Source organism: Hypanus sabinus, chromosome 3 (assembly GCF_030144855.1).
Source record: "Hypanus sabinus isolate sHypSab1 chromosome 3, sHypSab1.hap1, whole genome shotgun sequence".
NCBI classification, from domain to species: Eukaryota; Metazoa; Chordata; class Chondrichthyes; order Myliobatiformes; family Dasyatidae; genus Hypanus; species Hypanus sabinus.
Genome location: NC_082708.1, coordinates 87,678,786 through 87,822,964, shown reverse-complemented (window position 1 = coordinate 87,822,964; position 144,179 = coordinate 87,678,786).

Sequence of the window (144,179 nt, the reverse complement as noted above, 5' to 3'; positions counted from 1 at the left end):
GTCCTGGAGTGAGCCTCTCCCTCCCCGACATCCTGTTGTGAGGGTGAAGGAGCTTTGTTGGTTTGCGGTAACGGGCCGGGATGCATAGCCCCATCGTGATTAGTGCTATTACATTTCTGGCACTTCACAGAGATCGTACGCTCTCTAGCAAGGTGAGAGGTAGAGGAACAGCATTTAAAACATATTTTTTTTCTCCTTGAGAAGGGCCATCCTCTCTTCGAGGGGTTTTTCCCTAAATGTTCTGCATTTTTTGAGGGGGTGGGGTTTGTTATGCAATGGACAATTCTTGCTAGGGTTATTGTTAGTTGTAAAGGCTTCAGTCTTAAGCACTGAGACAAGTTTATTAATGTTGAACTTATTCAAAGTGGATTTAACTGGCTTGGTGTAAATTGTACTGCTATCTGGACTCATGAAGCTTCTTCACCTCCTTGCACACACAAACCTAATGAAATACCCAAAGGGAGGAAATTGACCATTGTTCTCTTCCTTGTACTCTGAGCCAACAGACACCCACCTTTCCTGCAGTCCAAATGGAAGTTTATCCACGATTTATCTAATCCCATATGAAGTATCTAGGTATGATAGACCAGTTAAATAGCCATCTTCTTTGGCGCCTTGAATCTCCATGAGTAAATCTCCGAGCTCTCTTAACTTAGTGTGGTCCTTGGATGACACCTTAGGAGAATTTTCCAGACGTCGGAATAGTGCCAATTCAATAACTTCAGGGGCTGCAAAGCACTCCCGAAGTCTCCCCCATGCTTTGAGCAAAGGCTAACTTGGGGTTGTTAATGCACACTGAACGTATGCGTCTCACCTGTTCACATGATTCTTTTCCCAGCCATTTCGTCATAAGATCCAACTCTTGGGTTGCTCTGAGCTGGACTCCATGGATAGCTATGAGGAGTACTATGCACGATAATTTTCAGGTTTATCGTCGAACTATATATAGTCCTGAAGTGATGAGATCTTGTCGTGCTAAATACTGTGCCATGGGTTCAACTGCAAGTACCATGCTGGCTGGGGGAATGTGTCGGCGGGTATATGACTGAGGGTGTACATCTGTTATGGGATTTGCTGTTCTGAATTCAGCCTTTGCCTCTCTTCTCACCAAATCTAGTAAGTTTGGTGTCGAGAAGTATTTGTCATCAGCCCTTTCATTCTTGAATTCATCGCGGAGTTGCAAGGGTAAATTGTCGTCCTCGGATTGATGTGATGCAATTGGGCCTCTCTGAGACTCCTCATGAAATGGGACGTTCATATATAAGTATGGAGAGGAAGAACAAATCTTCAAGTCCATTTGAGATCGGACATAGTCGCTTGTGCGTTCCAATTTGATCTTTTCTGAAGTAGATTTTACGTCAACAAGAACATGCATTTCTTCAGCATTTTCTATTATCTCTGCTTCCACCCTGGCAGCTTCTGCTTCTTGGTGTAGCATCAGCACTTCTAACTCTGACTCTATCCTTACCTTTTCCAACTGGTTTTTGGCTTCTCTGGCAGCTACTTCCTTTTTCAATTTTGCTTCTTGTTTGGCGTACAATGCTCGCACCTTGGCGGCTCCTGCCTTAGCTCTTGCATGGGCAGCCTTACTTGTTGATGCCCTACTGCCCCTGTCGCTGGATGGCAACGACTTGATGCTGGATCGAGTTGTCATTGCAGTATTTGAAACACCTGATAATGCAGCCTTTTCACTGTAGTGTTCTCGCACAGGTGTAAAAGAACTCTGAACTAAACACCAAGTTTAAACCAATCAATGAGGCGGTCCCAGTAAGATTAACCATTTACTGTTCACTCTTCCACATTAAGGTATGGTGAAAACTGTTGATAAAATAATAGAAAATATATACAGTATTTGTTTCCTTCTTGACATCACATTTACATCATAAATACTTGCAAAAGTAAAACTACAACAACTATATTACATTAACGTGCAACATACAGTCAGAATCTACCTACGCCATCGACTGGCTTTAAAAACACAAACTACCCACAACTCTTTGAATAATGAAAACATAAACCTTAACAACCGTCATTACTTTTAACAGAATCAGCATTAACATTTTTAATTCAACATATCGATTATCTCATGAACTTATGGCGTTGCTTCTCTGATGTTACTAGTGCGTAGAAAGAAAACTTGTCTCATGCTGATCCTGCACATGTGAGCCCCCTCCTTCCCGTTTCTCCAAACCGGTATTTTCCCAGAAGACGCGGCGAAACCGGGTGTGACGTCATCGCATGCCGCGATATATCACAGACAACAAATTTATTTTCAACAATCTTAACTTTAACTAGAAAACGATAACAAACGAATTACTAAAGCGAAAATATAATAAAATAAACAAATGCCATAAAGGCAACACGATCTTGTTCTAACATCACTATATTTGCTGATGAGTGTTACCCTGTAACTAACTCAGCCCGATGCACACAATCTTATGAAAATTTATTCTCAGTGGGTGTAAGTAGTGGTGTTTTGTAACAACGTAGAATGTATTCTACTGTTGCCCATCATGAAGGAATTCTTAAACTTTGAGGAGACTGTTGAGCTAACTCCTCCAAGGTGAGTTTCCTGGTCTTGCAGTACATTGGTCTTCTGCCTGATAGAATGTGGAAGCTGTTTCCTTCATCCCTCTTAACACATTTTCTTCCACACCAACCATAGTGTGTTCTTACTGTGTGACTACCATAAAGAGTCTTCCAGGGCTCTGAATCTTGCATACCAAAATGTCAGCAGTGTTGTTAAATTGAGCAAGGCTGCAATTCCCACTGATAATTGCATCAGATCACACTGATATTATTTCACACTAGATATGGTTAATTTTTGTGATTTCATTGGTGGGGAGATGTTCTGATATCAGTGTAAAATGCAGCACTTCTTTGAGCCCCAATTATAGATACAGCCCAATTTCTAGGCAATCATGTTTGAAAAATTTTAATATATAAATTGAATTTTGAAATAGAATATACATAATTTCTAGTCTTTGTACAGTACCTGACAAATTTCTCATTATTCAAGATCATTTATCTAACAAAGCACATGGGGTAGTTCCACAGATTCTTCATGCTGTTCTCTCTTATTGTGCTCAACATGAAATATCCAATTGACATTCTAGCAGAGCCTAATTCAACAATGGCCTTCAGCAAAACAAGGAGAAATGTTGAATAACAGTAGATCCGCTGACACAACAAGCTGTCCATTCATTTGTGATGGGTCACAAGTATTCTGTACTGATAAAAATGGAAAACTAAAAACTAGACATACAAATCTAACAACATGGAAGTGAACTGGTGGATAATGCTAGTCCAGGAAATGATGGGACTAACAGTTACACTGCTGGAGTGATATTGCTACATTTTATGTGATGTTGGTTCTTCCCTTGTTTTATCCAAGGATCTATATATTTGCATAATCCATACGCGCTCAGTGTTCAGGTACATGTTGGGTGATACTTGCAGCTCCCCAGGCCTTCCTGAAAATATTTTAGGAAGCTTCCTGCCCCATTCTGGCTTTAGTTATGCTTGATTGTAAAATGAGATAATCTTAGCTTTGCTATTACTCAAGCTCCAATAATATGTTTTAATATTTGAACTACCACATGCATTGTACAGCCTGCATGGATATTTGAAACAACCTGTAGCTGTGTGGTGTTGTGCATTCAAGATTCTTCCCAAAGACCAGGGTTGATTATTAGTCAGACATGGTGTTATAACCACAATCGTTGCCACAGAGTCTGGGTGCCCTCACAGGCAGGCAGCTGAAAGAAGACAACAATCATGCATGTGAGAATGCACATTCCAGTTAATTATGGTTTCTTTGTTATTGTATTTAACTCTCTTCCTTTCATTTCATTCCAGTTAAAGCTCGACTGAAGCACAGTGATGACAATGCTCCATGCTCACCTTTGCTCACGTTCCAGGAAAGAAGACAAGTTCTTTAGATAGATGGAGCAATATTAACTTATTTCGTGATTACTGACTATGAGCCACAGTGTCAATGTGAGTTTTTGTTAGTGGCCCTGTTGGCCTAGCACTTACTATTTCTCTTTGTTCTATACAGTTTTAATTAAAACTGAGTGAACAGTGCATTTGAGCCCATGTCTCTCCTTCTATACTTTTCCCATCACTGACCTGATAAACCTGACCATCAAACTATACCCAGCAGAGAGAGAACAGCTGAAATTGGCCCTGAATTTCACTGGTCAGGTTGCAAAAACTTTGTAGACTCTCTCGACAGAAGTGGCTTTGGCAGTACTACAGCTGCTCTCAAAGAGCAAGCCCAGTGCAAACCAAATTTCGTTGGTCATGTGGAGAAGTTAAATTCAGTGGAGGCTGGTTTAGCAGAAATGGCTCTCTGAGTGTAACAACCACTCTCAGAGTGGCAAGCCCAGTCCAAGCAGGAAGAGCAGGTGTCAGCGTTCACAATGAGGGTTCAGCAGCTCACTACAGACAGCCAGAATCAAGTGGCAGCCATCACTGCTCTCGCTACTTCTACTCAGCAGCCATCTGCCAGGACAGTTTCATTTCCAGCACCAGCATCTCCCACATTCTTCTCCACAACAGTCTCATCAGTTTCAGCCACTAATGCCCCAATTCCCTTGGCTGCTACTGGACCCGAACTGAGCATGCCTGTACCGGGCAGCCCCAATGGCTGCAAGAACTTTATTACCCAATGTGAGCTGACCTCCGAAGCCTAGCCAAGTTGGTTCAATGATAATGCACATAAGCTGACTTACATGTTGAATCTCTTGGATGGACCCCCATTCGGCCTGTTTAACGCCCTATAAGAACAAAGTTTCTCTGCAGCCCAATCTTTCCAGCTAAGTATGACTGAGTTCAAGAGAGTGTTTAACCTTCCAATACAGTTTCAGGAGGCTGGGTCGCTGAGTCCACGTCAAGGGAAAGGGAGAGTGAAAGACTACACAATAAAGTTCTGCACTTTTGCAGTTGAGACAGGGTGTAATAAAAGAGCCCTCATCACTGCTTTCCAACATGGGCTGAGAATAGGGGCCTGGCATGAGATGGCAGTGCATGATGAATAGGACAGCCTGGATGACCAGATAAATCTGGCCATCAAATACCCCATCTGAGTGATAGACAGAAAGAATGCTCTGAGCTTCTACCCATCAGATCATTGCCCCTCCTTCCTTATATCCTAATACCTAGCCCACAAAGAAGCCCACGCAAAGAAGCACAAGAACACTTTTGGGCATCATGTCCCAAGCACCTATAAAACAGGATACCCATCAGCAAGAAGGGGAATTCTGTTGGGTCCATTCTTCTTGCAGGCAACTTTCCCTATCAAGTACTGCTCCCAGCTTCCCTGTATTGGGGGTCCCAGACTCAAGAGCTTCAGGCATTTATTGACTCTGAGGCATCTGAGAAACTCTCAAGCTCAAAGATAAAGAGTTTCCACTCAACAATTGAGAGAGAATATTGAAGTCAAGGCTCTGGATGGTCAGCCTCTGGTCATCTGCAAGACCCACCTTTCCACAGAACCCCTCCAACTTGTGCTAGAGGGCAGCCGTGGAGAAGAGCTCTGCTTCTATCATGTTGACTCACCTGATCTGCTGCAGGTGCATGGCTTCCCTGGCTCTCTAGTCACAACCTATGGATTGATTGGTCTCAAAATGCACTCCAAGAATAAACACCTGTCTATCTGTCTGAATTCAGCTCCAGCCCTTGTCAGCAAATCCCTTCCTGTGCCAACTGTTAGTCTGGAACTCTCTGGTGTTCCAGCTTAATATACTGACTTCCTTGAGAAGAAGGCAACCTCCCTGCCACCACACCAACCTATTACCATACCTCTGTCCTCTTACCTGGTTCTAGTCTTCCCCAGGGCCATCTCTTTTCTCTCTCTCATTCTGAAATGAGAAAATACATAAAAGAGGCATTTGCCTTAGAATTTATCCATCTGTTAACCTCACCAGTGGGGTCGGGTTTTTTTTGTGAAGGATGTAAGTTCATTGATTATCATGGTGAAGAACTATTACCACCTTCCCCTTCCTGCCTCTGCATCTTGAACATCTGCAGGGAGTAGATATATCTTCCAAGATGCTGTGGATCTTAGCAATGCATACAATTTAGTTCAACAACTCCACTGACCACTATCAATACCTTATGATGCCAATTGGTCTGGTCATACCCAGTGCTGTATTTCCAGCTCCAGAGCATGTTGAATCAATTTGTGATTGTGTTTCTGGAGAACATTCTTATCTATTCCTGCTCTCATCAGAAACATGTTCAGCATGTCCAGTAGGGTCTTAGATGGTACCTCAGGAACAACCTTAATGCCAAACCAAAGACACGTGATTACAAAGAGCAGGTGCCATTCTTGGGCTACATTCTCACCCATTCCAATGTTCAAATGAACCCATGTAAAGTTGAAGCAGTGGCCCAAACAGGTGAAGCACTTCTTGGGGTTTGCAAATTTTAATGCCGCTTCATTAGAAACTTCAGTTCTACTGTGACTCCCATAAATGCACTCACCAAGAAGACCTCTGCAGGAGACCTATGAACAAATGAAGTAGACCAAGCACTCTCAAAGCTAAATCAATGCTTCACCACTGCCCCAGTGCTGGAGCATCCAGACCCATCCTGACCATTCATCATCGATGTTGACACATCCAGTGTAGGTGTTGGAGAAGTACTCTCCCAGTGCTTTTCATTATCAGCTGCTCACCTGTGTTTCTCTTTCCTGTCATTTGACTTCTGTGGAGTGCAAACATGACGTCAGAAACCAAGATCATCTGGCTGTCAAGGAGGTCCTGGAGGCATGGCTACACTTGCTGTAGGGAGCAGAACACCCTTTTCTGGTATGCACAGATCACAGAAACCTCTCCTACATTCGTGACACCAAGAGACTGGATGTTCATCCAGCCCATTGAGCTCTTTCCTTCACTGAGTTTAATTTCACCCTCATTTGAAATCTTGGCAGCCAGAATACCTGGGCCAATCCTGTCTCCTGCAGCTTTGGCATCTTTGAGGACAACACCAATCCAGAGACCATCCTTTCCTGTGCATGCATGGCTGCTCTAGTAATATTTGAAATAGAAGCTGAAGTGAAGGCTGCCCCAGGCCCAGGTGGGGAACCTCTAAGCTGGCTGTTTGTTCCCGGCACTCAGAGCCACAGAGAGCTGGAGTGAGGTCACTCTTCCTATATGATGGGTCACACAGGGATTCAACACATGATTTTGATGGCTGGCTGTGTCCCAAGATGCCCGCAACTTCATCTCCACTGCCCAGAACAAGATGTTGTGTCAGCACCCTGCTCTGTGTGCTGTTCGTAGCTCACCACTCCAGGTCCTACCACTCGGTGGATTACTCACTGGCCTGCCTCTATCAGATGGGAACACTAACATTCTGGTAGTTATGGACCGGTGCTCTAAAGCAGCCTCCTTCATTGCTCTCCCCAGGCTCCTATCAGCTTATGAGACTGCCACCCTCACGGTTCAATACATGTTCAGGCTGCATGGCTTTGCACAAGACATAGTGGCTGATCGTGGACCACAGTTCACATTCGGTTTTTGGAGGATTTTCTGTTCTCTTTTGGGAGCCACTACCAGCCTCTCGTGTGATTCAAAGATTCAAAGTATATTTATTATCAATGTATGTATGCAGTATACAACCCTAAGTTTCACCTTCTCACAGACAGCCATGAAACAAGGAAAACCATGAAATCTATTCAAAGAAAAACAGCAAATCCCCAAAGAGCAAAGAACAGATCAATTAATTTGTGATGATAGTACAAGCAATGTTTTAGGCAGCAGCTAAATTGCATCAATATCCTAACTATGTAGATGCCACAGCCAAGAAAGCTCACCAATGTCTCTATTTCCTCTAGATGTTGAAATATTTGGTGTGCCATGCTCAATCCGTACCAATTTTAATAAATGTACCATAGAAGCCATCCTAATGAGATGTACCATGGCTAGATTTGGCTATTGCACTGCTTGCAACCACAAGAAACTAAAGAGAGTTGGGGATACAGCTGGTAAATCAAAGAAGCCAGTCCCTTTTCCATGGACTTTATTTATGTCTTAATAAAGCAATCAAAATAATCAAAGATCCAACTCACCTCAGATATTCATTCCTCTTCCTTCTCCCATCGGGCAAATGATACGAAAGAATGAAGGCTCAAGGGCAGCTTCTGCCTAACTGTTATAAGACTGTTGAATGCTCACCTGGTACAGTAAGATGGACCTCAGAAATAACTTCATTATGATCTTCACATACAAACACGCTGGAGGAACTCAGCAGGTCGGGCAGTATCCATGGAAATGAGCAGTCAATGTTTTGGGCTGAGACCCTTCATCAGGACTGACATAGGGTCTCGGCCCTAAACATTGACTACTCATTTTCATGGACGCTGCCTGACCTGCTGAGTTCCTCCAGCGTGTTTGTACGTGTTGATTTGACCACAGCATCTGCAGTGTACTTTGTGTTCATTATGATCTTGCTCTTTATTGTCTACCTGCGCTGCACTTTCTCTGTAGTATTACACTTTGTTGTGCACTACTGTATTGCTTTTGATCATACTACCTCAATGCACTGTATAATAAATTGATCTATATGAACATTATACAAGAAATTTCATCCATCCATTTAAAGCAATCTGCCACTTTAGGTTGTAAAACCAGATACTTGGAACATGCTTTTATAGACAAAAAAATGTATTTGACGTAAAAAAAAACTGCAGTCCATTGTTTGCTCAGATGTAAGAAGATATTCCTACAGAATACATTTAGAAAGGTACTTTCAGTAACATTTTGAATGATATCCATATTGTGTTTGGTGATTATGTGGCGACCCATTTCCTGGCACATCCGAACCAGCTCACAATTAGATAGCCTACGGGGGTTTGCGAGCACAGAGCTTTGGAGCCTCTGCGCCACGGGGGGCAGGTTGAGGGAGGCTTAAATGTGAGGCTGAGGATTTTGAATAAAGTTTTTTCCTTCGACTGCAGTTACTGACTCCGTGTCGTAATTTTAGCGCTGCATGTAGCACACCGCTACAATTGGTGACCCCGACGGTCCAAACGATTTTTGGACCAGAAATGACCGACGCCACCTCTGTTCATGCGGTTTCGTTGAAACTGCCGGGTTTCTGGACACAGCGACCGAACCTATGGTTCCAGCAAGCCGAAGCCCAATTCCACGTTCGCCAGATCACCTCAGAAGACACCTGCTACTACTACGGGGTGAGCTCCTTCGACCAGGACACAGCGGCCCAGGTTGCGGAGTTCGTACAGTCGCCCCCGGCAGACGGCAAGTACACGGAATTCAAAGCCCTGCTCCTCAGGACTTTCAGACTCTCACGGCGCGAGCGGGCTGCCCGTTTACTGCACCTGGATGGCTTGGGCGACAGACCTCCTTCGGCTTTAATGAATGAGATGTTGTCTCTGGCCGATGGACACACACCCTGCCTCATGTTTGAGCAGGCATTCCTGGAGCAGCTGCCTGAGGACATACGCCTGCTGCTGTCCGACGCGGATTTCAGCGACCCCCGGAAGGTGGCAGCCTGGGCAGACTTGCTGTGGAACGCCAAAAAGGTGAGTGGGGCATCCATCACCCAGATCTCCCAGCCACGCTCCCAGCAGCAAACCAGTCCAGGCCCGGCCGCAGAGCCCGCCAACCCCCGGCCCAATGAACACTGGTGCTTCTACCACCAGCGGTGGGGCACAGAAGCCCGCCGTTGTCGCCCGCCCTGCAAGTTCCCGGGAAACGCCAGGGCCAGCCGCCGCTGATGGCTAAGGCGGCTGGCCATCGGGATAGCCTCCTGTATGTGTGGGATAGAAGGTCGGGACGCCGGTTTTTGGTCGACACCGGTGCCGAGATCAGCGTTTTACCTCCGACGAGTTACGACACCCGCAGCAGGGCACCGGGGCCCCCCCGAGGGCCGTGAACGGCAGCACTGTAAGGACCTATGGTGCAGCTACAGTTCGGCTCCAGCCAGTTCACGTGGGACTTTACACTGGCCGCTGTAGCCCAACCGCTTCTGGGTGCGGATTTTTTGCGGGCTCACAGCCTACTGGTCGACCTGCCCAGGAAGAGACTGGTACACGCCGAGACCTTTCAGACGTTCTCCCTGGGTGCAGCCCAGTTGCCAGCCCCTCACCTCGGCTCCATCATGCTGTCCGACAACAACTTCACCAGGGTCCTGGCAGATTTCCCATCGGTTCTGGCACCGCAGTTCACAGCGGCCATGCCCCGACACGGCATACAGCACCACATCCCGACCCAGGGACCACCCCTCCATGCCCGCGCTCGGCGGCTTCCCCCGGACAAGCTCCGACTGGTGAAGGCAGAGTTCCAGAGGATGGAGGAATTGGGGATCATCCGGCGGTCCGACAGCCCATGGGCCTCCCCCCTGCACATGGTGCCCAAAGTGACGGGACGCTAGAGACCGTGCGGCGACTACCGCAGGCTGAACGAGGGTACCACACCGGACCGCTATCCTATGCCGCACATTCAGGACTTTGCAGCAAACCTGCTCGGCGCACAGATCTTCTCCAAGGTAGACCTCGTCCGAGGGTACCATCAAATCCCGATGCATCCTGACGACGTCCCCAAAACGGCTCTCATCACCCCGTTTGGCCTTTTTGAGTTCCTCCGCATGCCGTTCGGTCTGAAGAATGCCACACAGACGTTCCAGCGGTTAATGGACGCGGTGGGACGGGACCTGGACTTTGCGTTCATCTATTTGGACGACATCCTCATAGCCAGCAGCAGTCGTCAGGAGCATCTGTCCCACCTCCGTCAACTCTGCGCCCGACTGAGTGAGTACGGTCTTACAATCAACCCCGCCAAATGCCAGTTCGGACTCGATACCATTGACTTCCTGGGTCACAGGATTACTAAAGACGGGGCAACCCCTCTGCCCGCTAAGGTAGATGCGGTCCGCCACTTCCCCCGACCCACCACGATCAAAGGCCTTCAGGAATTCGTAGGTATGGTCAATTTCTACCACCGTTTCCTCCCTTCAGCTGCCCGGATCATGCGCCCCCTGTTCGCCCTGATATCGGGTCCGAGCAAGGACATTACCTGGGACGAGGAGTCCGCCGCCGCTTTCGTTCAAACGAAGGAAGCTTTGGTGAATGCCGCAATGTTAGTACATCCCAGAATGGACACCCCTACCGCCCTCACAGTGGACGCATCTAACACAGCAGTCGGTGGGGTGCTGGAGCAACTCATCGCAGGTCGCTGGCAACCCCTGGTGTTTTTTCAGCAAACACCTGCGGCCACCCGAGCTCAAGTACAGTGCTTTCGACCGGGAACTGTTGGCGCTCTACCTGGCAATCAGGCATTTCAGGTACTTCCTAGAAGGTCGGCCCTTCACCGCGTTCACGGACCACAAACCGCTTACCTTTGCGTTTACGAAAGCGTCCGATCCCTGGTCGTCCCGCCAGCAATGCCACCTGTCCTACATCTCTGAATACACGACGGATGTCCGGCACGTCTTGGCTAAGGACAATGTCGCGGCGGATGCACTCTCTCGCCCTACCGTTCATGCCCTTTCCCAAGGGGTAGACTTTGAGGCACTGGCAGAGGCGCAGCAGGCGGATGAGGAGATTCCGAGTTACAGAACCGCAGTCTCCGGTTTGCAGCTCCAGGACCTCCCCGTAGGCCCGAGTGAGAGGACCCTACTCTGTGACATCGCCACCGGCCAGCCCCGTCCCGTCGTCCCGACAGCCTGGCAGCGCCGTGTTTTCAACTCCATTCATAACTTGGCGCATCCCTCCATCCGGACAACTGTCCGGATGGTTTCCAGCAGGTTCGTTTGGCACGGACTTCGCAAACAGGTCAGTGAATGGGCCAAAACGTGCATGCACTGCCAGACGGCCAAGGTGCAACGGCACACCAAAGCCCCACCGCAGCAATTCCATCCCGCCCATTCATGTGGATATCGTGGGCCCCCTGCCAGTGTCACGAGGAGCGTGGCACCTCCTGACTATCGTGGACCGGTTCACAAGATGGCCAGAGGCGGTCCCGCTCACCGACACCACCTCCGAATCTTGCGCCCGAGCCCTGATCACCACCTGGATATCTCGCTTTGGTGTACCGGCCCACTTTACCTCCGACAGAGGCGCCCAGTTCACCTCCAGCCTGTGGTCCGCTATGGCCAGCCTTTTGGGGACTCAGCTGCACCACACAACTGCCTACCACCCACAGTCGAACAGGCTAGTGGAGCGTTTCCACCGTCACCTGAAGTCGGCCCTCATGGCCCGCCTGCGAGGAGCCAACTGGGCGGACAAGCTTCCCTGGGTCCTGCTCGGCATCCGCACAGCGCCCAAGGATGACCTGCATGCCTCGTCGGCCGAGTTGGTATACGGCGCGCCCCTGGTCATCCCCGGGGAGTTCCTACCAGGCCCACAGGGGCAAGAGGAAGATCCAGCAGCAGTCCTGGGCAGACTATGCGAGAAGCTCGGTAACCTGGCCCCCATACCCACTTCACAGCACGGGCGGAACCTGACCTGCGTACCCAAAGACCTGCAGAACTGTAAGTTTGTGTTTGTACGAAGGGGCGGGCATCGGCCACCGCTGCAGTGGCCATACGAGGGGCCGTTTATGGTGCTCCGGAACAACGGGTCCATGTTCGTGCTGGACGTTGGGGGGAAAGAGGAGGTTTTCACGGTGGACCACCTCAAACCGGCCCATGTGGACCTGGCGCAACCAGCCGAGTTTCCGGCACCTCGGCGCAGAGGCCAACCTCCCAAGCAGGTTCCGGCCCAGACTGTGGACATTGGGGGGTGTATCACCGTTTCTGGGGGGTGGGGTTATGTGGCGACCCATTTCCTAGCGTATCCGAACCGACTCACGATTAGATAGCCTACGGGGGTTTGCGAGCACAGAGCTTTGGAGCCTCTGTGCCACGGGGGGCAGGTTGAGGGAGGCTTAAAAGTGAGGCTGAGGATTTCGAATAAAGTTTTTTCCTTCGACTGCAGTTACCGACTCCGTGTCGTAATTTTAGCGCTGCATGTAGCACACCGCTACAATATGATAAAAAATGCAACAAGATCATGGTAGGCCACACAATAAAATGGTGAGATAACCGTATGTATCATTTTAAAGAAATCTCTCTGCTGGAAAGTGATGTTTATTGTGACCATAATTTGGAAAGTTATAACAAATATCAGGATGAATAAAGTGCACCATGGCCCAAGGTAATAAATGAACCGAGCTATCAATAATTATTGAAATCTATGTTCTACAAAACAACAATATCAGACATGATTGCTTTGTACGAACTCTGGACTAACCTTTTCTGCTTCAGTTCAATAAGGGGAGCAAAATGGGATGGGTAGGTCTTCTCATCAAAAATCACTTAGTCTTCAAGGTGATACATTGGAAAGGAAAGAAGAGTCAGACATCCAAGCAATATATAGTAGAACCATCAAGGATGGAAATGCTGGGGGCATTAAAATTGAAATTATAGTCGGGATAAGGTAAGAAAAACAACAGAAAGCTATTGCGGTTTGTATCAGAAAAATTGCTCAGTTGGTCCGAATAATTGACTCCACGAGTAAAAATGGATTGCTGAGGCTTTCCAATTCTGTGAAGAACCTGGAACATAATTCTGAAAAGGCTCTGAGCACCTCGTGGAATAAAGAATTGGCAGTTTTAGATGCTCAGTCACAGGTACAAAGGAACACTTGGAAAGAAAGCTTGAATTCAGTGACAGAAAAATGCTTGAGCAGTCAGCATAAACATGGCAAGAGATCTATGCTCAGGAAAATGGCTATAAGTATGAACAGACAAAAGCAGCCAATGTATCTGGTTCAGGAGAGTCACTTCGAGGTGTGCAAGGAGGGATTTTGCGATTTTAGGAAAGTGAGACTTTTCTTCTGAAATATAAAGGTGTTTAATTAAAAAGTCCTATTGGACATGGTCTAATGGAAGAGAGAGAAATGAAGGTGTCAATCTGCCTGTGGCATGGGGTACAGTAGATTCAGCCAAGTAGGAACCAGTGCAGCCAAGATCTGTCAGTAACATGGAAAGCAAAATCAACAACACTGACTGGTATCACACAGATCAGTAGGTCCACCACAAACACCAGAATCTGAGCACACTTACTCATCACCAAAACATTTGCCCTTGCTAATTATGAAGTTCATTACTTATTTATTAATTGAGATACTGAGCAGTACAAGCTCTACAGCCCTTCAAGCCTCACTGCCCAGCAATCCCCTGATTGAACCTGAACTTATTCACGTGACAATTTACAATGGAAGATAAACCTATCAGCCAGTAATTCTGCAGACAGTGGGAGGAAACTGGAGCACCTGGAAGAAACCCATGCAGTCACGGAAAGATTGTACAAGCTCCTCACAGACAATAGTGGGAATTGAACCTTGGTTGCTAGTACTGTAAACTGTTGTGATAACCACTACGCTACCATGCTGCCCATGAGTGGGGGCCACTATTGCAGATACAGCTGTACAAATTAAGAGAAGTATGCATATCGTAATAGGAATACCAGGAAATATAAGTGAAGCAGCGAGCCATTTGCTGGAGATAATAGCTGTGTCAGTGCTGGAAATGCCTGCTCAATGTGCCTTCATCCAAGAATGGTAGGACTGACAATAAGTTAACAATGATGAAATAACATAGAGGAAAGAGGCAGGACAGCTTGTGGACTGGTGTAAACACAACAACTGGATTCTCAATGTTCACAAGACTAAATAAATGATTGTGGAGTTGAGGAAGATTTAGGCTGACCACTCCCTTTGCCCATCCACTCTTCAGAACTTGAAGCTCTCAATCCTCTCAAACTCAGCAACACTGATATAGACAGAAACCTGTACTCTGCACCCCTTCCTGCAGTTCATGGGCCAGTTCTTTTGTTTTGCTGACACACAGGGAAAGTTTGTTGTCAAGAGACCATGTTATGAAGCTCATCTTCTTCCTGTCCTCCAACTCACAATAATTTGAGGTACAGCCCATTACGATGGCCTCAACTGCAGACTTGTAGATAGAGTTCAAACAGAAACTGGCCATGCAGTCATGAATGTACAGGGTATAGATTAGAAAATCAAAACAGAATTACAGATGCTGGAAATCAGAAATGAAAACAAAAAAATGCCAGAAACACACAGTAGCTCCACCAGCTCTTGTGGACAAACAGAGTTAATTTTGCAGCTCTGAGACACTTAGAAAGGAGAGAGAAAAACTGAGCCAAATGGACAGAAGTACAGCAGTGGTAACTGGTCCTGAAATATTCAGAAAAATTAATACAGACTCCTGCCTTTTGCATTCATGTGCCCTTAGTTTCCTGACTCTAAGATTTTGGCTTCTCACCAATACTGTCCTGATAGAGAAGGCATGGTTGCCCCAGTGGCTTTAGTGCCAGTTTCACTGTAACTATTGTGTTTGTTATTGAGGGGTAGAGCAGAGCACACCAAGATGCCAGCGTAGAGGGTACTCAGCTGAACTTCCTTGATCCCTGCTTGTACAGTATGTGAACTCTTCTCATGTGGGAGTGGCCAGTTGAGTGGAATAGGAATAATACTATTAACAACCACAATATTTCCCCTTCTTGAAAAAAATACGTATGTCCTTCTTGTCCATAGAGTGGCATTGAAATTATAGTAACTGAAATTGAGTGATTCATTTCACTTCACCCATAGAACGTACCTTATGCTCCTTACTTAAACATAAAAGAGAATTGCCAACATTATTACTGCCTCTCTTTGTTCTTAACACATTCTCTTTCTCTCCGTTTTCTTCCTTTTTCTCACCAATTCCTTTTTTAATGAACAGTCTCATTTTGTGAAATGTTTTCAACATTAGAACCCTTTAAAAAAAACACTAAATCTAACGGAGGTCAGGCCAGATGACGTGAACACTCTGGCAAAGTGAGAGGATACTCTGCCTCTTTAGTCACTTGCCCTAAGCTATTAGGCTATGGAGTATATCTCTGTGGTGGGACAGAGAAATGACCTGAACTGGTATAGGTTCCTGGAAGTGTTGGAATGGATGGAGATCCTTGAACAGGTGAGTCCACCTCAAGTAAGTGGTCCTCATCATAAGGATCAGGCCACTCAATTTCTTTCTCTACCTTTCACAGACTTTGAAGGCGCACAACAACATGCCTGTTCCACCTGATTTCACCCAGTGATGTTCTGATCACAAATGATTGAAGTGTTTGCTGCTGGACTATTGTTCCTTTGATGAATTGGTCTGAAACCCAAACAGCATCACCACCCCTGAGCAGCGACAAAGATTTTGCTCTGTGTCTGAGATCATGCATGCTCTTTGCTTTCTCATGCTGTGTTGTCTCAAAATTTCTCACTTTGTCTAATCCAGTAAGTGAGGTTGGAGAAGGGAAGGAAGAACAGGCAGACTTGTTCTCAGTCTCCAGCCATTGACAGCTCTGATAGCCATTTAGAAGAGGTGTGGAGTGATAAGCTAGCAGTGCTTTGTAGGGATCTCTCACCTTCAGTGGGTGACCCTTAACAGTTTGTACTGCTCTTTCCACCTCCATTTGCCTGTGGCTACCGTGGACCGCTTGTCGGGTGTTTGAACTCATAGTCCCTAGCAAATGCTTTCAATTCTGAGCAGCTAAATTGTGGACCGTTGTCTGACACAAGTGTCTCTGGTATACCATGGTGAGTGAATAAAGCTTTCAGGTGCTGAGGATGTAGAGGACAGATTGGACACCTCATCATTCCATGACTGTTAATCCACATTGAGATAATGTCTCTTTTCAGCTCAAAAATCTCTGTGCCTGCAATTTACCATTGAAGGTCTTGGATCGGGAGTCTCAGATGGTATGTTGCTTCCCTGGTGCCGGGGTCCGAGACATCTCAGATTGGGTGCAGGTTATTCTTGAGAGGGAGGGCAAGAATCCAGATGTTATGGTCCATGTAGGGACCAATGACGTGGGTAGGATGAGTAAAGGGGTCCTGCGTAGGGAGTTCAGGGATTTAGGTGCGAAGCTGAAGAGCAGGACCTCCAGGGTAGCAATCTCAGGATTGCTACCTGTGCCATGTGTGAGTGAGGCAAGGAACAGAAAGATTATGAAGATTAATACATGGCTGAGAGGATGGTGCAGGAGGGAAGGCTTCAGGTTTGTAGATAATTGGGCTTTGTTCCAGGAAAGGTGGGATCTGTTCCGAAGGGACGGTTTACACCTAAACTGGAGCGGTACTAACATTCTTGCAAAAAAATATGCTAGTGCTTCTTGGGGGGGGGTTTAAACTGAATTTGCAGGGGGCGGGGATCCAGAATGTGAGAGAGGATAGTGAGAGGAAGAATAAAGGACAGGTGGGGACTACACAGTTGTGGAATATTAAGTGTGTAGTAGAGAAAGGTGAGGTGGAACAAGTGATAAGGAGGACACATGTACAGAGGGATAGTCTGACGGAACATGGAGTTAAATGTGTTGAAAGAATAAGTAAATTTAGGAAGGACAACAAAATTCTAGCGGCGTATAGCCCGATGGGAGTTCGGGGAGCTGGGTTAAGCACAACAGGCAGTGATTCAAACAGAGAGAGGAGAAATGGGCTAAAAATTCTATATCTGAATGCTCGAAGCATCAGAAATAAGGCGGATGAGCTTGAAGCTCAGGTGTGAATGGGTAACTATGATGTTGTTGGGATAACGGAGACATGGCTGCAGGGAGATCAGACCTGGGAAATGAATGTACAAGGGTATTCGTGCTATCATAGGGACAGAAATGTGGGCAAACGGGGTGGGGTGGCCTTGTTGGTGAGGAATGAGATTCAGTCCTTTGCAAGGGGGGACATAGGATCAGGAGAAATAGAGTCTGTGTGGATAGGACTGAGGAACAGTAAGGGCAAAAAGACACAAATGTGTGTTGTCTACAGGCCACCAAACAGTAGCATGGATATTGGGTGCAAGTTGAATAGGGAGTTAACATTGGCATGTGGCAAAGGTAATGTCGCAGTAGTTATGGGGGATTTCAACACGCAGGTGAACTGGGAGAATCAGGTTGGTGCTGGACCCCAGGATAGGGAGTTTGTAGAGTGCCTACGGGATGCATTCTTGAAACAGCTTGTACAAGAGCAGAGCAGGGACAAGACTATTCTGGATTTAGTGTTATGTAATGAACAGGATTTGATAAGCGATCTTGAAGTAAAGGAGCCATTAGGAGGTAGTGATCATAATATAATGTTTTTATCTGCAATTTGAGAAGGATAGGGCAGATTGGAAGTGTCAGTGTTGCAGTTGAACAAGGGAAACTATGGTACCATGAGGGAGGAGCTGGCCAAAGTTGACTGGATGGATAGCCTAGCAGAAAAGACAGTGGAACAGCAATGGTAGGTATTCTTGGGAATAATGCACAAGGTGCAAAATCAGTTCATCCCCCAGAGAAGGAAGGATTCAAAGGGGGGATAGGGGCCACAGTGGTTGACAAAGGAAGTCAGAGATTGCATAGCATTAAAAAAAGGAAGTATGACAGAGCTAAGGTGAGTGGGAGGACAGATGATTGGGAAGTTTTTAAGGAACAACAGAACTTAACTAAAAAGGCAATACGGGGAGAAAAAAATGAGGTATGAACGCAAGCTAGCCAGAAATATAAAGCTTATTTAGGTATGTGAAAAGAAAGAAGATAGTTAAGAACAATGCTGGGCCCTTGAAGAATGAATTGGGTGAAATTGTATTGGGAAACAGAGAAATGGCAGAAGAATTTAATGAGTACTTTAGATCTGTTTTCACTGAGGAAGACACAAGCAATCTCCCAGATGTATGGATGGGCCAAGGACATAGGGTAACAGAGGAAATGAAACAGTTTGACATTAGGAAGGAAATGGTGATGTGTAGACTGATGGGACTGAAGGGTGACAAATCCCCAGGTCCAGATGGTCTGCATCCTAGGGTACTAAAGGAGGTGGCCCTGGAAATTGCAGATGCACTTATAATCATTTTCCAGTGTTCCTTAGATTCAGGATCTGTTCCTGAGGATTGGAGAATGGCTAATGTTATCCCACTTTTTAAGAAAGGAGGGAGAGAGAAAACAGAGAACTATTGACCTGTCAGCCTGACATCGGTGGTGGGGTAGATGCTGGAGTCCATTATTAAGGATGAAATAGTGGCATATCTAGATAGCAGTGATAGGATTGGGCCGAGCCAGCATGGACTTACCAAGGGTAAGTCATGCTTGATTAATCTGTTGGAGTTTTTCAAGGATGTAACCAGGAAGTTAGATGGGGGAGATCCAGTGGATGTAGTGTACCTCGATTTTCAAAAGGCATTTGATAAGGTCCCACATGGGAGATTGGTGGGTAAAATCAAAGCTAAGGGCATTGGGGGGAAGACATTGACATGGATAGAAAACTGGTTGGCAGATAGAAAGCAAAGGGTAACGGTGAATGGGTGTTTCTCAGAATGGCAGGTGGTGACTAGTGGGGTGCCACAGGGCTCGGTATTGGGGACCACAGCTGTTTACAATTTACGTCAATGATTTAGATGAAGGCATTGAGAATAACATCAGTAAGTTTGCTGATGATACTACGCTGGGTGGCAGTGTGACATATGAAGAGGATGTTAGGAGAATTCAGGGTGACTTGGATAGGCTGGGTGAGTGGGCAGATACTTGGCAGATGGCGTTTCATGTGAATAAGTGTGAAGTTATCCACTTTGGGAGTAATAACAGGAAGGCAGATTATTATCTGAACAGTGTAGAGTTAGGTAAGGGAGAAATACAAAGAGATCTAGGAGTCCTTGTTCATCAGTCACTGTAGGTGAATGAGCAAGTGCAGCAGGCAGTGAAGAAGGCTAATGGAATGTTGGCCTTTATTACAAAGGGAATTGAGTACAAGAGCAAGGAAATCCTTTTGCATTTGTACAGAGCCCTGGTGAGACCACACCTGGAGTATTGTGTACAGTTTTGTTCTCCAGGGTTAAGGAAGGACATCCTGGCTGTAGAGGAAGTGCAACATAGATTCACAAGGTTAATTCCTGGGATGTCTGGACTGTCTTACGCAGAGAGGTTAGAGAGACTGGGCTTGTACACGCTGGAATTAAGGAGATTGAGAGGGGATCTGATTGAAACATACAAGATTATTAAGGGATTGGACAAGATAGAGGCAGGAAATATGTTCCAGATGCTGGGAGAGTCCAGTACCAGAGGGCATGGTTTGAGAATTAGGGGTAGGCCATTTAGGACAGAGTTAAGGAAAAACTTCTTCTCCCAGAGAGTTGTGGGGGTTTGGAATGCACTGCCTCGGAAGGTAGTGGAGGCCAATTCTCTGGATGCTTTCAAGAAGGAGCTAGATAGGTACTTTATGGATAGGGGAATCAAGGGATATGGGGACAAGGCAGGAACCGGGTATTGATAGTAGATGATCAGCCATGATCTCAGAATGGTGGTGCAGGCTCGAAGGGCCAAATGGTCTACTTCTGCACCTATTGTCTATTGTCTAAAGTCTGAGAATTCCATGGGAGAGAGCGGCTCAGCATGATTTTTGTACAGTTTTCTGTATGCTTCACATTGCTTTACATAATCTTTCAGCTTTGTGCTCAGATCAGGCCATCACATGAATTGCCTTGCTCTCAGGCAATATTTTTCAATGCCTTGATGTCCCTGGTGGATTTGACTGAGGATATTGGTGTGCATAGAAGCAGGAATGACAAGTCTGAGCCCTTTAGCAGCTATTCATCAAGAATGGTGAGTATGTCTCTTTCAAGCCAGTAAGGTTTGAGATCGGGAGCTCGTTTTAGAATACCTGGACATCTCTGCTCATAGTATTGCATGACATTGCTGCAGATTTGGTCTCTTTTTCAATTCAGCGCAAATTTCAGCCCATTTTTCTGTGATGCAGGAAAGCTTTCACATACCTGAGCTAAGTAGATGTTGGTACCTTCCATGAGGGTTGAGTCAACTCTTGTCCTCTCACTTTTTCAAGGTACCCTCGACAAATGTCTGGTGTTGTGAAAGGTTTGCCAGGACCATACTCAATAAACCTCATTCTGAATCCTTGCAGATGTGGAGGTAAATCATTTAAGTGTTTCAAGCTGAGGAGGCTGACATGTGTCATGTGGTCTGTTTTGAGTAGGAATTTAGTACCTATCAAGTAATAGCTGAAGCATTCACAAACCCACAGGAGATCCAGCATCTCCTTGTCGATTTGAGCGTAATGCTGTTCAGTGCTTCAGTGCTCTTGATACATATGCCACTGGTTTCCATACAGCACCGCAGAATTGTATGAGTGCTCCTCCTAGGCCAAAAGAAGAGGCATCTGCTTAGACCTTGGTTGCTTTGTTTGAATCCCAGTGTTGATAGAAAGATGTGTGCCGCTTTAAGTGATGAGAATGACTTTTACTGTGGTGCGTTCCAGGTCCAAATATTTCTCTAAGAAAGGAGGTTATGTAGTGGTTTTGTTTCCTCTGCTAGATCAGGAATGGCCATGCTAAGGAAACTGCGGATCTCTGATTCATTCATAAGTTGTTCCATGTTCCAAACTCCTGCCAGTCTGAATCTAGTTGCTCTCCCTCTGGTGGTCTAAGAACTTCACCTCTAACTTTGCAGATTTGCTCTTTTTGTTCAGGGTGATTCCAGCCTGTTTCAATTTCTTCCACACTTTTGTCATGTTTCTCCCTTGATCCTCTGAAGATAAGTATATCATCCATGTGGCAAACTATTCCATTTATTCCCTCCAAAATTTGGTTCATCCTCATCTAAAAAAAGAGATCAAGGGCTGATGAGATGCCAAAGAGACACTATGTCTCTTGAAGGCTGATGCACCATCAATAACTCACACTGAGACGTAAGGCGAGATATCGGCTTTTATTGACTGGAAGAAGGAACCAGGAGTGAGTGTCTATCATATATCCTGCAGACTGAGGCCGAGCGTCAGGCCTCAGACCTCCTTTATACAGGGGCCTGTGGGAGGAGCCACAGGAGCAGTCAGCAGGGGCGTGTCCCGACAGGCACATAGTTCACCACATTCACCCCCCCCTTCGTTTGAAAGAGTCCTCATGTGGCGAAGTTCTTACAAGTCAAGTCTATCAGGTGGTCGAATCTGTCGCTGCGATCTACGTAGCACCGGCTGTGACCGCATAGATGCCGGCAACATTGGTGATTGCACAGGGGACGGAGGTTGCGCTTGTTCTTGCCCACTAGGTGCCGGTGATCCCTCATGCATGTGCGAGGCGCCTGGTATAAATGCGTACGAAACGCCCGGTATACAAGTGTCGTGAGGAGTCTGTGTAGGGCCTGGTGAGCACGGTGTCACCTCTGGTGCAGGGTTCATAGTTACCGGAGAGCCTTCAGGGTAGTGGTCTGCTGCACCTGCGGGTGCCAGGTTGCGGATGGAGACCGTGTCCTCCCGCCCATCAGGTTAGACCACGTAAGCATACTGGGGGTTCGCATGTAGAAGGTGAACCCTCTCTACCAGCGGGGAGTATTTATTGCTCCTCACATGTTTCTGGAGCAGCACTGGCCCCGGGGATGTCAGCCAAACTGGTAGGGTGGTCCCAGTGACAGACTTCCTGGGAAAAGAGAATAGGCGTTCGTGAGGGGTGGCATTGGTGGACGTACATAACAGGGAGCGGATAGAGTGCAGTGCCTCAGGGAGGACCTCCTGCCATCGAGAGACCGGCAACCCTTTTGACTTAAGGGCTAAAAGTGTGGCCTTCCACACTGTGGCATTCTCCCGCTCCACCTGGCCATTACCCCGGGGATTATAACTCGTGGTCCGACTAGTAGCAATGCCCCTAGCTAGCAAGTACTGGCGCACCTCCTCACTCATAAAGGAGGACCCTCTATCACTGTGGATATAGCAGGGATACCCGAACAGAGTGAAGAGCTGGCGCAGGGCGTTTATGACGGACGTGGCAGTGGTGTCGGGGCAGGGGATGGCAAAGGGGAACCGTGTGTACTCGTCAATAACACTGAGAAAATAGACATTGCGGTCAGTGGAGGGAAGGGGGCCTTTAAAGTCAACACTCAGTCGTTCAAAAGGGCGGGTGGCCTTGACAAGTTGTGCCGTGTCAGGACGGTAGAAGTGCGGTTTGCACTCAGCGCAAATTTGGCAGTCCCTGGTCATCGTCCTGATGTCCTCCAGGGAGTATGGCAGGTTCCGAGCTTTCACAAAATGTTAAAATTGGGTGACCCCCGGATGGCAAAGTTGTGCATGAAGGGTGTACAGCTGGTCGAGCTGTGTGCTAGCACATGTTCCCCGGGATAGGGCATCAGGGGGCTCATTGAGTCTGCCAGGCCGGTACAGGATATCATAGGTGTAGGTGGAGAGTTCTATCCTCCACCGCAGAATCTTATCATTTTTGATTTTGCCCCGCTGTTGGTTGCTGAACAGGAACGCAACCGAGCGCTGGTCGGTCAGCACGGTGAACCTTTTGCCAGCAAGATAGTGCCTCCAGCGCCTAACAGCCTCCACTATGGCCTGGGCTTCTTTCTCCGAATTTCGGAGCCTTGGAGGGTGCGAGAAAAGAATGCTACTGGTCTGCCTTCCTGATTGAGGGTAGCAGCCAGAGCGAAATCGGAGGCATCACACTCCACTTGGAAGGGAGCGGTCTCGTCCACTGCATGCATCGTAGCTTTGGCAATGTCCGCTTTAATGCAGTCGAAGGCCGCGCAGGCCTCAGCAGAGAGGGGAAACGAGGTAGACTTGACCAGGGGGCGAGCCTTGTCTGCGTAATGGGGGACCCATTGGGCGTAATAGGAAAAAAAACCCAGGCACCGTCTGAGGGCCTTGAGAGTGGTGGGAAGAGGGAGTTCTAACAGGGGGCGCATACGTTCGGGATCAGGGCCAATAACCCCGTTTTCCACGACATACCCAAGTATAGCAAGGCGGGTGGTACCAAACACACACTTGTCCCTGTTATAAGTAAGGTTCAGAGCTGCGGCCACTTGGAGAAATCGTTGGAGGTTGGCATCGTGATCTGGCCTGTCGTGACCACAGATGGTGATGTTATCCAGATAGGGAAATGTGGCCTGCAGTTGGTACTGGTCCACCATCCGGTCCATTTCCCTCTGGAAGACAGAGACACCATTCGTGACACCGAAAGGGACGCGCAGGAAGTGATAGAGCCTGCCGCCCGCCTCGAAGGCGGTGTAGGGGCGGTCCTCTGGGCAGATGGGGAGCTGGTGATAAGCGGATTTCAGATCTATTGTCGAGTACACCTTATACTGAGCAATCTGGTTGACCATATCCGCGATGCGGGGTAGGGGGTATGCGTCAAGCTGCGTAAACCGATTGATGGTTTGACTATAGTCCACCACCATCCTATTTTTCTGCCCAGTCCGAACAACAACCACCTGGGCCCTCCAAGGACTGGGGCTTGGCTCAATGATCCCCTCCCTGAGCAGCCACTGCACCTCCGACTGAATGAAGGCCCTGTCCCCCGTGCTGTACCTCCTGCTTTTGGTTGCCACAGGTTTACAGTCGGGGGTCAGGTTGGCGAACAGCGGTGGGGGAGGGACCTTGAGAGTGGAGAGGCTGCAAGTGGTGTCGGTAGCGCAGCTGTTGGCCTGGTTCTGGATGGGATGTGTGTGTCCGTGTGTGTGTGTGGTCAGTAGCGGGGTATGTGAAGAAGTCGCACAAAACTGAGGATTCCGGACAATGAGTGGTGGGAGGGACCCGTCGTATACCATAGTCACACTTTCGAGATGGCTCTGGAAGTCCAGCCCCAATAGCACAGGTGCGCACAGATTAGGCATGATCAGCAGCTCAAAGTCCCGATATTCTGTGCCTTGCACCACCAATGTCGCTACACAACCCGCCCGGATGTCTGTGGACTGCGACCCAGAAGCCAAATGGAACCTCCGACTGACCGGCCGCGTTGCGAGTCCGCAGCGTTGCACTGTGTCCGGGTGAATAAAACTCCCAGTGCTGCCCGTGTCAAACAGGCATCTAGTCCTGTGCCCCTCCACCCGGATGTCCATCATGCAAGCTGGTGTGGGGCGCTTTGGTCGAGGGTTACAGTGGCCAGAGACCCGGTCAGCATCGGAGGGCCGGGGGCGGGGCATGCTGACGTCGACAAAGATGGCCGCTCACATCCGGGGTACCCGGTAAGCATCGGAGGGTCGGGGGCGGGGCGTGCTGACGTTGACAAAGATGGCCGCCCACATCCGGGCATGCAAGATGGCGGCCCCCACGTTTCACCCGCAGTGCTGCACTCCGCTCGAGGTTGAGACTTACAGACCTTGGCGAAGTGGCCCCGCTTTCCGCAGCTGGAGCAGGTCGCTTCTCGCGCTGGACAGCGTTGTCGAGGATGTTTTTTATGGCCACAGAAATAACAAAGCACGAGTTTCTGATGGGCCACAGCCGTGGTCTGGGTCGGGGAGCTCGTGGAATGGCGACTGGCGGTGGCGTTGGCGAATTCGCTCCCGGGAGCCGGCGGTGGCGGGGTCTGAGGAGTCCACGGAACCGGCGGGGAATCGCGCGACTGGACAGCGTCGGCGTTATGCAGCGCAGCTTCCAGAGCATTGGCCGTCTCTATCGCCGAGCTTAAGGTAAGGTCTGAGTTTTCCAGCAGCCGCTGGCGCATGTACACTGACCTCAGTCCCGTCACAAAGGCGTCTCGCACCAGCAGCTCCGCATGCTGTTCTGCCATGAGCGTCTTGCAGTCACAAGCTCGAACGAGTATCTGTAGTGCTCGGAGAAACTCAGCGCACGATTCGCCAGCCCGCTGTTGCCGGGTAGCTAAACGATGTCTTGCGTAGACGGTGTTCACCGGCCGCAGGTACTGTCTTTTGAGGGCGTCCAGTGCCCCATCGTAGGTCGGCAGGTCCCGGATAATGGAGTAAACTTTGGGGGTGACCCTCGAGAGTAGGATTCTGTGCATAACGGTGGGTTCAGTCGCACGAAGCTCCGCCAAGTACGATTGGAAGCATGCAAGCCAGAGTTCAAAAGCGAGAGCTGCGTCAGGGTCTTGAGGGTCCAAATCCAACCGGTCCGGATGCAAAACGGGTTCCATGTTGTAAAACTTCCAGTCAATAAAATTGATGCACCATCAATAACTCACACTGAGACGTAAGGCGAGATATCGGCTTTTATTGACTGGAAGAAGGAACCAGGAGTGAGTGTCTATCATACAATGTCCTGGAGACTGAGGCTGAGCGTCAGGCCTCAGATCACCTTTATACAGGGGCCTGTGGGAGGAGCCACAGGAGCAGTCAGCAGGGGCGTGTCCCGACAGGCACATAGTTCACCACAAAGGCATAGCGTCCATATGGTGTGATGAAGGTTGTGAGCTTCTGTGACTCTGGAGCTAAACGGATCTGCCAGAACCCTGAGTTTGCATCCAGTTTGTTGAAGAACTTCGTTCCACCCTGCATACCCAATTTGTGATTAACAGAGGGCAGAATAAACTTCTCTCACCTCACTGCATTATTCAATTTTGTTAGATCAATGCAGATACTCATTGTGCCGTTTGGCTTGGCAACAGGAACAATGCCCATGCATCAGTGTTAGGTCTTTTCATTCTAGTTATGATGTCAAATGCCTCCATTCTCTCAAGTTCAGCTTTAACTTTGTTCATCAGTGGAACTGGTATATGCCTTACTGTGGTCAAAGAGTAGGGTCTCATTCCTGGCCTCAGTTGGATAAGATACTCTTCTTTCAGTACTCCCAGGCTTGTGAAAAATTCCAAGAACTTCTCCTGCCACAGAAAGGTGTTTAGTAAATCCAATCTTGCAATGAGGTTCAGCTTCCTGACGGCATGTCTCCTCAGTAATGGTGAAAAGAGATTCTAAACAACATAAATATCCTCTATTAACCAGACCTCATTTTTATGGATGGAAGTAGTAAACATTCCTTTCACACTGACCTTATGTTTCTTTGGCCCAATGAACACTTCCTTTCTTTCTTTTTCAATCTTTTTATTAAATTTCATATATAAAAAAACATAACAAAATATTGTATTAAATAAGTTATGAGTACATTAGACTTAGTTAAATTAGTAACAAGATAACAATATCTTATTAAGCTATCAGCAAAAAAAAGATCGTACAATAATCAATCTAACCTATATTGATTATAAATGAAAAAGATTAAGAATAGTCATCAAAAGAAAAAAATATATAAAAATGCAGGAAAAAATTTATATTAAAAAAATAAACCTAAACTAACATGGGCAATAATAACAGTTTATATGTATATGATAGTGTCAAAAACTCCGGAACTCCATACCAGAACAAGAATAGAAAAAGAAAAGGTCTGGAAGAAGCCAAAATAATTCATATGAAAATGTCGAATGAACGGTCCCCAAGTTTCTTCAAATTTAATTGATGAATCGAAAATAGTACTTCTAATTTTTTCTAAACTCAGACAAGAAATAGTTTGAGAGGACCACTGAAATGTGGTAGGAGGATTTACTTCTTTCCAATTTTGTAATATAGACCTTCTGGCCATTAATGTAGCAAAGACAATCATTCGTCTAATTGAAGGGGAAAGTCGACTATCATCCTCATTTGGTATACCAAAAATTGCAGTGATAAAATGAGGTTGTAAATCAATATTCCAAATTGAGGAAATGGTAGTGAATATGTCCTTCCAATAGTTATGTAAGGTAGGACATAACCAAAACATGTGGGTCAATGAAGCCACATCTGAATGACATCTGTCACATTGAGGATTAACATGAGAATAAAACCGAGCAAGCTTATCTTTAGACATATGAGCTCTATGTACGACCTTAAATTGTATTAAAGCATGTTTAGCACATATAGAAGAAGAATTAACCATTTGTAAAATTTTTTCCCATTTTTCCGTTGATATATTGTATTGAAGTTCTTTTTCCCATTCCTGTTTAATTCTACCTGATACCTCTGGTTGTATCTTCATAATCATATTATAAATAAGAGCCACTAATCCCTTCTGACAGGGATTTAAAGTAAAAATCATATCTGAAAAATCTATCAAAGTTGAATTAGGAAAGGATGGTAAAACTTTATATAAAAAATTTCTAATTTGTAAATATCTAAAAAAAATTAGATTTAGGTAACTTAAATTTGTTGGAAAGTTGGTCAAAAGACATCAAACTACCTTCAGAGAAAAGATCACGAAAACATATTAGACCCTTTCTTTTCCATATGCTAAAAGCTTGATCTGTTAAAGAAGGTTTAAAAAAAAATTAAGTAAGATAAGGCTATCAAGAACAAAGTTTTTCAGAGTAAAAAACTTACAAAATTGAAACCAAATTCGTAATGTATGTTTGACAATAGGGTTAGATATCTGTTTATTGAGTTTAACTAAATCAGCAGGGAGAGAAGAACCAAGAACAGAGAATAAAGAATATCCTTGTGCATCATTACATTCTAAATTTACCCACTGTGGGCACAATGGTTAATCTAAATCTAGTTTCCAATATATTAAATTTCGAATATTATTCGCCCAATAGTAAAATCTAAAATTAGGTAAAGAACACTTCCTTTGTCGTGTTTAGCGTAATGTCTGTTTTCTTCAGCAATTTTGTGAAGAGACATCCAGGGATGGCTGTGACATCTGCGCCTCTGACCATTTTGAATATCACTGCCTCATTTTTCAACTGAACCATAGTTCACCAGCCTTGTCTATTTGAATCTGGAGCCCCAGTGAAAGCTTTCTCTTCATCTGAATCATGGATCTCCTGAAGAATTGCTTTTGAGTCACATTGCTTTTATAATGGCAAAATCCATTGCACTGGTGGTATTTCATTTCTTTTGCTGGACAGAGTTCTTTGACGTGGAATACCACATCTCCTGCAGTTGGACATTTTACCTGCTCTTTGTTTCGCTTGTCTTTTTTGTTTGAGCTGAGCTCTACTGTCACCTCTTTCTGAGTGCGCTTTGTTTGTGCCCTTCTCTTAGTACAGCTTCAAGCTTTACCTCAGCATCATTTTCATGCCTGAGTTCTACCTGTTGCTGATGAACATTCTCACTCTGCCTGACCATAGTAATAGGTTCCTCTAGTGTAAGATTTGCATGCAACTGAAGTGTCTCTGACAATTTGATGTCTAGTACTCCGACAACAATTCTGTCTCTAATGAACTCATCACTTAGATTTCCATATGCACAGTTGTCTGACAGTGCATACAAATACTGTGATGAAGTCATTTACACTTTCATCTGGCTTCTGTTTTCTGGAGTTGAATTTTGCCCTGTCATATGTCACATTTCATTTTCCTGCAAAATATTCCTTGAGTTTGTTCTGCACTGATTGTATTCCTTTTTCTGAACGTCTGTCAGTTGAAATCCAACCATGATGTCATTTGCTTTGTCAAACATGCAGAGTATCAGTCTGCTTACTTGAGGCTTTTCTGAAACCTGAGTGAGTTTGCTTTCAACCTTAAATCTCTCAAAGCATCTGAGCTATCTCTCAAAGTCCCCTGGTTTAGAGAACTCAAAATTCTCATGGAGGAGCTTTATTAGATAGTAGATGTAGCGACTGTAGGTATTTTCTTCATTTTCCTATTTGTGTGTTTATTTATCCTTCCATTTATTTGGACTACAAAAGGCTTTTTCTCCTTGAGAGTTTGACTGGCTTCTCCGACTTCTCTGTTGTACCTGTGTCTCTGTGCTTTTCCCTAGGTTAGTGGGTCACAGATTATTACAATGTATCCATTTTGGGTGTGGCTTGAATGTGCTAACTGGCAACCCTGGCCCTTTCTCAGCTCAGCCTCATGCAGTGCATTAAATTAGCAAGCTAGCATAGGCAATTTAGGTCTCTGGACATTTTTCATAAATATATCCAGACAGGAAGAACCTTACTGTAAATTACTTCTTGTTGGGGATCTCACTTGGTATGTGGCCCAAATCCCTGTTTGTACAGTATGTGAACTTCTCCCATGTGGGAGTGGCTATCTGAGTGGCATAGGAATAACACTATTAACTACCACTAGAGCAACTACAAAACTTATTTGTGTCTTATGACAAAGAATGGCATATTATTTCCTGATCTCCTAAAGCACACTTCTGTATTCTATAACACCCTGTCTAGAATTATATAAGAAATTACTTTTTCCTACTAAATCTTTCATACAAAAAAATTGCTCTCTAATTCCCATCTCCGACATTTGCTTACGTGTACAATGTTTGCGACTCAAAAGTATTTTAGTTTATTCTGGGTTCAAATTAAACACTATAGCAATTTAATCAATGGAAATGCGCATGTAGTGGAAACCAATTAAACTTTATGCTGTCAAAGAAGTTTGTATTGTGAATGTGTCACCTTTCATCTTTAATAACAAAATGTTTCTTTTTTTTTAGTTCACAAATCACTGCATTATGTTCTCCACCATCAATGGTTGCCTATGACCTTGACAATGTCATTTGAAGAACATGTTAATTGCTTTAAATTCCAGCAAACAGTATGTGTTTCTTGCTTCATTGAATTTCCCTTCCAAAAATATCTTCTTTCTGTCATCTCATCATGAGCTCCCTTTTTGTGTGTGATAGATGTACGAGGGGTGATTGATAAGTTTGTGGCCTAAGGTAGAAGGAGTCAATTTTAGAAAACCTAGCATGTTTATTTTTCAACATAGTCCCCTCCTACATGTACACACTTATTGCAGCGATCATGGAACATACGGATCCATTCTTTGTAGAAGTCGTCCACAGCAGGGGTGATTGATAAGTTAGTGGGCTATGGTAGAAGGAGATGAGTTATACAGCTCTCATTACGTGCAAGTGCAGTTCAACTCTGAGTGAAAATGCAGAAAGCTTGAAGTTAATAACTCATCTCCTTTTACCTTAGGCCACAAACTTACCAATCACCCCATGCTGTGGACCACTTCTGGAGGTCCAAGATGCTAGCTTTACAAAGAAGGGATCTGTATGCTGCACGGCCACTGAACTGTCAGGAGGGGCCGTTTGCGATAGGACTCAAGTGCAGACCAATGAATGTTCTTTTACCAGGATTTTATTAGCTGCCACAGGGGCAACAGTCTTTCAACACCAGGAGGCAGGCACGAAGCCGGAATGGCAGGCGGAGGTCTTACCTGGGAAAGGCTGTCCGACGAGGGCAGACGATTACGGGTGCTTCAGACAGGAATCAGGTTCCAAACAGGCAGAATCCAGAAACAGAATTCAACAATTTCCGTTGGCAGTCGTCACTATAGCAGGCTGGAACGACTCAGTTCAGGACTGGGACGAACAGGCAGAGAGTGTGAGTCGAGGCAGGGTTTAAATGGACTGGGTAATGAGCGAGAACAGAAGCAGGTGGGTGCTATTGAGGGGATAAGTGGGTAATTGGCGAGAGTCCAATTAGGAAAGGGGCTGGTTCAAAGACCACATGGCCAGGTGAAAGAAGGTAGAATTTAAGGGCTGTCATGGTCCAGAGCTATCAGCAGAGCCCCTTTGACCCAGTGTTCAGACCGGATCCTTAACATGGACTAAGTGTGTAAATGTGCTAGGTTTTCTGAAATTGACTCCTTCTACCTTAGGTCAGGAACTTATCAATCACCCTCGTATTTTAGTCTTCAGAAGATCCTTCTGCTTTTTTATGTTGGCAAATCTGGAACTCACTCAGTCTTCTCTGCAATCAGAGGTTTTGGTTATCCTGTTCTTGTCACCAGTGTAGAGCATTATGTTTTCTTCTGAATAGGATGAGTGTTAACTGTAACTTTAGCTCACTTTGACATAAAGTATCAAGGAAACACAAACTTTATAGTAATAGTTCATCAATGAAACTGCAAACTGTACAACAATCCAAAAATAGGTAACTGTGTAACACAGTCTCCTAAGGTTGTGGCAACTCACTGACCTTAAGATAATAGCTCTCCTTGGTAGATAACTATTTTAAATTGCAAATAGAGATTTGATTCACTATTTAATAGTTATTTTAAAGGAGGCCTCTAATTTTTTCAATTTTCTTACACTTCATGTTCAAGTGATTTCCTTCTTGAAGGAGTGATGAATTCCACCAGATTCAAGACCAGCAGCACCAACTTTTTTAAAATCCATTTAAGATATGACAGTTTTGAAAATTATAATTTAATCTGAAACCATGTTGTTATAAGTATTAATATTTTAGTCCTAAATGAACTAAATACTTCAACCAATTTTCTACAACATATTTTCTCTGATGCAGTGTTTCAGTCAGACTATTTGAACAGACTTACTGAACCATTTAAAATCTAAACAAGTCATTCAGAATCTCAAAAAACTTTAATCTAATTGGATTAACACTATGGCCCAAAGAATGTAATATATTGTCCTACCATTCCAACTATGTAACCTGTCTGTACCGTTAATTATTACACACAGTGTATTATGTAAAATATTGAACCAATTGGCCCAACTATGATCCATATAATTAATCTTTTCTGACTTGTATTCAATGTAAACATTGTTGAATAGAGTGCACAATAACTCTTCTAACATTTTTGTCATCTGTATGTTCAGATCTGGGCCACGGGTACTGCTAACATTTGGTATATTTTTGCTATTCAGGCATTTGAGCACAGACAATGAAATCACAGACTTTTTTTCTGCTTGTGTTGAATTTCCTTTGAAGTGGGATTTCCATCTGACACCTTTCGACACCTTTTCCGCCCACTTGGGAATGGGTGATGGCTTGATGGAAGGCATTGCCAATAGAAAATAAACTTTTTACCTGAATATACTGTATCTCTCTGTAGCTTTTCTTCGCTATAGATATACGAGTAGGAATGGACCATTCACCCTGCTCTGTCATTCAACAAGGAAAATATTCTCCATTCTCCATTCATCAACCCTGTTGAGCTGCATAAGAATTTGACATGTTTCAGTAAGTATCTTATTCTTTGAAATTCCAGGGAATAAGTTTAACTTATTTATTGGGTGTTCATACCACAGACCCATCATCCCAGGAACAATACTGATGAATCTATGCTGCAGTCCCCCTATAGAAGATGTCAAGATATGTCAAGATGAAGCCACACTCAGGTTGGAGGAACAACACCTAATTTTCCATTTGGGTAGCTTCCAACCTGATGGCATGAACATTGATTTCTCTAACTTCCGTTAATGCCCCTCCTTCACTTCTTACCCCATCCCATATTTACTTATGTATGCATGTATGTAGTTATTTGTGTATTTATTTATTTACTTATTTATTATTCCCCCTTTTTTCCTCTCTGTTTTTTCCCTCTCTGCCCCTCTCACAATCACTACTTGCCTGTTCCCCATCTCCCTCTGGTGCTCCCCTCCCCCTTTCTTTCTCCCTAGGCCTCCCGTCCCATGATCCTTTCCCTTCTCCAGCTCTGTATCCCATTTGCCAATCACCTTTCCAGCTCTTAGCTTTATCCCTCCCCCTCCTGTCTCCTCTTATCATTTTAGGTTTCCCCCTGCCCCTACCACTTTCATATCTCTTATTATCTTTTCTTTCAGTTAGTCCTGATGAAGGATCTTAGCCCGAAACATCGACAGTACTTCTTCCTATAGATGCTGCCTGGCCTGCTGCGTTCCACCAGCATTTTGTGTGTGCTGCTTGAATTTCCAGCATCTGCAGATTTCCTCGTGTTTGCGTATAGAAGGTGTATTTGTTTTAAGTAAGGAAAGTAATATTTTATAAAATACTCCACATGTGTCCTCAATATGTAATTTTATGTAATTTTAAAGACATCTTTGCTTCATTACAGAGACCTTCTTATCTTAAAATTGTCTGCCGCTTATGCATTTCATGTTTCATCAACTTGTGTTCTCTGTGAGAATTATTCACTCAATGATTCATTTAATTAAGAAGTAATTAATGTTTCCACTTTTTTAATGAAGTATGTATACACATGTAATTAGTCATTGTAATCCATTTTAACAACACTATATTCTGCATTCCCTTATTGCTTTTCCATAAGACGATAAGAAATAGGAGCAGAATTAAGCCATTTGATCTACCAAGTCTGCTCCGCTATTGCATCATAGCCATCCAATTTCCTCTCAGCCCCAATCTCCTGTCTTCCCTCTGTATCTATCAAGAATCTGTCAACCTCCACCTTAAATATACATGAAGACTTGACCTCCACAGCCACTACGGAAAAGAATTCCACAGATTCACCACTCTCCAGCTAAAGAAATTCCTTCTCCTCTCGTTTCTAAAAGAACACCCATCCTTATGTCTTTGGAATGTGTGGACTGAGAAGATATTCGCTGAGATAAACCTCATGATAATGATCACTGAGATCCCATAATGAAGAATAGAAGTGGATAACACATTTCTGAGGCTGTCTGGAGACTAGGATGGAAGGACAAGTGCATCAGGTTATGAATTAATAGTGTTTGGCTTGCCAGGGAGATAATCAAGGAAACTGGAGGAGAATTGTGTAGAGCACACGGAACCTGATGAAGTTTGAGGGAGAAATCCAGGTATCCAACAAATGTAGAGGGGACAATATTCAGAATCAGAAACAGTTTTGTTATCACTTTCCCGCTGTATGTTGTGAAATCTGATGATTTTCAGCAGCAGTGTTGAACAATACCTTAAAAAATTGTTATAAGTTGACACCATTTCTGTTTTTAATACCATCATTCTTCAGAAGCTGGTGGGAAATCTGTTCCTGTTGGGTAACTGGATCTTGGACTTCCTGACAGCGATACCATAGACAGTCCAAGGGCAGACAAAGGCAGCATAAAAGTGAAAGAAAGGGCATATAAATAGCAAAACTTAGTGGGTAGTTAGAGGATTGTGAAACTTTTAAAAACCAACGAAAAGCAACTAAAAACCTAGGAAGAGAGAAAAGATGAAATATGAAGGTAAGCTATGATATAAAAGAAGTTAACACATTATTTTCAGATATATAAAGGGTAAAATACTAGGTAAGAGTGGAGATTGGACTGCAGGAAAATGATCCTGGGGAGGAAGTAATGGGGGACAAAGAAATGGTGGATGAACTTAACTATTTAGTGACATTATGGCAGAAATTCAAGAGTGTCCGGGGCAGAAGTGAGTGTAGTTGATATTACTAAGGAGAAGATGCTTGTGAAACTGAAAGGTTTGAAGGTAGATAAGTCACCAGAACCAGATAGAATACACACCAGGGTTCTGAATGAGGTAGCTGAAGAGATTGTGGAGGCATTAATAATGATCTTTCAAGAATTTCTAGATTCAATAATGGTTCAGGTGTACTGGAAAATTGCAAATACCACTCCACTCTTTAAGAATATAGGGAAGCAGAAGAAAGGAAATTATAGGGCAGATGGAGTCCATTATTAAGGATGAAGTTTCAGGGTACTTGAAGGAACATGATAAAATAAACCAAAGTCAGCATGGTTTCCGTAAGGAGAAATCTTGTTTGACAATCTGTTGGAATTCTTGGAGGAAATAACAGGCAGGATTGACAAAGGAAAGTCAGTGATTATAACTTACTTGGATTTTCAGAAGGCCTTTGACAAGGTGCTGCACTTGAGGCTGCTTAACAAGATAAGATCCCATGATGTTGCAGGAAAGATACTAGCATGGTAGAAGATTAGCTAGCAGGCAGGAGGCAAAGTGTCAGAATAAAGGGTTCTCTCCTGATTGGCTGCAATGACTTGTAGTATTTCAGAAGGGTTGATATTGGGATATTGTTATCATGATATATGCCAATAATTGGATGATGCAATTGATGGCTTTGTGGCCAAGTTTTCAGATGATAAAAAGATAGGTGGAGGGGCAGGTAATGTTGACAAAGCAAGAAGTCTGCAAAAGGAATTAGACAGATTGGCAGAATGGGCGACAAAATGGCACATGGAATATAGTCAAGGAAACTTATGTTCATGCACTTTCATAGAAGGAATAAGTGCATTGACTATTTTCTAAACAGGGAGAAAATTCAGAAATCAGAGGTACAAGAGTATTTGCAAGACTTTGTGCAGGATTCCCTACCAATTAATTTGTAGGTTTAGTTGCTGATAAGGAAGGCAAATGCAGTGTTAGTGATTATTCAAGAGAACTAGAATATAAAAGCAAGGATGTAATGCTGAACTTTATAAGGCACATAAAGTATTGTCAGCAGTTTTGGGCTCCTTAACAAGGACAAGATATGCTAGCCTTGTAGACGTTGCAGAGAAAGTTCACGAGAATGATTTTGAGAAGAAAGGGTTAAGATACGAAGAGTGTCTGGTGGCTTTAGGCCTGTAACCATATAACCATATAACAATCACAGCATGGAAACAGGCCATCTCGGCCCTCCTAGTCCGTGCCGAACTCTTAATCTCACCTAGTCCCACCTACCCGCACTCAGCCCATAACCCTCCACTCCTTTCCTGTCCATATACCTATCCAATTTTACCTTAAATGACACAACTGAACTGGCCTCTACTACTTCTACAGGAAGCTCATTCCACACAGCTATCACTCTCTGAGTAAAGAAATACCTCCTCGTGTTTCCCTTAAACTTCTGCCCCCTAACTCTCAAATCATGTCCTCTCATTTGAATCTCCCCTACTCTCAATGGAAACAGCCTATTCACGTCAACTCTATCTATCCCTCTCAAAATCCCCCCTCAACCTTCTACGCTTCAATGAATAGAGACCTAACTTGTTCAACCTTTCCCTGGAACTTAAGTGCTGAAACCCAGGTAACATCCTAGTAAATCGTCACTGCACTCTCTCTAACTTATTGATATCTTTCCTATAATTCGGTGACCAGAACTGCACACAATATTCTCAATTTGGCCTTACCAATGCCTTGTACAATTTTAACATTACATCCCAACTTCTGTACTCAATGCTTTGATTTATAAAGGCCAGCGTTCCAAAAGCCTTCGTCACCACCCTATCTACATGAGACTCCACCTTCAGGGAACTATGCACTGTTATTCCTAGATCTCTCTGTTCCTCTGCATTCCTCAATGCCCTACCATTTACCCTGTATGTCCTATTTGGATTATTCCTGCCAAAATGTAGAACCTCACACTTCTCAGCATTAAACTCCATCTGCCATCAGCCCATTCTTCTAACTGGCATAAATCTCTCTGCAAGCTTTGAAAACCCACCTCATTATCCTCAACACCTCCTACCTTAGTATCATCTGCATACTTACTAATCCAATTTACCACCCCATCATCCAGATCATTTATGTATATTACAAACAACATTGGGCCCAAAACAGATCCCTGAGGCACCCCGCTAGTCACCGGCCTCCATCCCGATAAACAATTATCCACCACTACTCTCTGGCATCTCCCATTTAGCCACTGTTGAATCCATTTTATTACTCCAGCATTAATACCTAACGACTGAACCTTCTTAACTAACCTTCCATGCGGAACTTTGTCAAAGACTTTGCTGAAGTCCATATAGATTACATCCACTGCCTTACCCTCGTCAATCTTGTTGGAGTTTAGAAGAATGGATGTTTCCTTTAGAGGGGAGTCTGGAACCAGAGTGTACAGCCTCTGAATAGAGGGAATTTCTGTTTAGAACAGAGATGAGGAGGAATTGCTTTGGCCAGAGATGGTGAATTTGTAGAATTCACTGCCAAATGGAGGTCAAGTCATTGAGTATATTTATACTGAAGGTTGAGAGGATCTTTATTATTCAGGCACCTTGCACATCTTGGCCATCTGTATGATTAATGCTCTTTTGAAGCAGGTAGGAAGCTCCGATTGCTGCAGTGAGGGACTGAAGATGTCCTTCAACACTCCAGCCACATGGTTGTCACAGGTTTTCAGTGCCCTTCCAAGTACACCATCAAATCCTGAAGCCTTATGAGGGTTCACTCTCTTGAAAGATATCACAGTATTCCAAGATGCTGCAGGGATCTGCACAAGTTTAGTTTTGTTCTCCCTTTCAAAGCATACATGAAAGGTATTCAACTGATTACAGAAAGAAGCATCACAGCCATTTATGATATTTGGTTTCACCGTGTATGAAGTAATGAGCTACAAACACCACCATAGCTGATGTGCATTGGATTCCATCTCTAACCTCACTTGTAGTTGCTTTTTCACTCTTCGGATAGCCTTCTTTAGGTCAAACATGACCTTTGTGCAGAGTTCTTGAACACCACAGATCCAGCCCTTAGTATACTGTGAATCTTCAGGATCATTCATGGCTTCTGGTTTGGGTATGTCCAGTATGCTCTTGAAGTTACATTCATACACTCACTCATACAGGTCTAATGAACCTTGATCACAACCATAAAACCATCAGACCATGAGAGCTAGGAGCAGAATTGGATCATTTAGCCCATCGAGTCTACTCCATTATTCCATCATGGCTGGTTGTGGCATATTTATTCAGATCTAAAGATGAATCCCTAAATATGGTTCATTCCACATATTCAAAGTGGGTCTGTAAACACTCCTCTGCCTCCCATGACCATACCTTTGTGGCCCTCACCACTGGTGTTGCAGACCTCAGTCTCTGTCCTTATGCTAGAAGTAGAAGTACAGCCAAGTGCTGGACTTGCCAATCTGCAGGTTTGAACTGGCACTGTAAGCATTGTTGATGATGTTGTAACAGCGGTCAAGTGTGCTGACTCCTCTGGTTCCACAGGTGACCTGTTGGTGGTAGCTGGTCAGAGATCTATTCAATTTGGTCTAATTAAGTCTCTCACAATGATTAGGAAAGCATAGAAACTGATTGCTATGTTAGTAATTGTAGATGAACACACCTGGAACTGATCTTAATAAAGATTTATGAGAGGATCAGTCATTCAATAAGCATATTTAGGAAGAGTCTTTTAACTAATGCTGAATGGTCTTCAACCTTTGCTAAAATCTGCACCATTGTTTCTGCCCTGTGTTGTTCACAGGCATGCTCAACGAGTAGAGAAGTAGCATATTGGTTCGCATTGCAAGAAGTCTGCATTTAGGAAATATTATTACAGTTTAGGTATGCTATTTAACATGTGTATACTGATATTAGAGCTGATCCAAAAGAAAGTCACTTAGCTATCACAAGTGGCAAAAAGAATCAATTTTGTATTCTTTAGCATTTTGAAGCGTGAGTAGTGACTCCTTTGGAGTGTACAAGATCCTTGGGATGTCAACATACTTCCATTAGTGAGGGACTCTCAAAAGTGAGATGTGGTTACAAGACTGGGAAGTAATAATTAAAGATATATATGAACTTCTCACAGAGACTGGTGAAACACTTGTATTCTCCAACTTAAAGTGTGTGGAAGTAAGTCAATTTAAAAAGGAAGCAGTGATCAGGAAACTGAGGGCTGTGCAGAAGGGGCAAAGATGAGATGAGGTGAGTAGTCATGATCACAATGTGCAACAGGGCAGATCTGAAGCTCCAGCTGACCAAATACTGCTCCTAATTATGTTCTTGTCAGAGAGTTGAGGAGAAGGAAATCCAAAGCTTGGAATGCATTTTAATACTTCAAATAGACAACTGCAAGAGTAATGTATAAGCCTCCCTCTGAAGGCTTCATTTCCTTTACAATATGGTGCTAAGAGAAAGGGTAATACATCATTGCATGCAACATCTCAAGTTTAGGAACAGCTGATTTGACAAAAAAGTGCAATGAATGTTTACAAAGAAGTCAGTGTTTAGCATCTATCTCCTCAGGGCAAACTGTTATATTTTGTAAAAAGGTGTCTGTGGCAGCAGGCCACACCATTTGAACTGTGCTTAAAATCTTGAAAAGCACAAAGACATGTCTGAAGATCTTTATCTCCTTATTTCTGGCATGCAACTGAGATCAAGGTGTGGTGTTGATGAACATTTAATGAAAGCAGCAATTGAAATTATTTGAAGTACTAAAAAAATCAATATTCTAAGCATCAGGCAACCAGAAACTAAAGTGAAAGTATTTTCTGATAAAGACACAAAATTATTATTTATCTCATTTGCATTTATTTCTGCAGATTCAGTTTCAGCCATTTGAGAATCATGTATGAAGGTCATATTTAAAGGAACTCCATCCCTATACACGTCTGCTTCTGACCTTTTTGCTGCCCAGAAAATTACAGGCTCTACGGAGGAGTGGGGCTTTGATTTATGATTCCTGTTCCAAACAGCTGCTGCCATAGCTGAACAGGGAGATGTGACCTGCCGTGTCTCCAGGAGGAAGTACCCAGTAACAACACACATAAGGATTATATGAGATGAGCAAAACCTTCCGCTGAGAGTTATCTGGGGAAAACAAACTCATAATCTATTCAGACATAAGAAAGACATCTTTAAATAGTCAGTGCTTGCCTTCTGGGATATCTTGATCAGTTTTCTTTCTTTTAATGGTGCACCCTAACTGGGTAAGATGTATGAAAGAGAAACATAGATCTGTTGGTCACATTATTTATTAAACTGTTCAGAAATCTTTGCCACCTGCCTATTCCCTAAAGGCAAAAAAGACATTTTCTAACAATGTGTTTCTAAATTTAATCAATCTGTGGCAGTGTGTAGAGTTATGCTTTCCAATATATGCCTCAGTGTATCTGTAGATCAGAAAAATAACAGAAAAATCAACTAGAGGAATAAGACAGCACCTTTATTAAAAAGATGGCAACTAATATGTGCCAATGGAGTCTGTTTTATATAGTATACAGTATTGTACATACTGTATAGTGTCATCAATCTGAATCTTAAAGAGAACCAGTTAACTTACTAGAGTGCTAGGAAGTTCAACGAAGATTGAATTACAGGTATTTCATTTGCTTACTTTGGCATCTTCTGGTCCTATTATTATCACCTAGTTAGATGTAAATTAGCACAATATTCAACAATTTCATAAATGGCAGAGTACCTGCCCAATGCAACAATGCAAATCAGGCACAATGAACCCCCTATGATTGCCTGATCTGTGTTATTATCAAGCAAGGTCCCACTGTGGAAAGAGTCACCAGAAAAAATCCTAACATAGTTTGGTGTGTCACTATTGCTTATCAATGTGTAAAGCCATAATATGTTTGGAAGTTACCTTGAGTTGGAAGATTTTGCTGGGTAATCTTTGTGAAGGTGGACATACTGTAGAAGTGGAGAAGTAATTTACTTCCTTTGTAGACTCAGAGATTGGCTCTATCATTTTAATACCATGGTAACCATGCAATCATGGGCATTCCCAGAACATTAGAGCCCACATTCCCCTGCAATACTCTAAATGACATGTTTCATGCCAAACTGTAGCATCCGGTTAAGATCAGAAAGGTAATTTACAGCATGAAGTTCCAAGTCTAATTTTCCAAATGATGTGAGATGAGTTGAATAATGAACATTTTGAAGTTTACCTGGGCATTCTTGTGCTTTATCCAAATGCATGGAAAACTCAAATCTAGAGAAGCGTTCCCAACCCAAAAGTAGCCCTAAAGTCCTTTCTTTTAAGTGCAATTGTGAACAATAGTCAGATCAGAAATGCTGATCAAGTCAACTAGTTCCCAAAGAGAACTCTGATAGACCAATCAGATAGAAACATAGAAACATAGAAAATAGGTGCAGGAGTAGGCCATTCGGCCCTTCGAGCCTGCACCGCCGTTCAGTATGATCATGGCTGATCATCCAACTCAGAACCCTGTACCTGCTTTCTCTCCATATCCCCTGATCCCTTTAGCCACAAGGGCCATATCTAATTTCCTCTTAAGTATAGCCAATGAGCCGGCCTCAACTGATTCCTGTGACAGAGAATTCCACAGATTCACCACTTTCTGTGTGAAGAAGTTTTTCCTCATCTCTGTCCAAAAAGGCTTCTCCTTAATCCTTAAACTGTGACCCCTCATTCTGGACTTCCCCAATATTGGAAACAACCTTCCTGCATCAAGCCTGTTCAATCCCTTTAGAATTTTATACATTTCAATAAGATCCCCCCTCAATCTTCTAAATTCCAGTGAGTATAAGCTTAGTCGATCCAGTCTTTCTTCATATGAAAGTCCTGCCATCCCAGGAATCAATCAGGTGAACCTTCTCTGTATTCCCTCTATGGCAAGAATGTCTTTCCTCAGATTAGGGGACCAAAACTGCACACAATATTCTAGGTGCGGTCTCACCAAGGCCTTGTACAACTGCAGTAGAACCTCCCTGCTCCTGTACTCAAATCCTTTTGCTATGAATGCCAACATACCATTTGCCTTTTTCACCGCCCTCTGTACCTGCATGCCCACCTTCAATGACTGGTGTACAATGACACCCAGGTCTCATTGCATCTCCCCTTTTCCTAATCGGCCGTCATTCAGATAATAATCTGTTTTCCTGTTCTTGCAACCAAAGTGGATAACCTCACATTTATCCACATTAAATTGTATCTGCCATGAATTTGCCTATCCTATACAAGTCACCCTGCATCCTCTTAGCATCCTCCTCACAGCTAACACCACCACCCAGCTTCATGTCATCCGCAAACTTGGAGATGCTGCAATTAATTCCTTCATCTAAATCATTAATATATATTGTAAATAACTGGGGTCCTAGCACTGAGCCTTGTGGTACCCCACTAGTCACTGCCTGCCATTCTGAAAAGATCCCATTTACTCCCACTCTTTGCTTCCTGTCTGCCAACCAATTCTCTATCCACATCAATACCATACCCCCAATACCGTGTGCTTTAAGTTTGCACACTAATCTCCTGTGTGGGACCTTGTCAAAAGCCTTTTGAAAATCTAAATATACCATATCCACTGGCTCTCCCCATCCACTCTACTAGTTACATCTTCAAAAAATTCTATAATATTCGTCAGACATGATTTTCCTTTCACAAATCCATGCTGACTTTGTTTGATGATTTCACCGCTTTCCAAATGTGCTGTTATCACATCTTTGATACCGACTCTAGCATTTTCCCCACCATCAATGTCAGACTAACTATAATTCCCTGGTTTCTCTCTCCCTCCTTTTTTAAAAAGTGGGGTTACATTAGCCACCGTCCAATCCTCAGGAACTAATCCAGAATCTAAGGAGTTTTGAAAAATTATCACTAATGCATCCACTATTTCTTGGGTTCACTGCTGCTCAGCGATAGAACTCAAAAAAATCATAAGTACAATTACGAAACATTAAAAAAAATAGTAGAAATGCTGGAGTCATGATGATCATGATGAAGTCTGCTGAAGAGAGATATTTATACACATGCTGTTTCTCCATGATTCAGAGAGATTGAAGGATAAGGTCACAGGGTGACAAAACGTGACAGGAGCGCTTGGAACTAAAAGCTAATCCCTACCGGGAGAAACCAGCACCTGATCCTTCTGCACTGTTCTCCAGCAGTTTAATGATAAGTCCAGCCAGAACATAACTCACAAGTGCTCTTGAAAGTCAAGTATTAACCCTACCTGCCAACAACCAAGCATTGCCATCCTGGTCTCCTTCATGATAGCTTATGAAGAAGCACATGACTTCCCTCCCAGAGACGGTAGGTGTTCGTGCACTCGACTCTTGAAGGCTTGGACCCCCATCGTCGCAGATGTTTCCAACCACAGCATCTGGAAGGCTGTTCCAAATTCTGATAGCACAGTGAGGGAAGCTTCTATCCAGAGTCTATTCAGAGTGTAGGCTCTCGCATCAGGGACAGAAACAGCATGAACAGGCATAGATAAACTTGACCGTGTGGTGCACCGTCTCTCATAAGATGAAGGCAGCATGGCGCCAAGGTCTGCAGGGCTGTGGCTGGTGTGCATTTTGTATCGCACAGTAGCTGCAGCAACCTGTCATCTGTGGTGTACGCTACTGATGGCTAATTTCTCATGAACTGTGGCTTCATCTACACCTGTAATCCTGAGAGCCTTTCTTTGAATGGAATTGAGCTGTCTGAGGACACTCTGTGAAGCATTCATCCATGATAAGCAGGCAAACTCCATGATACTTCGTACCTGGGCTTTGTGAACCGTGGCTCTGCCCTCTCTGTCTAGTTTGGATGTTACTTTCCGCAGAGCTCCAAGCGTTTGTCCAGCCTTGTTTGAAATAGTGGAAAGGTGTTTATCCCACACCAACTTGCTGTCAATATTAACACCAAGGATTACCAGCTTCTTCTTTAAATCCCTTGTAACTCCTCTCCCATTCAGACATTCAACCAAAGTGATAGATTAAGTTCTAAAGGTCCTTTAAATAGGACTCACCTGTTGTCTGCTTACATCCCTCATTGAGATAACAACTTACTGCCATGACATGGCTCAAAGGATTACTAGTGAACATTCTCATTTTAAATAGAAACACAGGAGAATGCAGATGCTGGAATAAGAAATGAAAAACTAACTGCTGAAAGAACTCAATTGGTCGGTGTGTTGAACAACATATACCTGTCTGGACACGCCCCTCTGCTGACTGCTCCTGTGACTCCTCCCACAGACCCCTGTATAAAGGCGGTTGGAGGCACTGCTCCCCCCCTCAGTCTCCAGGATGTTGTGTGGTGGTCTCTTGCTACTAACTGTAGTCTCTTGCAGCTAATAAAAGCCTATTGTTCGCCTCCCGTCTCTGAGTGTTATTGATGGTGCATCAATCAGGCAACATTTTGTGTGGGGAAAAGAGTTGCTGATTTCATAGGTTAAGACTCCACATATATTGGGTTTTAGCCTGAAACATCAACAATTCTTTTTCCCTGACCCACTGAGTTCTTTCAGCAGTTTGTTTTTCTCATTCCTCATTTTAAATTCTACTTCAGTTTTTATCAGTTAGGACAAGTTACAATCAGAGCCGAGATTTCCACTTGCCTCAGCACTAGACACAGTGTTCCAAACATAGTCGGAAATTGATAATAGACGCCATGACATTTGACAAATGGTTACAATCCAGAAGCGTGGACCTTGTTTATTTCCAGTGCCAGTCTCAACAAGGCATGGGAGTCCTAAAAACACCTTCAGATATGGAAATATAATCATTTTGTAGTTAAATTGATATTTATTGATATAAATAATCAAAAATTCAATGAGATTTTCCTGAGATGTAAAAGATAAGCTTCCTGAGATGTAAAAAATGATCTTTGCATTATCAATAGGGATGTGAGAAGTACCAGAGGACTGGAAGGTTGCAAACAGTGTTTCCTTGTTCAAGAAAGGGAGTAGAAATAACCCTGGAAACTATAGGCCAGTGAGTTTTAATTCAGTGGTGGACAAGTTGTTGGAGAATATCCTGAGAGGCAAAATTTCTGAGCATTTGGAGAGATGTAATCTGATTAGAGATAGTCATCATGGCTTTGTCAAGGGCAGATCATGCCTTTTGAACCTGAGTGAATTCTTTGAGGGTGTAACACAACACATTGATGATGGTAGAGCAGTGGCTGTAGTGTATATGGATTTCATTAAGACATTTGATAAGGTTACCCATGCGAGGCTCATTCAGAAAGTAATGAGGCAGGGTATCCAAGGAGATCTTGCTTTGTTGATCCAGAATTGGCTAGACCACAGAAGGCAAAGTGTGGTTATAGATGGTTCATATTCTGCATGGAGGTCGGAGGCCAGTGGTGTTCCACAGGGATCTGTTCTGGGACCCCTGCTCTTTGTGGTTTTTATAAATGACTTGGATGAAAAAGTAGAAGGGTAAGTTAGTAAGTTTGCTGATAATGCAGAAGTTGAAGGTGTTGTGGATAGTCTGGAGAGTTGTCAGAGGTCATATTGTGATATCAATAGGATGCAGAACTGGGCTGAGAAGTGGCAGATGGAGTTCAACACGGATAAGTTTGAAGTAGTTAATTTCAGTAGGTCAAATTTGAAGACAGATTAATGGTAAGACTCTTGGCAGTCAGGAGGATCAGTGAGATCTTGGGGTCCATATCCATAGGATACTCAAAGCTGCTGCACAGGTTGACAGTGTTGTTAAGAAGGCGTATGGTGTGTTGGCCTTCATCAACTGTAGCATTGAGTTTAAGAGCTGTGAGATAATGTTGCAGCTATATAAGACCTTAGTTAGACCCCACTTAGAGTACTGTATTCAGTTTTGGTTACCTCATTACAGGAAGGATGTGGATACTATAGTGAGAGTACAGAGGAGTACATGGATGTTGCCTGGATTGGAGTGCGTACTTATGAGAATAGGTTAAGTGAACTTGGCCTTTTCTTCTTGGAGTGACGGAGGATGAAAGATGACCTGATAGAGGTGTATAAGATGATGAGGAGCATTGATCATGTGGTTAGCCAGAGGCATTTTCCCAGGGCCGAAATGGCTAACAGGAAGGCGCATAGTTTTAAGGTGTTTGGAGGTAGTAGAAGGGGGATGTCAGATGAAAGCTTTTCACACAGAGTGTGGTGGGTGTGTGGAATTCACTGCCAGTGAAGGTCACAGAGTTGGATACAGTAGGGTCTTTTATGAGATATTTAGATAGGTGCATAGAGCTTAGAAAAATAGAGGGCTGTGCAGTAGGGAAATTCTAGGCAGCTTCTATATGGTTGGCACAACGTTGTAGATTTTCTATGTTTCTATAAATTAAATGCTTTGCTGTAAATATTTTAGCCATGTCCTGAGTGCAGACCTTCAGCCTCTAAATGTCTCAGTGCTAGTTTTGCTCCACTGAATGTATGTGGTGGAATAGTGTGTATTTTCCTTAAAGAATTACAGGGGAAGTGAACTTTGATCAGTGTTTCTCAAGATTTAGAGAACAGAATTCAAAACAAGAGAGAACTTAGCAGTGCTGTTCACACACATCATAAACAAATTGAAGGATGAGCTGTAGTAGCATAAGTTAAAAACATGCCTTTTCTTGCCTCAATGAACTATGCAACTTAACACTTAAGCAGTGGAGACTAATAAGTATACCTTCCATCATTTTTAGAATATGAAGAATCAAAGTGAGTATTGAACCAGTCTTTCTTCTCTAGAGAATCATATCATTTTAAATATTTCAGACTGTTTTGAACAAAGGAGCACAAAATATGTTTTGTGGGCAGCTGTGCCTCTGTGAAGTGTAGACTTCAACAGCAGGCAAGCACAATCTCCTTGGCAATTCACTGGCTAGGGAGAAGAACATGGGCAAGCCAGCAGGAGCTGGGATAGAGGTAGGGAGGGGAAGTTGAGAATGGGTTGTTGATGATTATTGATTGGTTGGCAGCAGACAATATTTGCAAAGCAGCTCTGAAACAGACCACTTGTTTTTGGGAGTTCACTATCAATAAATAGGATGCTGCATTTTGATATAGAACACTAACATTTCCAAAGCACATTCGCCTCAAAACACTTCAGGAAATCTTTAAGTTATCAAACAATATCAATGGAAGTTTTCTTTTTTTTACCTTCATCTATGCTTGAGGGTGAATTTTGAAACTCATTAGAAAGAAATAACAGCTAAATTATGAATAAAACATCATCAGGTCATTCAAATATAGAAATAATCCACTTAGCCCATTATGTCTGTTTGAAGAACCACATCAATTTCATTTCACTTCTCTTTCTTCATAATTCTGCAAATTATTTTCTGTCAAGTGCTTATCCAGTTCCATTGTGATTACTCCTGTTTCATTCCCTTTATACTCTTAGACTAATATGGGCATCTTTCCTCTGCTCATTTCAGCTAAACCAGTCAAGATTCAAATGTCTCCATCAAATCTCTTTCAAGCATTCACCATTCTGTGGAGAATACAACCTTCTTCCAACTAAATTCTCATTGCTGGAACAATTCCAGTAAATCTTTTTACACTTTCTCTTGTAACTTCTCATACTTCAAAAAGTGTGATGACAAGAGCTAGATGGAATACTTCAGTTGCGCCTAGCCTCTTTAAAAAAGGTTCATATTTATCTCCTTCAGTACCTCTACTTATGACTCATTGAAACCCAAATACCCAATGCAAACATTCTTGTGCACACCTTGCCATTTTCAATTATTTCTACATGTGCACAAAAGTTCCCTCTATTATACCTCTTTAGAATACCTGCAATTCCCATGTTTTTATACCACTTTAAACTTAACTGTATTGAGTTTCATCTACAACTTGACTGCCCATTCTGCTACCCTAGCTCTGACATTAACAACTTTCTTCCTTGTTTACCACACCTCCCAGCCTTGTCATCCACAAAGTTGAAAGGTTACTGCCCCACACACCAATAACTAAACAATTATCAAATAAAATGCAGTGACCACAGCATTGATGCAATGGAAAGCCACTTGTCTGCCAGGCTACATCTTCCATCTCTGCATTAATTTGATGTTCTGTTCACTGTGTCCTAGCTCTTTAATTTCATGTGTGTTCTTAAGCAGCCAATTGTATAAGAATTTATCAAGCACACTCTGAAAAGTCCATAGAAATAGCCTTCACCTCTATCTTCATTGGCTTTCACTGGTATCTATTTGAATTGTTAGTTCCATTCAGTTTGATGAGGTGCTCACATTGTCGAGATGAATAAGCAACAAGTCAGTCTATTGTTATTGTGTTATCATTTGTTATGTTCTACAAGGTAAGCAAATTTTCTGATTTCTCTGCCTTAAAATAAGAGCAAGACTTCAAAATATTTCCTGGACTGTGAAAAGCTTTGGGACATGCTCAAGTTATATCTGCACATTCTTTAAGAAATTTAGATTTATATTTTTAATCAGATTGAATAGTGGCTTAGAAATGATTGAGTTAAGCTTCCCATAACTGTGTTTCTCCAGAATGTCAAGGTATCAATGTTATTAATCCTGTATATGATGAGGAAATCATATTTTGAATCAGTGTTATTATATTGGTGGAGGATTTGTATTCACCCTGATCAGTTAAGGCTGCAGTAAGGACCATGTCTGAGAAAATAGTGCAAAAAATGAGATGACAAAAATTCCCATTACTCCATCCAATAACATCCTGTGAATACTTATTTGTGCATCAGTATTCTTTAATGTGTCTACTTAAATCGACAGTTATTCATAGCTCAGCTTCTTCTAATTAATTAGTAGTGTATTGTTAGGTGGAACAGACATCTTCCTGCAATATGCAGTCTAACATGGGCTTATCTTGATATAGATCATCCGCACTTTTATGTTCCTTGAAGGATCATTTGAAGGTAATTACGTAACCTTTATAGATCAGTCGAGCTGAATCCAGAAGGATCAGTGTAAAGTGACACTGGTCACCAACACACATTATATATAAATTGAGCACAGCAAAATGATAGATTTCCTGTCTTCTGCATTGAAATGCTTCACAGTGGAAGAGAGCATCCTTAATCCATCACTCTTCCACTATAATCATCCAAAGAACCATTTCACCTACGTAATAAATGCTGCCTACAAAATGGAGTTGTGTATTAAATAATTCAAGACACAGTCCATTTTCTAAGATATGTTCTGAAACATGTTAAATTGTTTTTAGCTTGTCCATTTTTAAATATCTTCTCTCTAAAAGTCATCTCTCAAGTTAATACAGTTTTTTTGTGTGTCTGTGAATTGCTGCTAAACGTTTCATTGAATTCTACATTGAATTCCAGAATCTGAATTCTACTCTTACTTGGGATGAGAGTTACTGTCAGATCTTCTCAAATCTTAATGGAAATAATAGTGCACGTCAAATAACACAATCAGCAATTATTTTTAGTTAACTTGAGAAAGAAGAACACAAGAAAATATTAAAGCAACATGTACTCCATCAACCGAATAAGAAATTGAATGGGGTATAAAATTCACTGTCTCCTGCTTTAAGCTATTCTTGAAATTCAATGTCACTGATTTTGTATATTCTATCTGAATCGAAAAAGTATCACATAAACATTTTATGAATAGCACCTCAGAAGGACTGCTGGTAACATTAATCAGTAAAGACTGTAGACATCACCTCTTATTGATGACAAATGGCAATCTTGTAAAAGACAAAGAAACTGGAGTCAGTGTTTCACAAGACTTTCAAATTACACTGGGCTGGATAGGTGGCTTTAAACACAAAGATTTGGTCAATACATTATCATTAAAATTATGTTCTGGACGAACTCAGCAATTAATAGCGCTAAAATATCAATTCAGTCTCAGAAGTTAACCAAACAACATCGAGGCAGTTTTAAGAAGCAGAGAACTACCACTGGGCAGGAGGTGCAGGAATCTTGGGTGCACACAACCAGGTCTGAGAGCAGTTGTTGTCTGGCAGCCATTGAGCTCCTGACCTAGCTTTACTCATCTCAGCACGGAACTGATTCTGCCGATGTGGCTTGCAGCCATCAGGCTCCTGAACTGGGTGGATTCGCCTCAGCACTAACTGGTTATGTAGATAAGGACTCACTTTTGGGACCCTGAATTTCATGTTCTGTCTGTTTACGTTTTTATCGTTTGCATGATTGGTTCTTTTCTTTGCATGTTGGTTGCTTGATAGTCTTTGTTGTGTGTGTTATTTTTGTGAGGATTCTATTGTGATTCTTTGTCTTGTGGCTGTCTGCAAAAAGATTAATCTCAAGTTGTAATGGCATACATACTTTGATAATAAAAGTATGTCATTTTAAACCATTGGCAGCTTACCCGAAAATTATTCTAAGTAGCGTTAAAAAGAACCCCTGATACCTTCAGCCTGATTCATCCAAAAGGTAGCCACCTCTAATAATTTAAGGGATTGCGTTTCTGAGAGCGTAGTTTCATATAAGATCTACGATCACAATATTTTTGCAACCTATTTGAATAGTACGATTTTGAAGATATTGCATATAAATAATAATCAAATAAATGTTACCAGAATAATGAATCCAAAATAGAGAAAAACAGTGGTCCAGGATGCCCCTTAAAAGCATGGAAGTTGCACTGAAGATAAAACACAACAAAACATTAACAGTTCCAGGTATCAACACATTTGGAGGGTAGGGTAGGTTGATAGCCTAAGATGTATTTATTAAATTGATGCATAAGTGTTACAAAGGAAGAAGGAAACTGCTGACTGTTTTGGCACATAATGCATATTGATACTGGTGCTACAGCAGCGGCTCCAGAAATGGGATGACAATTCAATAAAACAGTTAAAATCACATACCAAATGCTTTCCTTTTGGCAAAACAAAGAATATGAGAACATGGAGATTGTGCTCTAACCATATACAATACTGTCATGTCACAAAACTACTCTACACAAAATATGCAATTGGACTGAAAATGGTGCAGAGATTTGTAAGAAAGTTTTCAAGACTGGAAAATTGTTGCTGTATGGAATAAATGGTGAGGAGGCACAGTAATGAGATGGTGAGCATTATGCTTCACAGCGCAAGCGGCTCGAGTTTAATTCCCGCCATTCTTACATTGTCAAAGTGGCAGTATAACTTTTCTTCTGGTGCTCTGGTTTCCTCCCACATCCAAAGACCTATGGGTTAGTAGGTTAATTGGTCATGTGGGGGTTATTGGGCACCATAGACTTGTTCAGCTGGAAAGGCCTGTTACTGTGCTGTATGTCTATAAATTTTTTTCTGTTTTATTCCCTAGCTGGTACATGCTTTATTTTAACATTTCCAAAGACATTTAATAAACAGCAATTTAACTTGGAAGTATAAAAAATTCTACTTGAAGATGTTAAGTGTCAGCCTCTATCTTGTTATTAGCTGTAATTTTCTGAAAGTTCTCACTCTACAGATATGATTTTTGCACAAAGCTCTGAGCTATGCCATGGAGTTTTAAGATCAAGTTGCTCATCTAAGCACGATGGTTCATTACTGAGACTTCAAGCTGATTTTATTCCCTAATGTTTCAGGCAAAGTGAGTGTAGTTTCTAAAGTCATTTCTAATTTGAACTGCAGAAGTCATGCTACCTACTGCCTGGACACTAGTTATGCAGTTAAGAAAGAAGCATAAAAAGCATAAAAGCATAAAAGCACTTTTTCAACCAGTGCTAAGTCAGTACCATTTTGGATTCAAGGTTGAACTGATCTCAGAGTAACTGTGTTTGAAGTAAGGGTTACATCTCTGTTAAGTAACAAATTACATTTTCAGATGATGTTAAAGTTTTTTTTGAGTTATTAATTTTGTACCTAAAGTGTGAATTTTGTAACTCTTCCATCAATCCTTCTGAATTCCACATGCCCCTTCATTAAGAGGGCAAACAAGCAAGCATTATCTGAAAGGCATTGATATCAGAATCAGTTTTATTGTAACTGACATATAGTTTAAAATGTGTTGTGTTGCAGCAACAGCTCAGTGCAAAGACATAAAATTACACAATAAATAAATGGTGCAAAGAAAGGAACAATGAGGTTCAGAGACCATGCAGAAATCTGATGGTGCAGCATCATCTAAAACATTGAGTGTGTAAGGAGTACACATTTGTAAGGAGTATGGAGTCTCTGGATGAAGTATGGAGTCTCTGTCAGAAATATGGAGCCTCTGTAAGGAGAACAAACCCTTTGCAAGGAGTCTGCAGCCTCTGGTTGGAGAATGGAGCCTCTGGAATGAGTATGAAGCTTCTGTAAGAGGCATGAACCCTTTGGATGGAGTCGGAACCCCCTGGAGGGAGAAGGAACCCCCAAGAAGGATGCAGCCTCTGTATGAAGGATGGATACTCTGGAAGAGTATGGAGCTTCTGTGCCCTCAATAATGCTGCAGTAACTAGTAAATCTCTTTTCTTTTCATACAGCAGAATAATTTTGGGTTTGGATGTTGAATGCAGTCATTCTATTGACTGCATATGACAAAGCAGCCAAAAAACTGGTGCACATTCAGTCTGGGAGGGTCATAAATCTCTCCATGATTGTTTTTGGGAATGTCTATTTTAATTTGTGCAGTGCTAAGGTCAATTGAATTTCTCGGCCTAAATCTGTTCCTTTAGACGATGTTTGACCTGCATCTGTTTTTATTTCAGATTTCCATCCTCTGCAGTTGTTTATTGGCTTTTTTGAATTTCTAAGTCCATAATTATAACTTTAATGTTAACTCTCGGGGCCTGTGAAAGAATGATGGTTTCCCTGCAATTACACCAGACAATGAGAACAATACTAATCGGAATACCAAGCTCCTGCTTTTCTTTTTGGTAATTCAGATATTATTTAAGAAATTTCACCAAGATAGGAGTGACATCACACTGCTTGTAGCTTCAGAAAATTGTTCTCTTTAATCCACCTTCACTTTAAACAACTGCAGATCTGCTTTAAATAAAATCCCCATCCGGATTGTTCTGATCTCCCACCATTAGCTACGGGAGCTCACAAACTTCATTTAAGTTAGGCCCAGCCACAGTGATATGGAAATACAAAGGTCCAATTAAGTCAATGGATAGCTCCAGTTCTATTAAGCAAAACTAAAAGACCTGCAGAATGTACTGTATTAAAATGAAGTTTAAATATTCCTGTACACCAATACACACATTAGATCACTGAATAAAATTGGGTACTGTCTTTTTGTCAGTGCTTAGGCTTTTCGGGGAAATAAAAATGAAAGCTTGATCAAATTATAAACTTTCCCTCATGCTAGATACCTCACCAAGCAGCCCATATGAGAACTGACAAAACAAATCATCCATTTGGCTGTTGATTGCAAGCACAGGGATGCAGCTGGGCTCCAGCTTTGTGGATCCATTTTGTGTAATAGAATCACAATAGATTGGATGCTGTACATGTCTGTAATATCAAACTTGAATGTGACTCCGTGGAATTTTGATGTTTATGCGAGAAAGGCTCTATGCTTAACTTTAAGATTGTATTCATCTCAGCCCTGACTATATAGTATTAGAAACTGGATAAATAATGCAGCCTGATGGAAGCAAAGTCTATATTTGGAATCCTAGAAAATGGTTTAAGATTGACTCTGTCTAGCAGTAAATATTTGCAAAGTATTTAATCTATTTTATCATATAATTAGTACATTCATATTGTATGAGTACATCACCAGTGCGTTCTCAGTTAAATGATTACACAAATAAATATAGCCTAAAGCTACCCCAGGGCAAATTTCTCCTTTTTTCCTGTGCAAAATAATTTCCTATTTGATTATCTATGCTACTCATTATAATGGATTTCTTTTACTTCAGTATGCCTCTTTACAGTGTATAATTTTAAAAATATGGTTTTCTGTGCTGTTAATTGTGCATCTGCTAATGTTTTCTTACTGAATAAAAGATGTTTTTGTCTGCTGTTATTTTTTTATTATTTACCTTTCTATCAAGCACAATGGGAAATCCATTCAGCATACCTTTTACTGGTCTTTTATACTCTTGTGTATTTATCCACCTGAAATTATCAAAGGATGTACACACTTTAAATCTTCAGTGTCAATTTTATAAATATTCAACTCAATGAAGCAAACAATGATTATTTCAGTGAATGGATTAATGAAAGACAGTGCCAAACCAGCGTATGTTCCTTATTCCCTTTTATTTTTATATGTAGAATTCTGGTTATGGCACATTCACTTTTCTTTTATATTTATATAGGTAGAGATATACATAGATATAGATATTTATGGATGTTTGATAGTAGTGGTGGTAATGCTGCTTTGGGGAGGATATTTGAGTAGAGAGTGGAAAATTGTCTGGCTAAACTCTTCAGTCTCATTTATAAATATTTTTCAGACCAAACTGCCACAAATATATTTCACCCAAAACACAAATCTGCCCTTGCTATTCATTATTGCAATGCTAAATAAAATTATATCAGTACTCAGAATTCCTGTCATTTCCACTAAATCACTCCTCGTCAGAAATCTTGTCAGTGGTGCAGATGGGCAGCACAGTGGCATAGTTTGGGTGACAGAGTGGCACAGCAAATACCACTGCTGCCTCAGGGCTCCAACATCCCAGGTTCTCTCCTGTCTGCGAGGAACTTTTATAGTCTCCTTGTGATCGCACCCTAAATATATGTGAGTTGGTAGGGCCAGGTCCACTGTAAATTTCTCCTAGCATGTAGAGGAGTTGTAAAATCTGGGTGGGCTGGAATGTAGGGAGAGTAAGACAGGTGAGACTTGCTTAATGAGGTTTGGGTCAATGCAACTTTGATGGTCTGAAAAGCAAGTTTCCATTCTGCATTTCTCTATTTATGACCTCAGTTAGATCACCTTTCAGCCTTCTCCATTCCAGAGAAGCAATTCTCTCCTTGAAAATGAAATGGTTCATTCCCAGTTAAAAAAAAATGCACCCTCTGCCATGCTATCACATTCGTAGAATATGCTGTCAATAACTCCCATAAAACTAATATTTTATATAACCTCCCTGCACTGATACTCTATATCACAACTGATGAAGGCAAGTCATATACTCCTTTTTAGTCAAATTATGCACCTGTACTGTTACTTTCAAGAACCTTTTGACATGTACACATGGTACACTGCTCTTCATTACTTCTTAACTGTGTATATCCTATCCCTATTAAGCCTCCTAATAGGCCAACTGTCTATCAGCATGAATCTCAGTCACTGGAATTGTGAGGCCGTACTGTTGTGTTATCCTTACCACTTGGAAGTGAAATCACGGTGCCAGGTATTTATAGACTGCCCCATAAAGAAGATTACACATGGATATTCATTGCATCCTCCCTATGTGAATCACTCCTTAATTGTTTATGAAAATAAATCAGCTAAAATTCAAATCGTCCTTGAATATCACTTCATTTGGAATTGTTAACTCTCTTCAGGCAGCTTCAATTTCCTTAAAACAAACAGCACAGTCTATCAATTTTACTTTTAGATTTCAATCTGCACAAAGTCTTAAAGAGCCTAGGAGTCTTTATAAATGTGTGATCAGGCTCAATTCAGAAAGGTTGACAACTGACAGAAAGTGATTTGCGTTTTTCGCAGCTTTGCTATGGATCTTGATTTTTTTTGGGAGAGAATGGGATGGTAAAGGATATTTGCTTTGCATAAGCCACAGCCTTTCTTCCAATTCAATGCCTGAGTCAATGGTGAGTTGAAGCATTCCTTCTGACTTTACACATATTGACATGTCTCCTGTGTAATGCAACCTGACGAATGTACATGGAATTACCTTGGTTCTGGAGATGGCAAATAATTTTGATAATTCAGTCTGTGTGAGTTAGCTACATTCTAGAGAAAAGTTAGATGAGTCTGTACAGAAAGATAGAGAAAAATGATGCAATTCAGGCATAACCAGGATTGCATAGGATTGAGTCTCTAGTGGACATGTCGGTTAGAATTGTAACTTGCAAGTTATTTTGTACCAGCCGAGAAACAGACACATTATTGATTTCAGTTGAGTTTGTGAAGGATTCTCCAGCACTTCTTATTTAAATAAACAGACAATTTTTGTTATGTTTTATTAAAAAAAAACATTTGTTTGATGCTTCTTCCTGCATTTTTCTTGAAATTCTCCCATTGTGCAGATTAGGAGCCTTAGCCATTGGAGGAACCTCTTCAGGAGAATTATTATGATGAAATTCTCTAGGACAGACAGCATGAAGATGCTTCTGTAATTACTACAATTAGATTTGTTCCTCTCTTTTGATGATGCTTACAGCATCACTGAAGTCCTTATCTTAACCAGGAGATGAATTTGTAATTTTATACTAACAGTTCCTCTTTGGCAAGCTCTAGAACTTCAGGAGGTTTGTTGTTTACCATACTACTAAGACTTTTCAACATCCTGTGGATTGTGGTGAGACTGGATTGGATTCTATGTTTTGGCTGATTTAGACCATACATGGTCTCTACAGTACTGAATAATCCAGAATAATCTTGGTTACCAGAAATTTGTTGAACTTTCTATTGTCTTTCCAGACACATTCATAGAGATATAGATTCATAGAACACTACAGCACAGAAAAAGGGCATTTGTCCCAACTAGTCTGTGGCAAACCATTAATCTACCTCGTCGCTTCAACCTACACCCAGAACATAGTCCTCCACATCCCTCTCACCCAAGTACCTGTACAAATTTCTCTTAAATGTTGAAATCGATCCCTCATCTACCACTTGCTCTGGCAAGTTGTTCCACACTCTCACAACAATCTGAGTGAAGAAGTTCCCCCTTTAACCTTAAATCTATAACCTGTAGTCTGTAGTCTAGTGCAGTTTTTATGTTGGTTTATGTAGTCTAGTGTAGCCTTGTGCTGTCTCACATAGTCTAATGTAGTTCTGTGTTGTTTCATGTAGCACCAGGGTAATGGAGGAACGTTGTTTCATTTTTACTGTGTACTGAACCAGTAGTTTATGGTTGAAATGACAATAAACTTGACTTGACTTAACTTGTAGTCTCACCCAACCTCAGTGCAAAAAGCCTGCTTGCATTTGCCTTACCTATACCAATGCAGGTCAGGAACCCCAGTAGAATTCCAGCCACCTTGAAAAGGGAAAAAAGGCATATTAAGAGAGGAATTTAAGCTGCTTCCTCAGATTAGCTTGAAGAAGCAGCCACTTGGCACAATGTTAAATCTGTCCAAAAAAAAAATCCACCCTAATTTGTATAGGGTGCATGACCTTGTTTTGCATTGTCTCACATTTGTATACTCTGTGCCTGTCTCCCAAGTAAATACGGATGCAAAAAATCTATTTCAGATATCCCCCAACAGTCTGTGATCTCTACAAATTTGCTCCTCTAAATCCCATGGACTGTTGCCTCATCTACAAGTTTGTTCCTCCAAATCCCATTCATGTGATCATATCTTTCTTATTCCTCAGTTCTATGCATGAATTATAGACCGGTTAGTCTGACATTGGTGGTGGGGAAAATGCTAGAGTCAGTTATCAAAGATGTGATAACAGCACATTTGGAAAGAGGTGAAATCATCGGACAAAGTCAGCATGGATTTGTGAAAGGAAAATCATGTCTGACGAATCTTTTAGAATTTTTTGAAGATGTAACTAGTAGAGTGGATAGGGGAGAGCCAGTGGATATGGTACATTTAGATTTTCAAAAGGCTTTTGACAAGGTCCCACACAGGAGATTAGTGTGCAAACTTAAAGCACACGGTATTGGGGGTATGGTATTGATGTGGATAGAGAATTGGTTGGCAGACAGGAAGCAAAGAGTGGGAGTAAACGGGACCTTTTCAGAATGGCAGGCAGTGACTAGTGGGGTACCGCAAGGCTCAGTGCTGGGACCCCAGTTATTTACAATATATATTAACGATTTATATGAGGGAATTAAGTGCAGCATCTCCAAGTTTGCGGATGACATGAAACTGGGCGGCGGTGTTAGCTGTGAGGAGGATGCTAAGAGGATGCAGGGTGACTTGGATAGGTTAGGTGAGTGGGCAAATTCATGGCAGATGCAATTTAATGTGGATAAATGTGAGGTTATCCACTTTGGTTGCAAGAACAGGAAAACGGATTATTATCTGAATGGTGGCTGATTAGGAAAAGGGGAGGTGCAACGAGACCTGGGTGTCATTGTACTCCAGTCATTGAAGGTGGGCATGCAGGTACAGCAGGCGGTGAAAAAAAGCAAATGGTATGTTGGCATTCATAGCAAAAGGATTTGAGTACAGGAGCAGGGAGGTTCTACTGCAGTGTACAAGGCCTTGGTGAGACCATACCTAGAGTATTGTGTGTAGTTTTGTTCCCCTAATCTGAGGAAAGACATTCTTGCCATAGAGGGAGTACAAAGAAGGTTCACCAGATTGATTCCTGGGATGGCAGGACTTTCATATGAAGAGAGACCGAATCGACTAGGCTTCTACTCACTGGAATTTAGAAGATTGAGGGGGATCTTATTGAAACGTATAAAATTCTAAAGGGATTGGACAGGCTAGATGCAGGAAGATTGTTTCTGATGTTGGGGAAGTCCAGAACAAGGGGTCACAGTTTAAGGATAAAGGGGAAGCCTTTTAGGACCGAGATGAGGAAAAACTTCTTCACACAGAGAGTGGTGAATCTGTGGAAATCTCTGCCACAGGAAACAGTTGAGGCCAGTTCATTGACTATATTTAAGAGGCAGTTAGATATGGCCCTTGTGGCTAAAGGGATCAGGGGATATGGAGAGAAAGCAGGTACAGGGTTTTGAGTTAGATGATCAGCCATGATCATACTGAATGGCAGTGCAGGCTTGAAGGGCCGAATGGCCTACTCCTGCACCTATTTTCTATGTTAATACCTAAGTAGACAAACTCTCCAGTCTGCCCTTACTGAACACTGCCATGACATTTCCCCTGACTGGTAATACCACCCTTCCTCTGTAATCGCTCCTGCTCTAAAACAACTGAACCCCAGAATACTGAGTTGCCAGTCCTGCCCCTTCTGCAACCAAGTCTCACTAATGGCTAGTCAAAACTCCATGTGCTGATTCCTAAGCTCATCTGCCTTTCCGACAGTACACTTTGCATTGAAATATACGCAGCTCAGAGCATTAGTTCCACCATGCTCACCCTTTCAATTGCCAACCTTGTATGCAGGTTTAACAATATTTTTCTCCACAACCACTCCACAATCTGTTCTGATGCTCTGGTTCCCATCCTCCTGTAATTCTAGTTTTTTTCCCCCCACTAATACCCCACCAGGATCCCTGTTCTCCTCAAGTTTAGATGCAAACTGTCCCTTCTGTACAGGTCCCAAGAGAGCCCAATAATTCAAATACCTGAAACTTTTCCACCTGCACCAGATCCCTAACTACATGTTAAACTGTACGATCTTCCCATTTCTGGGCTTGATCCTGTTCCTTAACTTGGCACTGGCACCTGAACTCACTTGGCAGGACCTCATCACCCACCCAACCCATATTATTGCTACCAACATGGAAAACAACCTCTGCTGCTCACACTCACACTTAAAAAGCTAATGACTCTACCTGAGATATCCCTGACCCTGGCACTCGGAAAGCAACAAACCATTTGGGGATTGTGTTCTCATTCGCAGAAAATCCTTTCTGTTCCCCTAACTAATGAATCTCCCATCACTATAGACTGTCCCGTCTATCCACTTCCCTTCTGAGCCACCCAGTATCTGAGAACTGCTCAATGCGACTTTCACTGGAAGGTTCTCCCACCCCCCAACAGTATCCAAAGTGATTCTTTATGGCACAGTTACTTTGTTGAACCATAAACATTTTGTGAATGATGATGATGTTATTTCTCCCCCTTGATTTCTGATGGAATTTCCGATACAATGCTGCTTTACTTTTGTGTGTTCCACCTTGGAGGCTATCTCTCAGCAAAGAGAGACATTAAAGGTAATATTCACTACTGCCTGCAGAGTGCCAATACCAAATTTAACTTTGAGCAAAAAGAGCAGGGAAATATCAAGTTCTAAAATTGCCATTAAATTGCCCTTGCTGTGTATATTGTAATCATGGACAAACTACAGTAGAATGCCAACACCAATGTTATCTCCATAAAATTGATAGGATTAGTAAGCCAACATTAGTTTCTTTTCCAAGCCAATATTTCCAACTCTGATACTGTGGTTATGTTAGACCAGATCAAGTAGTTATCACTTACCTTTCTGATTCAAGCCTCTGATGCATGTACTCCATCTGAGCTCCCGCACAGCAAAAGGTTTCCAGGAGGGGCAGAGAAAATTGTTCAAGGATTTTTCAAAACCCCCTTAAAATAGGTAGGATCCTCATCAACTCTTAGGAATATCTAGGTCATGATCATTCACGATGAAGGATCATTCATGAGCCTCTTTGACTGAAAACCGTAAAGATCAAGCAAAAGTGGCAAGCGATGTGCAGAACCTGAAAAACTGGTTTGAACCATCTTTAGAACTAGCTCATATATTTTCATAAACGTAGCTCCACAATGAGAAAATGGCATTACAAATGTAGCTCCATAATGCCTTTAGGGAGGATGTTCCAGCACATAGTCCTAGACACTGGTAAGGTAAACTGAGCAAAGATCTGGCATCATAAATGCAGCTCCATTATGCTTTTAGATAGGAAGTTCCAGGACTTAGTCCTAAACACAGGTAAGGCAAACTGAGCAGATGCAATACAATGAAGAAACTGCAAAATTATCTACTTTATCAGGAAAAAATACATGGTGAAAGATTGCAGAGCTCTGGGATAACACTGAAACAGAGATAAAGGTGACAGTTAAAAGACTTCTAGGGAAACAGATGGATATGAAAAGAAAGGAGAGATATAGATCACGTGCAGACAAAAGATACTTCATTTAATTTGGCATCATATTCTGCACAGAGGTGGACTGAAGGGCTTAATCCAGATCTGTACTGTTCTATATCCTTCATTCTGCTTTCTTTATTCTATTTTCTAATAAATATAGTATAGATGTAGAACAATAAAACACAGAAATAGGCATACTGACACAACACGTCTGACAATGATGTCAAATTAAACCGATTCTTTCTGTCCACACATATGTGGGGCAGACATTAGCATAGTGGCTATCACAATGCTTTACATTACCACCAACCTGGGTAAGCTATTTGCATGTTCTCCCTGTAATCAGGTTGGTTTTCTCCGGGTTCCCCGGTTTCATCCCACAAACCAAAGACGTGCAGATTGGTAGGCTAATTGGTCATTGTAAATTGTCTTGTGATTGGGCTGGGGTTAAAATCAGGGATTGTTGGTTGATGCAACTCAATGGTCCAGAAAGTCCTATGCTGTACTGCATCGGAATAATAGGAATAAATATTCTATATCCTTTAAGATGTTAGAAAGGATTGGTAGCTCGGGTTGAAGATGCTTTGTTGACTAGGTTGCTGAGCTGGCTTGTTAGCTTGCAGACGTTTCATTACCCAGCTAGGCAACATCATCAGTGTAATTAAATGTTGGTGATCATTGTTCATCTTTTATGATTAGTCCATTTCTCGTGTGTGTGTGTGTGTGTGTGTGTGTGTGTGTGTGTCTGTGTGAGCCATTTCTATTGGTTACTGATTATGTATGGTTCGTTAAAATCTGATTAAGCGGTAATTGTTGTCCAGTTTGCGTTAGTGACCGTTATGTTGGATTAACAACCTCCTCACTGATTGACGTATGTAATCAGGGGTGAATTGGCTCTTGGCTCTGGATTGATGTCTTGACGCTGACTCAGCAATGACAGCCTCCGGCAGGAGAGTGAGGCCGTTGGGGAGAAATGGATGGTTGTGAAGGGAGAAATAAAGGGGATGAGGAGATAGTGAGGGGACGGATGAATGAAAACCGAGACAAATGGAGTAAAAGAAGAAGAAATGTTAGGGGAGAGAGCTCTGAAAGTGAGGAAGATGAACAAGTTCAGAGAGAAGTTGTCATAATAAGGCTTAATGAGAAGGCTCAAGGAAACATGAAGAAAATTAACCCATTTGTGCTAACAAAACTGGCAAATAAGACAGGGGAAATAGTATTTGTAAAAGTCCTTAATGATGGCAACCTATTGGTAAGATGTGCGAATGAGGAACAACTTGAGAAAGCACCCAAATTAAGAGAGATAGGAAAATGTAGGGTGGAATACACAGGGAGGGTGGGAGCATGAAATGGTGGTGGATGTAAAGGAGTGATCGCGGGGGCACCAATGAGTATAAATATAGAGGAGTTAAAGAGGAATATCAGAGGAAAAATACTGACAATTCAAAGACTGAAAACAACAAAGGAGAGAGTGAAAAAGGAAAGTGAAACAGTATTGATTGAATTTGAAGAAGAAAGAGTGACAAGGAAAGTGTTCCTGGGATTCATGAGTTACCCAGTAAGAGTGTATGTGCCAAAGCCATTGAGGTGCTATAATTGTCAAAGGTTTGGACACATAGCTAAAAACTGTAATAGGCAGAAGAGATGTGCAAGATGTGGGGGTTATCATGAATATGGAAAAAGTGGAACAGGAGTGCAACCAAAATGCTATAATTGTCGAGGAGCTCATGATGTGGCATATAGTGGGTGTGAGGTTATGAGATGGGAGAATAAGATTCAAGAAACAAGAGTGAAAAGAAAGATCACTTATGCAGAAGCTGTAAGGATGTCAAGAGAACAGAATATTCCTAATGACCAGTGAGCAAGAGGGATGTGAGAGATGCAACAAAGAACAAATGACAGGATTTGTGTAGACAAAAAGGGTCTAGTAACATTCATTGCAGAAGTGATTAATAGTACGGTTGAGGTAAAGTCAAAAAGTGAAAAAGTTCAGTTTGTTGTCAAAGCAGCAATGAACCATTTAGGGTTAGTAGGAATGACATGGGAAGAAGTAAGGAAGAACCTCACTAATCAGTCAAACCAGGAAGTGTCATGGGTTAGTTAATACTAATTATGGTGATTCTTTTGCAATGGAATGCAAGGAGCTTATTGGCCAACTCAAGCAGTTTATTAAAGAATGGTTGTAAAACTGGATGCAGTGTGTATTCAGGAGACTTGGTTGAAACCAACTTCAGACTTTGTGGTATATAGGTGTACAATGATAAGGAAAGGTAGAAATCTAGGGAGAGAAGGGGCTTGTGCTATGTTAATCAAGCAAGGTATACCATATAGGGTACTGGAAAAGGGAGATGATCAGGAATACATAGTGGTGGAAGTGTGGGAGAGAGGGGAGAAAGTGGTTATAATTAACTACTATAATCTATGTAAAAGGTTGGATTTGGACAGCCTACTAAGGATACAAGGACTAAACAACCATAAAATAGTGTGGTGTGCAGATTTCAATGCTCACAGCACAGTATGAGGGATTCGTTTACAGATTTAAATGGAAAGGTAGTTGAAGATTTCATGGAAGAAAAGAATTTGGTGTGTATGAATGATGGTAGAGGAACAAGGATAAACATAATAATAGGAACTGAGTCAGTATTAGATATTACATTAGTGTGTAATTCCTTGGCTGGAGTTAGTAACTGGGGAGTTTGCACTGCTTCAACAGTAGGCAGCGATAACGACCCAGTTTTATGTTCAGTGGGTGAAAGAGTTGAAGTAAGACCAGATGGTGGAATCCCAAAGTGGGTATTTGGAAAAGCAGATTGGGGTAAGTACCAGAAGTTGAGTGAAGAAGCATTGACAAAGGTTGACATTTCTGGAAATATAGATGAATTAAACAGTCAGGTGACTTCAGGAATTATTATAGCAGCAGAAGGATCTATACCCAAGAGTAAAAATAGGATGAATGGAAAACTAATACCATGGTGGACAGAGGAATGATGCCAGGCTGTAAAAAAACAGAAATAAAGCATTCAGACTAGTTAAAATAACCCATAAAATGCAGCATTTGATTCAATATAAGAAGGCACAGGCAGTGGTGAGAACTATGCATCAAGTTAAAAGGGCAAGTTGGAGGATTTTTGCAACAAAATAAGAAGAACAACACCTGTGGGAGAGGTATGGGGAATGGTTAAGAGGAAGGGAGGAGACAGAAGAGAATGGGAATATCCAGTAATGTTATCTGAGGAGGAAACAGCAGTCTCTAGCAGGGATAAGGCTGAGATCATGGCCAAGTCATTTTTAAAGATACATAGTTCAGAAAATTTGTCTAAAGAATGGAGAAGGAGAAGGAAAAGAACAATGAGTCAACACCCAGATGTGTTAAACAGGAGGGAAGAGACCATTAATTGATCAACCATGAACCATTTACGTTGGCAGAGATGATGAGAACAATAAAGAGATCGAGACCAACCTGCCCAGGGAAAGGAGCGCTCTTGAAGTTGCTGCATCTTTATCACAGATTGTGGGAAGGGGGAGATTACCAAGTGCATGGAAAGAAGTAGTAGTAATTCCAATAAAGAAACTTGGCAAGGATCCATCAAAACCCACTAGCTGCAGACCAATAGCATTAACATCAAATATATGTAAGGTAATGGAAAGGATGACAACAGAAAGGATATTGTATGAGCTTGAGAAGAGAGGAATGCTGGCAAGTTTTCAGAGTGGTTTTAGGAAGGAAAGGAGTTCTATGGACTCAGTGATAATGTTAGAAACTGAAATACGAAAGGCCCAGGCAAATAAAGAGTCAGTAGTTGCAGTATTTTTTGACATAGAAAAAGTCTATGACATGATGTGGAAGGAAGGATTGTTAATTAAACTGCACAAGATAGGGTTTGGTGGGAGAGTTTTTAATTGGATAAAAGATTTTTTGTTTGGTAGGAAAATTCAAGTTCGGATTGGGTCAAAATTATCAAATCAGTACATAATGGGAAACGGCACACCTCAGGGTAGTGTGATTAGCCCGTTACTTTTCTTCATTATGATCAATTTTGTCTTCACAAAGGTATCAGTGGATATAGGTAGGTCACTGTTTGTGGATGATGGGGCCTTGTGGAAAAGAGGCAGGAATATGGAACATATAATCGGGAAACTACAAGGAGCAATTGATGAAGTGGAGGAGTGGGGTTATGATTGGGGATGTAGATTTTCGGTAGAAAAAATTCAAACTGTATGTTTCACTAGGAAAAGAATTGAGGTAGGGAAGAAGTTAAGGATGTATGGGATAGAATTAGAAAGGGTTGGATCATTTAAATTTCTGGGAGTTATATTTGACTCATGGTTAACATGGGCAGACCATATCAGGAAAGTTGAGGAGACATGTAAAAAAGTGATAAATGTGATGAGATGTTTGACTGGTAAGGAATGGGGAGCAAGTTGTTCAGCATTGAAGAGAATGTATGTGGCTTTAGTGAGATCTGTGTTGGACTATGGAAGTGTAGCATATGGATCAGCAGCTTGGTTTCTTATAAGGAAACTGGATGTGTTTCAGGGTCAGGCTTTGAGAATGTGCACTGGGGCTTTCAAAACATCGCCAGTATCAGCCCTACAGGTAGAAGTGGGAGTAATGCCTTTGGAACTAAGAAGGATGCAATTGATGGCAAACTACTGGACTAATTTGCAGGGGCATAATTATTCTCACCTTGCAAAAGGAGTGTTGCAGGAGTGCTGGGAGAATGGGAGGTTTCAGAGGGATAACATTAGTCGGGTAGGGAATGATATTGCTAAAGAATGTGGAGTGTTTGATCTAAGGATAAGTTCTTCAGTAGCTTATCTGGTTGTAACTCCATGGAAGATTGTATGGCCCGACATAGACTGGCATTTGTTAGTGGTAAAAAGGAAAGAAAAAAGTAAAAGCTGATTTGGTAAGTGCATTTAACTATCATGTGATGGAAATGTATAGTAGTTATACTCAGATTTATACGGATCTAAGGAACCTGAAACAGGAGTGACAGGGTTTGGGGTAGCTATACCAGCAAAAGAAATTGGAATCAGCAGAAGAACATCTAATAAGTTGGGTGTGAATACAGTGGAGATGCTGGCAGTGTTGGCTGCATTGAGATGGGTGGAGAAAGCTGGACAAGTCAAAGTGTTGATATGCTCAGATTCAACCTCAGTTCTAGCAATTTTAAGGTCTTTTCACTAAAACAGCCAGCAAGATGTACTTTAGGAAATCCTTCAGTCAGTCACAAGAGTTGCAAATCAGGGAGGTCAGGTAAAATTTCTATGGGTTCCAGCTCATGCAGGGGTGAAGTGGAATGAGAGGGTAGATGAGTTGGCAAAGAGGGCGTTAAAGAAAGAAAATATTGAAATGCACATTAGTATCAATAATGCAGAGGCTAAGTGTGTAATCTGTGAAAAATCATCCAAATGTGGCAAGAAAGATGGGACAGAAAGGGGAAAGGAAGGCATTTATAGCAAATACAAAAGAGTGTTACAGGTACTAGGGTAGGCAGTGGATACAGAAGGGAGGAAACTGTGTGGACTAGGTTAAGGCTGGGGCACTGTGCACTAAACATTGAAATTGAACATGATATGGAAACACAGACAGAGTTGTGTGAGGAATGTCAGGAAGAGGAGTCAGTAGAACATGTAATTCTGAGTTGCAGGAAGTATGGGATACAGAGAGATGATGAGAATTAATCTAAGTGAATTGGGGGTGCAGGAATTCACATTAAAAGGGTTACTGGGCATGGGTGAGAGAGCACAGGTCAGGGTACTTTTAGCTTTCTTAAGGGGTACAGCGGTTTTTTATAGGATATCAAGTCAAGTCAAGTCAAGTCACTTTTATTGTCATTTCGACCATAACTGCTGGTACAGTTGATAGTAAAAATGAAACAATGTTTTTCAGGACCATGGTGTTACATGACACAGTACAAAAACTAGACTGAACTACGTAAAAACAACACAGAGAAAAAAAAACACACAACAACTACACTAGACTATGGACCTACCCAGGAATGCATGAAGTGCACAAAACAGTGCAGGCATTACAATAAATAATAAACAGGGCAATAGGGCAGTAAGGTGTCAGTCCAGGCTCTAACTGTTACATAGTCTGATCGTGAGAGCATGAATGCTTTGGTGCCTTTTCCCAGATGGCAGGAGGGAAAAGAGATTGTATGAGGGGTGCGTGGTGTCCTTCATAATGCTGTTTGGTTTGTGCATGCAGCGTGTAGTGTAAATGTCCATGCTGGCAGGACGAGAGACCCCAGTGATCTTCTCAGCTGACCTCACTATCTGCTGCAGGGTCTTGCAATCCGAGATGGTACAATTTCCAAACCAGGCAGTGATGCAGCTGCTCAGGATGCTCTCAATACAACCCCTGTAGAATGTGATGAGGATGGAGGGTGCGAGATGGACTTCCCTCAGCCTTTCGCAGTAACTAGAGACACTGCTGGGTTTTCTTTGCTATGGAGCTGGTGTTGAGGTACCAGGTGAGATTCTCCACCAGGTGAACACCAAGAAATTTGGTGTTTTTAACAATCTCTACCAAGAAGCCGTCGATGTTAAGCAGGGATGGTTAAGCAGGAATAGGGTACTAGGATGGCCAAAGAAGGAAGGATAAAGTGTAGATTAGGGTGTGTGTGTGTGTGTGAGAGAGAGAGAGAGAGAGAGAGTGAGAGAATGGGTGAAGGAATTTAGAATGTAAGTCTATCGTCTGATCCACACTCCGGAGCAGATGGTGCCAGTAATGCACCATTAAGCTGAGTGCCAAATGCTGTAAAACAAGAAGAAGAAGAAGAAGAAGAAGAAGAAGAAGAAGAAGAAGAAGAAGAAGAAGAAGAAGGAGAAGAAGAAGAAGAAGAAGAAGAAGAAGAAGAAGAAGAAGAAGAAGAAGAAGAAGAAGAAGAAGAAGAAGAAGAAGAAGAAGAAGAAGAAGAAGAAGAAGAAGAAGAAGAAGAAGGAGGAGGAGTAGGAGAAGAAGAAGAAGAAGAAGAAGAAGAAGAAGAAGAAGAAGAAGAAGAAGAAGAAGGAGAAGAAGGAGAAGAAGAAGAAGAAGAAGAAGAAGAAGAAGAAGAAGAAGAAGAAGAAGAAGAAGAAGAAGAAGAAGAAGAAGAAGAAGAAGAAGAAGAAGAAGAAGAAGAAGAAGAAGAAGATGACAATGCTGAAGTGGGATGTAAACTGGGTTCATCTTGATGTGTAAGTTGATAGAATTTTGTGTGGAGAACAAAGCCTCTAAGAATTTTCAGGCTTGGCATTAGTCCAGTCGAATTGATGTGCTTTGCTATCACAATGTATATGTAACCAGGTGGCCGTTGAATAGCTTTTTTTGATTGTTATAGAGTGCTCTTAGGAATTCATCTTGGCTATACTAAAAGAGCTGCCTGTGCCTTTAAGAGAAAACAGTGATGTCATTTTGCATGGGTGGAGTAGAACGAAGAGTTGCCATGTTCTAGAAAGGACAGAGTTTGAATGCTTTTCCCAGGTTTGATGAGGTAAGGTGAATAATATTTGATAATATCCATGTAAATTCGTATATACTTGTTTGTAAATCTAGACTATCAATAACGATGTGTTTTATATGTGGATTTTCGCGAGTAAATGATCAGCACTGGAAAGCCTGATTGTGAAGTTCCTTAATTGGCCTACTAGGTCAGTCTTTTTAGTAATTCAACTACAAGGCAAAATATTGTAAAAGTTTATGTGTTTCTTTATTGTTTCATGACTGAATGTATCAGAGTAATGTGAAAATGTTATTCTCTGTTTACATAACGTGAGCGAGGAGGTCTAGGCAAAATGTGTTTGGAAGTTAAACATGTGTGTTCCAAATGTGAGTATGTCTCTTAATTAAGATGAGATGTATTTATTCATATTTTCGATGTGTGTAAACTACAGGGTTGGTGGGATTTTAATGTTTGTACTTTTTAAAATTGCCACTATCATATTAGTTATTTTCATACTGCATATATAACAAGGTTCTGGTCTGAAGTTAAACTGAGATTGTAATAGGGGGAATTAGTTTTTAATATATTTTACCATTTTTATTTTGATACACTCTTTCTGCAATGAAACAGCGAAAACAGAATTTAAGACCCAAAAAAGTATTTGTTGTCCTGCGTGTGTATTTTTCCCTAGGCTACAAAATATAGATATAAGGGAAAGTTGATCATGGCGGTTTACAGCTAGTTGGTGTTCATGTACCCTTGCTGATAGCTTCCTACCAGTCTGTCCAATATAATGTTTGTCACAGTTAGTGCATGGAATTTTGTATATGGTGATCCTTATGTGCATCATAGGTAGGGAGCCTTTTAGTCTTGATAGACAGTGGAGTAGTGTGGCTGTAGGTTTGTGTGCTATTGTGATATCAAATGATTGTAGAAATCTATTGCCACTTCCAATATGTTCTTGATGTCGGGTAGGGTGACCAGCTTGGTTGGACGTTGTTCGTTTTGATTTTCAGTAGGACAAGCAGCGCCGAACAAAATTCCTTGAGTATTCATTGTTCTTGAAAACTTGGTAGATGTTTTCTTCACTCTTACTTAGCAATGTTGTGCTGAAATGTGTGGTGGCCCGTTTGAATAATGTCTTGACGCAGCTATGCTTGTGGATGCTTGAGTGGTTGTTGTGGAGATTTTGAGTATTTTATCTATGGGAGTTGCCTTTTGGTAGATACTTGTTTGAAATTCGCTGTTGACTTGTCGTTCAACCAAAACGTCTGAGAATGGAAGTCGGCTGTTATTCTCCTCTTCTCTGGTAAAATTAATAACGGTAAAGGACATTATTGATCATTGGTGTGTCTCATCCACCACAGTGCTCTTGATAATGATAAATGTGTCATCCACATACCGAATCCACAGTTTTGGCTGAATCAGTGGCAGAGCTATGTGCTCCAGTCACTCGCTGCATGACTGCTTTGGGCATGAGTCCTGAGGTAGGTGATCCCATTGGTGTGCCCTTGATTTGTTCGTACAGAAGGCCATAGAAGACAAAGTGCATGGTAAGACACAGGTCTAGTAATAGCAGCACATTCACGTGGTCAATGGGATTAGAGTTAGACTCATCAGATTTATCCAGCTCCCGGGCCAACATGTCTTTTGACAGTTTGAGGTTGATAGAAGTAAACAGTGCCGTGACATCGAAAGATGCCATCACCTCATCGTCACTAATCAGGGTGCTTCGAAGACTTGTAAGAAATTCCTCAGCTGAATTGACTGAATGGGTTGAGCTATCAATGAGATGTTTCAATCATCTCCATAGATCCTTTGCCAGTTTGTAAGCTGGTGTGCCTGGAAGAGAGAATATTGGTCTGAGGCACACCTGGTTTGTGTACTTTGGGCAGTCCGTAAATATGAAGGGTGTTAGACCCTTCAGGCTTCATATTGAGGTGTTCTGACTGAGTAATTTGTCTAGCCTGTCTTAGCTTCTTCAGTGTGCAGATCATATGTCAATTAGGTTGGTCTCAATTAGGTGTTCAGTACTTTCTCGATGTAGACTGGTTTGCCTAGGATGACTGTTATCAATCCTTTACCTGCCAGGACAATGACAATACTTTTTCTTGAGTTGTTCATTAGAAACGGGGATGGTGCCAGAGGATTGGCGTATTGCTCATGTGGTTCCTTTGTTTAAAAAGGGTTCTAAGAGTAAATCTAGCAATTATAGGCCTGTCAGTTTGACGTCAGTGGTGAGTAAATTAATGGAAAGTATTCTTAAAGATGGTATATATAATTATCTGGATCTACAGGGTCTGATTAGGAACAGTCAACATGGATTTGTGCGTGGAAGGTCATGTTTGACAAATCTTATTGAATTTTTTGAAGAAGCTACGAGGAAAGTTGACAAGAGTAAAGCAGTGGATGTTGTCTATATGGACTTCAGTAAGGCCTTTGACAGGGTTCCACATGGAAAGTTAGTTAAGGAGGTTCAATCGTTAGGTATTAATATTGAAGTAGTAAAATGGATTCAAGATTGGCTGGATGGGAGATGCCAGAGAGTAGTGGTGGATAACTGTTCGTCAGGTTGGAGGCCGGTGACTAGTGGTGTGTCTCATGGATCTGTACTGGGTCCAATGTTGTTTGTCATATACATTAATGATCTGGATGATGGGGTGGTAAATTGGATTAGTAAGTATGCAGATGATACTAAGGTAGGTGGTGTTGTGGATAATGAAGTAGGCTTTCAAAGTTTGCAGAGAGATTTAGGCCAGTTAGAAGAGTGGGCTGAACGATGGCAGATGGAGTTTAATGCTGATAAGTGTGAGGTGCTACATTTTGGTAGGACTAATCCAAATAGGACATACATGGTAAATGGTAGGGCATTGAGGAATGCAGTAGAACAGAGTGATCTAGGAATAATGGTGCATAGTTCCCTGAAGGTGGAATCTCATGTGGATAGGGTGGTGAAGAAAGCTTTTGGTATGTTGGCCTTTATAATTCAGAGCATTGAGTATAGGAGTTGGTATGTAATGTTAAAGTTGAGGATGTTGTTGCTGAGTAGGTTGCTGAGCTGGCTCATTAGCTTGCAGACGTTTCGTTACCCAGCTAGGCAACATCATCCATGCAACTTTGAATGAAATGTTGATGATCTACATTGTTTATCTTTTGTGTCCTGTGATTAGTCCGTGTGTGTGGGGGGGTATAATTCTGCAAAACCACAATACCAAAACAGAGACAACTCTGTCCAAACAACCTGTCACCATTGTGGCAGTGGCAGATTTAAAGATGAACCTTGCAGAAAATGCAACAAGTAGGAGACATGCAAAGAGCACATTGGGGAAACAAGCATAAATGGAGATCACAGAAGAGAAAAATAGATAGTCAATGCCATTTCAAAAGGAGCTCTAATCTGCATTTTGTTGATGAAAAATCTGTTAATGATGCCAGTGACACAGGATGGGGTAGCCTTGAGATTTACATTGTGGGAAAAAAAACAGTAGACAGGTAATAACTTGGCATTCACTTCTGGTGCAAGCCATAATTAAAATGGAATTGGACACTGGGTCGGCTGTTTGAGTCATTCCGCACAATGAAGTTTTATTTCATTTCAAAGATACCGAATTGAAGCCTGCAGATATCAGACTAAGAACTTGTACTGGAGAAAAGATAACTCTTGTGTGATTGACATTCATAACAGTGAAATATAACAAACGTGATGGAATCTTACGTTTTATTCTTTATGGAATATGCCTTACAGAACCGTGTCTGTAAGAGAGAGAGAGAGATGAGCGACAGTGGAAGACTGGCTACAGTGCAAGCAGCTTGTTACAGAGAGAGCGAGGAAGCAGGAACTACATGATGGACAGTTGGTGTTCAGCACAATGATGTTTAAACGAATGTTACTGCTTGTTCCACAGGACACGCAGACCCACACTTTAAGTACCTACAAAGAGTGGGGCTGAGGATCGATTAAGAGGAATCAATTCGTGACTATCAGTGTGAGTAAGGGCGACCCTGTGGAATCCACCGGTGTGTCTAACCCTTGCCTGGGTTGGTAGATTATCACTTGAAGACAACACTCTTAAGTTGGTCATGTTTGTCTGACTTGGAAGATTTGGAGGACAATGAGTAGGATCGATGTCACCTGTTTATTCAGATTACAAGTATCTCTCTCTCACTTCAATCCTGTGCATCTGAACTGAACTTTTCTTACCTACCATCGTAAGACTGTATCATTTACCACCTAAGCTTGAATAAGTTTGGGTATTTTATTTTTTTACACCAATATATGCCTAACACCATGAACTCTTGATTTACCTGGTTTAAGTTACTATATGACGTAGTTACTAATAAAGTAATGTTTTGTTAACAGCAAAACCAGACTCCAGGTGTGTTCTTTTGTTGCTGAAATTTTTACAGGATTGCGTGTACGTAACACAAACAACAAGTCTCATTGGGCTTGTATGTGGTTAAAAAACAGGAGGGCCAACATTTTGGGGTCATGAGTGTCTGAGACAACTACAATTTGGAGATTCATCCTTCATTTACATGCCACATCCCCTGCAAGAAAGTCAACTGAAAGTGAATTAAGAAAGGTACTGGATAATGAAAGATGGCATTGGAAAACTCAAGCATATCAAGGGCAAAATACGCCACACCCAGGTGTAACAAAGCCTATCCAGTTCCTTATATGATCCATGATAAATAAGCCAGTGAGCGAGATCACATGAAGGCTGAAGGAACTCCTTCCAAGTTTGAGTGGAGCCCATTGCAATGCCAGTAGTCCCAATAGCCAAGAAGGGGTCTGTCAGGATTGTGGTGATTTTTAAGGTTACCATCAATCCAGTACTGAAAGTAGATCAATGTCATCTGCCCGGGTGAGGTTGTCTTTGCAAATCTTTCCAGAGGGAACCAACTCAGTTGACTTAGCTGAGACCTACCTACAGTTAGAGGTGGAAGAAGAGTCCAAAGTGTTTCTCACCATAATCACACAGAAAGAGTTTTATCACCGTAGTAGACATTTTTGCAGTAGCGTCTGTACCTGCACGCTGGCAGGAAGCTATGGATCAGGTGCTGCAACTCTGTCCAGACACTGTGTTACCTGGATGTCAACATTATTTCTAGCAAGGATAACAAAAACATCTCCAAAAAATAGAAGCCATTATTAATAAGATCAAAGATTATTGGTTCAGAGCACAAAGCAACAATTGTGAATTCTTTAAACCAAGCATCACTTACTGTGGTCATATCACTGATGTACAAGATTTACATATTTGCTGAGAAAATTCAAGCTCTGATTGATGGTCCAAGGCCAAAGAATGAGTCGTAGTTGTAGTCCTTTTTTTGGATTTGTCAATTACTATAACAGTTCCTGAGAAAGTTGGCTACTGTGCTCCACCCCTTGGAATCATTTCTACAGAGCAGGAGGAAATGGCAATGGACAAAGCAATATGAAGTGGTTTTCCAAAAGGTAAAGGAAGCAATAGCATCACACTGTACTCACACATTAAGATCTAAACTGTCCATTGAAGCTTGCCTCTGACACCTGGCCTTGTGCTACACATGCAGTCCTGTCACATGGTATGAGTGATGGAAGTGTATAGCCTTTAACACATTACCTTACCACTGCTGAGAAAAATTTTTCACAGACTGATGGATTGTCCTTTTGACCCATAGGAAAAGGAAATAAACATGCAAACATAGAAACAGAAAACCTACAGCAAAATACAGGCCCTTCCGCCGACAAAGTTGTGCTGAACATGTCTCTATCTTAGAAATTACTAGGCTTACCTATAGCTCTCTATTTTACTAAGCTCCATGCACCTATCCAAAAGTCTCTTAAAAGACCTTATCGTATCCACCTCCACCACCGTTGCTGGCAGCCCATTCCACGCATTCACCACTCTCTGAGTAAAAAACTTACCCCTGAAATCTCCTTTGTACCTACTCCCCAGTTCCATAAACCTGTGTCCTCTTGTGGCAACTATTTCAGCCCTGGGAAAAAAATCTCTAACTATCCATACGATCAATGCCTCTCAGCATCTTATATATCTCTATCAGGTCACCTCTCATTCTCCGTCACTCCAAGGAGAAAAGGCCGAGTTCACTCAACCTACTCTCATAAGGCATGCTCCCCAATTCAGGCAACATCTTTGTAAATTTCCTCTGCACCCTTTCTATGCCTTCCACATCCTTCCTGTGGTGAGGCAATCAGAACTGAGCACAGTACTCCAAGTGGGGTCTGACCAGGGTTGTATATAGCTGCAACATTACCTCTCGGTTCCTAAAATCAATTCCACAATGATGAAGGCCAATACACCATACACCTTCTTAACCACTGAGTCAACCTGCGCAGCTGCTTTGAGCGTCCAATGGATTCAAACCCCAAGATCCCTCTGATCGTCCACACTGCCAAGAGTCTTACCATTAATACTATATTCTGCCATCATATTTGACCTACCAAAATGAACCACTTCACACTTATCTGGGTTGAACTCCATCTGCCACTTCTCAGCCCAGTTTTGCATCCTATTGTTGTCCTGCTGTAACCTCTGACAGCCCTCCACACTATCCACAACACCTCCAACCTTAGTGTCATCAGCAAATCTACTAACCCATCCCTCCACTTCCTCATCAAGGACATTTATAAAAATCACAAAGAGTAAGGGTCCCAGAACAGATCCCTGAGGCACACCACTGGTCACCAACCTTCCATGCAGAATATGACCCGTCTACAACCACTCTTTGCCTTCTGTAGGGAAGCCAGTTCTGGATCCACAAAGCAATGTCCCCTTGAATCCCATGCCTTCTTACTTTCTCAATAAGCTTTGCATGGGGTACCTTATTAAATGCCTTGCTGAAATCCATATACACTACATCTACTGCTCTACCTTCATCAATGTGTTTAGTCACATCCTCAAAAAATTCAGTCATGCTTGTAAAGCACAACCTGCCCTTGACTAAGCCATGCTCACTACTTCTAATCATATTACACCTCTCCAAATGTTCATAAATCCTGTCTCTCAGGATCTTTACCGTCAACTTACCAACCACTGAGGAAAGACTCACTGGTCTATATTTTCCTGGGCTACCTCTACTCCCTTTCTTGAATAAAGGAATAACATTCTCAACCCTCCAATCCTCCAGAACCTCTCCCATCCCCATTGATCATCACCAGAGGCTCAGCAATCTCCTCCCTCGCCTCCCACAGTTGTCTGGGGTACATCGTATCTGGTCCCGGTGACTTATCCAATTTGAGGCTCCAGTTTCCTACCTGATAGCCTTATAATTCCCCTTACTCCAATTAAACGCTTTTCTAACTTGTCTGTTCCTATCTCTCTCCAATGCTGTTGTAAAGGAGACAGAATTATGATCATAAACTCCAAAATGCTCTCCCACTGAGAGATCTGGCACTTGACCAGGTTCATTTCGCAATACTAAATCAAGTATAGCCTCTCTTCTTGTAGGATTATCTACATATTGTGTCAAGAAACCTTCCTGAATGCACCTAACAAACTCCACCCCATCTAAACTCCTTGCTCTAGGGTGATCTAGGTAATCGATATTTGGGAAATTAAAATCTCCCATCACGACAACTCTGTTATTATTACGTCCTTCTAGGGTCTGTTTCCCTATCTGGTCCTTGATATCCCTGTTACTATTGGGCAGCCTATAAAAAACACCTAAAGTTATTGACCCCTTCCTGTTCCTAACCTCCACGCACAGAGACTCAGTAGACAATCCCTCCATGGCGTCCACCTTTTATCAGCCGTGACACTATCTCTAATCAACAGTGCCACGCCCTCACCACTTTTGCCGTCCTCCATATCCTTTCTGAAACATCTAAAACCCGGCACTTGAAGTAACCAATCCCATCCCTGAGTCATCCAAGTCTCTGTAATGGCCACCACATCATTATTTCCAAGTACTGATCCATGCTCTAAGCTTATCCACTTTGTTCACAACACTCCTTGCAATAAAATAGACACATCTCAAACCTTCGGTCTGAGCATGTCCCTTCTCTATCACCTGCCTATCATCCCTCTCGCACTGTCTACAAGCTTTCTCTATTTGTGAGCCAACCTCCTCTTCCCCAGTCTCTTCAGTTTAGTTCCCACTCCCCAACAATTCTAGTTTAAACTCTCCTTAGATTCAAGTGCAATCCGTACTTTTTTGTACAGGTCACACCTGCCCCAAAAGAGGTCCCAATGATCCGGAAATCTGAATCCCTGCCCCCTGCTCCAATCCCTCAGCGACGCATTTATCCTCCACCTCATTCTATTCCTATACTTGCTGTCACGTGGCACAGACAGTAATCCCGGGAATATCCTGAGCAATAACTGTAAAACTTATGAAAGAGGACACTTCTCCTGAAATATTCTCTGTAATGTAAATTGGCTGTCTCCTGATTACGACACAAAGGGAAATCAGAAAAAAATTGTACATTGTCTCAGGTTTACATGGCAACCCAAAATGCCTGAAATGTGCTGCAGAAATCCCAGCTCCCCTATTTTTACCAGAGAATTCTTGTAGATTTTGCCAACCATTCATGGGATCAGATGTTTTAGTAGTAGCTGATGCAGATAGACTGTGGCTGGAAGTGTTCCCAATAGCCTCCACTACAACCCCACACACTGAGTTGAGAAGCCTCTTCTCTAGGACTGCTGTTAAGAGCTCCTAGTCTGTGACAATGGACCACAGTTTGCTGTGGAACAGTTTCAGTCACTCCAGAAAATGAATGGAATGAGACACTGTAAAACCCAGCTACAAATAGCTTGTTCAGGGTATGAAGAATACACTGTAAGCAATGTCAGCAGAACACTCCACAGTGATACCGAATCAAAAGCTCGCTAATTTCTTCCTTGCATATCGCAATGTAGCATGCTGCACAGCCAAAAACTTACCAGCTGTGCTGTTCTTGTGTTGTCCCTTGTGTTCACCACTGGATCTCCTCAAACCCAATCTCAGAGTATATAGGACAAGCAACTGAGAGAAATTAAGAGCTCCTCAAGCAAGGATTGATGTTTCACTCCTGGGCAAGCAGTCCAGGTGAGGGGCCACAGAGCTGATCATGCGTGGGTACTTGGAAAGATTAAGCACAGAATTGGACACTCTCCTATACAGTGCAGATTGTCTGATGTCATCTAGAGACCACACTACAATCATATGAGGAGAGCAGTGTCAATTGTTAGAGAAGAAATGTGTCCTGAGCTGTGAGAACAACTTCCTTCAGTCCCAGAGTCAATGCTGTGAATATGTGTATAGTTTCATGTAATAGGATACACCATGTGTGTGTATATTCACATGTACACACTGTATATAGATGACTGAAGAGCAATGTTACATATTTGAGTTGAAATGCATTCTATATTAAGTTGAATTAAAACATAATCACATACTATAAACATATGGTGTTATGCTTTAGTTGTAAAGGGCAGTTGTCAGATCGCATCTGGAATATTGTGTATAATTCAGCAAGAACAATGGACCATGTCAGAGTTATTTTATCTGAATACATAGCAAGTTGATAAAATTTTGGGAAAAACTGGCTTCTATATACTAAAATTTATTTGACTAAGAGAAGATTTGAATGAGATAGATGAGATCTTTAGTGGGTAGATACGGTGTGGATATTTCATTTTGTGGATGAATGTTAGAACTGCTCTTCATGAGTAATTAGTACATAATCCACTTAAAACTGAGATGAAGTGCATATATTTCCTCTCTGAGTGATAGGACTTTGAAAACAATTGCCCCAAATGCAATGGAGACAGTCTGCATATAAGGCATAGGTGGATAACTTCAAAGTAAATATTATTATCAAAGTACATGAAGGCTGAGCTTGGGAGGGTTAGTGGCACCTAATGGCGGCACTTAACAGTGACTCCTTTGTTTGCATCTTCGGAAACAGCTCTATTTCTACTTTTAATGTCTTTATTTTTCCCTTTCAGTGTTCTTTTGAAGACTCTGACCTGGAGTTATGCACAGGCAGGAATGGGACCCATTCTTGGGGTTCTACAACTGGCCATTATTTGACATGCTGAGGGTTTTTCCGGAGAGTCTCAATCGTGTTTGGAAGCCTAAGATCTCGGGGCTCTGGAGACAGGCAGATCGAGGGTTGGTGGCACGGCAGGAGACTTGTGTCATCGGGGAGGCCAGAAAATCTTTCGCTGTGGGCCCAAAAACCCAACATCTTTGCAATCTTCTGACACAGAGCTCAAAAAAAGTGATGAAATGGACGTTTAACAACGTAAACCAGTGGGTTGTTATTATGTCTCCCGCCCACTGTGAAATAGGGGACACCTCCCTCTCCCTTGCCATGGAGAGAGAGAATCATTGGTTTGTCGATTGTCAGATGAAATGAGAAAACTTTGGGGTAATTTTGGTCTGTACCTTTGGTGTTGTTTGGCACATGTGTGGGCTCGGTGATGGTACCGATGCTGGGGGGCACTTAGTGGTTTTCATGTTTAACTGTTGTTCATTTTTTGGGACACTCCGTTTTTGTGGATGTTTGCGAAAAAAAGCATTTCAGGATGTATATTGTATACATTTCTCTGACATTAAATTTGAGCTTTGAACATGTATGTCAACATATACAACCCTGAGATTCATTTTCCTGCGGGCACACTCAGCAAATCTATAGAATAGTAAATGTAACATGGTCAATGAAAATTTTTGATGAGCATGGAATGAAAGATAATTTGATGGATTGAGAAGAGCAGCTGAGGTTATGATCAGATTGGCCATGATCTTTCTCAATGGTGGGACAGGCTTGAGTGCCTAAGAGATCTGCTACTAAGGCGTATTAGCTTAAAATGAAATGGGCAGGGTCATTAGTCAATAAAATTGGGACTTTCGGAGTATCTTGTCTTTTTTTTTAAAAAAAAGACCATGCTACTAAAGTTCATTTTCAAGACCAATAATGTTGTTTAAGTATGCTTGTCAGCATGAAAATATATTCTTATGTCTGCACAGTCCCAAACATTGTAAGGATTGCAACAATGCAGTCTGTTAAGGAGCAGGATGTTTCCAATCATTGTTATTGATTCCAATTAACTTTCTTACAATAAAAAATAATAATAGGCACTGCATTTATTTCAAAGTCAGAACTCTCATGTTGAGATAAAACATTTTATAACATATACACTTCATCAAATACTTATGGATGTTGCTTTATTCCTAGCAAACTGTTTCACTTTCTTCCATGTCTCCTGAGTTTCAGATACTAAATGGACCTTTCTCTTCTATGCAGATGGGATGTGGGCTCGTTGAAAAGAAAGGAAAGCAATTCTTGCAGCCTGTGAAATTACATCCAGTAGAGGATTAGCCAAGCCAGAAGGAAAGGACATGATGCAGAAAAAATAAATGAAGATAAGCTATTTTTTCATAAATTTGAATGTTTCATCATACATCTTTTTATCCTTTTTGCTAACATGAAAAAAATCATTTTTGAGTCATTTTCAAGGACTTTTCTAAAGGATAACAACTACCTGTCACTCATTATTAGGGAAGTTTGATTTCTTCATCCTCAGGAAAGTAAAATGGCAGATCTGAAAAAGAGCAATCTCTGCTAGGTTTAGAGTAGAATTTTGTTCTGATAAGATCTCCATGTACATGTAAACGAGCATGAAAAATTTCAGTAATTATAATGTATTTCCCTTTTTATTTCCACTCTGGAAGAATCGTTGGTTGTAAAATATGCCGAGTTAATATACTACCAAGAGAACAATACAGATCTCTTTTCCGAATTTGCCTAATGTTTCACAAAACTTCTGAATTATACAAAATGGTTTTCTTTAACCTATTTTCTGCACAGGCTCCTGAAGTTCTCATTAGAGAAATTTATGGCAATTTTGTACTTTTTCTTGGGTAAAAAGAATAATGGAGAATCTCTTGGTTAGTTAAACAATAAAGATCATTATGAGGTACTGTATAAGCTAATAGAAGTCAGCTGCTATATGATTGTTGAAGCTGCAGGCTTAGGCACTTACACAGTAGTGCAGGAAGCTTGTGTACAAAGCATGTAAACTCATAATAGGCTATTACATGGTAAATGTTTCAAGTAGAAAAGGTAGAAACTGTTTTTGTAAAAGTATGGCTTTCATTATCATTTCCTGAATTCCATTTCCCAATACAAAAATTGTTCTAAGTTAAATTAATAAAACTTGGCATGCTATGGATTGAATTGTTGATGAAACTATATGCAGAAATTGATCCAAATTGATCCCACTTAGTTAGAAGTCTGATTATTAAATGAAGTGGATTTAGATGTTCATAGAAATCATAAGATTTCTTGACATTTGTTTATTCAGAGCATATGTAACAGCCTTCAACCATTACCCTCTGCTTCCAGTCAAGCCAAGTTTGAATCTTCTCTAGCTCTCTCCATGGGACCTACCCTTCCAAACAAGCTTAGATGCAGGATCTTGCAGGATGCAAGAACTTGCTAAAGTCCAATTAGACAACAACTAGTGCCCTACATACATTCAAACATGACTTCTCTTGTACAAAGAATTGCATATCCAAATACATATTCTGTCTCTCAGAATTTCCTCTACTAACTTCCCACTGCTTATGTCAGGCTGACCAGCGCTGTACAATACATAACAGGGTTCAGCATGGCACAATCACTTAAGAAACCTGGACATCTCCAAATCTTTTCAGTCTTCAGAATTGCACCAGAGGACACCCTCAGGTATTTTCAGAATTCAGAAATGCACCTTCAATATTTGTTTTTTCTTCCACAGACCACTTTTGGTTGTTCAATAACCATCATCATACCATTCCTAATCTTCATTGGTAAAGTTTATCATGGTATATTTAACCAAACCTGAAAAGCTGTCAGTTATTAATGAACAGCCACTTGAAATTCAGATTAAAAGGGACTGGACAAAATCATTACCAAAGTTTCAAAGCAGTGCTGGAGGAACAAAATTTTTGCTCTATAATGCACCACAGCTGATGTAATAAGTAACTTTGTGGTTAACTGGATCATACTATTTGTGCAGTGAGGAATGGTCTGCATGTGTAGGAGGTCAGACAGAACAAGAGATTTACTAATTCTGAGTGGGATTCCTCCTGGGTGAACCTGACATAATTGATAAACATGGCAAGTGACATATCAGACTCAACCATTTGTGCAGACCAATGGGGGACCAAGATATTCCTGCAAGGATCTAGATGAGTCAAATGATCTGCAAACATGCATGGTCATTTCCACACTCGTGGTAAAGTCTACCCACATGATCCAGTGGGAACAGGAGTTTGTGACACATTGTGCCTATTTCAACTAAATCCATTTCACCACATTAGCGTTCTATATATTCCTGCCTTGACAATTCAGGTATTTCTCTAAATACTACTTATCCTGTCTAAACTTGTATAAAGACCCTAACAGCATACCTGGTTGGGTACTGAAAAGCTGTGTTGACCAATTGCTTGGAGTATTCAAGGGCATTTTCAACCTCATTGCTGCATTCTGAGGTATCCATCTCCTTCAACATGGCAGCAATTTTACTGGATCCCAAAGAGCAGGTGGGCTGCCCCAATGTCTATTGTACAGTAGCACTTACATCTACCCTAATGAAGTGTTTCACAATGTTGGTTATGACTGGAATTTGCATCTGCCTGAGAAAGTAGCTGGGCCTACTACAAGTCATTTACTACTGCAGCAGGTCCACAGTGGCTGCAATCTCACTGGCTCTCCACTTTGCTTCGGAGCACCTGGAAAACAGCAAAACATATAGTATCTAAATCTATTGTTTATCAACTATAGCTTGCTGTTCACTGCAACTATCCACTGACTACTAGTCACCAATCTTCAAAACCTAGGTCTCTCTACCACCTTTTGCAGCTGATGTTCTTATTGGGAGACCACTGTCTATGTGGTTTGCTGATAGAATCTACTCCTCATTGACTATTAACACAGGCACACCTCAGGGATGCATGCTTAGCCCACTGTACTAATCTGTATACACTCGTATTTGGGGATCAGAGCCAGCTCAGACACTATAGACTTGTCAGTGACATCATTATTGTTACCAGAATCTTAGGCAGAGATGAGAAAACTTTCAGATTAAAGATGGGTCAGTTGATTGAGTGGTGTCACAACTACAATCTTACTCAAAATATCAGCAAGATTAAAGAAATGATTATGGACTTCACAACAGAAGATGGCGACGCAACGCAGCAGCTTGCAGCGGCCACTCTGGAGCTGATATCTGTATTTGTTAAGCAGGGTGCCGTGCTCAATCCTAATCTGATGAAAAACGGATGTGGGAGCACGGAGGAACATCTGGAAATCTCCAGGAAGGCCCTCTTCATTGCTGCTGCTGCTGTGAGGCCCAGGGTCTCTGCTGAGAAGATCAGGCCCCAAGTCCTCGGGGTTGTGTTGCCAGAGGCTGTTGGCAGGGCCATCTTAATACGCTCGGCAGAGGATGGTGCTCGGAGAAGCAGTGCCAGAGGGGATGGTCGGAGGCTCGGAGATTTGATGGACTCAGAGTCTGCTGCGGTTGGAGCGCTTTCACTGTCTGCTGTGTCTGCGAGGCTGGGTTCGACGGGGCTTTCATTATCAGCTGCATCTGCAAGGCTGAGTTCTGCGGCTCCGTGGAAGTCCATAGCAGGGGTATTCCCTTCTGCCGCCTGCGTGGAATGATGAGTCTATCAGGACCCTGAGGACTTGTGGAAACTGTGTGGTGGTTTCTTTCAAACTTATAGTCTTTTAACATCTCTGGACTATTTTTACTGTGCCCATGGTCTTTTTTTCTATCAATTATGCTATTGTTTGCAATGTTGTAACTATATGTTGTAACTATGTGGTTTTATGCAGGTCTTGTAGTTTTGGTTTTTGGTCTTGTTTTGTCTGGTGGATTTGGAGCTACTTTCCGGGAAATGCGCTAAGAAGGTAGTGCGATATTAATACGCAGCAGTCTCTCCAGACTCTGGATTGGGGATTGCCAAAAGTTGTGTGGATTTTCTGGTGTAGTCTGTTTTTGTCATGTGGTTTTGTGATATCATTCTGGAGGAACGTTGTCTCATTTTTTAACTTCATTGCATTTGTGGTTTCTAAATGACAATAAACTGATTCTGAATCTGAATCTGAAACTGAAGTCAGGAGAAAACATAGCAACCTTTATTGAGGAGTCAGGGTAGAAAGGGTGAAGAACATCAGGCTTCTGGCTGTCATCAACTGAAGATCTATCCTAGTAACCTGCAGATCTTAGTTCCAGAGTGATAGAGTTCAAAGTCAGGAAGTGAATAACTTCCATACTTCAGCATAGAAAAAGAACTGGAGGTAATATCTGTATGTTTTAAACCTGAAAATTGTTACATCTAGTTTCCTTGCTTTGTACCTTGGTTTCTTCTTACAAAAGTAGTAAAATTCTACCTTGCTTACAGTAATTACTCTAATATTACAATATTAAAATTTTACAATTAAGTGTGTGTGTGTATATATATATATATATATATATATATATATATATATATATATATATATAGTTACAATATTAAATCTAACTCTGAAATGATCCAAAATGACTCAGATTTATTTATCATGTGTACATCAAAACATACAGTGACTGACTGCAAATGGCTGTCAAGGTGCATGACTTTACTCTCTTAATTTTTGTTGCATTGCTAATCCACTTACCTCAAGAGACGTTAAGTCCTCTGCTAATGTCACAGAAGGGAGAATATCAGTTGAAGATTCAATACTTCCATGATAAGTTGCCATTACATGATTGCAGGGTCAAAAATGTTTTGGATTATTTATGTCTGGCTTGCTTCTCCTCACTATCTCTGAGTTCCTGATCCACTTTGGTACAAAACAGAAAAGTCCAAAACTCCAATATGTACCCAGCACGAAATAGAAACTTGGCTTTTGTGCACAATCCAAGCAATTGACCTCAATTCTTCTGCTCCCTTTGTGATAATGAAAATGAAGGAAGGGTGTCCAAAATATATATGGAGGGGAAGGGAAATTATCTTGAAATTATTTAGGATATGGTGAGAGAATCATGAAATGATCAAGGCCAAGGTAAATCAAAGATGCAGGAAATATTGAGTGGAAAATATAGGGAATTTGGAAAGAATGAAAATATTGAGGATGGAGCCAGCTGGCAGAGAGAAGGGTGAGAGTGAAGACACATTGGAGTTGTTAGAACATAGAAATGTACAGCACATTACAGGCCCTTCAGCCCATAATGTTAAGCCGACTATGTAACCTACTCTAGAAAGTGCCTAGAATTTCCCTACTGCATAGCCCTCTGTTTTTCTAAACTCTTCGTACCTATGTAAGTCTCTTAAAAGATCATATTATATCCACTTCCACCTCTGCCACTGGCAGTGCATTCCATGCACCCACTACTCTCTGTGTGGAAAAACGTACCCCTGACATCTCTTCTGTACCTACTTCCAAGTACCTTAGAACTATGCCCCCTTGTGTGAGCCATTTCAGCCCTGGGAAAAACCCTCTGGGTATCACACAACCAATGCCTCTCATCATATTATAACTGGGAACACAGGCCTACCAGTGGTGAAATCTGATGAATGAGGAAAAAGATGATGGGAACCATTAAGGAAGAGAAGAAAGGAAGGTGGAATCAAACATGTTTTTCAGTTCTTTTTCTGTATTGTTCTCTGCCTCCATCACTGACCTTACTCTGTCTTCCAATTCCACCTGAAAACAAAATAAAATTTTGGGTTGCTGTCTATAAACACATGGAATATTATTGTCCATTTTCTCTCCATCTGAAATTAAATGTACAAAGGTTAATAGAACATATTCTAACAAGTGAAGATGAATTCTTCCCTTTGTCTCTTAGTTCAATTCTTGTACAGCAGAAATTGTAATAGGAAGTATAATAAAGGCAAAATAATAAAATTTATAACAAAGGGCTTCAAAGCCATGAATTACTTTGGCAGAGCAGGCATAGAAAATGGAATATATTTTCCCATGGCTGAAGAGTCATTAACAGAGAAAACAGACATAAAATGATGAGCAAAAGCATGTAGTTGCCATTCAGGTAAAAAGAAAATCCATTGTGAGCTGATGTAACTTTGAATGTGTTGCTGAGACGATTGTTGAAAGTAAATCAAGAATAGTTCTTTAAAAGGTGTTAGATAAGAAAATGACAGCAACAATTTGCAAGTGTTTGGGAAAGAACATGGGAAATGAATAATTCAAGATGCTGGCATAGACTCAATTGGAAAAATAGTCCCTTTTATTACTGTTGCTTCATTTTGTGATTTTTTCAGTGCAAGGCACTGGTGATAGTGAGCGGTATTAGTAAATTCCAATCTTATTCCATCACAGGCTGAGTCTGCAATGAAAAGCTTACTCAGGAGATCAAAATATAGATCGCTTCTGAAAAATATGCACTGGGATCAAGATACATACTGTACATAAGAAGCACCTGATTTAGGAAGCCAGCAAAATGTTTGTTGAAACCTTAGTACCATGATCTTAAAATCTGACAGCAATAACCAACTCAGATTTTTTTTATTGCATTAGATCATACACGCATAGTCTGTTTTGTGAAAGGCTATCATCAGCTGAAACCAAACGGTATTAAATGGAAACATGACTACAAATCTTTCACAGATTTTGCCAGCTCTGCAGTTTTCAAAAAGTCGATGAAAATCATAATGGGCCATGGATGTGAATTGAAAATGGATTTTCCCACCTAACTCTGACTCTCTTGATCATTGAGGTGGTATGAAAGATTGGGTTCAGGAGGTAACACATGAGCTCTGGATTAGAGTTGAAGTACCTGCATCATGCTAGATGAAGATTAAGGATGTCACAAGGAAAACAATAGTTGGGGAAGGAATCAATAAATTTAATTTCTCAACATTTAGAATATGCACTGCTCCATCAAAGTGTACTACTCAATCACCTAAATCAACCTTTATCAAACATAACCTCTACTCAATATCCATAAACTCTATTACATCACCAAACCATGTCCGAGCTTCATGCTCATCACCAAGACAAATTACAAGGTAGTTATTAACACATTTACCTTTTAAATGTAGGAGAAGATACCAGGGAACAAGGAACTTAGTAGAGAAGACGCAAAGTACTTTGGCAAGCATCTGCAGTGATAGAGTTCTACCTTGTACTACTACTCCTGTTGTAATTCCTCTCCCACCCCCACATTCGCCTTTACAGATTTACAAGCTGTAGGTGGAATATCCCACTCAAACTTCAAAGTAAATTTGTTATCAAAGTACATATGTGTCACCAGATATAACTCTGAGATTCATTTTTTTGCAGACATGCAGAGTAAATCCAAGAAATACAATAGAATCAATGAAGCAGGACATACAAATGGCCAATGTGCAAAAGGCAACAATGTGTGCAAAGCCAAAAGTGCAAAAAAGCAGTAAATATCGAAAACTGAGATGAAGAGTCCATGAAAGAGAGTTAAAGGTTTTGAGAACAGTTCAGTACTGGGGCAAGTGAAGTTGAGAGAAAAGAGCATGGTCTGGGTAGTGGGGGGTCCTTGATGATGGATGCCACTTTCCTGTATAGATGTACTCTCAATGACAGTGACATTGTGAGTTTTTTTCAAATGACTGATATAGAGATGGGTTTAAATCTTAAACAAAATATTAAGACACAGCAAATATACATTAAAATGTTATACATTAAAATGCCCTGCATTTAAACAAGATACTATATGATGTCTTGACCAATTAGATTACAGCATATTCACACATACAAGTGTAATGCAATTTGAGTATATGTTAAACATTTATCACTGCTCTTTACTTTTACATAACAAATTCTATCCATACCTCTTTTATATACTTTCAACAGTAAAGTAAAAATAACTTGCCAAAATAAGGATCAGTACTTGAATATAAACTTTCCAGTTGTCATTCTGGTATTCAATCACCCCTCTTTGGAACAATAGCCCAAAACTTTGGGTGTTAATCCAGTAATTTAACCATATTCTGAATTACTCAATTACAGAGCAGATTTCTTTCTGTGCTTCAGCAAGAAACTTACTAAATGATATTTTGTATATATACTGTGAAGTTTTGAATATCTTTCCCTGAGAAATTCTTTAACGTTTTTGACTGACCACTAGCTTACTCCAATTGAAACAGCTATGGATATGATGGAACAAGTATATGTTTGAAGCCACTTAGTTTCATTAAGTTTACAACATGATTAGAGCAAAAACAGCGTGCATAAGAAGCATGACATTGAATTCCAGACGACATTTCATCCATGGTACATGCAGGAAAGGTACATAACCTCTGTAATCTACTTTGGGTGAATATTGTTCTTTTCAGCAGAAGTCCACATGGAATCCCTGAAAATGTATGCCTTGACCAAAGGACTATGGAGAATCACAGACAGAATGCTGGAACTCAGCAGGCTAGGCAGCTCTATACAAAAGTGTAAGTAGTCAATGTTTTGGGCTGAGACCCTTCATCAGAACTGGGGGGTGGGGTGGAGATGTAAGAAGGTCTGGACTAGATAAAAGCAAGAAAGTGGGGGGAGGGGAGGAAGAGGGACAAGGTGGTAGGTGATAAGGGAAATGGGAGAGGGGTGAAGTAAAGAGCTGGGAAGCTGATAGGTGAATAAGATAAAGGAGCTGGAGAATGGAAAATCTGATAGGAGTGGGTAGAAGACCATGGAAGGAAAGGGAGGGGGAGAAAAAGCGAGATCTGGTGGTGGCCACCCACTTCAAACCTACTTCCCCTTCCGATTTTGAGATGGCAGTCCATGCCTCCGCTGTTTCCTTGATGAGGTATCTCTTAGGTTAGAGGAGCAATACCTTATAATCCATCTGGGTAGCCTCCAACCAAATTGCATGAGCATCAATTTCTGAAAATTCTGTTAATTGCCCCCATTCATTCACCATCCCCATTTCCCTCTCTCACTTCATCTCCTTATCTGCCCAACACCTCCCCCGGTGTTGCTGTTCTTTCCCTTTCTTCAAAGTTTCTTCAGAACTTTGACTGACCTTTATAGATGTGTGGTGGAGAGTCTATTGACAGCCTGCATCACAGCCTGCTATGGAAACAACAATGCCCTTGAATGGAAAATCCTACAAAAAGTAGTGTATGTGACCCAGTCTATCAAGAGTAAAACCCTCCCCACCTTTGAGAAAACCTATACCTATTGTCATAGAAAAGCAGCATCCATCATCAGGGATCCCCACCACACAGGTAATGCACTGTTCTCACTGTTGCCATCAGGAAGAAGATACAAAAGCATCAGGATTCACACCACTGTGTTCCAGAACACTTATTACCCTTCAACTGTCAGGCTCTTGAAGAACCAAAAGGAAGAAACTAATTCAACTTCATTTGCCCCACTGTTGCTCCCATAACCGATGAACACACTTTGAAGGACTCTTCATTTCATGTTCTCCATGTTTATTGTTTATTTATTTGTTATTATTTCTTTCTTTTTGTATTTGCACAGTTGCTTGTCTTTTCAACACTGGTTCAATGCTCACATTGGTGCAGACTTACATTGATACTTTTATGTTGTCATTCTATTCTGGATTTATTGAATTTCAGGTGACATATATGGACTTAATAATAAATCTATTTTTAATGTTTAACTTTGAAGAGCCCGTGGTATTAAGAGAAAGGCGATAGCATGGTAGAGGTAGGCTGATTGGCAGGAGGCAAAGAATAAGAATTAATTGGGCCTTTTTTGATTGGCCGTCAATGTCCAACCAGATACTGGTATGTCACAGGGGTCAGTGTTGGAACCGTTTCATTCATATTGTATGTCAATGATCTGGATGAGGAAATTGATGGCTTTTTGGCCATTCTTGCAGATCATCCTCTATCTACTTATCTAAAGGTATGCCATGAACCAAAAAAAAACATTAGCAGTCTGATGGAATATTTCCTACTTTTCCAGATGACAATAATGCTAATTGTACAAAGGTATCAGTCATAAAAATGCAGAATTAATACTCCATCCCTCTTTAGAAACATTAATTATCACCAACACCAGCAGATTATGATATCTGGTGTAGCACCCACAAAATATACTGTCATACGTCACAAAGACTTTTTGGAGCAAGTCTTAAACAAGCACCTAGATTCTGAAAGGGACAGAAAGAGATGAATTTCAAGAAAGGTAAGTAAGATTAACTACCTGATTTTTTTTCAAGAAAAGTTGGCTAAAAATTAATTCCCTACCTAAAAGAGTATTGACAATTATTTTTACATTATTGTATCAACAACTTACTCATCATGCTAATGCACTGCATGCTGTAGATATAATAATCTTTATTTTTCCCTGAGACCTGAAAATCATTTCAAGGGTCCCTCAGGATAAAAAGGTTGTAAAAGGGTGACCTAGAAGGACAAGGTTAGTGGGTTCTTGCAGAAGTTATTGTCTGCCTACTCTTAATAATTGTGTCCTCTATAGCTGTGGTGCACAGAATTAGTAAATGTGTTAAATGCAACAATATTGCAGGCAAATTTCTCACCTGCAGCAGCATTCCCAGAATACAGAAAATGTGCCAGTTTGATTGTAAATCCACCAGCTATGGTCTCTAGCCATGTCAGAAATAGAACTTGTCACAACAGGTGTCACTTTTTGAAAGTGTGTTAAGGGTGACAATATTTTCTACGACTGCTGCAGCTTTATCATTATTCAACCAACTCTGTAAATAGTTGAAATGTTTCAATCTTTCCACTGCCTATTCAATATGCCAGGTACAGTATTTATCGAGACTGAAAGGTAGCAATACACAAAAAAATGTTGGAGGAACTCAGCAGACCAGACAGCATTTATTGACTGTACTCTTTTCCATAAATGCTGCCTGGCTTGCTGAACTCCTCTAGCATTTTATATGTGCTGCCCAGATTTCCAGCATCTGCAGATTTTATCTTGTTTGTGAAAAATATCTCATCTTTTGTTGGCTTCTGTGTATATATAATAAATGTGCAAAATGGATTTATCATCACCCTGCCTAGTAGAGTACTTCCTGTAATAATTATTTCCATTGTCAACAAGTGTACAGCAATACTCACTGGCATTCCCACTGGCCTTAAAAGTTAATGTCACTCCTAATACACAAGATACTTGCCGCACAAATTTCATACTGGTAAAGGGGGCTTCTTCTTTTTCTTTGTTACTGCGTAAGTTAATCAAAATGGCTTCTTTGTTTTGTTAAAAGTAGGAATGCTTCTTTGTTGCGAGAGAGTGCTGGAAGCTTGTTTGGGTTAAAATTTACTGATAACGAGAATTGTATTGCTTTGTAAACCAATTGGGATTAATTTTGTTCTTTCTTCTGAGTCTGTAAGCTATTGTTGGCGGGCTTTTGGGGAGATCGGCGTGAGGGGGTGAGAGCGAGAGGATGCGATGCTGTAAACTTGGTGAGGAATGGACCCCAAGCGGGGGTCCAAGGCCAGGAGGTACCCTGAGGAGAGGAAACAAAGATAGATGTGCTTAGTTTGGGTGGATCTTTTTTTTCTCCTTTATATATCTGGAGTCGCCTTCTGGAGACATGGGGGTAGATTTAGTCTCACAATTTTCTTTTTTCCTGGCCTCCTTCAGGCTCAGGAGGGTCTCTTTTTTGTGGGTGGTGGGCGGGGGTTTCCTTTCTAATCCTATTGCTTTTTTTATTAGTTTTTCTAGTTTTTTCATTTGGGCTGATTTCAAACTACTAAAATGTCTGCCGTGTCATCATTTCCGGATCCTCCCCTTATTTTTGTTCCTCTTCCGGGTGCATGAGTTCATACTTTGGTTAACTCTTTATATACCAAAGGGTTGATTTTAGAAATATGGTTCAGACCATTAATTTTGTCTCTTGGAATACTAATGGCATAAACCATCCGATTAAATGGAAAAAGATTTTTAAAGTATTCCAAAGACTGAATGCGCTTATTATTTTTGTACAAGAAACTCATTTGAGGAAAGAGGACAATCAATTTTTTTTAGGTTTTGGAAGGGTCAACAGTACCTTTTGAATTCGAATGCTAAAGTAAAAAGAGTTTTAATTTTTATTGACTCCTCTATTACATTTGTTCAACACGATAGTATTTCGGATCCGAGTGGTAGATTTTTGTTAATTACTGGGTTACTTTTTAATAAGAAGGTTGCTATGGTTAATGCTTATGCTCCAAATGTGGGTTATCCTGATTTCTTTAAATCTTTTTTACTTCTTTACCTAATCTAAGTGAATATATTTTAATAATGGGTGGTGACTTCAACTGTTTTTTAAATCCTTTGCTGGATAAATCTATACCCATTTAGACTTTACTAAATAAATCGGCCACTTATATCAATTCTTTTTTGACTGATAATGGAATTTTCGATAGTTGGAGATTTCTGCATCCTAAGGATAAAGAGTTTTCATTTTTCTCACATGTTTATCATTCTTACTCAAGAATTGACTATTTTTTATTGACTCTCATTTTATTTCATCTGTAACTGGTTGTAATTATGACATTATAGCCATTTCTGATCATGCTCCAATGAAACTTTCTATTAAATTAATGGATACAGCTTCTAGTACTAAGCAATGGCAATTTGATTCTATCTTACTGCAAGATCCGGATTTCATTAAACTTATGAAGGAACAGATTGATTTCTTCTTTTCAACTAATTCCACGAATGAAATTTCCTGTGGAATTCTTTGGGACACTTTTAAAGCATATATACGTGGACAGATTATCTCCTATTCTGTTGGTTTGAGAAAACATATTAAGAAGGAAACTCTTTTATTGGTTGATAAGATTAAAGAAATTGACAAGAAATATTCAATTGCTCCTAGTAAGGAGCTTTACAAACAAAGGATTGAGCTTCAAATGGAACACTGTTTATTACTTACATCTTCAATTGAAAATCAATTAATGAAAACCAGAACTGATTTTTATATACATAGTGATAAATCAGGTAAACTGTTAGCTAACCAATTGAAAAATGCTTGGGTTAAACGTCAAATTATTAAGATTTGTCAACAGAATGGTGAACTGACGGTTAACCATGATGAGGTAAACAAATCCTTTCAAGATTTTTATACCTCCCTGTATCATTCTGAATTTCCTCATGATCATAATACCATGCATGATTTTCTTGGGAAATTGAATTTTCCAAAATTAGTATCAGAAGAATTTTTAATATTAGAAACTCCTATTACGGATGTAGAAATTAAAGGTGTTATTTCCTCTATGAATTCTGGGAAAGCACCAGGTCCAGATGGGTATACAGTGGAATTTTTAAAGTGTTTTTCCTCTACTCTTTCTCCTTGGTTATGCAAGGTTTTTGAAGAAGCAATTAGACTAGGTAAATTCCCACAATCTTTTTATAGAGTTTCCATTTCTTTAATATTGAAAAAAGATAAAGACCCTACTGATTGTGCATCCTATAGACCAATATCCTTATTGAATGTAGATTCCAAGATCTTTTCCAAGTTACTGGCGACCAGGTTGGAGAAGGAATTACCTCAAATTATCTCAGAGGATCAAACTGGTTTTATTAAAAATCTCTATTTTTTCAATATTAGGAGATTATTGAATATTGTTTATACTCCTTCATGCTGCACCTCAGGATGTGTCATTTCACTAGATGCGGAGAAAGCATTTGATAGAGTTGAATGGCCATATTTATTTACTGTGTTTGAGAAGTTTAATTTTAGTCCGACATTTATATCCTGGATTAAATTGATATATTATACTCCAGTAGCCTCGGTTTTTACTAACAATCAAAGATCTCCCTTTTTTTATTTATTTCGGGGTACCAGGCGAGGTTGTCCTCTTAGTCCATTATTATTTGATATTGCTATAGAACCTTTGGCAATTGCTATTAGAGAATCACCTAATATTTTTGGCATTACTCACGGGATGGATATACATGTTATCATTATACGCAGATGACTTGTTATTATATATTTCTGACCCTGAGAAATCCATTCCTGCAGTTATATCATTGTTGGCTCAGTTTAGTAATTTTTCCGGGTATAAATTGAATCTTAATAAGAGTGAATAGTTCCCCTTAAATAGACAGGTTCCAATTTATGGAAATTTACCTTTTAAATTAGTTAATGACTTTTTTATATACTTAGGGATTAAAATTACAAAAAATCACAAGGAGTTATTCAACGTTAATTTTTTATCCTTAATTGATCAGATTAAATGTTTGTTCACTAAATGGCCACCATTGTCTTTATCTCTGATAGGTTGAATTAATGCTATTAAGATGATTATTTTACCCAAGTTCTTATATATATTTTAAGCGGTACCAATTTTTATTCCGAAATCCTTTTTTGACAATGTTGATTCAAATATTTCCTCATACATATGACAGAACATAAATCCTAGATTAGGTAAAAGATATTTACAGAAGGCAAGGAAGAAAGGTGGATTGGCGTAGCATAATTTTAGATTTTATTATTGGGCAATTAATATTCGATATTTGAAATGTTGGTTAAGGGAGTGGGATTTATCTCCTAGCCCTCATTGGGTAAATCTGGAAACTAAATCTGTACAAGGATCTTCATTGGGTTCTATTTTAGGGACTTCTCTTCCCTTTGCTCTTTCTAAATTGCATAAACGAATTGACAATTCGATAGTCAAACACACATTACGTATAGGTTTCAATTTCGGAATTTTTTTGGGTTGAATCAATTTGTTTTAACTATTTCTATTGTATCCAATTTCTTTTTTCATCCTTCTATTATGGACCAAGCTTATTCAGCTTGGAAGACTAAAGGAATATTACAATTTTCTGATCTATTTTTGGATAATTGTTTTATGTCTTTTGAACAATTATCTAATAAATATAATTTGCCCAGATCTCATTTTTTTAGATATTTACAGATTAGGGAATTTCTTAAACACCGTACTTCCTACCTTTCCAAATCTTGATTCTTCGGGTATTTTGGAGAAATTGTTAAAACTAAATCCTTTTCAGAAAGGTATAATATCAAATGTTTACAATATAATTATGAAAATACATTCAGAGGCCTTTTATAAGATTAAAAATGTTTGGGAAAGAGAACTTAACTTTATTATCCCTATTGAGAATTGGGATAAAATTCTTCAATTAGTTAATTTATCCTCTATATGTGTTAAACATTCATTGATACAATTTAAAGTTGTGCACAGGGCTCATATGTCCAAGGATAAATTGGCTCATTTTTATTCCCATATAAATCCTATATGTGACAGATATCATTCTGAGATAGCTTCTTTAACTCATATGTTTTGGTCATGTATGCTTTTGAAAAATATTGGAAAGACATTTTCGATATTATTTCCACGGTATTGAACATTGATTTACAACCTCATCCTATTACTGCAATCTTTGGTTTACCAATGATGGGGTTAATCCATTTATCTTCTTCTGCTTGTTGGATGATTGCATTTCTGACATTAATGGCTAGAAGATGTATTTTGTTGAATTGGAAAGAAATTAATCCCCCTTCCGTATTTCATTGGTTTTCTCAAACTATGTTATGTCTAGATTTTGAGAAAATTAGAAGTGTCGTATATGACCCTTCTATTAAATTTGAAAAGATTTGGAGACCATTTATTCAATATTTTCACATGATGTAATTTGACCGTGTTCCAATCCTATTTGTTTTTCCGGTTTTGATTATATATATATGTTGAGAGGATCGGAGTTGGGGACACTGATGACTTTGTGATTTTTTTTATATCGATACAATAAACAGCCCATTTTTTTTCTTCTTTCCTTTTTTTTCTTAATAGTTAGTGGTTAGTTTGTTAGTTTAGTTTTTCTTAGGGTATTAATTTTTTTTTTCTTTTTCTCTTTTCTGTTTTTTTTCCAACATGAATTACTTAGTTTTTTTGATTTGTTTATATGACATTTGTATCATTCATGATTTGGGAAGATGTAACTATAATGTACTTAATTACTTGTGTATCCTTTTATGTTCATTTTAATTTTGTAAGTTTGTAATCCCATTATCTATGTACTAATCTTATCATGTTGATATTAATAAAAGGATTGAAAAAGAAAGTAAGATGTGCTTGGTTGACCACTTTGGGTGGTCCTGAGCTGTGAGTCAAGGAGTTTGTAGGGGATCAAATGGTGGCCAGAAGACTTCAGTAATTGAGCTCCAACGGTTGTGCATGAAGTGGTTTAGACTTTGATAAGTTTGACGCCTTTTCTTTATTTTCTTTTCCTTCATATATACTGTATGGTTATTAATCAGTTATAGTAATCTTTATAAATTGTATTCATTTAATCACATATGGTGTCCTGTTTGTTCTTTGGTGAGGTGGGGACATCACACAGCATCCACACCAGCTGATTACCCAGTTTGGCGGGGCCGAAGGCTGCTCCCCCTAGACAAGAATGAGCTGAGCGAGCCTGAGGTGACCCAGGGGGTTACATACTGACTAAGCATTGTAACTTTTCTCCTAGTTATCAATCCCAGGCAGTGTAGCAAAATCACCATTCACCACAAATGTGGCATCTATTCAGATAGGAAAAATATGAGTGTTGGCAAAACTCTTTCTACAGAAGATGTGGAAAGTGCCAATAGAAGATCTCTCACATCTATGAACACATCTATTAAGTGAACCATATGAATGAGTGACTGGATAGTGATGTATTGTTTTAATGAAGTGAAAAGCATAATTAGTCAGTGGAGTTCATGTGAGAAGGGGAGAAACTCACTTTGCAAATATGCCACCAGCAATTAGTTCTAATTACATTGTAGGTGATCTTCATGCTTTTGAGATGTTTATGAATGAATTATTAATAAAGTCATGAGAAATATGTACATGAGAAATACTGTGAAAAGTACTGGGCAGTAATGCGGACTACTATCTGCACTGGCCATGCACTATTGGTTAAAGCTGCAACTTGAACTCGGCTATGAAGTAAATATAAAGTAGAAATGAAGTTCAGTAAGCAAACAAATTTAAAAATGATGCTACATTTTGCCTCCCAACTGACAGAGTTGACAATGTTTACCAGGTCAAAAGAAATATGAAATGTTAATGATGCTAGTCCCGCAGCTCTTTTTGCAATTATTTCATTAAAATTCATTATAATAATAATAAGTGTGTTCTGTATTTAATATTTCAGTAAATATTGTAAATTGTGACAACCACCCAGTAGCACTTACATCCACAGTGAAGAAGGCTTTGAGAAATTGTGACAAAACGCATCATCTCCAGCTTGGGAAGTGACTTACAGCCACTTCAATTTGCTCACTGGAGCAACAGGCTCACAGTAGATGCCATCTGATTGGCTCTTCGTTCAACCCTGGAAAATCTGGGCAGCAATGATGTGCAAACATCATCATGCTCTTTACTAACCATAGCTCAGCATTCAATACCATCAGCCCCTCAAAACTGATCAATAAGCTCCACCACCTTGGCCTCAATACCTCTATGTGCAGTTTGATCCTGGATTTTCTCACTTGAAGACGCCGGTCAGATCAGATTGGCAACAACATCTCCTCCATAATCTCCATCAGCATAGGTGTCCAAAAGACTATGTTCTTAATCTCCTTCTCACTGTATATTTATGACGGAGGCTAAGCCCAGCTCCAATGCCATATTCATGTTTGCTGATGACACCAGTGTCATAAGCCGAATCAAAGTTGTTGATAGATCAGCTTATAGGAGAGAGATTAAACATTTGGCTGAGTAATGGCACAACAACAACCTCTTACTCAATGCCAGCAAGACTATGGAGCTAATTATAGATCTCAGAAAGAGGGAAAGTCCATGAGCTGTCCTTACCAGAGGATCAGAGATGGAGAAGGTCAGCAACTTTAAAATACTAAGTGTTATTGTTTCAGTAATACTAAGTGTAATTGCATGTAAGTGCAATTACAAAGAAAGCACATGAGTGCTTCTAATTCCTTAGGAGTTTGTGGAGATTCAGCATGGCATCTAAAACTTTGACAAACTTCTATAGATGTGTAGAGGAAAGTATATTGACTGGCTGCATCACAGCCTGGTATGGAAACAGCAATGCCCTTGAATGGAAAATCCTACAAAAAGGTAATGGATATGGCCTGGCCCAGCCCATCATGAGAAAGCCCTCCCAATTATTGAGCACATCTACATGAAATGCTTTTGTAGGAAAGCATTATTCATGATCAAGGATCCCTCAACCCAGGACATAGTCTTTTCTCACTGTTGTCATTAGGAAGAAGATACAAGAGCCTTGGGCCTCTCACCACCAGGTTCAGGAACAGTTATTCCCTCTCAACCATGAGAATCTTGAACCAAAAGGAATAACTTCACTCAACTTAACTTGCTCTATTGTTAAAATTTTCCTGCAACTAATGAACTCTAAAGGACTTTCTATCTCATATTCTTGATATTTTTGTTTATTTATTATTTACTTATTATTACTTTTATGATTTCATCTTTTTGAATTTGCAGTTCATTGTCTTCTGCACTAGGGTTGGACACTAGTTGGGCAGTGTTTCATTCATTCTGTTATTGTTATTATTCTATAGATTTATTGAGTATTCCCACAAGAAAATGTTGAGATCTATGTACTTTAATTTCCTTTAAACCTTGACATTGTTTGATTCTTATGCATTCTTGTTCATTTCAATAATTCATTGTGGATTAAATGTAAAAATACATCAATTGTATACATCATGACACTACGACATGATATGCACATGCCTCGCTTAAAGGAAACCTCGATTAGACTCACAGTTCAGACTTCCATGTTTTCCTTTGAATTAGTTTTATGTTTTGAAGTTACAAAACTGATCACTGGTGATGAGGTAATTTTAAAATGAACATTAGACAGCTATCGACCTGGTCAAATGCAGTGAGACATTTGAACTAAAAAAAAGCACATTAAGGAATAGCGAGTAAAAATTGCAGCCTAGAACATACAGAGATGGATGTGTTTTTAAAAAAATTCAGCACAGCATGTGTTCTTCAGAAGGGAAGATATGATTGATTTTTTTTTAAAGTCAGAAAACAGTAAAATTCACAGCTTCATAAAGAATGAGTACTGGGTGATAATAAAACAATAAAAAAACAGGGATGGCTTGGAAAGTTTGGTGCAATAAAATCCACAAGAGATAATTGGTTCATGTATACTGAGCAAATTGAACAGCATTTTGAAGCAACAGAAAGAGGCAATGAGAAACAAATAACAATGTTGCTGAATGCATTCTATTTAAAGGCATCAAGTTTGCTTTGATGCTTAACTGCTCCAACCAAACCATTCTAAGTGCACTTTGCTGAAATTGTCAAAGTAATATAGCATCATTTAGAATCAAGGCCATTGTCGATTACAGAATACTTTAGGCTCCATAAGTGGAATCAAAAAGAAGGGAAGTGCATTTCAGTGTACATAACTGAATTGAAGGATTGTCAGTTTAGTGATGGGCTTAAAGAAGGATCAGTTAGCTTGTGGAATCTGACAAGAAAGTATTCAAAATGACTCTGAACTGAAGCACACATTACATTTTAAAGAACAGTTAAAGTTGTGGTGTCAATGGAAGCTATAGACAGAGACACAATTGATTTGCAGTCAGGAATAAAAGTGAGTGTGAACAAAATTGCAGTGCCTAGACAGAACCCAAACTGATGAACAAATTGTGCTACTGTGGTGGCAGGTTTAATGTTGAAATTGCAGAAAATGCAATGAAGTAGGACACATGCTAAAAGCAAGTTGGGCAGATAAAAATGGAGACTGCACAGAGAAGAAAAAAAGATAAAAAGTCAAGTTACAGTTTCAAAAAGAGCACTAATCTGTGTGCTGTTGATAAAAATCTGATAATGATAGTGGCACAGGACTGAGTAGAATTGAGGTTTAGAATGTGAAAACTGACAAAAGCAATATGGCTTATGCCAGAAGTGAATGACAAATTAATTAATATGGAATTGGACACTAGTTCAGCTGCTTCAGTCACTCCACAAAATAAGTTTCAACAGCATTTCAAACATACTAAGCCAAAGCCTGCTGATATCCAGCCGAGAACTCATGCTGGAGAAAAGATTATTCCTGTGGGCATGACATTTGTAACAGTGAAATACAACAAACAAAAAGTCACATTAAGCTTGTAGTTGTAAGAACAGTAGGAACCGTATTGTGGGATTGTGAATGGCTGAGACAACTACAACTTGACTATCCATCCACTATTCACACGTCATATCCCCCACAAAAGAGTGAACAGAAAGTGAATGATGAAAGGTACTTGATGACAGCACAACTGTCTCCATGCTGAACACCATGAATCTTGGTCCAACAGAGGACAAACAGGTGTTCATGTCAATCACTCAGCCTCTGATGGGAAAGCATATTGGATCAAAGAAGGGCCATGCTGCTCAGAGGAATAGTGATAGCGTTGGAAGCAGTGGTCTGACCACAACAGTTTTTGTAGGCAACATATTTCAGAAAGCTTCCAATATGTTAATTGAGCAGTTATTTGTAAAATGTGGCTTGGTTGTAAGCTTGAAAAGAGTTCACGGAGCCTCAGTAAAGTTGCAAGCATTTGGCTTTCATGAGTATAAGGAACCAGAATCTACTGTGCATACATTAAGGTTATTGTTGAGCTTCAAGTGGGTGACAAAAAGCTACTTGTAAAAGTAGACGCAAAGTCCAAAACCCAGCTGGATGAATAGGAGGCTAAAAAGAAAGGAGTCCATGGAGATAAAAAAACAGAATTCATCAGATGATGTTGTGGAAGAGGAAACCAAGAGGAGAGTTCAGATCATAACAGGAGCAATAGAAGGATTAATAGGAAAATACTCCAGTCAACTAAATGCACCTTCCCAAGATCAAGATACACATGGTAAAAGAAGAATAAAGAGAGAAGAGGTAGAGAGAAACAATATGAATCAGAAAGTGAAAGGTGAGGGGGGGGGGGAATGTGAGAAAAGGAGAAGAAAGGTGTATGGAACTATTAGAACTAATTCCTGCAATCTCAGAATCTACTCAAGACCACCACAGGTGAGGACCCAGAACCTGAGATTGTTTCACAATTTTCACCTGCCAAGCCGAGTGGCCTCATTTGTCAGGAAAGACATTATACCAAAAGTGTAAAAAAATCCACTATACCAATTAAATCTTTAGGCCTGAATGGAATAGTTTAAATTCTTACTGTGCTGTGCATATTTGTATATAGCAGTAGTGTTTTGTAGTATATTGTGTATATGGTTAAGATGAATTCTATATTGAATTGGAGTTTATAGCTAAGTAGGGAGAATTGTTGTGTATTTAATATATCAGTAATATTTGAATCAGTATTTAGTAGGTGCACCTTTGGCAGCAATTACAGCCCTGAGTCTATCATCTTTGCACATCTGGACACTACAGTTTCTCCCCCATCCTTCTTTAGAAAACTGCTCAGGCTCTGTCAGATTGCATGGGGATCATGAGAAAACAGCAGTTTTTAAATCCTGCTACAAATTCTCAATTGGATTAAGGTCTGGACTCTGACTTTGCCACTCCAGAACATTAACTTTGTAGTTTTTAAGCCATTCCTGTGTAGCTTAGGCTTTATGCTTGGTGTCATTGTCTTGCCGGAAAACAAATCTCCCAAGTCATAATTCTCTTTCAGACTGCATCAGGTTTTCCTTCAGGATTTCCTTGTACTTTGCTGCATTCATTTTACCCTCTACCTTCAAAAACCTTTCAGGACCTGCAGCAGTGAAGCATCTTCACAGTATGATGCAGCCTCCACCATGCTTCATGGTAGGGATGGTGTGTTTTTAATCATGTATGGTGTTTGGCTTATACCGAACATAGTGTTTAATCTGATGGCAGAAAAGCTCAATTTTGGTTTCATCAGATCATAGAACCTTCTCCCAAATGACTTCAGAGTCTCTCACAGGCCTTCTGGAAACTCTAGCTGAGATTTCATGTGGGTTTTTTTCAAAAGTGGCTTTCCTCTTGCCACTCTTCCATAAAGCTGTGACTGGTGAAACGCCTGGACTACAGTCATATGCAGTCTTCCTTGGTTTTCCTTGGTGAAAACAATGGCACAATGATTCACTGTCAAATCTTTGGAAGCTTGTTTCTTTTGACTTCCTTCAAAGCATTCAAGATCTTTCTGCTATGCCATTTGGCAACTTTGCATCTCATGATGCCTCTCATCTAACAAATTTGATATGTATGGTAGTCAGTCACTAACTAATCAGCTATGCCATGTGTCACAAAGATACTTCTTAAACTTTCAATTATACACTTCAATTGTGTGCTCTGCTGTGCTAATAGTACCTATCTATTGAACTGTTATACATACTCACTTTACAACAATTAAGAGCAGAAAGCTATTACATCAAGAGGGGAGCCATTGATTTTCATACACCACACTGGAAAAACAATGACCTCACAGGCAGGGTTAAGGTTAGTAAAGACATCTTCAGCATCCCTCCTAAATTCATCACAAATTTTACAAAGCAAAACAAAATATATCACATCCTTCCCACTTTTGTTAGCTAAGACCAAGATACAACATTAAACTCTTCATCTTATCTTCATCGTACCTACTGTTGTCATCATAGTCATGCATCATGTTTGTACGTTCTCCCTGAGATTGCAGTGATATCCTTCAGGTGCTCTGACTTCCACACACATTCCAGAGACTCAGGGTTAGTATACATTGTAGGAAAGGCAGATTCAATGCAATAAGTATCATGGGGAGGGCAGATGGGCTCAGGATCAACACATGGAATTGTGATATTGTAGCCATTGTAGTCTTGGTTACAGGAGGGGCTCTACTGGCAGTACAGGGGTTCAGTTGTTTTAGATGTGATAGAGTGGGAATTATTAACTAGTGGTATCACTAATTAGGGAAAATGTCACAACAGTGTTCAGTCAGGTCAAACCAGAGAATGCATCTAGTGAGGCATTATGGGTGGAACTGAGAAATAAGAAGTTTTAACCATATTAATGGGGCTAGATTACAGAACACCCAACAGTCCGAGTGATTTAAGGATCTAAATTTGCGGAGAGATTGTGGACTGTTGAAAGAGACACGAGTTTTCTATAGTAGGTAATTAACTTTTCACATATTGATGGGACTCCCATACTGTAAAAGGACTAGATAGGATAGAGTTTGTCATTTGTGTTGAAGAAAGTTTCCTTAATCATTACATAGTATTCCCAAGGACAGAGTGTACAATGCTTGATCTGTTATTAGGGAATGAACAGGGCAGGTGACAGAAGTTTGTGTAGGGGAACACCTTGCATCTAGTGATCACAATATCATTAGTTTCAAAGTAAATATGCAAAGAGATAGGTCTGGTCTGTGGGTTGAGATTCTAAATTGGAGAATCACCAATTTTGATGGTATCAGAAATGATCTGGCAAGTGTGGACTGGGGCAGGCTGTTCTCTAGCAAAGGTGCACTTGATAAGTGGGAGGCCTTTAAAAGCATCATTTTGAGAGTACAAAGCTTGTATGTGTACATCAGGATAAAAGGTAGAGATAATAGGTATAGCAAACCTTGGTTTATAAGAGCTACTGAAGTCCTGGTTAAGAGAAAAAAAAGGAGGTGCACAACAGGTATAGGCAGGTAAGGACAAATCAGGTGCTTATGGAGTATAAGAAATGGAAGACAATGCTTAAGAAAGAAATCAGGAGGGCTAAAAGGAGGCATAAGATTGCCCTAGCAGACAAAGTGAAAAAGAATCATAATGGATTCCACATACTGTATATGTTAAGAGCAAAAGGATTACAAGGGACAAAATTGGTCCTCTGGATGATCTGAATGGTAAATGATGTGTGCAGCCAAAAAAGATGGGGGAGATCTTAAATAAAATTATTGAATCTGTATTTACTCAGGAGGTAGACACAGAGTTTACAGAAGTGAGAAGAAGTGGCATCAATTTCATGGATACTATATGGATTACAGTGGAGGAGGTTTTTGCTAACCTGAGGGAAATCAAGGTGAATAAATCCGCAGGGCCTGACAAGCCATTCCCTTGGACATTGTGGGAGGCAAGTGCAGAAATTACAGAAATATAGCAGAAATATTTAAATCATCCTTCACGACAGGTGAAGTACCAGACGACTGAAGGATAGCCAATGTTGTTCTGCTGTTTAAGAAAGGCTCAAAAAACAAACCAAGAAATTATAGGTTGGTGAGCCTGACATCAATAGTATGAAAGTTATTGGAAGGCATTCTAAGGTATCGAATATATGTATTTTTAATTAGACGTGGACTGATTAAGGATAGTCAGCAGGGCTTTGTAGGCCATGTCTAACCAATCTTATAGAGTTTATATTGTATATTGTCAGTATATTGTCTGCATGGACTTTAGCAAAGCATTTTGATAAGGTCTTGCATGGGAGGTTGGTCAACAAGGTTCAGTCGCTCGGCATTCAAGATGAGGTAGTAAATTGGATGAGACATTGGCTTTGTGGGAGAAGCCAGAGAGTGGTACTGGATGTTTGCCTGTCTGACTAGTGGTGTGCCACAGAGCTTGTTGCTAGGTCCATTTTGTTTTTTTCATCTGTATCAATAATCTGGATGATAATGTCATTAACCGGATCAACAAATCTGTAGATGATACCAAGATTGCAGGTGTTGTGGACAATGAGAAGAGCTATAATGGCTTGCAGAGAGATCTGGACCAGCTGTAGAAATGGGCTGAGAAATGGCAGATGGAATTTAATGTAAACAATCGTGTGCTGTTTCACTTTGGGAGAACCTACTAGGGTAGGTCTTACACAGTGAATGGTAGTGCACTGAGGAGTGCGACAGAACAAAAAGACATTGTAATACAGGTCATAATTAATTGAAAGTGGCATCACAAGTAGACGGGGTCGTAAGGAAAGCATTGACCTTCATATCTCAAAGTTTTGAGTACAGGAGATGGGAAGTTTTGTTGAAGTTGTGTAAGACATTGGTGAGGCCTAATATGGAGTATTGTGTGCCGTTTTGGTGAACTCCCTACAGGAAAGATGTAAGTAAGTTTGAAAGAGTGCAGAGAAAATCTCAAACAATGCTGCCAGGTCTGGGGGACCTGAGTTTCAGGGAAAGAGTGAATAGGTTAGGACGTTATTGCTTGGAATGTAGAAATTGAGAGGAAATTTGATAGAGGTATACAAAATTATGAGGAGTGCAAGCAGGCTCTCTCCGCAGAAGCTGGGAGGCGCTACAAACAGAGGTTAAGAGTACAAGGTGAAAAGTTTAGGGAGAAAATGAAGAGAAACTTCTTTATTTATGGGATTGTGAGAGGGGAGAATGAGCTGCCAGCACGAGTGGTGCTTGAGATCTTGATCTCAGAGAACTTTGGATCAGTACATGGATTGGAGGGATATTGAGAGCTATGGTCCTTTTGCAGATCAATAGGATTAGGCATTTAAGTGGTTCAGCACAGACTGGATGGCCTGAAGGTCCTATTTCTGTGCTGTACCATTTAAATGCCTGATCCTATCAATTCTACAACTCTACAACACTGGTTAGGTCAGTTGGTAACATGGGTGCAATTGGGAAGTGCATTGTCAATGGGCCAGAAGGGGCTGTTACTCAGCTCTATCTCTAAATAAAATGAAATATTAAAATAAAATTAAAGAAAAATCACAGCAAGTTTTAAATTGACCTTAAACACACATTGTGCTTAGTTTAAGCATGTTCGTACATCTGAACCTCCTTAGCAGGATGTTCATTTGTGACTATGTGTGTGCCTTTTATACTGGTGATGTGCATTTTTTGGATTACTTTCTGTAGAGCTAACATCAGCATTGAAACAAATGGATGTAACTCATTTTATTTCCACTCATTACCACGAATATATTTACACACTGCATCACATTTACCCAGTATTAGAAGGTGAAATAATAGCACATGGACCTGTCGTCATTAGAAGCACACAGAGGCTGAATTTCAGTAGCTATTTATTTAGAACACTCTCTAACATCAGAAAAACATTTTCACACCATTGAACAGAAATGCTGCCAAATCAAATCTGATATGAGTTGCAGAAGGACAGGTTAAGGCAGGTAAAACAGGAAGAATTTAAAGATCACATTACAAAATAAAAACAAGGTGGAAAATGGAGAGTTTTAGGAAGGGAATTTGACCATGTAAGGCAATACATCCACTGCCCTTTGAGATGCCTTAAGTGTAATGCAACACAGGCTTAATTAAAACTATCTCCCTAGACATGAATTAATTGAGGTTGAATGGAAAATATAGCTATTTGAAGAAAAATAAGCAGGGATTAATTTTATTTGCAGAATATGGCCACAGGTTTTCCTAAGTGATGTTGTGATTGTACTGTTCGCCATATACCCTAACATCGTAACAAAACGTGTTCTCAGGTTATATCAAAACTCCCTTAGTCTTTAATTTCCTACATTCAAAATTATAGACAGTTGACATATACACTTAGGATATTTCTCAGAGAATATAAATCGTGCATGCAACTCAGTGGCTATTCAAAGTTTAACTATCTTTCTATCTGTTAACCAAGCCCTGGACCAAAGATATAGGTTGTATTCACTTGCTCAGAGAGAGGCTGGATATGAGAACATGTGCAATGTTCAGAAGACCAAAATGTAAGGAAGCAAAGGAAAATGAGTGGAATCAAATAAAGGAAAGGGTTTATTTATTTAAACTGTTCTTGATTTGCTTATTAAGAGTAATAGAGAAATTCCATTAGTCAGCCAGTGGTCACTGGAATCATTTTCAGGCATCATTCTTTGGGAGAAGCCTTTGTGTCTATTAAAGTCAGACTCTCTTGAATTCAATTTTCTGGCAGTCTTTAGCAGTAGAAGTCTAAGTTGCCACTGAAAACTGATTAATTCAGACTAGTCTGTGAGGATTACTTGCTTCTTGTTGGGTTTCCACCAGGTTCTACATCTATCCCACAAGAAGAAACAATACTGGATCCAGAGAACTTAGGAAGAGAGAAGAAAGGTTCTATTTTAAGCATCCAGTAAAACGGTGCTTCAGAAAAGGTGCAGTCAGAAAAAGCAGGAAGCAGTTTTGAAGTTCCTACAATTCCTTTTAGCTCTTGAAGTTTAATTACTTCCACCTTCATATACACGCTGCTAAAATTCTATTTCTACATCATTACCACTGTTTCTTCTTTACTCCAGATGTTTCCACATCTGCTTGTCAAGCTGATGCATCAGGCAATATTTCACAATATTTCATCATCTACTCTCCCACCTCCTGATTTTGAGTTCATTTTAAGTGACCACATTCTAGAGCCCTTATTAACTTCCTTGTAAGTTAAGGAGCTCAGTTTTCATGAAAGCATATTGTTACAAGTATTAACCTTTAGTAGTAATGATCAGTTAGGCACAGAAAGATTCTGTGTTTACCGACAAGTGCTTTTTTTATTTTCTCAACTGAAGAGTACATGAGTTGATGCAACATAATACCTGTGTTCCCAAACCTTCATGAGCAGTCAAAGAATAGAAAAGGTAATACCCAGGAAAGGAGTTTACTCTGTAGTGTGGGGTCCTCCATGTCTGTAATAGCTGGTCTCTGAAGAGTAGTCACTGCTTTGCATTTGAAGCTCCTTGCTTTTTTAAGATACTTCTTAACAGTTCAAATGTTTCATTTCAATCTTTTGGCTCAAGGTCATCTGACTGACCTCTGTCACCTTCTTATTGGATCTGGTCCAAGCCAGCCTCCATTTATTGCCCTCTTCCACAAGTGATAATTTATGGCACTTTGTTCTAAATCAGTTACCAAACAAGTAACCAGCTCGAATCACTCCAAGGCAGACATGCATCACACCATTCACAAACCTGCATATTATATCACACCAAAGAATATCTTACAAATAGCTTCTTATTGGGACATGATCTCTAATCCAATGTATTATCTGGAGCATTGTCTGCTTTAAAACAGTGATTCATCCAAGCAAAACCAGTTCACAAAATGAAGGCTACAGAGCAGTTTCACAAAATGGCAGCCATCAAACTTATGGCAAGAGCAAAGACAATTGACATGTCCACTTCCACTGTCTATGATTCATTTGAATTTGCTGATTTGTAGACTGTAGTTCTCTCTGGCCAACAGTATGATTTATTCTTCTCATACCATTCTGGAGTGGGTAATTTCAGAGTTATGAAAGCATTGTTACTTTAAAGCAATAGTAACATTATAATAACTTTAACTATTTAATTAATACCTCTGGATATAATCCAACATTTCATATTTTGATTAACTTGAACATCTGCCATATTGAAAGCAAATTTTCTAAACACTAACACAAGGAAATCTGCTGATGCTGGAAATTCAAGCAACTCACACAAAATGCTGGTGGAACACAGCAGGCCAGGTAGCATCTATCGAAAGAAGCATTGTCAACATTTCGGGTCGAGACCCTTCATCAGGACTAACTGAATGAAAAGATAATAAGAGATTTGAAAGTAGGAGGGGGAGCGAGAAATCTGAAATGATAGGAGAAGATAGGAAGGGGTGATGTGAAGCAATTTCTAAAAGGCCGCACTGGGAGCACCGGACACAGAATACCACACCGGCCGACTAGTTCACACCAGTCCTTCCAGGTGAGGTGACACTTCACCTGTGAGTTGGCAGGTGTGGTATACTGCATCTGGTGCTCCGGGTGCGGCCTTTTATATATTGGTGAGACCCGACGCAGACTGGGAGACTGTTTAGCTGAATACCTACGCTCTGTCCGCCAGAGAAAGCAGGATCTCCCAGTGGCCACATATTTTAATTCCACATCCCATTCCCATTCTGATATGTCTATCCATGGCCTCCTCTACTGTCAAGATGAAGCCACACTCAGGATGCAAAAACAACACCTTATTTTCCGTCTGGGTAGCCTCTAACATGATTGCATGAACATTGATTTCTCTAACTTCCGTTAATGCCCCTCCTCCCTTTCTTACCCCACCTCTGATTTATTTATTCCCCCCTCCTTTTTCTTCTCTCTCTGCCCATCACTCTGTCTTTTCTTCATCTCTCTCTGGTGCTCCCCTCCCTCTTTCTTTCTCCCATCCCATGATCCTCTCCCTTCTCCAGCTCTGTATCACTTTTGCCAATCACCTTTCCAGCTCTTAGCTTCACCCCACCCCCTCCTATCTTCTCCTATCACTTTTCATTTCCCCCTCCCCCTCCTACTTTCAAATCTCTTACTATCTTTCCTTTCAGTTAGTCCTGACGAAGGGTCTCGGCCTGAAGCCTCGACAGAGCTTCTTCCTATAGATGCTGCCTGGCCTGCTGCCTTCCAACAGCATTTTGTGTGTGTTTCTAAACACTTTTTTTATTGAATTAAGGTTGAGAATGGTGCTTACCTCTAACATGATCTTAATTAGCATTTTTGAGGCCAGTTGAAAGGCATCTCATTTGTAAAGATAAAGGGGAATGCTTGACAAAGGGGTGGTATGAAATACAGTATTGCCTTCGCTACTCCTCTCCATTCCCACAGTGAGGTGAGTTTGGGTGTGGTAGAATTCTGTACAGGTAGTTGGGTGGAGATATATCTTTACCAAAGGAGGTGTAAGGTGCTCCTTCACTCCACATGCCTGCAGAACACCCTGAAGTATGATGTAGCCCCTGCTGAGCACACGGTCTCTTTGATCAGAGGCATGTAAAGCTATGGGAGGAGGTGGTGCATACCACAAGTCCAGGTTGTGCAATCACTGATACCAGGCAGACAATCTCTGAAGAGTATTGATAAAGCTGGAGTCCCCATCTTGTAAAGATACTGCACAGAATATGGCAATGGTAAACTGCTTCTGTTGAAAAATTTGCCAAGGACAATCATGGTCATGGAAAGGCCGTGATCGCCTATGTCATACAACACGGCACATAACAAATGAAGGAAGAGCTCTTTCAGTCATGTGACAAAGTAAACGGTCTGGGAAATTGTTTGAAATTTTGAGATCTGCAATGATATCACTCCACTATTACAACAATGATGGTAATTTTTTTCATTTGATTTTTTTGTGTTTCACATTTATAGCTTGTGTAGAATATATTTTTAGGATAACTTTGGATCACTGCATTCTCAAGACAAGATCAGAATGCATGTTACACAAATCACAACAATGGGAGACATATAAGTTTTAAAAAATAATTAAAATTGATTGTTGATTTAAAAAAAATGTATTTTATTCATGGAGCAAAATTTTTGAATTACATTGAGATTAGGGAAAAAGGCACAGTAAGGAAAGGAAAACTGGCAGTTTGTGCAATGGAGACTACTTGGACTGTCTCATTTATGTGAAGTGTTGATAGAAGATGATCAAAGGCAGCTAGCAAGAGCAAAAAAACAATGTTTGGAAGTGTTCTCAGCTGATTATTGGGTTTGAATTCAAACGAGCACAAGTAGAGGATTAGGAGTGGGTGGGTGCTGACTAATACTGGGGAAGCTGACAGTGTTCGGAGAAGCTGACTTCAACCATTTTACAACTGCTGTTGGTTAGGCTGAATGCAAGGGTTGTCAATTTCAGTTGTTCAGTTAGAGCAATTAATGTGCTGAAATTGGAAACTCACCCCAGTTAGAGCAATGGTGACAATTTTTTGGGGGTTCTAAGTCCTAACATTGGGTCCTAAGTTTTACTGCAACTTACTGGTAAAAGTAAAGTGAGAACACAATATAATTTTGGGTCTGAAGTCATGGCTGGGAAATATGTGAAGAAGAACATACATTATGCATGACTTCTCAACTGATTCCTTCACAAGAGGTCTGTTCACCACAATTTAACTGAAACGTCATTATGGAAACTTCGGGAGTTTTCACATCTATTCAATATATTTGATCAATGATCAATTAAAGAAGAACAAGTAGGCTGTATACTTTGGACTTGAAACTGGCAATGAAACAATGCAGTACTCTGGGGGAGAGAAAGTGTAACACTACAAGTAGATACAGGGGTGGTAGCACCAACTATAAGAGCACAAGGAAGGCTGCAGGATCTCACAGCATCTGCAACAGACACAGCAAGTGCAACAGACAGACTAAATTACCAGAAAGCAGAGACCACAGGAGGGTATACTTTCCTCATGAGGTAAATTTTCTTTATCTTCTGCCTGAGGACAGTATTACATCAGAGCTGTTAAACATATGTATTTGAATGTTATCATCTGGACCTTCAGTCCTTTTCACCCTCCACTACTTTCCCTTTAGGTCACCCCAAGTATTTAGTGGGATCTTAGAGGTGACCAGCGATGGCTACTCAAAATACATAACATGAGTGACTGATCGAAGTTCAAAAGATCAAAGGAAATGTATTATCTAAGTGTGTATATGCCACTATAAACAATCCTGAAATTCATGCAGTCCCTGAGTTATGAAAGTCTGACTTGCCGACAACTCGCACTTATGAACTGAGGAAGGAGTACATCGTCCACCATTTTAAGTCGGATCGCAACGCTGTCCGCCATTTTAAGTCATTGCCGTTGACACTGTATTGGGTGTTTAACTTTGTATTTGGCTTAATTTTTTCTTAGTAAGATTCATCCTGACCCCCCCCCCCCCCCCCCCATTCCGATTGGCTGGTGACGCCGTGAGATCAGCGCCAGGCTCAAGAATGGAGGTTCCTGAGTTCAATTTAGTGACTGACCGCTCCCGTGCCGGGTTGATGTCAATCCAGTGACTCTTGTACCATCCGTGCCGGGTTCATATCAAGCTCACAACTCAACCTCGTAAAAAAAAACACTGCCACCTCCAGTTTAAATTCCCATGTGGAATATTGTGGATGATCAAATACCCAAACCCAGCACAGCCCCCACTTGTCCCATTTAGCCTGTCTCAGTGTGGTGGAGTTTTGGACCGGGGGAATTCAGTGTGGTGGTCCTTAGGACCCAGCGGACCTCAGGAGGCAGCGCAGGTCGGAACCCACCACCCACAGTGTTTCTATTCCATTGACAGGATGCAATCGTGATTGAAAATAAGGTGGAAATAGTTAAGCGTTTGGAAAGAAGTGAAACACCATTGGTTAATGGAAAATCGTTTGGCTACAGTCGGTCTACGATTGGAACAATTTTAAAGGATAACGGATAAAGTGAGAATAATGGAGCATATGAAAGGGCCTGCCCTGATGAAAGCTATAATTATTACTAAGCAACGCAATGGTTTAATTATTGGAATACATACGTTTCTTAAGTGTTTTATATGCATTGAAAGGTAAAATATATACTACATACCAAGACAAATGTTTTACTAACTGACACTAAATAATACAGGATGTACTTGTTCCAACGTACGTACAAATCCAACTTAAAGATGGACTCAGAAACGGAACTCGTACGTAACCCGGGGACTGCCTGTACTTGTATGTTTGCTTTATGATTAACTCCACTTGGTGAACAAACCTGGTGGTTCTACACCCCTGACCTGAAACATCTTATGATCAAGCATCGGCCATTTTTTCTGCCGCGAGCATTTTCAGTCATCACCTTAATTCTACCTCAGGCCTGTGTTAAACAGGTGTCTAGATGAACTGAGTGACATAACCAACAGGCATGAAACAGCACAACCTAATGTCTTCCCTGTCATTCAGGGGCACTTTTTCCAGGCCAGCTTCAAAAAGTCTTTAAATAATTATTCCCAACACATCACTTGTGGAACCAGATGAGCCAACACACTGGACCGCTGTGATGCTACCATCAAGAATGCTTACTGTGAAAAACCCACACCCACACTTTGGAAAGTCTGATCACCAGGCTGTACTTCTGCTTCTTGAGTACAGCCAGAGACTGAAGAATGCAGCACCAATAGTGAGGACCAAGAAGGTATGGACAAGGGAAGCACAGGAGTGCTTACAGGACTGCTTTGTGCTGCTGGACTGGACAGAGATTCATCTTCAAATCTGAATGAATATGCCACAGTTGTCTGACTTCATTAAAACCTGTGTGGATGGGCGTGTGCCTATAAGAACGTTCTGCAGATACTTGAATCAAAAGCTGTGGATGAAACAGGAGGTCCATAATCTGCTAAGGGCTAGATGTATGGCATTCAAGCCTGGTGATCCAAGACTGTACAAGAAGGCCAGCTGTGACTCTCAGAAGGCTATCTCATGAGCAAAAGTACAATTCCAGTTGAGGACTGAGGTGGAATTAGATGCACGTCAGCACTGGCAGGGTTTGCAGTCTGACAAAGAAAACCAAACATCATGAATGGCAGTGATGCTTCATTCCCAGAAGAGCTCAGTGCCTTCTTTGCACACTTTCAAAGGGACAATAAACATACAGCTTTGAAGATCCCTGCAGCATCTGGTGACCCTTTGATCTCTATCACAGAGGCCGACATCAGAACGTATTTCAAGAGGGTGTACCTCTTCAAGGCAACAAGCCCCAATGGTGTACCAGGTAGGGCTCTGAAAACTTGTACTAACCAAGTGAAGGGCGTCTTCAAAGACATTTTCAATCTCTCATTGCTACATTTTGAAGTTCTCACCTGCTTCAGTAGAGCAATAATCATGTCAGTGCCAAAGAATAGCACAGTGAGCTGCCTTAACAAATATCACCCAGTAGCACTCGTATTTACAGTGATGAGGCACTTTGTTATGGCTAGAAACATCTCCTGCTTGAGCAAGGATCTAGATCCACTACAATATGCCTGTCATTACAATCAGTCTACTCCGGATGCGATCTCATTGGCTCTTCACATGGCCCTCCATCACTTGACAATGCTAATACGTCAAACTGCTGTTCATTGCCTACAGCTCAGTGTTTAACATAATCATTCCTTCAGTTCTGATCAAAAAGCTCCAAAACCTGGGCCTTTCCACCTCCCTCTGCCACTTGATTCTCAGCTTCATCACTGGAACACCACAGTCTGGACAGATTGGGAATAACATCTCCAATTCACTGACAATCAACACTGGCGCACCTCAGGGATGTGTGCTGAGCCCTCTGCTCTACTCTCTCTTCACCCATGGCTGTGTGGCTAGGCACAATTTAAATGCCATCTATAAAGTTGCTGACAACACCGCTATTGTTGGCAGAATTTCAGATGGTGGTGAGAAGGAGTACAGGAGTGAGATAGATCAGCTGGTTGAGTGGTGTCACAGCAACAATCCTGCACAACTTCAGTAAGACCAAAGAATTGATTGTGGTCTTCAGGAAGCTGAAGTCGTGGGAACACACACCAAACCTCATCATGGAAAGGGTAACCAATTTCAGTTTTGTGGGTGTAACATCTGAGGATCTATCCTCGGCCCAACATATGGGTGCAGTTGCAAAGAAGACACGACGGTGGCTATATTTTATTAGGAGTTTGAGGAAATTTGGTATGTCACCAAAGACGCTCACAAATTTTTATAGATGCACCATGGACAGCGTTCTAATTGACTGCATCACCGTCTGGTATGGGCTGTGGGGAGAGGGGCCTTTTGCACAGGATCAAAATAAGCTGCATAAAGTTGTAAACTCAGTGAGATCCATCTTGGACACTAGCCACCCCAGCATCTTGGACATCTTCAAGGAGAAATTTTTTTAAATATATTTTTTTAGTTAAATTTTTAAGATCAAAACAAGGACACCTCGAAAACAAGGACACATATCAGAATATTGTTTCTGGATTGCAGATCAGTATTCAAAACCATTGAACCACAGACTTGGATGAAGAAACTCCTACTCTTCCATCTAAATACACCACTGTCCAACTGGGTGTTGGATTTGCTAATTAACAGACGTCAGAGAGTCAGGATGCACAACCACGCCTCTCTCCCCATCATCCTCAATACGGGTGGTTCCCAGGGCTGTGTTCTGAGTATATTGTTCTACTTATTGCTCACATGTAACTGCACAGCCAAACACCCATCAGCTCTGTTTGCCTCACAAAAGGGTGCAGAGGAGATTTACAAGGGTGCTGTCTGGATTGGGAGCATACCTTATGAGAATAGATTGAGTGAACTCAGCTTTTTCTCCTTGGAGCGATGGAGGATGAGAGGTGACCTGATAGAGGTGTATAAGATGATGAGAGGCATTAATCATGCAGATAGTCAGAGGCTTTTTCCCAGGGCTGGAATAGCTAACATGAGAGGGCACAGTTTTAAGGTGCTTGGAAGTAGGTACAGAGAAGATGTCAGGGGTAAGTTTTTTATGCCGAGAGTGGTGAGTGTGTGGCTGCCAGCGACAGTGGTGGAGGCGGATGTGATAGGGTCTTTCAAGAGACTCTTGGACAGCTACATGGAGTTTAGAAAAATAGAGGGTTACAAGTACCCCTAGGTAATTTATAATGTAAGGACATGTTTGGCACAGCTTTGTGGGCTGAAGGTCCTGTATTGTGCAGTAGGTTCTCTATGTTTCTATGTTTAATTACATTGTCAGGGTCACCAATGACACGACGTTGGTGGGCTTATCACCAACATAGATGAAATGGCCTTCAGAGAGGAGGTGGAAAAGCTCGAGGCCTGGAGCCAAGCAAATAACCTCGTCCTCAATGTCAACAAGACAAAGGAGATGGTTATTGACTTCAGGAGAACTTGTACTGCTCATAAATATATACAGAATGGTGATGGAAAAAGGCCAGTAACATTATGAAGGATCCTACCCTCCTACTTATAGTCCCAGTCCCATCAGGAAGGAGGCTACATAGCATTCACATCAGGACCACTAGTCTGAAAAATGGTTACTTTTGCCAAGCGGTAAGGCTGATTAACACCTCCACTCACTAACCCACTCCTCAGCACCCCACACAACCATTACTGTCAGAACCACCCTATGTACAGTCCTGTGCCTGGCATCAACTTTTGAACAATCAGTATATAAACTATCTCATGTATTTATATTTATTGTGATATTTTAATTATTTTGTTCTTTATCTTATTGTTATTTTTTATTTTGTGTTGTATCAAATCTGGAGTAACAATTATCTTGTTCTCCTTTATACTTGCATACAAGAAATGACATTAAACAATCTTGAATCTTGAATTCATGACTTAAAACAAAATGGACAAGATGAGCAATCCTATCAGACCTATTATTGTTGATTTCCCTGTAGCTTTGCAACTATTTTTCCTAATTGCCCATTGATGCCATCTGCACTAAAGGGCCACCTAATATTAAAGATGTTTCATTGATTATCTGAAATAAATAATTTCCTGTGAATATATTTCTCTACTAGTTTATCTCCATTGCACTAAAATCAAAATGCTGGAGGAATTCAAGAAGCATCTGTGGAGGGAAAAGGTGTGTGCACAAATTTTGTGGGTATGCAAGACCCTGCATTAGGGTTCCAAGGGAACACTGGCTGTATATGACTCCAGTGAGGCTATTGGGTAATAAGTGGAACCTGTGGTAAGTGGGGAAATGATAGGAAAATGGGTAGGGGAGCAGGAGTGGTATGGAAATAAAACCCAAATAAAAGAGACATTAGATGCTGAAATCTGGAGCACAAACTATGCACTTGACCGGCAGAGTTCCTCCATCATCCAGTTTTGTTGTTCAGACAGTGAAGAGAGATGCAGACTATGTCCAGGTAGGTGTGATTATTTACATTGGCATCATGTTTGGCCACTTGTGGCGGTTTGAAGGGCCTGTTTCTGTGCTGTACTGCTCTATGCCCCAAAGAAACTTTAGCGGAGAGGTGAATGTGTATGAAAAGATGACACTGGGATTGCAGGTTATCAGAATTTGGAAAATTCAAAGTTCTTTCTATTAGGATGTAAACAGCCAGAGTAGAAAATGAAATACTGTTGTTTCAATTTTTATTTAGCCTCATTGCAACAATGGAAAACGATGACGACATTGCCGCATGTGAGGGAATGAGAAGGAGAGTTAAAATTACATACACCATGAGCTCAAGATGTTCATCATGGACAGAGATAAAATTCTCTGGCAAATGGTTGCCCAGGCTATGCTTGGTGTCTCTGGCATAAAGAAGGTCATATCATGATGACCAATTGCAGGAGAACAGATAAGAAGGGCTGCAGGCAAATGTCTGCCACACTTAGACAATCGTTTAGGTTCCTAGATGATAATGACAAAGGAGGTGAAGTGACATTATAATTTTCTGATTCTCTGAGGATGAAGAAGTAGTGATAAAGGGGGCCAAAAACACTAAATTGTTTTGTGCTTTTAATTTTTTTTTCTGGATGCAGGAGCAGCAATTTTTTTTGGCTCAATGTGGAAAATTTAGACCTCCTCATCCAAAGATCATACTTCCTCATAACAGCCTCTATCTTACTTTTCTGAGTTAAGTCATTCAACAAATGGTACTTCATGTTGGAGCCTTCTTTTCCTGAACTTCATGGTAGGAGTTTGAATTTTTGTTGCTTGGTCTTTTCCTTGGCAATTCTAGTACATGATGAAAATGTCCCTTTAGTGTAGGGGTTTCCAACTTGTTTTATGCCAATGACCCCTGCCATTAACCGAGGGGACCCCAGGTTGGCAACTTCTGCCTTAGTGCTTGCTGAGTTAATAACTTGTGACAGTGCATCATGAATACGTTTATATTCTTAATTCTTTGGCATCATAATTGGCAACATCTCAGAGGAGACAACATATCTGTGCTTTTCATATTTAGTAACATTGCCCAGAAGGGCATCAATAGAAGGATGTTGTATTCGTATAATGGCCGTTTATTGTCAAGTCAGTGAGTCACTGAGAACCACAACACAAAAACAGAGTTTTCAGCCCATTTACTCCATGCCAAACTATTACTCTGCCTAGTCCCATTGACCTGCACCAGGACTATCACCCCACATTCCCCTCTCAACCACATACTTATCCAAATTTCTCAATTGTTGAAATCAAACCCTTATTCACCACATCTGCTGGGTGCTCATTCCACATTCATACCGTCTTCTGATTAAAAAAGTTCCCCCTCAGGTTCCCATTTACATATTTCACTTTTCACCCTTAACCTATGACCTCTAATTCTAGTCTCACCCAACCTAAGTGGAAAAGCCTGCTTGCATTTACCATATCTATGCACCTCATAACCTTGTGTCATTCTATCAAATATCCCCTTATTCTCCTACACCCTAGGGAATAAACTCCTAACCAACTTTTGACTGCTTCCCACTTACCAAACACTCCTCTGCCAGAAAATGACCTATCCCCATTCACATTTGCCAAATCCTTTCTGATGCTATCAAAATTGGCCTTACTCCAATTTGGAATCTTATCTTGAGGATGTCATATTCTTCTCAACCCCCATCCCCATTCCAATCAATTTTTACTGGAACACCACTGAGAATGTCCGGACTAGTTGCAGCAGCACCTGGTACGGAAATTGTAAGGCATCTTTCTGCAAGGCCGTGAAAAGGATTACAAGGGCTGCTGATAGAATCATTGAGGATCTCCCTTCCGCCCATTTGAGATATTTATCAGGAACGCTATATGCACAGTGCCCTTAGCTTTGTCAAGAATCTCTCCTATCTGTCCAACAATCTCTTTGACTCCCTGCATTCAGGGAGGAGGACCCATAGCATTAGGACAGGACTTTTGAGATGGGAAATGGCTTCTTCCCCCTGGCCGTGACACTCCTGAACACCCTGACACAGCCCAGATCTCATCATGTATGAAATGCCAGTAGCATTGCACTGCTCACTTTTTAACTTACATCATAAACACATCTCATGCCAAATGTCAATCTTCTGGAGTATATTTTATTTTTTGTTTATTCATTTGTGGTAATATATATAAAATACAGCTGAATGGCTATAAACCTGAACTTCCAACTAATGAAGACCAAAAATAATTTTTTTCTTTTTTTAATTGCCATTTTTTGTGTGATTCATGCTAAAGGACAACACTATCCTTCTGTATATGAACATTTAATAATTTCTCAGTACCTTGTTTTCTGTTCAGCCTGACAATGTGAGTAAAGTCACATGGATTTTTTTAGTATTTCACAGTCACCTCTTGTTCACTGATAACCTATTAATTTTTTTGCAGGCTCCTTGGGCTGGGACTTGGCCGTGGTGTGAGAATGTCAGTGTTGGAATAGATACCATGCCAAAGGGTTAATTCCATTACACTTAATTTTGTCAAAAGAGTGAATTCCTCTGTGTGCTTTACAGAGCTGATGAAATAAGAGACAAAATACATCCAATATCATGAGTCATTATTTTACTGAATAATGTTTCATGCAGCATCCATTAAATATTTTTATATTGTCATTAATCATTCCCTTTTCTACTTTTTTCTGGTTAACTTCTAAAAAAAATTTATTAATTTGACAAAACACATTTCCTTTATAAAATTATGAGAGTTCCAAACCAGGAAATATTTCGCTCAGTGTCTCGTTATCAGTTAATTAGTAATAAATATTCTCTTCCAGCTTTGTACTGTTATTCTTAGTCCTTTAATTTAAATCAGTGTGGACTGTAAATAACAGAACACCTAGCACTGATTCTGGTGGTGCCAAAACGATAACAGCTTGCAAACAGAAAACTACCCAGTTATTCCTATTCTTTGTTTTCCATTCTTTAACAAATTGATTGTCCATGTTAAAATATTGAATCCAATATCCAGTCACCATTTCACTGAATAACGTTTCATGCAGCATCTAACAAATCTTTTTGTATTTCTATTAATTATTCCCTTATTACCTTCCTTGCTGGTTACTTTCCAAAACAGCATCATTAATTTGACAAAAATACATTTTCTTTCTTTAAAAAAATACATGATTGTGCCAGTTCATAAAATGAGTTTTTTCTGAGTCTATTTTTTACTTAATCAATAATAAATTCCAGGAAATTTTTCAGTTTATTGTTGTGTATTCTTGTGGTGAACTACATATACCTGTCTGGACACGCCCCCCTGCTGACTGCTCCTGTGGCTCCTCCCACAGACCCATGTATAAAGGTGATTGGAGGCACTGCTCCTCCCTCAGTCTCCAGGATGTTGTGTGATGGTCCCTTGCTGCTGACAGTGCTTTCTTCCAGCTAATAAAAGCCTATCTCTCGCCTCAGGTCTCTGCGAGTTATTGATGGTGCATCAATTCTTTTCTAACTTATTATTTTTATTGAAATACTGTTTTCCTATTTATTATCATCTACTTTACTGAGATTGTTCCAAAATATAGGAAAATTGGGAATCAAATCACCAGGGATCAGTCTCCACAAATTCTGTGAGAACTTTAGGATTAGATCATTGTGCTGTCTTTACGACAGTTATTTAGTTTATAATATTTTTGCTTAGTAATTCATTCGATAGTATTTTCTAGTTAGAATTAGAAGTGTTTAAAGTATATTCATTACATGTAAAATATATCGGCATGCGATGACGTCACATCCGGTTTCGCAACGTCTTGTGGGAAAGTACCGGTTTGAAATTAGCGCGAGGGTGGGGGCTCACCACGAGGCACACCTGAGCAGAAGTTGTTTTGCAGGCATTAGAAATCACAGTGAGAGCAACGCTGTAAGTTAATAGATAATCGATATATTGAACTAAGATGTTAATGCCGATCCTGTTAGAAGTAACGACGGTCGATAATGTTTATGCTTTCATTAGTTAAAGAATTGCGGATAGTTTGCATGGAAGTGTATTTAAAGTAGTCAATGGAGCAGGTAAACTCTGCCTGTATACTGCACCTTAGTGTAATGTAGTTATAGTCACCTTTGCAAGTATTTACAATTGAAATGTGATATTAAGGAAGGAACAAATACTGTATCAATCTTGTATTGTTTTATCAACAGTTTTCACCATATGTTAATGTGAAGAGTGAACAGTAAACGGTTAATCTTACTGCGATCTGGTTCTCATTGACTGTGGTTTATCTCGACGTTGAATTCGACGTTATCAGTTACACGCGAAGGAGAACGTTACAGTGAAAAAGCGGCATTATCAGGTGTTTCAAGTGCTGCAATGTCAGCTCGATCCAGCTTCAAGTCGACGCCGCCCAGCGACAAGGGCGGTAAACCGACATCAAGTAAGCCCACCCAGGCGTTATCAGGTGTTCCAAGTGCTGCAACGTCAGCTCGATCCGGGATCAAGTCGATGGCGCCCAGCGACAAGGGCAGTAGAGCGACATCAAGTAAGTCCACCCAGGCAAGAGCCAAGGCAGAAGCCGCCAAGGTGCAACTGCGTTACGCCAGACAAGAAGCAGTTTTGAAAATGAAACAGGCTACCAGAGAAGCCGAAATCCAGAAAGAAAAGGCCGCCAGAGAAGCTGAAAGGGCCGCCAGAGAAGCCGAAACCCAGTTGGAATGGGCCACCCGAGAAGCCGAAACCCAGTTGGAAATGGCAAAAATATCGACAGAGTTGCAAGTGCTGCAGCTAGAAAGAGAAGAAGATGCTGCCATGGCGGAAGCAGAGTACATAGAAGAACCTGAAGGGTCGCGTGATCTGACTTTATCTACTTTAGAAAGGACCAGACTGGAACGCACAAGCGACTATGTACAATCTCAAATAGACAGGCAGGCTCGTCTCCCCTCTCCATACGTATTCGATAACTTCTCCAGCTACGAGGAACCTCAGAGAGTCACGATTGCATCACATCCATACGAGGAAGAAAATTTACCCTCGCGACTCCGTGACGAAGTCAAGAATGAAAGAGCTGACAACCGATACTTCTTGACACCAAACTTACAAAGATTGATGGGAAGAGAAGCGGAGGTCGAATCCAGGATGGCAGATTCCATGAGAAACGTGCGCTCTCAGCCATAAAGGTGCCAACATACTTCTCCAGCCCGCATGCCGCTTACAGCCGATCCCACGCTGCAGTATTTAGCACGACGGGATCTCGTCACTTCGGGACCGTACCAGTTTGACGATAAACCTGAAAATTACCGTGCATGGTACTCCACATTCACCAACGCGATCGACGGAGTCCAGCTCAGGACAACCCAAAGGTTGGACCTTATGGCGAAATGGCTGGGGAAAGAATCATGCGACCAGGTGAGACGCATACGTTCAGTGTACATCAACAAACCCGAACTAGCCTTAAGCAAAGCGTGGGAGAGAATTTGGGAGGACTATGGGTCCCCCGAAGCTATTGAAGCGGCGCTATATCGACGTCTGGGAAACTTTCCTGAGGTGTCAGCCAAAGATCACATTAAGTTAAGAGAATTCGGAGATTTACTCATGGAGATCCAAGGCGCCAAAGAAGTTGGCTACTCAGCTGGTCTAGTATACCTAGATACTCCATTCGGGATTAGACAAGTCATGGACAAACTTCCTTTTGGGCTGCAGGACAGGTGGCTGTCTGTTGCTTTAGATTACAAGGAAGAGCACGATGATCAACCACCTCCCTTTGAGCTGCTCGCTAGGTTTGTGTGCAGGGAGGTGAAGAAGCGAAACGACCCTAGCCTCGTGGGTCCAAGAAGCAGTACGATTTACACCAAGCCAAGTAGATCCTCTTCAAATGTTTTCAACATTGATAAACCCGTCTCAGTGCTCAAGACTGAAGCCCTTACAACTAACAACGACCCTAGCAAGTATTGTCCATTGCATAACAAACCTCACCCCCTCAAAGGATGCAGAATGTTTAGGGAAAAACCCCTTGCAGAGAGGATGACTCTTCTCAAGGAGAAAAGAATATGTTTTAGATGCTGTTCCTCAACCTCTCACCTCGCCAGAGAGTGTACGATCGCCGTGAAGTGACCGGAATGTGATAGCCCAGATCACGTCAGGGCCATGCATCCCGACCTGTCACCGCAAACCGATAACGCAACTTCACCCCCACAACAGGACGGCGGGGAGGGAGAGGCTCACTCTAGGTCAACAGTTGTCAGCACGAACTGTACAGAAGTTTGCGGTCAAGCTCAGTCAAGCCGTTCTTGTTCCAAGATCTGCCTCACTAAGGTGTACCCTAAAGGAGCCAAAGACAAGGCCATCAAAGCCTATGTGATTCTGGATGATCAGAGCAATCGCTCACTAGTCAGTCCAGAGTTCTTTAAATTGTTCAACATTGAGAGTGAGCGGTTCCCATACTACCTCAAAACTTGCTCAGGCAACATGTTTACCCAAGGAAGGGAAGGCAGAAGGCATCCAGATCGAGTCCCTGGATGGTAAAGTCGTCATCTGTCTCCCTCCGCTCTTAGAGTGTGATGGAATCATGAATAACCGCACTGAGATCCCGACACCAAGTGCGGTGCTACACCAGCCACATCTCCACCACATCGCCAAACACATCCCAGAACTGGATCCGAAAGCGGAAATACTCCTGCTATTAGGAAGAGATGTTATCCAGGTACACAAGGTTAGGCAGCAGGTCAATGGACCACTCGACGCCCCCTTCGCGCAACGTCTGGATCTGGGCTGGGTGGTGATAGGAGAGGTGTGCCCCGGCGACGTACACAAACCGACGGTTGACACACTCAAGACCAATGTGCTAGAGAGTGGCCGCCATTCGATTTTTCAACCCTGCACAAGTTCCATGTATATCAAGGAAGCACAACAAGACGTTACCAAGTGTAAAGTAACCGACGAGACGCTAGGTCAGTCAGTTTTCATTCAAACCGAGCACGGAAACAAACTTGCACAATCAGCTCAAGATACCATTTCTTTAAAACCCAAAGACACCAAGGTCTTCAGAGATGAAGCAAATAATGGGGTTGCCCCATTGCCTTTCAGAGAACCACACCAGCGCTCACCAGATAACAAAGAGCAGGCAGTCAAACGGTTCACATCCTTACGGAAAACCCGGAAAAGGAAACCTGAGAAGCAGCAACGCACCCGATTGACCCACGAGGTACTGTGCACCCTAATGGCAGAGGTCACAGCCATTATAAACGCACAATCACCCCTACCTGTGTCTTCTGACCCAGAAAACCCCTTCATACCTTCGCCATCAATGCTCCTTACACAGAAGGCAGGAACACCTCCTCCACCAGGAGACTTTTCAGACAAGGATTTGTACACAAAGCAATGGAGACAAGTCCAGGCTCTGGTAAATCAGCTCTGGTCTCGCTGGAGACAAAAATATCTACCTTTGTTGCAACAGAGACGAAAGTGGACAGAACCCCGCAGGAATCTTCAAGTTGGAGACTTAGTCCTGCTCAGGGACAAGCAGATCACCCGCAACAGCTGGCCAATGGCCAGAATCACTGCTACGTTCCCTAGCGAGGATGGACATGTCAGGAAGATCGAATTGAAGACTACCGACCAAGGCGATGTGAAAATTTACCAAAGGCCAGTTACAGAAGTTATTCTACTTCTACCCAATGACTGATTAAGAGACTAAGTTTTGTACTCTGCTCATTGTGACCTTACGAAGGTCAAGCGGGGAGTGTGCTGTCTTTACGACAGTTATTTAGTTTATAATATTTTTGCTTAGTAATTCATTCGATAGTATTTTCTAGTTAGAATTAGAAGTGTTTAAAGTATATTCATTACATGTAAAATATATCAGCATGCGATGACGTCACATCCGGTTTCGCCGCGTCTTGTGGGAAAGTACCGGTTTGAAATTAGCGCGAGGGTGGGGGCTTTCCACGAGGCAGACCTGAGCAGAAGTTGTTTTGCAGGTATGAGAAATCACAGTGAGAGCAACGCTGTAAGTTAATAGATAATCGATATATTGAACTAAGATGTTAATGCCGATCCTGTTAGAAGTAACAACGGTCGATAATGTTTATGCTTTCGTTAGTTAAAGAGTTGCGGATAGTTTGCATGGAAGTGTATTTAAAGTAGTCAATGGAGCAGGTAAACTCTCCCTGTATACTGCACCTTAGTGTAATGTAGTTATAGTCACCTTTACAAGTATTTACAATTGAAATGTGATATTAAGGAAGGAACAAATACTGTATCAATCTTGTATTGTTTTATCAACAGTTTTCACCATATGTTAATGTGAAGAGTGAACAGTAAACGGTTAATCTTACTGCAATCTGGTTCTCATTGACTGTGGTTTATCTCGACGTTGAATTCGACGTTATCAGTTACACGCAAAGGAGAACGTTACAATCATCATGTTGTTTTTGTTCCTCTCTGTACATTCAACAGCAACCTTCCCACTTCTTTAGCCTTTCTGTCTGTTTTTATGAGGCTGAGTTGCTAGCTCGACCACCCACCCAACATGGATTCCAAGCCGGGACCTCTTGCCTCAAAGTCCAGTGTGAATGCCACCATACCAACGGCCGGCGAGATTGCCATGTACATCTTGGTTTTGACATTACTTTCTCCAGCATTTTCTCTTTACCAGTGAGAGTTTTTGTAAAACATGGCTGTCCACAGAAAGTATTATACATGGTGAAAATGTGTGCAAAATATGAATATTATCACCATAGAATAAAAATTGTTGAGGAGATATAATTCATGAGGATTCAAGATGACACATTAGTGGCTCTACTTCCTTAGGTTTCTGAGGAGATTTGTTATGTCGCCAAAGATTCTTGCAGATTTCTGTAGAAGTACAATGGAGAACTTTCTGACTAATTGAATAACAACCTGTATGAAGACTCCAATGGACAGGAAGTCAAGAGGCTGAAGGGATATAGACTTGTTCAATTCCAATATAGGCACAACCCTCCACATCGCAGAGGACATCTTCAAAAAAAAGTGCCTCAGAAACGCCATCTTCTTGAGATTCCTTCCAGAGGCACTTCTTGAGGGCATGTCCTGGATAGTGAGGGTATATTCATCTATCATCCTCACCTTTCTGAATATGCCCTCTTTTTGTTAGTATATTGTGGAGGAGGTATAGGAGTCCGAAGACCCAGTCACAGAGACATACAGCACTACTGAACAGAGCAACACACACAAAATGCTAGAGGAACTCAGTAAGCCAAGCACTATCTATGGAAAACAGTAAATAGTTGATGTTTCAGGCAGGATTCCGAAGCAGGCTCTTGGGCCCATCTAGTCAATTCTGAACTATTATTTTGCCTAGTCCCATTGACCTGTAACTGGACCATATTCCTTCATGCCCTTCCGACCATGTACCTATCAAGACTTCTCTTTAATGTTGAAATCAAACCCGCATCCCCCACTTCTACTGGCAGATTTCTCCACCTGGGTAAAGAAGTTCCTGTCAAGTTTCCCTTAAACTTTTCACCTTTCACCCTTATCTGGTGATCGAGTTCTGTTCTCAATGGAAAAAGCCTGCTTGCATTTACACTACCTATACCCCACATAATTTTGTATACCTCTGTCAAATCCCTCTGAATTCTCTTATGCTTCAGGAAATAAAGACATAACCTTTTCTATCTTTTCCAATCACTCAGGTTATCAGTCCCAGTAATATCCTTGTAAATTTTCTCTGTGCTCTTTCAATCTTAGTGATTTCTTTCCTGTAGGTAAGTGACCAGACTACACACAACACTCCAAATTAGGCCTCACCAATGTCTTATACAATTTCAGCATAACAGCCCTGAGTTTGTTGACTCCTGAGTTCAAGGCCTGGAGGTTAAATCCCCAAGGATAGCAGCTCTAGAGGACAAAACCCATAGGTCTAGCCCCTAGTTTGGACAGCATTGAGGTTGAAGGCCTGATGGCTGTCAATCTGATGGCACAGTTGGAAGGGTGAAGGCCTGGAGCCCGCTTAACTTGGGTCTGGTGTCCCATCTATAAGTGTGAAGTTAGGGTGGGAAAAGAAGTTTGTATTGTTGTTGCTTAGTAGCTGTGTTTTGTTATGATGAACATTGTGGACATGCTATATTAGTGTTGTAATATGTGGTAACACAGCGGGCTGCCCTGCAACATACCCTCAGATCTTGTTGATTGTTAATGCAAATAGTGCATTTCACACTAAATTTTGATGTACATGTGATTAGTAAATAAATAAATCTAAATTTACATATTTTGCTACTATACATACACAGTCTTTTTTCCCAATAGTCTAAATCTAATGTCTGTAATCACTCCATTCATCATACCTCTAGATAGTCATTGCAGCACGCTATGTAAATGTGAAGTTATCCAGGCTGTCTGTGCCCTAATCCAGGCTGTCTGTGCCCTAATTTACAGCATGCTCCCATCAACCAATGCATGTTCTTCCAATTGGCTACTTATAAAACCATCTCCATTTTAAATTAGTGAAGTTTATACTAGTGAAGTTTAAGAGACTACTAGACAGACATATGGAGGAATTTAAGGTGGGGGGTTATATGGGAGGCAGGGTTTGAGGGTCAGCGCAACATTGTGGGCCAAAGGGGCCTGTAATGTGCTGTACTATTCTATTAACTATTTCTGAGATTTATGTCATGTTCCCTTAGCCATTCCCCTGCTCGTTACTGGGTAGATAGAGTTAAAGCCACAGAAGTCACTGTATATTAAAAGCTGTAAATGGGGAATAAAAGGAAAATTAATGCATTGGTGAAGATGGACACAAAATTCAGGAGAATAGTCCTTTGCTGACTATATGACATATACGTTGGATGGCAATAATGGAATATTTTCTCAAGGAAAGAGAAGGAAGAAGAGTTATCTGATGGAAGTCTATTATATTGTTATCTTTATCCTTTTCTTCAATGGTTGTGCACACGAAGGTTCATCAGCTGAGAGGACGCAATAGAGATAATCCTTGTCCATGTTTGATTTGGTGCTGTGAGATTTCTTTGGTATGCAGTCAACCACAGAAGTATTCTTAATTGCAGTGTGCAACTCTATCATTTTCCATATCTAACTGTAGTTCTTGTAAGGATATTCCTTCTAAATATGTTCACAAAAAAGGGAAGTTATCTAGTTTGTCTTGTTGACAAATTTCAGGACCAAGCCAAGCTGGAAAATTATCTGATGCATTTACTCTCTGTCAGAAAACTGATGGAAGGTATTGATGTTGAAGGAGTGTAGGTTCATTGAGATGCACGAGTTTACCGCAGATGCTAAAGCCCCTGTTGACCAGGTATCAGAAATTTGTGTCTCATGTATGCTTTGGTGATCTGGTACTCAAGATATTAGAAAGTTGGCATTAAATCTGCTTCCACAAATTTTCCAAATTCACTAGAAAGATAAACCAACCATCAAAGTTATTTAACCATATAACCATATAACAATCACAGCACAGAAACAGGCCATCTCGGCCCTCCTAGTCCGTGCTGAACTCTTAATCTCACCTAGTCCCACCTACCCGCACTCAGCCCATAACTCTCCATTCCTTTCCTGTCCATATACCTATCCAATTTTACCTTAAATGACACAACTGAACTGGCCTCTTCTACTTCTACAGGAAGCTCATTCCACACAGCTATCACTCTCTGAGTAAAGAAATACCCCCTCGTGTTTCCCTTAAACTTCTGCCCCCTAACTCTCAAATCATGTCCTCTCGTTTGAATCTCCCCTACTCTCAATGGAAACAGCCTATTCACATCAACTCTATCTATCCCTCTCAAAATTTTAAATACCTCGATCAAATCCCCTCTCAACCTTCTACGCTCCAATGAATAGAGACCTAACTTGTTCAACCTTTCCCTGGAACTTAAGTGCTGAAACCCAGGTAACATCCTAGTAAATCGCCTCTGCACTCTCTCTAATTTATTGATATCTTTCCTATAATTTGGTGACCAGAACTGCACACGATATTCTAAATTTGGCCTTACCAATGCCTTGTACAATTTTATCATTACATCCCAACTTCTGTACTCAATGCTCTGATTTATAAAGGCCAGCATTCCAAAAGCCTTCTTCACCACCCTATCTACATGCGACTCCACCTTCAGGGAACTATGCACTGTTATTCCTAGATCTCTCTGTTCCACTGCATTCCTCAATGCCCTACCATTTACTCTGTATGTTCTATTTGGATTATTCGTGCCAAAATGTAGAACCTCACACTTCTCAGCATTAAACTCCATCTGCCAACGTTCGGCCCATTCTTCTAACCGGCATAAATCTCCCTGCAAGCTTTGAAAACCCACCTCATTATTCACAACACCTCCTACCTTAGTATCATCAGCATACTTACTAATCCAATTTACCACCCCATCATCCAGATCATTTATGTATATTACAAAAAACATTGGGCCCAAAACAGATCCCTGAGGCACCCCGCTCGTCATCGGCCTCCATCCCGGTAAACAATTATCCACCACTACTCTCTGGCATCTCCCATCTAGCCATTGTTGAATCCATTTTATTACTCCAGCATTAATACCTAACGACTGAACCTTCTTAACTAACCTTCCATGTGGAACTTTGTCAAAGGCTTTGCTGAAGTCCATATAGACTACATCCACTGCCTTACCCTCGTCAACATTCCTCGTAACTTCTTCAAAAAATTCAATAAGGTTTGTCAAACATGACCTTCCATGCACAAATCCATGCTGGCTACTTCTAATCAGATCCCGTCTATCCAGATAATTATAAATACTATCTCTAAGAATACTTTCCATTAACTTACCCACCACTGATGTCAAACTGACAGGTCTATAATTGCTAGGCTTACTTCTAGAACCCTTTTTAAACAATGGAACCACATGAGCAATACGCCAATCCTCCGGCACAATCCCCGTTTCTAATTACATCTTAAAGATCTCCGTCAGAGCTCCTGCTATCTCTACACAAACTTCCCTCAAGGTCCTGGGGAATATCCTGTCAGGATCTGGAGATTTATCCACTTTTAAATTTTTTAAAAGCGCCAGTACTTCCACCTCTTTAATTGTCATAGGTTCCATAACTTCCTTACTTGTTTCCCACACCTTACACAATTCAATATCCTTCTCCTTAGTGAATACCGAAGAGAAGAAATCGTTCAAAATCTCTCCCATCTCCCTCGGCTCCACACATAGCTGACCACTCTGATTCTCTAAGGGGCCAATTTTATCCCTCACTATCCTCTTGCTTTTAATATAACTAGAAACTTTTCGGATTTACTTTCACCTTATTTGCCAAACCAACCTCGTCTCTTCTTTTAGCTTTTCTAATCTCTTTCTTAAGATTCCTTTTACATTCTTTATATTCCTCGAGCAATTCCTTTACTCCATGCTGCCTATATCTATTGTAGACATCCCTCTTTTTCCGAACCAAATTTCTAATATCCCTTGAAAACCATGGTGCTTTCAAACCTTTAACCTTTCCTTTCAACCTAACAGGAACATAAAGATTCTGTACCCTCATAATTTCACCCTTAAATGACCTCCATTTCTCTATTACATCCTTCCCATAAAACAACTTGACCCAATACACTCTCTCTAAATCCCTTCACATCTCCTCAAAGTTAGCCTTTCTCCAATCAAAAATCTTAACTCTAGGTCCTGTCCTGTCCTTCTCCATAATTATGTTGAAGCTAATGCTATTGTGATCACTGGACCCGAAGTGCTCCCCAACACATACATCTGTCAGCTGACCTATCGCATTCCTTAACAGGAGATCCAACACTGCCCTATCTCTTGTCGGTACTTCTATGTATTGTTGCAAAAAACTATCCTGCACACATTTCATAAACTCTAAACCATCCATCCCTTTTACAGAATGAGCTTCCCAGTCTATGCGTGGAAAATTAAAATCTCCCACAATCACCGCCTTGTGTTTACTACAAATATCTGCTATCTCCTTACACATTTGCTCTTCCAACTCATGCGCCTCATTAGGTGGCCTATAATACACTCCTATCAGTGTTACTGCACCTTTCCCATTCCTCAATTCCACCCAAATAGCCTCCCTAGAGGAGTTCTCTAATCTATCCTTCCAAAGCACCGCCATAAGATTTTCTCGGACAAGCAATGCAACACCTCCTCCTCTGGCCCCTCCTACTCTATCACACCTGAAGCAACTAAATCCAGGAATATTTAGTTGCCAATCACACCCTTCCTGCAACCATGTTTCACTAATAGCTACAACATCATAATTCCAGGTATCAATCCACGCTTTAAGCTCATCCACCTTTCTTACAATGCTCCTAGCAATAAAATAGATACATTTAAGATACTCTCCACCTCCTCATCTCTTTTCATCCCTAACAATGCATTCAAATTTATTATCCTTTTCTTTCTTCTCCCCTACATCTTCGGGCTGAGTGCATCCCTTCTCCATCACCTGCCTTTCCTCCCTCACACACTGTCTATTTACTTGCCCTACTGGTGAACTAACCTCCTCTCCCATAGTTTCCTCAAATAGATTCCCGCCCCCCCCCCCCATCTCACTAGTTTAAAGTCTGCCCTGTAGCCCTAGCAAACCTCCCCGCTAGGATATTGGTCCCCCCAGGATTCAAGTGTAACCCGTCCTTTTTGAACAGGTCACGCCTGCCCCAGAAGAGGTCCCAATGATCCAGAAACTTGAATCCCTGCCCCCTGCTCCAGTCCCACGGCCATGCATTCATCCTCCACCTAATTCTATTCCTACTCTATTCCCGAGATTACTACCTTTGCAGTCCTTCTTCTTAACCGTTTTCCTAACTCCCTATACTCTCGTTTCAGGACCTCTTCCCCTTTCCTACCTATGTCATTGGTACCTACATGTACCACGACCTCTGGCTCCTTACCCTCCCACTTCAGGATATCTTGGACGCGATCAGAAATGTCCCGAACCCTGGCACCAGTGAGGCAAATTACTATCCGGGACTCCCGATCACCTCCACAAAACCACCTGTCTGAACCCCTGACTATCGAGTTCCCTATTACTATGGTCCTCTTTCTTCTCTCCCTACCCTTCTGAGTTACAGGGCCGTCCTCTGTGCCGGAGGCCCGGTCACTGTCACTTCCAGCAGGTAGGCTGTCCCCCCCAACAGTACTCAAACATGAGAACTTATTGTCAAGGGGTACAGCTACTGGGGTACTCTCTAGTACCTGCCTCTTTCCCTTCCTGACCGTGACCCACCTATCTGCCTCCTGTGGCCCCGGATTGACCACCTGCCTGTAACTCCTCACTCTCCCTGACCAGGCGAAGGTCATCGAGCTGCAGCTCCAGTTCCCTAACACGGTCCCTTAGGAGTTGCAGTTCGGTGCATCTGGCGCAGATGTGGACGTCTGGGAGGCTCGGAGACTCCAGGACCTCCCACATCTGACACCAAGAACAACAAGCTGCCCTCACACTCATACTTCCCGAATAACTGACAATAACAAGAACTAAAAGATAAGCCGACTGTGCCCTCTTCCGCCTAAGCCCCCTGAGCCCAAGCCCTACACTCTGCTCCCGGCGCACTCCGCTGCCCGCAAACGAAGCTGCCCGCTTCTTAAGGCTGCGTTCTTTTTATATCTTCCCTCCTTCCCAGGCCTCCTCACATGCCTGTGCAGTCCCGCCTCTCAGAACTTCGATCTGAGACGCAATTGGACAATTTGAAAATGGCCACCGCCGCACTTCCTCTCAAAGCCTCGTTGTCCTCTTCCAAAAGAGAACTACCTCACTCAGTCTCTCCTTTTTATATCTTCCCTCCTTCCCAGGCCTCCTCACGTGCCTGCGCATATTTCTCAGGCCAATGCCACCAACATTGAGGCCCTATTAATTTCAGGCTGGCTGTTTGGAGAAACTCCCAAAATAGGCACTCTACTGTATTTAGTTCTCTGTGGTGGGAGGCAATAGCAAGTCAGAGAAAGAACACAAAATTGAGAATGTGTTTTAAAGCTTCCCTAAAAAGTGTAAGATCCCTCACTAACTCCTTGGAACTTGTGGCCCATAAACAATCAAAGTGGAAAAGGAGATTCAGGGATGCATATAGCAGCCATTTGTAGGTAGCAGAAAATATGCTGCACCTCATAACTATACAACCATCTGCCCCATCAATCATCCTGGAAAAGTCAGTGGTATCCATATTGGTCTCAATTGCTTCTTAATGATGCCAGAAAAAGGAGTGGAAGCCAGCCGTCTTTTATTGCAAGAGGCTGCCTATGAAGAAAAGTATCAGAATCTGACGTATTATTGTTCTCCAACAACTGCAAATTTGCCAACAGGATGCTGGGTAGAGGAGGTCTCATCCCTCTGTGCTTCAGCCTAGTTTGGAGACCCCATTTCTGCCTCACTTCTGGCCTTGGTGATGAACTTTTGTCCTGCTGGTCCACTGAGATCTTCAGACAATACTGAGACCTGTAGATTATTAAGTTGATTTAAAACTATATTGCTTAGAGGAAAGTTGCATGCTGCACATTCCAGTGAGAGTAATTCGAAACAGGTATATTTAACAGTATACTTAGAACTTGAACCTATTACTTAAGCTTGACGCTACCTCAGGAATGCAACACTACTGACTATCTCTTTGATCTAACATGGACATGCCTTTGATTGGGTCTGTTTTTGTTTGCATTAAGCTCTTATCTGTGCAGACTTTTTTCATAGTATGGAACAATTTTATGTATAATTTAAGTATGATTTATATTCTGTGTGTTGCTTGTACCTATGTTCCTGTGGTGCTGCTGTAAGCCATCTATTCATTGCACTGTACCTCACCATACTGGTGCACATAACAATGAACTTAACTTCAATCAGTAAGCAAATATAAGACAAATACTTCAGTGCCTGCTCCACCACTCAACAAGATTAAGGTTGATCTACCTTTGGCTATACCACTTCCCTACCTGATTTCCAGAACACTTAATGCATCTGAAGTCTGAATACATTCCCATTTCTTAAGGCATCATTACCAAGATGGAAAGTGCTAGCACAGCAACTTCAGCATTTTTTTGTCAGAAGAGTTGAGGCACATAGGAAATAGTGTCCATTCAGAATGAAGGCTGACATTAAGGAACTAGCTTGACTGCAAAACCTCCCACTGAAGAGTTGAGGAGGATCTTTTCATCTTTACAAAACATAGATACAAGCAACACACAGAATATAAAGCATACTTAAATTATACATAAGCTTGTTCTACACTGTGAAAAAAGTCTGTAAACAGAAGAGAATGCATCTTAGCAAGATTAGTATTGAATAATGGAATAGAATTCACCTTACATTTTCTGGAAAGAATTGTATGATGTAATTGAATTAAGAATCTTATCGATTTTTTCACGTCATTTTAGTCTCACTAGGGTAGTTAGATAAGTTGGATATCCTTCCAAACAAAACTTGATGATTGGTGTCATAATTTCATGCACTAATATCAGAATCAGAATCAGGTTTAATATCACAAGCATATGTCATAAACTGTATTGTAGTGTGGTGGCAGTACATTACAATATATGTCAATAGAAACAGTGAGTTACTGCAAATACATACAGAGAGAGAGAGTGAACTGAAATAAATAGTGCAAAAAAGTGTTGAGATAATGCTTATGGAGAAAATGTCCATTCAGTACTGAGGAGCGATAGTGAATAATCTTGAATCTTGAATTTTGAATATAGAGACAAGAGAATGCAAATGATGGAATCAAGAAGAGCAAACTATTTGCTGGAGGAACTCAGCAGGTCAAACAACATCTGGGCGAGGAAAGAAAGTGTTGATATTTGGGGAGGCAATCCTGAATCAGGACTGAGTGGAAAGGCAAGGTGGCCAGTTTTGAAAGGGGAGGTGGGGTCCCAAGAAAGGATTTGGGGTGATGAGTGAGCTGAGGATGAGTGGAAGATCTTAGGCAGGGAGTGAGTGCCAAGTGGGGAGATGAGCAGGGACGGATTTGGAAAACTGTGGCAGATGAATGATAGCTGAAGTCAGACACAGAAGGAAAGGGGAGTAAAAATCAAGAGATGAAACAAAGTGGAGGGACAGGTTGGGACGATGAATGATAATTGCTGGAAGGGGAAAAGCAGGAACACCAAGTGTTACCCAAGTTTATCCAGCCTCTTGTGATAGCACATACCCAGTAAACCAGGCTGTAAGCTGGTTAAACTCATCTGCACCCTCTCCAAATCTTCTACATCCTTCCTACTAGTGGGGAGATTGGAAATGTATGCAATACTCCAGATGTGGCTGAACCAGAGTTTTATAAAGTTGCAACATTACCTCCTGACTTTTGAAGTCAATGCTCGACTAATAAAAGCAAGCATCCTTTTCCTTGGTAAATATTGAAGCAAAGTAGTCATTACGTACATCACTTACATTCTTTACTTCCAAGAAAATGTTCTCCCCTTTCTCCCACACTTTCCCTAGTTATCAGAAACAGAATCTGAATCAGAATCAGACTTTAATTGCCAAGTACCTGTACACATACAAGGAATTTACTTCCGGCAGATGTTGTCTCTCTGCTCATAACAGATGATAAATATAAATGAAAATATAGATTATACATACAAGATTATACATACATCCTCTTGCTTTTGATGTATGTATAGAATGCCTTGGAATTCACCTAAATCCTACTTGCCAAGAAAATTTCATAGCCCCTCCTGGCTTTCCTAATTCCCTTCTTTCGTTCTTTTCTGGCATCCTTATACTCGTCATGTGTTTCGTTTTGATCCTAACTTCTGAAGCTTTACATATTTTTTTCTTTTTCTACTTGACCACATTCATCACATCTCTGGAGATCCAAGTTTCTCTTATCTTTCCACCCCCATCCTTCCTACTAACAGGAACATCCCGTTCCTGAAATCTGTGCAATTGGTCTTTAAACACCCTCCACATGACTGATGTGGACTTGTCAGAGAAAAGTTGCTCCCAATTAAAGCTTCTTAGTTTCTGCCTAATGCCCTTGTAATTTGATCCAGTCCAATGTAAAACTCTCTTACAAGGACCATACCTATTCTTTCCTATAGCTTGCCTGAAAGTTAAGGAGTTGTAGTCACTATTCACCCACTGAAAGATCAGCAATCTAGACAGGGTCATTACCCGACAGAGTTTCCTGTACAGCTCCTCCTCTCATTGGACCATCCACAATTTGATTTAAGAAACTTTCTTGGATACACTTAACAAAATTGTGCCCCATCTAAATGCCTTACACTAAGAAGGTCCCAGTTTACATTACTTCTCAGTATTCTGATAACCATATGTCTAGTTAGAAAGGTATTTAGTTTGCACTGGACAATATGTAAAAATATCCCTGATCTCAGCCAAAGTTTTTCTGTAGACATCAAAGTAAAGTATGTCATTAAATCTATTCCTGGCACCAATACAAAGTGAACTGTTGTTCAACAATTGCAAAATAGAATGGGTCAAGTTGGAGGTTTCAAGTCTTTCAATTCCAGGAATAAGTACAATGCTAAAGAGAAGTGCACAACTGTGGCTGTCAAACTGATGAAGAAGGCCAGTTAACAGACTGAATCTGTAGTGACTGTTAATACATTTTAGGAATGCCCACATATTTCTATTCATATGAGCCAAAGCAGCATTGTACACTTACGTACAATAGGTAATTAAGTCATGTGGTCAGAAGATGTTGCGGTGACATGTGAAACAATATTATACATGATATGAAAATAATCACCTGTACTGAGTTTCCTACTTTTGGAGCAGAATAAAATACATTTTGCTGTTTGAAATTCCTGTGTTCCTGTGCTGTAAAAGTAAGAACTTCAGCGGTATTCAACAGTACCTGAGGATGAACATTTGTCATTCTTTTCAGCAGATGTTTATTGGTCTGTAGAACTCTTCCTGTTCTCAAACTTATTATTATTCTTCAAAATAGTATGCATCTTTTCTTTCAAACTAATAGTATCCCTGTGGTTAGTCTGCCATAAATTATGAAATATTCCCATAAATGCTTGTCATTGCTGAACCATTCTGATAGCTTTTCAATCTAGTTTCCTAGTACTCTTCCAATCCTTCCTCAAATTAAGAATCACTTAAATGCATTGAATAGATGAACGGATATTTTAGGTAGGAGAAATATTGTCTTCAATGCTTATTACCCTGTGTGAATATGTATTTCACAGAATTTCAACAGAAATAAGAACATAGTGTAATTAGTGTTTCCTGCCCTATCAAATTGATTTCAAATACTCTGCTGGGCTACGCTGATGTCTACTTCTGGCACATTATCATTCATACTGTGGGTTTTAGCACAATGCTGTTCATGTTTCTGCTTGTACTGTTTTAGGACAACTAGTACGCTATCTAAAAGGATAGAGGGTTTCAATCAAGTGAATATGATTTTGTGATAATATTAGTAATTTGGGAAGCATAGCAATTATTATAATCCTACTACAGTGTCAGTGACTTGGGTAAAAATTCTGCCAATGTCTGTAAGGAGTTTATACATTCATCCATGGCTGTGTGGGTTTCCCCAAAGTACCAGTTTCCTCCCACATTCTAAAGACATACAGGTTAGTTGGGTTATTGGTCACATGGGGTAAATAAGCAGCTTGGACTTGTTGGACCAGAAGGTCTGTAAACGTGCTGTATCTCTAACTAAAAGAAAATTAATAAATCCCCATATAATATCACCATAAAGAGAATTTTGTCTCTGTCTCTTAGAATGTGCTGACATTGGAGACAGTCCAGAGCAGGATTACAAGAGTGATCGTGGGAATAAAAGGATAAATTTGTGTGGAGCTTTTGATGTCTCTGGGCCTGTACTGACTGGATTTTAGAAAAATGAGGGGCATCTCATTAAAAATAACTGAATATTGAAATGCCTAGTGAATGTGGAAAGGATGTTTCCATGAATGGGAAAGTCTATCACCAGAGGGCACAACATCAGAATAGAGGTATGTGTCTTTAGAACAACTTATGAGGCAGAATTTCTTAAGCCAGAGGGTGATAATTCTGTGGAATTCACTGCACAAATGGCTGTGGAGGCTCAGTCAGTGAGGATATTTAAAGCAGTGGTTGATAGGTTCTTGATTAGTAAGGATGTCAAATGTCTTGGAGGGAAAAGGCAGGAGAATGGGGTTGAAAGGGAAAAATAAATCAGCCATGATGAAATGGTAGAGCAGACTCAATGAGCCAAATGGCATAATTCCATTCCTATGCCTTATGGTCATATGGTCTTAATTGGGATACATTCCTTTTGTTTTTGGCTCATTAGTAATCATGAAAAAATTATAGTGAAGACTTTCATCTCAATGATAAATGTATATTTATCAATAGTGAGGGTAGAGTGCATCACTAAGGACCCTCAACATCCAGGAAATACCTTCTTTCCATTACTTCCATTAGGGTGGGAGGCCTAGGAACATGAAGGCCATACTCAATTTCTAAGATCAGTGTCTTTCCCTCTACCATAGAGTCATAGAAAAGAACAGCACAGGAACAAGGTTTTTGACCCATCTAGTCTGTGCCAAATCATTTAAACTGCCTACTTCCATCGATGTGCACGGGGAACATAGCTCTCCATACTCATGTCTTCTCTGTAATCATTCACACTTCTTTTAAACATTGAAATCCAGCTCGCATGCACCAGTTGTGCTGGCAGCTCATAGCATACTCTCACAACCCTCTGATGAAAAAGTTTCCCTTCATATTCCCCTTAAACTTTTCACCTTTCACCCTTAACCTATGATCTCTAGTTGTAGTCCCGCCTAACCTCAGTGGAAAAAGTCTGCTTGCATTTGCCATATCTATACCCCTTATAATTTTGTATAACTCTGTCAAATCTCCTCTCAGTTTTCTGCATTCTAAAGAATATAATCCTAATCTTTCCTTATAACTCATCCTTGTAACATTCTCGAAACATTTCTCTGCACTCTTTCAATCTTGTTTTCATCTTTCCTGTAGATAGGTGATGCAAACTACATGCAGTACCTCAAATTAAGTCTCATTAATGCCTTATACAACTTCAGCATAACCTTCCATCTCCTGTACTCAATACTTTGATTTATAAAGGCTTTCTTTGCAACCCTATCTACCTCTGATGCCACTTTCAGTGAATTATGAATCTGTATCTCCAGATCTTTTTGTTCTACCACACTCCACAGTGCCCTACCATTGACTGTGTAAGACCTACCTTGGTTTGTGCTACCAAAGTGCAACACCTCACACTTTTTTCCATTAAATTCCATTTGCCTTATTTCAGCCTGCTTTTCCAGCTGGTCCAGATCGTGCAGCAAGCTCTAATAGTCTTCCTTGCTGCACAACATGCCCCCAATCTTGGTGTCATCCACAAATCTGCTGATCCAGTTTAACACATTACCATCCAGATCATTAATATAGATGACAAACAATGGACCCAGCACTAATCCCTGCAGCACTCCACTGCTCATCGGCCCCCAGACAGGGAGGCAATCCTCTACTACCACTCCCTGGCTTTTCCCAAAGGCCAATGTCTAATCCAATTTACTACCTCTTCTTGAATGACAAGTGACTGAAATTTCTTGACCAACCTCCCATACGGGAACTTGTCAAATGTTTGCTAAAGTTCATGTAGACTACATCCACTGCATTTCCTTCATCAAATTTCCTGGTAACTTCCTCAAAAAAAAAACTCTATAAGATTAGTTAGACATGACCTACATGTACAAAGCCTTGCTGAGTACCCATGATTGGGCCATGACTATCCAAATACTAAATATATCTGATCACTTAGAATACCTTCCAATAACTTTCCAATTATTGGAAATAACTTGACGTCAAGCTCAATGGCTTATTATTTTCTGGTTTATTTTTAGAACACTTCTTAAACAGCGCAGAAACATTAATTTCCTTCAATCCTCTGATACCTTACCTGTCGCTAAGAATGATTTAAACATTTCTGCTAGGGCCTCTGCAATTTCAGCGCTTGCCTCTCTCAGGGTCCAAGGGAACACCTTGTCAGGCCTTGGGGATCTATCCACCTGCTCTTCTGTAATCTGTACAGGGTGCGTGACCTCGCTGCAGCTTTGCCTCACTTCTACAGTTCATCTCCCAAGTAAATACAGATGTAAAAATTATTTTTATGATTTCCTCCGTCTCTTTTGGTTCCACACATATGTTACTATTCTGATTTTCCAGAGGACCCTTGCAATCATTTTGGTGTTAGCATATCTGTAGAATCCCTTTGGATTCTCCATCATCTTGTCTGCTCGGGAAACCTCATGCATTCCTTTAGCCTTCCTGATTTCATTTTTAAATGTTCTCTTGCATTTCTTATAATCCATAAGTACCTCATTTGTTTCTACCTGCGTATACCAGTTGTGCACCTCCTTCTTTTTGTAACCAGCACCTCAATGTCTCTTGAAAATCAATTCCCTAAACCTGTTATCTTTACCTTTTATTCTAATAGACACAAACAAGCTTTGTGCTCTCAAAATTTCACTTTCGTAGGTTTCCAAATTACCAAGTACACATTTGTCAGAAAACAGCCTGTCCCAATGCACACTTGCCAGATCATTTTTGATATGATCAAAATTGGCCTTTCTCCAGTTCAGAATCTCAATTAGTGGACCAGACTCATATTTTTGTATATTTACTTTGAAACTACTGTCATTATGATCACTAGGTGCAAAACATTCACCCCCACAAACTTCCTTCATCTTCCCTGTCTACTTCCCTAATAGCAAATCAAGTATCGCACATTCTCGTTGGGACTTCTATATAAGGAAACTTTCCTGAACATGGGAAATAAGATGGAAGTACCATCTCATTCCTGATCAATTCATAAACTATCAAATACTACTTCATTATTGGTTGTTAACACTATTTATTTTTTTAACTTGTAGTCTTTTATGTCTCATATAATTTTTACTGCTGTTACAAAGGAACAAATTTCATGATGTATGTCACTGATAATGAAACTGAATCTGATTAAACAAATGGTAACTATACATCATAAACAGCAAAGAAATAGTGCTACAGTACATGGAAGGATACAGATCCTCCCCAAGTCATGAATGGGTTCCACTCCTGAAAATGCTCTGTAACCTGAACAGGTTTGCAAATTGGTAATGTGGCCTTATTTTTAAAAAAATATATACATATATACCACACGTAGCCAAACCAAATCAAGCTGCTGTTGCTGGCAACACCCATGGATTTGTTATACTCATGCTCCAGTATATTGTTCCAAAGTCAAGGGTATTTGATTCTTTATCAACAATTAGCAAGCATACGATCTTCAAACAATGAAACTTAAGTGAAATTAGGTGTAATCATGTGGTCAAAAAAGATGTGGTCAACTGCAAACTGAGGCAAACAAAGTGCACATCTATAACTTATTCCCTTCGCTTTTGCTACACCCTCACTTGTGGCTGGTTGCCGTAATAAGCATAATAAACACAAAATGCAGAATACCAATGCAGATAGAGAAGAGATGCATGGCTTCTACACTTCCTGTACCTCATAAAGTAGCCACTGGGTGTATGTCAGAATCAGATTCAGAATCAGGTTTATTATCATTGTCATGTGACTTGAAATTTGTTAACTTAGCAGCAGCAGTTCAATGCAATACATAATCTACCAGAGAGAAAAAAATAATAAATAAAGTAAAAATATTAATAAGTACACACGTAAATCAATTACGTAAATTGAATAGATTTAAAAATGTGCAAAAATAGAAACACTGTATATTAAAAAATGTGAGTTACTGTCCAAAGATTCAATGTCCATTTAGGAATCGGATGGCAGAGAGGAAGAAGCTGTTTCTGAATCGCTGAGTATTTGCCTTCAGGCTTTTGCACCTCCTACCAGATGATAACAGTGAGAAAAGGACATGCCCTGGGTGCTGGAGATCCTTAATAATGCTGCATTTCTGAGAAACTGCTCCCTGAAGATGTCCTGGGTACCTTGTAGTCTAGTACCCAAGATGGAGCTGACTAGATTTACAAGCTTCTGCAGTTTCTTTTCATACTGTGCAGTAGCCACCCCATACCAGGCAGTGATGTAGTAATCACCCTTTCACTTTAAACTTCAATGTGTTGTGCATTCAGAGTTGCTCTTCTGCACACTACTGTTGTAACACATGATTATTTAAGTTACTGTCACCTTCCTGTCAGCTTGGATAGTCAGGTCGTTCTCCTCTGACCACTCTCATTAACAAGGTATTTTCACCCACAGAAGTGGATTTTTTATTTTGTTATTCTCACCGTTCCTTGTAAACATGAGGGACTGTTGTGCTTGAAAATCCCAGGAGATCAGCAGTTTCTGAGATACTCAAACCACCCTGCCTGGCACCAACAATCATTCCACAGTCAAATTTACTACTTAGATCACATTTCCGCCCTTTCTGATGTTTGAGGAACCTCGAAACAACTGTTCCTCTTGACCATGCCTGCATGTGTTTATGCATTAAGTTGCTGCCACATGATTGGCTGATTAGATAATTGCATTAATAAGCAGGTGTACAGGTGTAGCTAATAAAGTGGCCATTGACACGCACATACACTCAGTTTGTATATATATAAACTTAGGATAACCAAGGGCAATGTGCAGTTAAAGCAAGGTAGTTAACTCAGCTATTCAGATGTTGCTATTTACAGACTTCTCAGACAGGAAAAATTTTGTACCTGCAAATCTACTCAGCATCTCCAGAACACTCATTCACATGCATGAGATGTCCGTAGATTGAATGTTCTAAACCTGGGGAGGACCTATAATAGGCAGCAGGCTGAGGCTGTGGTCATCTGAGAAACCAACCCATTACAGAGAGAATAAACTAGTCACCTCCTGCAGTGCTTGTCATATTTTCTGTTTTGTAATAATCATTTGCATGTCAGGAATTTAACATTCCAAAACAGAACAGGAAAGGATGCAACACATACAAAATTCTGGAGGAAATCAACAAGTTAGGCAGCATCCATGGAGAGGAATAAATAGTTGCCATTTTGGGCTGAGACACTTCATCAGGACTGGAAAGAAACAGAGCACCAACTACAACAGATGACCCCAACAGACTCAAAGGTGAAGTGTTGCCTCACCTGGTAGCACTGCTTTTGGCCCTGAATGGATGCAAACTTCCTGCTTAATCAAAAATTTGTATAACCAGGTGACCATCGAATGCTATCATTTAAAAAGTGTACTCAGGCATTCATCCAGGTAATGCTAGAGTAGTTGTCTGTGCCTTTAAGTGGAGACGGTGACATCATTACACACGTGCAGGATAGTGGGGGGAACATTTTCTATTCTGCTGCAGGAGCTGGTGGGGCTTTGGAATTGAGTTCCTCCCAGGGATGCTAGACGTGGTGAGGAAAGGTGAGCATTAGTTTACAATATCCATGTGAATTCATTTATGTTTGTTGCTGACTCGAGAATATCGGTAATTTGACATGTTTTACATGTGGATGCTTCAGATTTTCATAAGTAAAGAACTCGATGCTGGATAGCGTGGTTTGCAAAGTTCCTCACCGGCCAAGTAGGTCAGTCTTCCTGTGATTTTAACTACCAGTCAATATCTTGTAAAAGTTGTGCTGAAATGTACCTTTTGTCTAACTTTATTTTATCATGACTGATTGTGCACGTAATCGCGTAATGTGAGTATTCTGTCTCTGTTCGGGGGTTCAGCACGTGTGTACTAAAACGTAGTAGACATCTTAGATGAGATGCACTTGCTTACATTTTCCGCTGCTATGTATAAGATACACGGTTGGGGAAATTCTAATGTTGTTTATATTGTGTTTCTTCAGAATTGCCGCTATCGTATTAGTACTGCATCAGTTTTGTGTGATTTTCATTGTATTTTTATACAGCGTACGCAATTGGTCGAGACACAAGTGTGTGGATAGAAGGTTAAATGGAGATTGTAATGGCAGGACCTGATTGTAAGGTCGTTTGTTTTGTTTTAAGACCCTCTTCTGGCACTTAAACACTTAAAACAGATAAAGGAATTAAAACCCGAAGTAGTTGTTGTCCTGAGTATGTACTTTTCCCCGGGCTACAACATTTGAGTTGAAGATAATAGTTAAATAGGGGAAGAGTAGTTTGATATTATTAATTTTTAAAATTTTCTTGGAATAGCAAAATGAAATAAAATTTACAGGCATTTACACAGCCAACACAAAGGCTGTGTACAAGAAAGCCCAGAGTCACCTCAACTGCCTGAGGAGACTGAGGTCCTTTGGAGTATGCAGGCCGCTCCTCCACGTGTTCTACCAGTCTATTGTCACCAGTACAATCTTCTATGTGATGGTGTGCCGGGGCCAATCATATCAACATGGGTGATGCCAATGGGCTCAATAAACTGATTGGAAAGGCTGGCTCTATTACATGAGTCAAATAGAACATACTGGAGACTGTGGTAGAGAAAAAAAGAGCCCTATAGTAAATCCTGGCAATTCTAGAACATGTTTCTCACCCTCAGCATTTCACCTTGGCTGAATAGTGGAGCACTTTCAAAAATAGACTAAGACAACTGTGCTGCTCCAAAGGTCATTCTTATCCTCGGCCATTAGGCTCTATAATGAGTCAACTATAGCCAGGACCTCTATAGCTATGACCCCTCCCTCCCCCACCCCCAGCTTGTTAGTCTGTTATTAACTTCAGTTTACCAAAGCTCTGTTTAAGTTTGTTTTGCTTTGTTTACCATACCCTGCTATGACGGACACCATCAATACTGCCATCACTTATCTGGATAGCGTGAATGTGCACCCATTACTGTATAATATTATGGTAACTCTTGCCCTACCATCTTATCAGTGTGAACCAGGAAATCTTGTAATCTTTGACTTGTAAAACTTGTACATCTAATTTTTAAGGTAACTTACTCTTCTATTCTTTCTTTCCTCTCTTTTAATATTTGTGTATCTGTTCACTAGTAATGCTACTGAGAAACTGTACTTTCCTTTGGGATCAATAATGTATCTGTCTATCTATCTAGTTATCAAGCAGTCAAGTTTGCAACCTTCCATTGGTCAAATAATGTTGACACTTGTCTTTGTTTACACTAGAAGCCCGATTTGAGTTTGGTGAATTCCTAGCTTTCCTCACCTGAATTAAAAACAAATTACATAGTTTCTACCAACACAAAAGTTGGCAGAAGCAGTGCCAGGATTACAGAAATTGATGGAGTTCAACCAGCTCATGGTACCATTACCCTGACATCTGAGGGTACAGTTTACATATGTGGATTTGCAGACAGTCAAAACACCTTAGTCAAATGGATGGAAACTTCTGTGGCCTTGTCTACTTGTAGATCTTCTTGATTAGAGAAAAATACAGTAAATTCATCAAATGTTAATTTAAACTGTGTTTACTCTTTTTTTGTTCCCAATTAATATTAACATGTAAATTGCAAACATAGTGGACTCAGGTTAATTGGGTCATTGGCTTCCAGTTTAAGATGGCGCTGGTGAAGCACAGGATCTACTTACCTGTAGCAAACAAAACAAACAAAACTACTAGCTATTTTCTTTATCATGCTTTTTCTGGTAAATAATCACTGCAATCAGTAGCCTGAAATTTCATGCTTCGGGTTGATCTTTTGAACCAGCTGTACAACCTGGCTTTTTGGTAATGTGAACTAAAGTCTTGAAGGTGCAGGACAGGCACAGCGTGCCGGGTAAGGGCCAAATTGAGGTGGTGGGGCCTGAAACCGAGAGTAGGGAATGATCGATTTAATCCCTGCAATAAATTGAAAAGGTTGGGTATAGTCTGTATCGAGGCAGTGGGGTCCAGGCCCAAGAGTGCATTGAAGCAGCAGTGCCAGTGTCTAAGAGTGAGGAATGGCCTGAGGTTTGGACAATTTAAGCACTGGGCCCACTTGAAAAAGTCAGGGTGTCTGGGCCAGAAGAGAAGGACAGGCTGTTCCAGCTTGCTTCTCCGTGAGGTTTACTCCTCTCTGCACTGAACTGAGGCTGGGTTTAA